The sequence below is a fragment of the Polypterus senegalus genome, chromosome 9, assembly GCF_016835505.1.
Source record: "Polypterus senegalus isolate Bchr_013 chromosome 9, ASM1683550v1, whole genome shotgun sequence".
NCBI classification, from domain to species: Eukaryota; Metazoa; Chordata; class Cladistia; order Polypteriformes; family Polypteridae; genus Polypterus; species Polypterus senegalus.
Window position 1 is genome coordinate 135,718,232 of NC_053162.1, and position 144,179 is coordinate 135,862,410.

Here is a 144,179-nt window from a genome sequence, read left to right on the forward strand (position 1 = left end):
GGTAAGGGGCATCATAAACATAAACAACATGACCACTGCTGTAAAAACAGCCTCAACATGACAACATGACAAAAACATAGCAAGATAAATAAATAGCATTCTGTCTGTCTGTCACACAATCACTCGCAATCTACTGGGAGTAGAATCTTGACCTTGATTGAAAGCTAATGACCTACTATGTATTGTTATTACAAAAAATGTGAGGTAGCAGCAACCTTGCTAAACTGAGACCTGCGTGACGAGGAAGACCATAATAACAAGAAGAAAAAGAACACCCTCTGTTAAATATCAAGTGCAGGATACAGAATGTAAGAAGAAAAAATGCATATGCCATAGGGCCTGTAATAAAAGCACTGTCCCTGCAAGACCATCAATTGATAATCCCCCAGGATACAGTACCTACGTGTTTAGTGTAAATATTGTGTTCATTGATTATTGAAAGTGAAAAAGGAATCAAAGTAGGAAAAACTAAAAAGAAAACTGCTGACATTTGATGGGACCTGATATGTGCTGGTGAATCAACAAATCCGAGTTAACGGCAACCTCAGCAAAGTGAGCTGGGTTTATGTATTTTTTATGGAAAACTGATGGAGAAGGTTTCATGGCAGAAAGAAAAAGAAGTGTAACAATATCTACTGAGAATGAAGCAAATTATGCTTGCTCTATATTCATCACCTTTATTTGAGAACTGGACATCCATGTGTTTCCTTGTAATAAATAAATACACAAAACACATTATATTTTTAATGGTTAGAATAACATTCATGATAACTGTACTCACTACTTAGGTAATGTAAAATAGGCAAAGATCCTAATTGTGAGTGAAGTTGTCAGACACCTACATTTCCTGGCCAAGTGTGTTAACACTGTCTAACACACAGGCTATACGGGAAAAAATGTTTCTCAACCTGTCAGACAGTATTTGAACCGTTATCACTCCTAATCGCCTAACAGCAGTGCTTGGAGTATTACAGGTTAGCAGAATATTGGCTGGTGAAAATTCTGAGTGATATCTTACACTACATTACTACCTCAGTATTTTATCTTATTCATATGAAACATTTCCATTCAACCAATTATACCACATTAGGAAAATAATTTCTCATTCTGTTAACGATTAGAAAAAGACACACGTTAACATTCAAGGAACTGTGAAAAGCGCAGGAAACTGGTACAGATTTACTAATGTTGTCCTTAAATTAGCAAGGCAGTTCTCTGTAAACAGCCCAGATACGTCAGTGTCTTTGAGTGACAATTAAATTATAGACTAGTCAATTCCAGATCTCTCTAAGCAGGTCTAGGATAGGGTGGAATTTGAACTTGATATGGATAGAGGTTAGATTAGAGATCAGAAATCTTTAATGTCAAATACATTGTGAGAGTGTAGTGAAATTCTTGTGCAGTGATGTATAAATAAGTACAGTAAATAAATAAGGTTAGTAGAACATAAAGATAAATAAATAAGAGTGAAAAACGTAACATACAGTACAATTATACACTATCTAGCAGGTAAGATACATTACACAATGCGGGGCAATTTGAATCAGATTACTGAGAGTTCAGTGACCTTATGGCTTGGGGTAAGAAGCTGTCCCTGAAGTGAATGGAGTAAGTGGTGAGGCTCTGGTTGCCCTTTCAAGAAGGCAGAAGTAAAACAATTGGTGCCCTCCTCAGACATCTGGTTGAGTAGATGGTATGAAGCTGTGAAAGGTCAGCCCCAATTATTTTTGAAGCTGTACGGACAGTCCTTTGAAGACGTTTGAGACACTGGCAAGTGAGATTACCAAATCACATTGTGATGCATCCTGTCACGATACTTTCAATAGTGCAGTGGTAAAAGTTCACTAGTGTTTTGGTTCAAACCTCAAAGTTTTTCAGCCTCCTCAGATAAAAGAGCTTTAACTAAACCTTTTTCAGTATGCAGGTTATGGTGAAAGACCACAAAAGACAGTCGGTGATGTGGACTGTGGATGTGATGTGGAACCTGAAGCTACTAATTGTCTGGACAGGGGAGGAGTCAATGAGGAGTGGGGTATAATTGGGCATAGCTGATGTCACTATTCCGCCAGTCTCTCTTCCTCCATTCTGAAGGTGAACAGCAGAAAGCAGATACTGATGATACTCCCTTATTACCTTTCCTTGATCTTGCTTACTTTGTTTAGCAGCAGGGTGTGTGACACCGGGGCGGCACGGTGGTGCAGTGGTAGCGCTGCTGCCTCGCAGTTAGGAGACCCGGGTTCGCGTGGAGTTTGCATGTTCTCCCCGTGTCTGCGTAGGTTTCCTCCGGGTGCTCCGGTTTCCTCCCACAATCCAAAGACATGCAGGTTAGGTGGATTGGCGATTCTAAATTGTCCTTAGTGTGTGCTTGGTGTGTTTGTGTGTGTCCTGCAGTGGGTTGACACCCTGCCCAGGATTGGTTCCTGCCTTGCGCCCTGTGTTGGCTGGGATTGGCTCCAGCAGACCCCCGTGACCCTGTATTCGGATTCAGCGGGTTAGAAAATGGATGTTTGTCCAATGGATACATAAACCTTAGCATATTCATTTGGTTTTACACATGAATGTAACTTTGGCTGTGATAAATTACCAGCAGGATGGACTTTAGAAGGGGAACCTTTACATGGAGAACAATCTGACAACTCAATGTTTCAAACATTTGAAAGCTTTAAGTCAACCTTTTTTTTTTCTTACTTTTTGTTGTTGTTTTGTTGTGAGTTTTTACTGTTATGGTCCCTCCTCCTCGTTTTTATTTTGTAGTCCTTTAGCACTGTACATCCTAAAGAGTGCAGTGTATTTTAGGAATTTTAAAATATTTGTCATGGTTTAACCTTCATTCTTTTGTATATACATTGGGGTGTGTGGTCAGGTGCAGGAAAGACAGGTTTCCAGACACCTAAAGAAAGTCTGGGGCGTCAATCAGATTGTCCCTTTTATTGTCCATGGACAAGCGTAAATAAACAAAGAAATTAATGCTCTTTGGCATAAGTGCCGAGTGTGGTAATTCAACATAGAGTTGCAGGGTTGCAGTCCCTTCTAGCAGAGCTCTGTTTGGCGGGTCACTAGAGCTAGTAATGGTGCCTCCTTCCAGGAGTCCAGGGGTTTTATGGCACTTGCCCTTGGCGATAAGCGCTGTGCAAGAACAAAGTATTTGTACTGCTGTAATGTATTTATGAGGTGGCAATGATAGATTGGCCATGTAGCTCTGTGAAGGGAATTTCTTCTGTTCTGTTTTGTGTTTTGTACCACATTCTTTCACACCCATTGCACGCCAAACCTCCTTCGAAGGAGATCTCTTTCTGAATTGCCTTTTCAAAGATTTCTTCCATTTCTCTTTTTTTGGGAGCTTTTTCTTGCCTTCTTAGGTGAGTCAAGGCCTAGGGCCTGTCAAAAAAACCAGGTCTTGTTAAAGCTCATTGAGGCATTCCTTGTGTAAATTGTGGGTAATACAAGAAATAAATTGTTAAGTTTTATGAGCTATCGAAGATTAGTCTTTGAAGAGTAAAATTCTATGGCTGGTTGCTGATTAGTGCATGAGGAATCTTTAGAAAATCTGAAAACTGATTCATTTTAAATTGCGTAAAATGTAGATCACAGTAAACATTGTGTCTAATCACTGAGTCAAAGTTTCATCAAGGAGCATCAGAGTTTTCGGTCAAAGAGCTCAAGGAGTTTCTTGGAGGGTGTAAATATGCCACTAAAGTATCAGATGATTAAATGAATCATAAGCCACTGCTCTTTTTTTAACTCGGGAGTTGGCTTCCAGCCCCTTGCCTGCTAATGTGGCCTGTTTTGTTGGATTTGGCAGCAGCGCATTTCCACCTGAGGGTGTCCTGTTCTTGACTACCAGCTAGGCTCCCCAGTGAGGGCCTGTGAGTTTACAGCAGAATGCCTGATAAATCAGAGGCGTGCCTGTCATGTGTGTTTTTTTTATTTGCATGTCTCTGTCATTCCTTTCTCTGTATGCATACATACTTTGTGGCCTGTGCATTGCCCTTCCTACTCCCTCCCTCTTTTTGTTGCACTCTTGTTTCTCATTCTGTACAAAAACACTTGCTCAGACACATTCTATCTCTCCAGCTTTATGATCGGAACATTAAGTTCTTATGGGCACTCTTTCCCCTTCTTTTTCATGGTATCCTAAACAGCCTCGAGGCAGTTTTTACTTCCCTCATGGCTACAATTTCGGAGCCTTTAGTCGCTTCTCCTTTCTTTGACATGGCAGTACAGCGACCTGGCTGTCTACTCTTTATCCCCAGAGAATCATGATAGCCTCGAATATTACACCAGGAGCTTCTGACACAAACTGGAATGGCTGTGGACTCACCAAGCTTCGTGCAGGCATGCTTCCCTTTGTGGTTTTGCTCCTTGGATGGAGTCTCCCACAGTCATCAGGTGAGTAGCACCGGCTGAGGGTGGGCAGGTTGTGGCTCATAAGGAAGAGACGTGCAGCTGGTGCTGGATGTTCTTTCCCAACACACATTTCTTTATTTTCTTTGGTTTCATGTTACCTGGAGTGAATAATTTGGGCAGAGTGCGACCTGCTGCGCTCATTTATTTCAAATTGTGAATCTTCTACGTTTGAAATTGAATTTTATATTAGTGTAATGATAGTTACATAACATAAATTAATAGTATATAGCTGGTCTATTCAAATGACCCAGGTAAAAATAAAATATACATAATTGTACTAAAAATATACTTTAATATCAGAAAGTACATTTCTAACACATTATTGTTTTTGTGTGCTAAAAATAAGTGCAAAGAAAATATATTACAAATGTACTAATTAAAAATACATTGAGTACTTCAGTGTACATAATCTAAACATGCTAATTTGCATTAATACTTAAATTGATATTAAGTGTACTCACACAAAGTGTACTACTCCTAAAATATATAAAAATGTGTTATTAGTGCATTACGTAATACTGTGCTATGCATGCTTTAAATATAAGTTCAATTTCGGTGTACTTTCATGCACTGTTATTCAGTTCATTTTAAGTGTATTTTACTGCACTTCTGGGATATAATATACAAAATAATATAATATACAAAATGTATGCTATATTTGAGTTGTAAATACATTTGAAATATATCACAAATGTTTTTAATGTATTATCCTTGCATTTTGATTGAAATATATTTCCTATATATTATAAGTGTATTAACAAGTCTCTAAAATGTGGATTCAAATATACTTAAAGTAGAAACAAAGTTCATTTATGAAAGTACAGAAATAATAAAAAAGTGTACTTAAGCATATTTAAGCACATCTTAATGGTGTCTCAAAATAGCGCATTCATGTACACTTAGTTGTATTTAAGTATATATTTAGTTATACTAATGCTATTACATCAGCACACTTAGTACCAAATTAGTGTTTGAAAATAGCACACTTAACACAATAAGTGCACTTAAATTTTATTATTTTTTTTAACCTGGGGACGGCTAACGGGCCTGACGCGGCACAGATGTAACCTCCAAATGCCCAGCCCGTTGTCCCACCAGAAACGCCAACAGGGTCCAGCCGCAGTCAGGACAGTTTTAGGGCTGGGAAAGATTCAGCGACCTGAGACATTCCGTGGCCCGTAAGATGACGCCCCTGTCAGCTGCATCTCTTTTGACTGCACACACTTTCCACGTCCCCACCCCCCGTTTTTGCGGTACACTTTTGTACTAAATGTACTATTGTAGTAATGGTGGCAAACTTAACGTGTGTGCAGAAAATATTGATTATAAATAAAAAAAAATGCTTCACCAGGATTAACTGTCGTGCTAAACGTCTTTTCGTACTTGCGGCGAGGTCGCGATTCATCCCCAATGGGTACGCACAGCCTCTCGGTTAACAGAGAAGGTCTTAACAACACCTGACAGCACTGATCTCATTTAATTAGCTGGTATTATTTATCCTTTATTCTACATTCAGAAAAGCACAGCAGCATGATTTTTACATTTATAAGAAACAAGAAATATTTCTGTTTTTTTCTATAGATTTAAATGCTCTCTTTTTATTATATTTCGCCCATTCTCTGTGCTGTTTGCTCTCTTCATTGAATCTTAATAATGACAATTAAAAACAAGCAGAACAGAAACCCAAGCAAACAACACTCAATCGTGAAAGGCTGCAACTACTTTAGCGCCAGCCCCACAAAGTAGTAAATGAGGGATTAATTAAACAATTAGAACACCTAGAAAAGTAGAATGACAATGAAGATGAAAATACTTTCAAAAAGAAAAAATACATATAACGGCTTAGTAAATTTTAATACTTTTTTTAACAAACTTAGTTTTCTAATTTGTATATTGTTCCCAAAACTGGGAATCAACAGTTCACTTAATTAGCCCAGGAGTAAAAATTAAAAACAGAGGCAGGTTGGAACAAAAACCTGCAGCCACAGTGGTCCCTGGTTTTAAACACGTTTGAGTGCAGGAACTAAAGGTTATTGAAATCGTCATGAGGGGCGTGTAATAAAGGCGTCAGTTCACCAGCGAAACAGGGGCGTGGCTCCAGAAGGGGGCGTCAATTTATGGACCACAGTGTGGACACTTCACAGAAACGCTGAAAAAAACCGAGCAAAACACATTTCGTGAGCCTTCAGAAATTACGACATAATTTCCTATAGGGGTACGGACCGTGAATGCAAATTTGGCGTAGCCTAGCAACATTCAACCCACAATGCAGCGCGCTGCCGTGAATCTAGAGGTGAGGTTGTAGGGGTGTATGTGTATGATGTTTTTGGGATGGTACGCTCCGTTCGCCTGCGACAGCTGGTCGTGGCAGACGACTACGTATGAAATGATTCATTAATCAATTGCGTGATGTGTCAGTAGCCAGGTTTCCATCCAAGGAGTTTTTGCGAAAAAAAATTTAGCGCTTCAAATTTTAGCTGATGGAAATGCTAATTATCGATAAAATGTACATGTCGACATAATATTTTTCCGTTTAACTTTAGCGCATAAATTCCATATCGATACTTCAGATGTCGCAAAAACTACATTGGAAACATTTTTTGTCGGAAAAAAGGGCTTTAACGCAAATAAATGTGTCACATGATACATTTTCATCACGTGCAATCAAAACGAGAATAGCGGAGCGGTTCGCATGGTCTGATGAAGAGACTCGTTATTTCTCGTGATGAGCCAATGCAGTAGCGGATAGGCTGGGTCTCCTGCTACTAAAAGGGGTACCTGAACTCCCTCCACATCAACTGTAGCCTGGGGGTCTCTCAGGATGTCTAAATAATACAAAAACCGCAAAGGTAATTTACTGTGCCAGTCAAAATATTTAATAAACCGTGTGTTTCATTATCTAAACATTTTTTTCTTATTATTAAATGGCAGATGTTTTAGCATATATGAGAAATTCTCTCATTAATATTAACTTTAGTTTTTTTTGATTAAACGTCGTTATTTTGTGTTAATTCAAATTTCAGTTTTAATTAAAAACCTTAAGGGAAGCAGGTTACAGTACTAATTCAGTTGTTATCGCACAGAGAAAGGGATGTTGAAAGGTAGGCTCACCTGTACAGATACGATGCTGCAAACACAGCTGCATCATGGGCACTTCCAGGAGTGCCAACGCAAATGTCTCGTTTCATGCACCTGTCATCAACAAGGGCCTGGAGAACAATAGATGGCCACCCTTTGCGATTAATGTAATCGCGGTAGCCTTCCGTCGGGGGAAGAATAGGCACGTGCGTGCCATCCAGCGCCCCGTAAATCTGTGGCACAAGATGCACCAAGGAATTGCGATATGCAATTTCATTGGCCTCCGCTACAGTCGGAAGTCTGATATAACGCCGCATTAATTTTTCTTTAATAGCGGTGCACACAGCAAAGACGGTAGTTTTACCAACCCCGAAAGTTTCTCCAACTACTCTATACTCGGCGCAGGTTGCCAGCTTGTAAAGGGCGATGGCAATCCGCTTTTGGGTTGGAACCGGTGGTCGATGGCAACCTGTGATTGGCGCAACATCAGGACTGATGAATCCACACAACATCTCAAACGTTGGCCGTGTCATTCTAAAATGTTGCAGCCAGAGATTTTCTGTAAAGTGTCTCTCCACCACCTCCTCCCAGAAGGTCTTATTTCGTCGTCTCTCCCATACCCGTGGGTTTCGTCGCACTGGGGTACTTTCTTCGAGCTCTAGGGCTATCGGACAAGCAACTGCTTCATTCTGCTGTTGTCTTCGGATATTATATACAATTCCAATTATTTGTGAAACTGAAATAACAGTAAGCTGGCAAATTTTAAAAAACTGTCTAAATAATCTCTCCATTTCTTTGTTTCTTTGTTTAGTGGAGGGATGCTACGTGGAAAACAAAAGTTAGATAATTTGCGACATACACAAAATTATGTATGGAAACGGCTCACGGGCAGATTTTTTTTCGCGATACAACAAAACTTATGCGACAGTTCGTTTTGGGGGTGACGTCATCACGCACACCATTTTATCGATAAAAAGCCAGTTGGATGGAAACAAGCTGGAGACAGCAAATTTCGCACATTTTTTTACGTATATTCTGTTTGTCGATAACAAAACGTCGCAAAAACTGGATGGAAACTTGGCGTGTTGTGTACCATTTTCATCAAGCCAGTGCGAACTTGGGTTTTCTCAAATTAATCTAATTGTTATTCCAATGATAGTCTCGTTACAGACCAGCAACAACAACATTTATTTATATAGCACTTTTTTAAACAAAAAAAAATGTAGCTCAAAGTGCTTTACAAAAGGAAGAATAAAGAATAATAAAGAAAAATAAAGAATAGCACTGTCTTCGCACTTTTCATCATACAATTGGTTGGCCATCCTCGCACGCTTCGATCCTGTAGATTCATGGCTGTTACGAGGACAACGATCAGCCATAAACAAGCAAAGGATAAATTTGAAAGACTGTATTCGACGAAAACATTCAAAAAGTATGGAATTTTCTTTAAAATTCAGGAAGCACTGTTTCAATCAATATTCTTCAATTTCGGAACTTCTCTGTAATTTTAAACAATCAAGCACAATACCAGGCAGCACAGCACACTTGGTTAAGGTGGCATAGTGGAAGTGCAGCTGCTTTACAAAAAGGAGAGCGATTTTAAGTTCGTGTCCTCCCTGCGTGGAGTTTACAAAGTACTTTGAGTAGCGAGTGAAGTAGCCTACTATATGACTTGAAGGATTATTATTGTTACACTTGACGATTTGTCAGGTACAAATTGTAAACGTTATGTTTTTCACCAAATAAACAAAACACGTAGCGCTAAGACTAACGGTCTCAATAAACATTCACAGTACTTTGAATTTGATTCAGACGCAAAAAAAAAAGCACTGCTAATCGCACATGAAACGAACATATGGTCCCTCGGTGTGCTCTGGACGTTGTATTCATGTTGTGTTAGTTACTGTTATCACTTATGGGTTTGTGCACTGATAGCTTTCATAGCATTGATAATCTTTTTATTCTGTGAAATGCACTTTATGATATTCCTGGGTCAGATGTGAGAAAAATGTTTATTTCAAAAGAGCAACAAATGTTATTGCTAATACTGCACACTATTTTGTTTTTATGCACTTAGTGATGTGCCTAGGGCAGATATGAGAAACAAATTTTGCTACTACCTCAGATTCTATTCAATTATAGATTTTTATTGTTTTTTATGCACATTTTGATGTGCCTGTGTCAGATGTGACCAAATTTAAAAAGGAAAAAATGAATAGACATTATTTGTTTTTCAATACATTCGTGTTGGTTTAAAATTTGATATTACCTGCTGCTTACAGGCTCCCGAAAATGTCTGTCTCAGATAATATCTTGGTTTGAAAATCTGGCCCAACTGAATCTAGAAATGAATAGTCCCGGTACAGGTATATATATTTTTTACAGTTTGATGCAGTGGGGTGTTGAACTGTTAATGTGAAACCTGTTGATTCATTCTGCACATCTGACTTGTGGTTTGGGTATTAGTAAGTCCCAGAGCTGCCTGTGCTCTCAAGTGTTAAGCAATTACTTAGATGTCAGTAATAGTGTTTGCTATATTTGTTATCTGATGGTAGTAAAATGTCTGACTGTGATATTGTGTGTGAGCAGGTCCTCCAGTGACTGGTGGGCTGCTTAGCATTGTTTTCTCCAGCAAATCCTATTGAGATAGGTTCAAGCCTCTCGTGATCTTGAATTGGGTCTGAAGATGTCTTGGTATAAGTTAGGTATTACATTTTAGGAATAAGGTGTCAATTGAATAAAGAATAATATTTTAGATTTATGTTTTATTTGTCACATATACACACACATCTCGTATACAGCAGAATACAGCTCAGTGAGCAGCCAGCATTGTGAAATAAAATGAAAAAGTACCCATTAAAAAGAAGCAGGTTAAAAATACTCAGATAATTGTGTAACACACATACACAATAGAGTTATAATAATTATTAATAATTAAATAATAAAAGAGTTAAATATAAATAATTGACTATTTTTATGATTTTGCAGAATGCGTGATAAGATGACCATTAGATATTTTTATTACCTGAGAAATGAAACTCTTTCCCAGTCTTTCTGTTCTTCTTCTGAAGCAATGCAGTCATTCGCAAGATCTTAACCATTTAAACTGGCTGTAGAAAGGATGAGAGGAGTTCTTTGTGATCCTGTCTTCCTTGGTAGTGCACCATTTTGTATATACAGTGCATCCGGAAAGTATTCACAGCGCATCGCTTTTTCCACATTTTGTTATGTTACAGCCTTATTCCAAAAGGGATTAAATTCATTTTTTCCCTCAGAATTCTACATACAACACCTCATAATGACAACGTGAAAAACGTTTACTTGAGATTTTTGCAAATTTATTAACAATAAAAAAATTGAGAAAACATATGTACATAAGTACATAAGTATTCACAGCCTTTGCCATGAAGCTCAAAACTGAGCTCAGGTGCATCCTGTTTCCCATGATCATCCTTGAGATGTTTCTGCAGCTTAATTGGAGTCCACCTGTGGTAAATTCAGTTGATTGGACATGATTTGGAAAGGCAGACACCTGTCTTTATAAGGTCCCACAATTGACAGTTCATGTCAGAGCACAAACCAAGCATGAAGTCAAAAGAATTGTCTCGAGGCACAAATCTGGGGAAGTTTACAGAAAAAGTTCTGTTGCTTTGAAGGTCTCAATGAGCACAGTGGCCTCCATCATCTGTGAGTGGAAGAAGTTCAAAACCACCAGGACTCTTCCTAGAGCTGGCCGGCCATCTAAACTGAGCGATCGGGGGAGGTGACCAAGAACCTGATGGTCACTCTGTCAGAGCTCCAGAGGTCCTCTGTGGAGAGAGGAGAACCTTCCAGAAGGACAACCATCTCTGCAGAAATCCACCAATCAGGCCTGTATGGTAGAGTAGCCAGACAGAAGCCACTCCTTAGTAAAAGGCACATGGCAGCCTGCCTGGAGTTTGCCAAAAGGCACCTGAAGGACTCTCAGACCATGAGAAACAAAATTCTCTGGTCTGATGAGACAAAGATTGAACTCTTTGGTGTGAATGCCAGGCGTCACGTTTGGAGGAAACCAGGCACCGCTCATCACCAGGCCAATACCATCCCTACAGTGAAGCATGGTGGTGGCAGCATCATGCTGTGGGGATGTTTTTCAGCGGCAGCAACTGGGAGACTAGTCAGGATTAAGGGAAAGATGACTGCAGCAATGTACAGAGACATCCTGGATGAAAACCTGCTCCAGAGTGCTCTTGACCTCAGACTGGGGCAACAGTTCATCTTTCAGCAGGACAATGACCTTAAGCACACAGCCAAGATATCAAAGGAGTGGCTTCAGGTCAACTCTGTGAATGTCCTTGAGTGGCCCAGCTAGAGCCCAGACTTGAATCCGATTGAACATCTCCGGAGAGATCTTAAAATGGCTGTGCACCGACGCTTCCCATCCAACCTGATGGAGCTTGTGACGTGCTGCAAAGAGGAATGGGCGAAACTGGCCAAGGATAGGTGTGCCAAGCTTGTGGCATTGTATTCAACAAGACTTGAGGCTGTAATTGCTGCCAAAGGTGCATCGACAAAGTATTGAGCAAAGGCTGTGAGTACTTATATACATGTGATTTCTCAGCTTTTTATTTTTAATAAATTTGCAAAAACCTCAAGTAAACTTTTTTCACGTTGTCATTATGGGGTGTTGTGTGTAGAATTCTGAGGAAAAAATGAATTTAATCCATTTTGGAATAAGGCTGTAACATAACAAAATGTGGAAAAAGTGATGCACTGTGAATACTTTCCGGATGCACTGTAAGAAAAGATAGCTGTCAAGTCATTCATTACTCCAGCTTTTCATGTTCTTAGTATTTTTCTCTGTTACAGGGTCACAGGGAACTATACCTGCTTTTTCAAAAGTTAGCACAAGGGAAGAACCATACCAAGACAACATGCCAAACCACTACAGGGCAGCATGTTCTTGCACATTAAACAGAGACCTGTTCACCAAAGACCAATAAGCAAGTTATTAAAGGCCCTACCAGAAAATCCAGTTCATTTGGACAGACTTAACCATCACCGGTAAACCACACAGCGGAGGCATCTGCCTTTATATAAATAAACAATGGTGTGAAATGGTAAAGGATAGGAAGAAGTGTGCACAAAGAGTACGGAACTTTTGTCTGCGTCCCATCTATAACCCCAAATGTGTTTAAAATCTTAATTATTTTACCACATTTCTGGCCCTAATTTGCCCAATCCTTACTTTTTTGGAATGTGTTCTACCTGAAATGCAGGAATGGGTGTATACCTCTTTATTATATAAAAAAAAATCCTGTGACAAGACAAGACTTTTTGGAAGATTTCTTCAAGTGATGCCCTCCTCTCAGCCATATTTAGCCATGTACATGGTAATCTCACCTGTCATTTGTGTGAATGCTTTTGGCTGACACAGTTTCTGCTCTCTCAGCTCTTATACATTTTTACGTTTTCCTCACTTTAAGTTCACAATTAAAGAAGATGTATTATGTCCAAATCTTATTGAAGAAATTCATCAGGAAGGGTTATCAACAGATAGAGCAGTTCAGGATGTTTTTCGGCGTGACATCCTGGTTGGGGGAGTCCCAAAACAGTTTAGAAACCTTGCATATCCCCCTCCCCCCAGCTTTGTCCACACCAGTGTGGGCAAACAACTGTCCAAGCCAGGCTCGGCTAGGCGGGAGAGAACATCAGCATTGGTGTGTGCAGCCCCGGGACGATGGCGAACATCAAAAGCAAAAGCCTGTAAACTGATAGACAACCAGGTGAACTGGGTGTTCGCATACTTCTGTTTATACAGCCATTGCAGAGTGGTGTGGTCAGTCACCAGGGTAAACCGTCATCCCCAGAGATAGTAACGGAGGGCTTCCACTGCCCACTTAATCGCTAAGCACTCCTTTTCAATTGTCGAATAATTACACTCCCTGGGTAGCAGCTTTCTGCTGAGAAATGTTGTGGGGTGTTCTTCCCTCTCAAAACATTGTGAGAACACAGCTCCTAAACTGAAAGCGCTAGCTTCTGTTTGCAGAATAAATTCCTTTGAAAAGTTTGTATTACGCAGAAATGGGAATGATGATAAAGTGGCTTTTAGGTCTGCAAAAGCTTTCTCACAGGTGTCAGTCCAGATAACACTACGTGAGGGGGGCGGCCCAATGCTCAAAATTGGGAATGAACCGCCTGTAATACCCCACAAGCCCGAGGAAAGACAAGAATCTGTCTCTGTTTCGGGACGGGGATATGCAAGCACCTCCCCCACCTTGTACATTTGTGGCTTGAGCACACCCTTCCCCATGGAATATCCCATATAGTGGGTTTCTGACATACTCAGCTTGCACTTCTTAGGGTTGGCCAGCAACCCTGCCAGCCATAAACTGAGATGAGTTTCCCAGTCATTACTAAAAATGACCACATCATCAAGATAAGCACCTGTGTATGTGGAATGGGACGCAGGATCTGGTCCATCATTCACTGAAGGTCAACGGTGTGCCATGGAGACCAAAAGGGAGTGCTGTAAATTCAAACAACCTGTCTGAAGTGGCTAATGCCGTTTTCTCACAATTAGGCTCTTCCAAGGGGACCTGCAAATAATCCTTTGTGAGTTCAAGGATGGAGATATATGAAGCCTGCCCAAGCTTTTCCTACAACTTGTCCACACTCGGTATTGGGTATGCATCAAATTGGAAATCCTATTCAAACGCCTAAAATCAATACAAAACTGAACTATCAGACTTTGAGACGAGAACAATTGGGCTCCGCCATTCACTTTTGCTTGGCCAAATAATGCCTAATTGGAGCATCTGTTGGAATTCATTGTGTATCATTTTCCTTGTTGCATCTGGTAGGTGATACAGGGGCCACTGTATAGTAACACTGGGTGGAGTGACAATCCTGTGTTCTGCAACTATCATCCGGCCAGGTGTGGCTGAGAAGACGTCTTTGTTCCCCTCGATCAGCGATAGCAGTTCTGCTTTCTGGGGGTCAATTAAATCAATTCCAACAGCGACCTCAGTCTCGGGGGCCTCTGTCCAACACCCCACGTGGTCGACGGCCAAATAGTTTGAAGGGACTCATCCCAATTGATGCTTGTGGGGCCTCCCGGACAGCAAACTAGGAAAGGTACAACAGTATTCCAAGAAGTTGGATCATCATGGGCTACCTGCCGAATCATCTGTGTTAGGGTTTTATTAAATTGTTCAGTCAGGCCATTCGTATGTGGATGATAGACTGTAGAGTGTGTCTCCAGTTGGGGGAGTCCCAAAAGGGTTTAGAAACCTTACATAGGTCTTATAGGGCTTGTACTGATATCTCCATGATGTACTCAGCAGAGAACACAACTCCTTTCAGTGCTGAAGGGAATGCGATTTCCATAATAGGCATTGATGCATACTGACAGAATGCTTTAAACGATTGCGTGGTAGAAGACTTCCAAGATTCTTTTTGACATAATGTGAATTTCTTCATTTGTCCGAGATTATAAAGGTGCTGCCTTGTCTTTTTACAAGAATGCCTGTGTGTGTAGACCACGTCCTGATGTTGATTCCCAGATATTTGAAAACACTCAACCCTCTCCACTGCAGTACCGTTAATGAACAGAAGTATGTGGCCCCAGACATCCAGTGGGGACTGGGCGGTCTCATGGTCTGGCATCCCTGCAGATTTTATTTCTTTCTCCAGCCGTCTGGAGTTTTTTTTAGTTTTTTCTGTCCTCCCTGGCCATCGAACCTTTCTCTTATTCTATGTTAATTAATGTTGACTTATTTTATTTTCTTACTGTCTTTTATTTTTCTATTCTTCATCATGTAAAGCACTTTGAGCTACATTTTTTGTATGAAAATGTGCTATATAAATAAATGTTGTTGTTGTAGTCAGTTCTTCATTTCTCGTTTCCCCTGCTGAAATCCACTATAACCTCTTTTGTTTTGGTGATGCTGATGAACTGACATGTTTCCCTGACACTATGGTGAAAGACAAGCCACTATGTCTAGGTAGGGCTTCTCATTGTCGTTACTGATGACGCCCACCACAGCTATGTGGTAGGCAGATTTTACAGTGGTATTTGAGCTACACCTTGTTTCACAGTCATGTTTGCATTGTAAATACAGCAGGGGACTAAGAACACACCTCTGGGTGCTGATGTTTAGGTTAATGGAGCTGGAGTTTTCCCACCCTGACTTTTTTGTGTCTAGCAGGCAAAAAGTATGTGTATAGGGTAGAGCTGAGACCCAGATTCTTAAAGTTTTCAGCTTTTATAGAAATAAATTTTAAAGGATTATTACGGAGTCAGTGCTTGAGGCTTTGAATGACTTGATACACACAAGTCTTTTTAAGGTTTAACAAAATAAAACTAAACTCTAAGTTGAAAGCAGAAACGAATCTAAAATTTCAGAGAAAATTTGTTTGGTTTGGGCTAAACCTCTTCTGAACGTTTCCTGTTTTGTAGCCTTTGGATGCTTTGATATACGTATGAGCAGCCACCTTTTATAAAAGTGGGATCCGGTGTGCTTGCCCACATCACATTGCCTAGCATTGCGCCAAGGCCGGATTTAGACCAAAGGCCTCTGAGTGACTTGGCTCCTTAACAGAGAGATGACCATACTTTTAACAATGCAGGTTGTTTAATACAGTGCAGTACATCTCACTCTTGATTACGGTGCAAGTAGAAATTTCTTTAGCAAGCTGGGGGTTCCCTCATGGTCATTTTAGCAGTACATATTGTAGACACTTGATCATTTAATCCATTTCCCCCTTATTTGTTTTGACCTGCAGATATTTCATCAAGCTTTTTGGGGAGGATTTAGAAAACAAAAGGCTCTTTACCATTATTATATATGCTTGTGAATTCACAAAGAATTAAAAATGCAATTTGTCTTTAATTGGAAGATGCCTAAGCAACCACAATTATTTTTTTTGTCCAAACTGGTTATTCCACACTGCCAGTGCCTCAGCATTGTTTTAGATGTGAGCTTGTGTGTATGAGCAGACTTGTTAACGTAGGCAGTGTGCTGCTATCGACTTCAAACTCTGAGGTTCAAATTTCACTACTGACACTGTGTGACCATGAGTAAGTCACTTCACCTACCTGTACTCCAATTTAAAAAACAAAAGAAATGTAGCCTGCTGTATCTCAGATATCATAAGCAAACAAAACAATGCCAGCTCAGTGGCATTAATTATAAAAAAAATGGAACAGCTTAGCTATTAGCTAAATAAGGGGTAGGCAAACAGTTCTTGAGGGCTGCTCTGGCTGCAGGTTTTTGTTCAGACCCAGTTTCTTAATGAGCGGCCAATTATTGGTAATAAAGCATTTATTGCTCAAGCAACACTTTTCTGCTTCATTTTAGTGGTCTCACTTGTTAAGTTTCCCTTCTCTTAATTGCTTGTAAACTTTGGCTTTGTAAACAGCTGCATTCACTGTTTTTAATGGCTCCTTGTGACGATGTGGGTTCTGGCCCCACGCTCCCATGGCTGTTTGGGAACCCTTGAACCCAACACCGTCGATAATGAAACCGAGAGAGCTAGTCAGTGAAGGCAATAATTGAGCATCTGAACAAGGGGATGGTTAAAAGTGAAAACAGTGCTTTTATTAAAAACAGTCAACAAAAAAAAGTGTTCATAAATAGTGCAGTTCTTTCAAAAGTTCTTCATTAAATAAATCCATAAAAGGTAAAACGTGGAGGTTAAAACAACAATAAGAAAAAACAATCCTTTAAAACCAGAGGTTAAAATCTTCTCATGGAAGCGGTCTTTAAAACAACAACAAATCCGGTGCATCGTTTCTATTAGCATTTCTGTTAGCGTCTCACCTGCTTATCCCATTTGGGCCAAGCAGCAGGCAAGACGCACTCTGCAGCTGCCCTCCTGAAACACAACACACGCGAGACTGGACACCTCCCGATCCCTGGCTTCGGTCTGGCACTCATCCCAGTCCCCGAGACTTGATGTCCACCAATGACCAGGACGCACACATTGGGGACTCCACCACCAAGCCTCCCGACTTCCGCTGCCTTTCCGCGGCCTTCTGCGGCTCGTCGCTTTCCTCTAGGCACTCCCGCTACCTGGTCGCTCAGCGGGAGCAACATCAACTCAAACGTCTGGGTGTTGGCCTAACACCCAGCTTCCTTACAGCTGCCCTCGATCGCGCGCTCAACACACGCACGCACCGCCTGCTTCCTCGCTCCCTGTAACCTCCGTCCTCTTTTCTTTTCCTTTCTTTCTTTCTTTCTTTCTTTCTTTCTTTCTTTTTCCTTTTCTCTCCGATCGTTTCCTTTCACCCCCGCAAAACAGACTCGCGCTTCTTTTTAAAACGTGAGGGGCCATCACAGCTGTAGCATTAGCCACGGGAGCAATCACGAATGTGGGCAGTTCCTCACCTGTGCACACGGTGAGAAACGCCCACATCGACGACAACGCCACAAACGCCACAACATCGCCCCCCCCCACGAAGCCGCCTCGGGTGCGGTGATTATTTAAAAACGGCCTTTGCTCAGTGAGCTGTGGACCCATAACACCACACTCCTTATTAGCGATAAATTGCAAATAACAAAGGAGACAGCAGTTCTCCATCTAACTTGTTTCCATTTACACCTGTGTGATGTCATCAAGTACTACTGTATTTGGTTTAATAAAACAACTACAGTATGCACATTAGAAAGTGCATACATGTACTCCTGCAGCTTTTATTATGTACAACATTGTTAAGGATCCTGCCTGTCAATTTGATATCACAGCAAAGGACAACACATTGAAAACAGCCATATACTATACGGCGAACAAGTGGTAGTGACAGGGATACCGGGATGTGCTAGTATAAGCCCCAAAGAGGTTGTCAAACACTGTCATACAAAGTCATAAGTGCCAGGTTTGTTCATTGTGAATGGCATAATCACAGACAGTCCTGAATGTGTTCTGCTGAACAAATGCTGAAGGAGGTCTACACACCATGAGTTATCATTTCACCTCTCTGTTGCTTTGCGGTGTGTGTGCGCTTGCTGTGGTTTGAACTGCTCAAACTGCCTTACTGATGCTCTGTTCTGGTGTTGACTTCGTGATTATTGGAGAGTATAGCTTTTGATTAAATATAATATTGTATATTATGACTACAGAAATTGTAGTCTGGTTATATTTTTGTGTTTTTTTTTTGGTTAAGTGCAGTTAGAGTTCTGAGTATAAAGTCTATTCTGTTAATTTAGTTCACTGCTGGAGTGTAGCGGCACTGACGTCTTGTTACACACTATCTTTTTATTCAGTACATTAATTCTGTATTAAAATAGTTCTCATAAAGAGAGCTTAATTAAGAAGTAATTCAATTTCATATTAGAAATTCAAACTGACAAGTGCCTGCCACAGAAATGCATATATCCACCTTAAGATCTGGTTTTGGTGATGGGTCTGATTCATCCATTTTCTTAAGTTCAGGGTCAATAAGGGCATATATGTATCCACAAGAGCATTGGGCTTAACGTTAACAATAGCAGTAGTAATGTTATCCAGTTTACAGAGCATGGTGAAATTCTCACTTGCACTTTGACCAACATGCAACACACCAACCACTTTTCAGCACATGATAAACACGAGTGAATTGAAATATATCATTTCATATAAAAACATAAACCAGCTTATCTGATGTACTCCTTACTGGTGACTAGTTACACTCCCAATAATGTGCTTATGATGGAGGGAAGCAATAGAAAGTGTAGCATAAAATCAACATCATTATTTAAAATCATGCAAATACATTCGTTTGATCTAAATCACTGAATCTGAATTTCATCACCAGTCCATTGGAGTTATATACAGTATTTGTTACTCCGCAAAGGAGAGAACTCTACAATTTATTCATGACGTACTACTATGTAAACTACCTCATTGTGGGGAGATATGTCAAGTGAAAAGTACATTTTAGCTAAACAGCTCTTAATAAAGAACTTTTCCTGAAGCATGAAACTTTTTAGAATTAAACCAAGCACTCCTTAAACCTTGAAATTGTTTTTAACAATTTTAATTTTGAAATAGTGTTCTCATTATATCTATTAAGGGTAGTGTGGCCATTTCCCATTGGAGTGGCGACGTTTCTGGGCTGGTTGAGCTGCTGTGCACACCCTTTAAGATTTTCTCAAATAAATGCACATACATTAATACATTTGTAAAAAATGATGGCCTCTCCCCAAGTGGTATAGCCCTGCTTTGCTTGCAGGTATCTATTGCAGAAGAAAAATAGGTGTCTCCTCCCCAAATGGTACAACCCTGCATGAGTGAACTTGAAACTATCCATCCATCCATCCTCCTATTTTCTTAACTTCCTCACTCCAATCTACCATTTTGCAATGGATACCAAAGTTAAAAGGGAAAAAAAAGTTTGCCTGAGAAAGCAAGGATTAAGCAAAAACAATGACACTGGAGGAGGATGCAGTGTAATGAATAAAAAATATCTGCTTTATTTAGAACAGGAGAGAAAAGCTGTCATTTATTAAATTTCAACATTGCTTTCATTTATTTATGTTCAGTAGCACTAGGTGACAGCAGAGTAGCTAGCAAATGCGATTGGCCCTACAGTCTGTCACATTGCCTCAAACTCACTGAATCTCTAGTCTCAGTGTTTCTCAGTGGGTCGCAGGGTGCCATCGGTGGGTTGCGTTTTCCACTACTGCTGCCTAATAATGTGATCCAGTGCTGCACTAAATTTTTCTCTGTTTGTAACTGTTCTTTTGCCCTGCTCTTCCAAACACGATCATTTCACCAAGGGGATCCAACTGCTTTTCTAATCACACTTGTTTCAGGAAGGGAGAGAACCCCCTGCCCTGCAGTTGTTGCCTGTGGGTCAACATTGAACTTAAAAAGGTAAAACTGAATCCTGAAACCATCAGAGGTTGAGAAACACTGATATAGCAGACATTGATGTGCAGTGCTTCACACGTCAGCACATTTAACTAAATAACATAGTTATTTTCAGTCCAGTATCAAAACAAACATACAACATGAGTACAACAGCAATCATCATTAAACAATAGTCAGCAGACAAACATTCACAAAAAACACATAGAGTTAATACTGCATATCTGATGCAATCTTCATTTACATAGCCACTTAGCTGGAACATGAACATAATGTGCTTTCATTATTTGTCTATCTTAAAATTTTATAGCATCTATGACTACTGGAGCATGTTCAAGCAAGCAACCAGAACACAAGTACATTAAGTAGACCTTCCATCCCAGATTTAAGTGGTGTTTTTATTTCAAGGCAAAGAATCAACTATCAATAAAAAGATAATGAGATTATGTCAAAATGCCAAACTGTCTTCTTCGGTATAATAGCTGGGTCATGTACACTATACACAAGTATATACATTTTAAATTATGAATTTTTCACAGGTTTATAATCAGTCTACACCCTGGTTAGCAGAGTTGGATTCATCTTTAGTATAAATATTATGCCTTGAACTCATCCTACACTCTTAAAAATACTGGTCTTTACCAGTTCTTTAGTGGCATTTTATGGTTCTTTACTGGGTCGTGTGGTTCCTTGTAGAACTATTGCTTGACAAAGAACCATTTTATTCTGGGAAAGTTTCTCTGCATGTGAAGTTGGTTCTTTGTGCTTTAAAAAACTTCCTAATATGTACAAAAAAAGTCAAAAATCTTTAATGTATGATAGGCTACCTATAAAGGACACCTGCAGATTAAGAAAAACTTGGCCAAGCCTGTGTTTCATAAGTATCCAGCAAGAGTCTTTTAAAATTGTGAGCAATTGTTCTCTTACAAATCTGTTACTATCTATTCTTGGTTATTTACTGTATGAAACCTGTTACATATCTAAATAAATAAAGGTTCTTTCTGGTACCTTCTTGAGGATGGATCTTTGGGGATCCAAAAATGGTTCTCCCATTTGCAGAGTTTGGATGGGCTCTACACTACTCTTACTGTCAAGACATAAATAGATCTTCAGGGATCCTGTCCCTGTTTTAATATCTGGTAATGGCCACATGATTGGAAAAGGAAAAATGTATAGAAGTAACTTCACTTGGATGGACATTCATTTCTTAAAAAATTGAGAAGAGAAAACTCTTATTTATAATGTGAGAAGTTCCAAGCAACCATCACAAAAAGGGATCAACCTTAACTATTTTACCACACTGGGATACAGCAAATGGCTGACTGGAGTAGCCTGGGCAGCATTAAACACTGTCTTAGTGTTAGTTTGCATTTTTGTTAGTGTTAGTTTAATATTTAATGAGTACACAATGTATTTTTTTCCACCCCAGGCTGGCTACTGTACCCTCAGAATGTGGGGGTGCTTTCAGAAGACTTCAGAAGCACCCTTTACTGGCATCCAGCGCCAGAGAACCCAAATGATACCAACTACACGGTTGAAATCTGTAGCAGAAGGTAAGATAGTAATGTTGTCCATTCTTATGTATGAAAAAACTCTCTAAAAGTGGATTTGTATCAGCCGAGTGCATCCACAGCACTAGAATAAATTGCCACTAGCAGTCCCAAAACCAGGTCCAGTCGTGGCGAAAAACTTGTCACCAGAAGGCTTTTTACCTGAAAATGAAGGCTATTAGGACTCAGAATAGACAGACAGAGTTTTAAAGCTTTATTGCAATAAAACAACACAAAAAAATAACACGGACTCAACTCAATACGGCCAAATTGAGCTGAGCCCCGAACAGTTCAAAACTTGAAGTTTATATAACAATTTGTTATCACTCCGACCTCGCTCAGTTAGCTCATTTGCTGTCCTCCTCTGACTCCCTTCTACTCTTGTCCGGCCAATTTCTCATCTCCCTGCAGCTGGGCCCCTGGTATTTCTCTGTCTATTGTTCATTTCTAGTTTCTGTTTTTGCTTATTTCTTTCACTGGCCAAGGCCGGTACAGACGTTCATCTTCCTTATATGGGCTTTCCTCTCATCACTTCCTCTTTCTCGGACTTAAGCAGGGTTGTCTGATGCCCAAAGCTAAGCTTTAATTAAAAGAAATACGGTATGTGCTTTTATTTAATCATTGTGTGTCAGTCCTGACTTGCCTTAATTTCTACGCTAAATTTAATTTCTAATGTATTCTTCCAGATTTATTTATGCTAGTGCTTGAATATACTAAATTTGTTATTTTCCATACATTGCATCATCTTTGTCCTTGGCAGCAATGCCTTTTGCTGTTTCTGCTGATTCACTATTCGAGCTGGTTTCTTATGTGCCCACCAGAGCCAGTTTTCCTGTTGTATCGTTCTTTAGCTTCCCAGCCTTGAACACAGGTGTTCTCATTCTCCTTATCCTATCCTTAGTTAGTCTCTGCATGTCATTCTTGTTTTTGTTCTGTTCCTTTCCCACATTAGCAATTCTGCTTCAAGCTTTAAAAAATAATGCAATATGACTTATTTTTTAGTTAACTATTTGCTTGACCTATCTTATTTGCTTAACATTCTAATTTATGCTTAATCTAATATTTTAGAAGCTTTTAATTACTTTTTATGGCTCTTAATGTTAATTTGCTATTTATGCTAATATAGATATTTTTTCTCTTCTACATTCCTCCCTTTGAGGCTTATTCAAGCCTCACCACCTAACCTAAGATTCCAAAAGAGAGTTAGGGGATGTTGGTTCAATTCTTCTTTGGAGCCCAATACAGACCCTTCACAGTTCTTCTCAATCTGCTACACCCGTATCCCTCTTCTGGTGGCACAGGAGCCAAACATCTCCCCCATCAATCAACAGAGAGGAGTAAAAGACTTCCTGGCCCTACCCTAACAGTCAAAAAGTATGCATAATCAATCATAAGCGCAGATAAAATTGAAAAACAAGGGAATATAACATAATCCATGATGGTTACAAGAAAATAATACAGAAGGCTTAAATTAATAAAACAATTGTCCATAATAAGGGCTTTTCCTTCGCTTGGGGAGATCTATTTCCAGTGAAATTACATTTTTTCTTCAACCCAGGTACTTTGTGCACCGTAAAGGGTCACCTCCCTGGGGAGCAGTTACTAGAACTTCACCCAAGGAGTTTCTTCAGGGTTAGTATTTCATTGTCCACATTGTCATCAAGAAGAGAATGAAAATCTGTAGCTGAAGATGTCCATGGTGTAAGAACTTGGATGTACACTTTTTTGACAGCAACTCTAGTAAGGATTAATTAGAAAACTGGTAATAAGCAGCAAAATACCACCCAAGGACATAACGATACCATTAAGAGAGTAATCTCTGCTTCACAAACATGGCTCCCTGTGATTCCCAGGTTCAAATAAAGCTAATACTAAGTATACTGGTTTTACCTTTTGTTTCTAAGATGGATTTACAGATAATGTTATAACTGTCCCAGTTCCTAAATATGGTGAAATGTCTATTTAATATATATCTAGCTCTATGTGTTCATTTACAATCAGACCTGTTAATAATATTGTTGGTGGCGATACAGATGGCATAAATATCTATCTTAAAAAACTCAAAAGTTCCCAATTTTAGGTTGCGACCGCTGTGCACAATGATAATCAGAGATAAAGTCCTTATACACTTCATTCATAAAGTTGCTCAAATATACACCCAGCTGTGGTCTCAATCTTGAACCACCTATGCCATATTAATGCAGCTATTTTGTGGACAGTAGGTGTCAATCCTCCCTTCGGAAGATGTCAGCACTACCTTCCAAAGTGCAAGTCACTGGGTTATCTCCAAGGTCACATTCACATTTCAAGGGTTATACCCAAGCTTCTTATTATGGGTTCATATCATCAGAGATCTTCAGACTTCGTCTGGGTGTTTTAATTTACAGACTGCATATTCACCACTGTATGTATAAGACACTCCATTCTCCTATGGACCAAATTAATACTTCATTTCACTAATGTTTTATAATACATATACTTAACAAGCCATAATGTTAATCATTTGACCTGTATCACCATCAACATGCTAGCCTAAACTGTATCATCCTATTTTAAAGGTTGTGGATGTTCTGACCTATAGTAAGTGTCCCTTATTCCCAAAATACTAATTACTGTATGTGTGCCATCCCATGAGCTTACTATTATTCTTTTCAATTAAATAAATGTACCTAAATGTTTAGCTCTACATTATTTGTTATAATATTACAATCGATAACCTAGAATATCTAAAGTGGACTGACCCTAACTAGCAATGGTGGAATGCCCCTGTAATGATAATCATTTAACAATCTCTAATAGATCTGTTATGTTATATTAGATTAGATTCTGATTAACTCCAGATTACATAAATCATTGGTCCTTAAAGGTAACATATTATCTCATACTAAACATCAGAAGGCATATAAAAACACCTATTTAAAAATATCTATTCTTAACCACTTTGAATTCACAATAATCATGTATTCCCATTAATACAAACATTCATTAAATACATATTATTTAGGAGTCCCTATATTCTGCTTTACTTACAGATAATTATCTTTCCCTTCTATACCTTTCATAACTTTATGGTTCAAATACTTTTTAAAAGATGTTGCCAGTTGTCAAACTGAATAATGAATGGACAGTTAAAGTAGGCTCCGGCAAACAACATTGAGCCCTGCAGAGTAAAAATGTGACAAATTTTCTTCTCTGGCAAGGATTAGAGCAGGTGTTGGGGTCCAATATCTCAAGGTAGATGTCATCTACGATTCGGAATCCACGATGATCTTTTGGGCTCAGTCATCACCAGCATAGTTGAGCTCTTAGCAGCAGGGATCTATAATGCCTTGGACTGGAATTGAAGTGCGTTGTCCAATAGTCAATTGGTCGATGGCCTGATCCACGACTTGATCTCATCTCTGGTATGGCTGGGTTCTCCTTGGGGTCGGATGATTAGCTTATCTGCAGACCTTTATCACAGCCCAAACTCTGGTTCAACTTCAAATACTGTCATCTACGATTTACTGGGAAAAACAGATTTCACCTGCAGATGTAAAGACTTAAAATTTAAATAGTCAGCATGTTAATTCTTCATTGGTAGCTACTTATGGATCCAAAAAATAATATGTCATAAGATGTCAGATCTGTTTCGTTGGGGGTACCCCTATCCCAGATGCTAATGTGGAGCTACCCAGGTTTAGCACAGTTAGAACGGAGAGAGACGCAAATACCAGCAGCAAGAAGAAAGGGGGGGGGAGTTGCTCTTTATGTCAATACAAAGTGGTGCAACTCTTGACATGTAAACATTAAAATCTCCTCTTGCTGCAGGGACATCGAACTGTTGGCTGTAAGTTTGCGTCCCTATTACTTGCCAAGAGAGTTTGGACATGTGATTGTTTTTATTGTTTACATCCCCCCTCGAGCGAATGCAGAGATAGCGAGTGATGTCATCCATTCCGCAGTTGCTAAGTTACAAACTCAGCACCCTGAGGCGCTTGTGCTAATCGCTGGAGACTTTAACCATGTAACGCTGGATAAAACATTACCTGCCTTCTCCCAGTATGTGGAGTGTAACACCCGGGGAAATAGGACTATTGACCTACTGTATGCAAACGTTAAAGACGCATACAGCGCCATAACCTGGTTCTGCTTCAGCCTCACTACAAACCAAGAGTGAAGGTGCTACCTACAACCACACGCTCATTCAGGAAGTGGTCCCCTGAGAGACTGCTTTGGAACTACAGACTGTGTGCAGACCTATAAATACCTGGGAGTGCAGCTGGATGACAAATTGGACTGGTCTGCCAATACTGATGCTCTGTGTAAGAAAGGTCAGAGCCGACTATACTTCCTTAGAAGGTTGGCGTCCTTCAACATCTCCAATAAGATGCTGCAGATGTTCTACCAGACGGTTGTGGCGAGTGCCCTCTTCTACGCAGTGGTGTGCTGGGGGGGCAGCATAAAGAAGAAGGGTGTCTCACGCCTGGAAAAACGTGTTAGGAAGGCAGGCTCTACTGTAGGAATAAAGCTGGACCGTTTAACATCTGTAGCAGAGCGACGGGCATTAAGCAAACTCCTGTCAATCATGAAGAATCCACTGCATCCACTTAACGGTGTCTATCTATTAAAAATATTGCTAGCAGTAAAACAACCGGTCATTTCAATCCAGTCTGTGCTTGTCTAAGTCAATTTGCCTTTAAACAGACAAAGTAAAATTTAAAATTGATAAGCACAAAGTTCAGGCCTTCTTTTATAGCTGTTTCCAGTTTGGCTGTGGTTGCAATTTCCACTCAATTGAAAATATGTCCCAAGTTATTATAAAAATAAAGTCAATCTTAATATATATCAGGGAAAAATGTACTCAATAATCAATCATTGCAAAAAATTGATCCCAATAATATTGGCATGATATTCAAATTATCTGCATTTGTTCCATAATAATTGAAAAATAGCTTCAGAAATTAAAAATTGAACAAAAATTAAACATTTTACTTATACACCAACCCTTCCCCCTTTATTGACACTTGTGTCAATATTGCTGTTATTATCTTACAATTAGAGGAGATGTGGAGCAAGAGGGTATCTGAAATTGATTCTATTAATATAATAATTTAATAGAAGCCAAATTTTATAACTCTCTTACAGGGAAGACAAATACGTCCAGGGATAGAGAACAAACAAAAGCAAAGAGAAGGTTGAGTATTTATTAGTTAAAGAGCCATGCTCTGTGGAGGTTGGTGTAAAAGCAAGAAGACTTAAGCCAATTATTATAAAAATTTGTCTCAGTGTTTACTGTACTCTTCCCCTAAATGAACATCAATGTATACCAGCAACCTCCAGAGAACATCTCATAGTTAGCATAGCAAGCAGAGTCAAGAAAGAAATCCAATGTCTGGATGGGTAAATTCTTAAATTGTTTTTCCTTTTTGACATTAAATATAACAAAAACAGTCAGGCTCCACATTTCCTCTCCCATGTATCTAATTATAAAGCATTGTTCAAATGTGCAAAGTCCTAAGAACATTTTTCTTTTTACACAAGATGTTCATATTTGAGTATATTTGGACCATATCTAAGATTAACAAGGTCAGTGAAGTAAAATATTTTATCCCTTCCCACTCAAGTCCTTTAAATTATTTCAAAGGTTATTTAGCAGCAAAAATAATCTTGGACTCCATCTCTAACCCCTTATAATCTGCCATCTAAAAGCTTAACGTTTCTTTAAATGTTTCCCAAGTATTATTCCTTTCTTTCTGGCATTACTAATTACTTTATTAATTAAAGTACCACATACATTTGGATCTTTAGATTTTAGAATCGTAATACAAATGTTTCATTCTATATTTCATTAAAGCATCAAAATATAAAAGTGAACCTTTTCAGCAGCTTTGTAGTAATACAAATACCTGTACTCCATTCTATTTTACATTTAAAATATGCAAGTCACTTAATACCAAAAAAGGGGATGAGGAAAGAAATCAATATATCAGAATGCCCTATAATGCAAAATGTGCCTTTATTTATTTATTTATTTATTTATTAAGATGCCTTCTAGGAAATTAGCACATTCCCACCCATATTTAGAATGAAGAATCCACTTCTTTGTTAGTTAATCTTTCCAGAATTCTGTAAATCTATTACCGTTACATACACCAATTTCTTTTCCCCATAACCTTCTGCCAAAGCCAGTTAATCTTGTACATTCTTGTTATCTTTCAGATGTTTTTCAGAATGTTGACTCCAAAGAGCACAGTCTGTTTTTCTCTTAGTTAACCCCCCTTATTCCCTCTTTTTTATCTTAGCATGGAACACTACCTGGACTGGAGGCCATTATTTTTCTTCAGCTTCATTACTATTTTAAAGAATGTCTCCTTCAATTGAAATTTACTCTTTTTAATTAAAATCCTCCCTTAAATCAGAGTCTGGCCAGTACTCAGATGAAAGGGGTGCTCGTACAATATCATGCCTGATCTGGAGACTTTTTTTACACCACCTGTTCATATCTTTTTTAATTTGAATTAAGAGCTTAATTTATATTCTCATACGCATTAATATCAAACATTTCATCCTTTCAAACAACACCATATGTTTCACACAACCACTCTCAAACACACTTGAACTTGTTTATCATGCACTCATAGGGATCCCTTTAATACACTATAAAACATACATAAAATCACCCAAACCATTGTAACACACTCAACCTTACTCCAGTATTTATTACTTATTATTTGTACACACTATATTTGGATACAATGCAGCAAAGGAATCAGAAAGAAAATGAACTCTGAAGAAGAGCAATTTCCATTCTCACTTAACATTACCAATCAGGACAAATGAACATAAAACAGCCTCTCATGACGTTAGCTGGTGTTAACCCTAGGAAACGTAACACAATCCTGCTCAGCTCTAAACGGTGCTGGTTTCTAGATCAAGGAGACTCCATTGGCGAAATGACTCAGCGACAACAAGGAATTGCTTCTGTGGGAATCCATTCCTGCGACAATAAGGGCAAATCCAACTATCAAGAAATCACGCGGTTCGATACCACAGCAAAACGGCACTCCCAGAAAAAAGGCTAACTGTCACTGAGAATATTAACTCAAAACAAATAAAATGTAAGCTTTAACACAAATCACATATAAGCTTGAATCTTAGCATAAGTGTTAACCACTGCGCCACCACACACTCCACTGTAATAATCCCCATAATGCACAATTTCACATACACACATCACAAGAAAAAAAGGACAGAAGAAATTGAAAGAACTTGTTTCCCTTATATGTTAAAGTTATCAAAAGAGCATTTTTCCTTAAGACTTGATCAGGGTCTGAAGGAAAGAGGCTTTACATCTTTATACCCATTTGTATAATTAAAAGGGGACACTCTTTCATTTTATCAAATATTACACGTACTCGACATTCATTTTAACCCATATTTAGTCGAGCTCTGGAAATTTATATGCACAAGGCAGTTTCAGCAAATCATAATTAAACTACATTACCCAGAGGTCTCCATGTTTCACTTTCTTTTCCACACACACACAGAAAAATTAATGTGCACACACACGCATTCAGCTCAGACGTACTTACACACACAGACATCAGCGAGGTACCTTTGAAGTTAAATACAGTGCACATTTCTTTTTAGCGCAAATAATAATTATATTCTTTCCCCACAAATATATGTACTATTATATACACACATAATCTTTATACGCACACATTTTTCTATCGCTTTAATTTTTCTTTTGGTGCTTTCCTCCTACCTTTCTCTGAATGCTATTTTTCTTATCAAACTGTAAGTACGGCTTGAATTGTTTTTAACAGGAAGTAACATGAGGCACAAGCATTTGAATCAAATTAACTTTTTCAAAACTTCACATTTTAATATCCAAATTCTAATTACAATACTTTTCCAATCTCCCAAATGTTCGCACTTCTTCTAACTTTCTTGTGCTTACCTTAATTATGCTTCTTGATAATTTTATGTAATCCTGCTGCTGCAAAGAATGAAACTTATGCCAACTGAAAGTATTTAAATCATGGTATTACATTTATTTTAAGAAATCTTGTCAAGTGAACTACGTTAATACTTTTCCGGATGCATTTTTGTAATGTATTCTTTCTCTGATCTTTAATTTATAGTCATTTTAATTGAACTACTTTGGCTTTCATATATTTATTTGCTGTAACTCCTAGCAGTGACACGGTCTTGATAAAAAATCTCTCAATGTATCTCTATGAAAGAAATGCTTTGATTACAAAATCTCACTCAAACTCGTTATGTGCTTGATTACTTTATTGTGTCTCCCGGTACAAACTATTTGGGTCCGGAATTCATTCACACTCACACTTGTCTCCGCACCTGTGGCTCATTTTTACTACCACTAAGAGATAACGGAGCTCACGCAGTCACTAACTCAATTATTCCTTATTCGGGGATGGGGCAATTAAAATATATATGTGTATATGTGGGGATCGTTACGCCCCAGTATATCCACGGGCAACTTGCTTGTATCTATTACAATTCCCTGCAGCCGTGGGCTTCCTACCGCTAATCTTAAATTCAGATCTCTACTTAAATTACGTTTGACCACAACTTGTATCCTCCGTAACAATATTTTCTCCACACGTGTCTTTGAACGGTGTACAAAATCAAAATTATATTTCTAAATAATATCCCTCTTTTTCTATTCCTTACTGTCTTAGCTCTACTCTTCCTCCCACAGGGTGAACTTTATTTACAGCTTATTGTAAATGCAGGTTTATTTTATGTTCTCTAAAGCAATATGTCTATTTTTGCACACAAAAAGTTATATACACTTTTTATATATATATATATACAGTACAGGCCAAAAGTTTGGACACACTTCCTCATTCAATGTGTTTTTTATTTTCATGACCATTTACAGCACTCCATCACTCTCCTTTTTGGTCAAATAGCCCTTACACAGCCTGGAGGTGTGTTTGGGTTCATTGTCCTGTTGAAAAATAAATGATCGTCCAACTAACCTAACTTCTGCACAACACAACTGCTGGTCCCAACCCCATTGATAAAGCAAGAAATTCCACTTAATAACCCTGATAAGGCACACCTGTGAAGTGAAAACCATTTCAGGTGACTACCTGTTGAAGCTCATCGAGAGAATGCCAAGAGTGTGCAAAGCAGTAATCAGAGCAAAGTGTGGCTATTTTGAAGAAACTAGAATATAAAACATGTTTTCAGTTATTTCACCTTTGTTTGTTAAGTACATAACTCCACATGTGTTCATTCATAGTTTTGATGCCTTCGGCGAGAATCTACCAATGTAAATGGTCATGAAAATAAAGAAAACACATTGAATGAGGAGGTGTGTCCAAACTTTTGGCCTGTACTGTATATATATATACTGTATATATACACTTTGTTCATTCCCTAAAATCCACACTCGTACTAAAAAATTTTTTTAGCACCTAGTGTGCTAATCCCTAGTGTACAGTATACAGTACTAGTTTTGCACCTGTGTGCTTCATTCACCGCGTCGCTTTTTAAAGTGCTCCAAACATTCTTCGCATCTGTACGTACTTCTACAATTGCCGCAACACTTTTAAAAGCGCTCCATACACACAGTACTTACGTGCCTCCCTAACCTATCAAAAGAAAAATCATAAAATAAAATAAAGTTCTAATTCCCTAATCTGGGGCGGTAACTATAGGTCTCCAATCGCACCTGAACCTGCTCTTTTACTAGGGCACAATCAGAAGAAGCTGTCGGCACTGGTATGCCATCATCTTTTCCCAAAAAATGACTCCCTCTCGAAACGGCTTGCAGACAGATGGTCACGCCTTCCCGCTCACATTTTACTGGCACTCAAAACGGCTTGCAGACGGATGGTCACGCCCAGTGCAGGATTTACGTGTAAGCTACACAAGCTATAGCTTAGGGCCCCCGCCTTCTTGGGGGCCCCCAAAACAAATTGTCTGAGTGAGCAATTGTCATATATACTTAAATATACTACAGCATTATTTGTCCCAATGCCGCACGTCCGGGACGTCCAATATTCTTCACCCAATTTTTTTGCGCGTCTTTTCAAAGATCAGAGCGCTATTGTTTCTATGTATGATGGTTGCAAATTGCTCTGGAGAAAGATCTTTTTCTCAGCTGAAGAGAATAAAAAATGAATTTAGAATAACAATGACACAAGATAAATTATGTTCCCTCAGTATCATGTGCATAGTAAGTGACAAACTACGCAGTTTATCATTTGATGATGTCATAGTGACTCTGCTCTGGCAAAGGCAAGAAAGAAAATATTTTAGTTTAATATAATTCCTTAATCCTTATACCATGTTTCAAGATATTAGATAATAAACCTTTGTACATTGTGCCTTTTAAAAGAACTTTTGTTTCTTTTTACCAGAGTTTGCATTTTTAAGTTTATTATGAATAAAAATTATTTTAAGTTAAGCATTTCTTATTTCACTATCTATATACTTCTTAATTGTATTTCAGTTTAAACCTCTAGGTATCGGAAAATCATATTTGGCACTTACATAAAATATCTGGACTTATAAAGGGCCCCATGTCTCAAATAGCTTAGGGCCTTATCAAGTCTAAATCTGGCCCTGGTCACGCCTTCCCGCTCACGTTTTTCTGGCCCCAAAAACGGCTTGCAGATGGATGGCTATGCCTTCTCGCTCACGTTCTACTGGCACTCAAAACGGCTTGCAGAAGGATGGCTATACCTTCTCGCTCACGTTCCACTGAAGAGCATATACAGCCACAGCAAGGGGTGCTAATTCAGGAATTCTTCAGCTATCTTATACACAGTTCATCGTCGTCACAGCAACCTTAGTATTTGACAGGATTTCAACACTACCCATTACAATGCAGTCCTCTGTCCCCTGGATCGGAGCGTCTTATATACTGCACCGTGCAGTCCTCCGTCCCCCGGATCGGAGCGTCTTATTTACTGCACTCTCATTCATACAAACACATTCATATTAGCTGTACAGTCTTCACACATTCCATTTAAGTCTGTCTGCCCATCCCGTATTCCTACCTGTTCATTTTAGAAAGGCCAAATGCTGCTTGTCTCCGTTGGAGGGGCGGACGCTCTTTGAAACTTTACACAAATTAGTTTAGCAAAAATATCGCTTACCTTTCAGGTGGCCACCATCTGTGTTCGTTTCGTAGGGCCTTGTCCCTGCTGCTGGATTCACGCAGCTGACCTGTTATTCTATCACGTCTCAGGGTCATCAATATGTCATGGCAAAAAATTCGTCACCAGAAGGCTGTTTACCTGAAAATGAAAGCTATTAGGACTCAGGATCGACAGACAGAGTTTTAAAGCTTTATTGGAATAAAACAACACAAAAAATAACACAGACTCAACCCAATATGGCCAAATTGAGCTGTGCCCCGAACAGTTCAAAACTCAAAGTTTATATAACAATTTCTTATCACTCCAACCTCGCTCAATTAGCTCATTTGCTGTTTTTGCTCTGACTCCCTTCTACTCCTGTCTGGCCAATTTCTCATCTCCCTGCAGCTGGGCCCCTGGTATTTCACTGTCTATTGTTCATTTCTAGTTTCTGTTTTTGCTTATTTTTTTCACTGGCCAAGGTTGGTACAGACGTTCATCTTCCTTATATGGGCTTTCCTGTCATCACTTCCTCTTTCTCTGACTTGAGCAGGGTTGTCTGATGCCCAAAGCTAAGCTTTAATTAAAAGAAATATGGTATGTGCTTTAATTTAATCATTGTGTGTCAGTCCAGACTTGCCTTAATTTCTATGCTAAAGTTAATTTCTAATGTATTCTTCTATATTTATGCTAGTGCTTGAATATACTAAATTTGTTATTTTCCATACATTACATCATCTCTGACCTTGGCAGCAATGCCTTTTGCTGTTTCTGCTGATTCACTATTCTAGCTGGTTTCTTATGTGCCCACCAGAGCCAGTTTTCCTGTGGTATCGTTCTTTAGCTTCACAGCCTTGAACACAGGTTTTCTCATTCTCCTTATCCTATCCTTAGTTAGTCTCTGCACGTCATTCTTGTTCTTGTTCTGTTCCTTTCCCACACTAGCAATTCTGCTTCAAGCTTTAAAAAATAATGCAATATGACTGATTTTTTGTTAATTATTTGCTTAACATTCTAATTTATGCTTAATCTAATGTTTTAGAAGTTTTTAATTACTTTTTATGGCTCTTTATGTTAATTTGCTATTTATGCATTCGTTAATATATTGGAAGTGGCAATAAGCGCTTCTGACATTATTCTTTACAGATGTCACAAAAATGCAAAAAAGAAATTTCTGTTTGCATTAAACATACCATTGAATCACTTGAAGTTAAACTGCAAAAAGGAGACCAAAACAAATTAAACAGCTCATGATGCCAGAAAATCTAAGGAACTCTAATATAAACCAGGAAAAGTGCTGCAAACCAGGGGGATCATACTCAAGGCTGCAAGGCTTCACTCACTTGGCTGAACTGAGCTAGAAATGAGTGCCTGCTTACAGCAATCTATCTGCTTTCAACACACAAAAACACCACAACTCTGAAAAAGGGAAACAAATATAAAGCACAAAAAAGGAATTCTCGAAATAGCTGATGCGGTTCGTGGCAGGGCTACATTTCTTTTTTTGTCATTTTTATCATTTTTAACTATGTATGAAAAATTAATTTTCTTATTTCCTTTAACTGTCAAATGATTGCTTTCATAATATGCTTTTAAGTAGTCATGCTGGTATCATATTTTTATAGAAATACTGTATGCTCTAGTTGGTCAAAGTTTGTAGGAGAAATAAAAAAAGGTTGCTGCATGTAAAAAGTGAAACAAATTTGAAGTTATTGCTTTTTAAAAGATTAGGAATAGTGCCCTACACAGAGGTAGAAGTGACAGTCCACAAACTTGGAGAAAAACTGGTCAGAAGATGAAACATAAGTTAACAAAATGCCAAGTCAAAGCCAACAAAATTAAACTGATCCTTGTCAAAACCAAAATGTAAATCAATGACGTAGTCAGCAATTGCCAGAAAACCGACACTATGCTTTGCACAAGACTTCCAGCTTATATATGGTCATGTTGATGATGTTGCATAATGACAAATGTTCAAAAAAATTGCATTGCCCACAGAAAATTAAAGTGACATCCCAATATAAATGAAAATATAGGAAATACTTTAAAGAGACTAAAACAAAAATTTTAAAAAGTCTGAATTATCTTCTTCATGATGCAGAAGAACATAGTAAACAAAAATAGTTGTATCATATATTGCGTGCTTCAGTTGAAATTGAAACATTCTTCAAAGTAATGGAAATTTGTCATTGTTCACCCTCTGGTAAGTGTCCATGGAGGGCTAGATCCTTAGTAAAGGACTGAAAATCAGAAATCACATCATATTCGTAATCACTGACCTTGAAATATTCTACATCGATAACCCACATGCTTATGCTTTTTGAAATTTGTCATTTTAACTTTCTGCGAGTGTCTCTTAGAGGGCTAGGATTACTGGTAAAGAATTAAGCATCAAGTGCTTACCATGTTCGTCATCAGAAACCTTGAAATAGCCTTAAACGATACTCCACATGCCTGTATTACCAAGTTTTTCAAGTTTTGTGAAAACCAGTAACCCTGACCCCTTCAATCACATTAGCAGTTGATTGATGTGGCATGAACAATTTACGCCCCTCTGATCTTTTTTGCTGAAGACACCTATTGGTTTCTTCTTTATCATAAGGTTGTAACTTCCTGCGCAAAATATGGCCGAAAATAGCCTAAGAGTGAGTGTTTCTGTGGGTCTATAGGAAAAACAATAAGGGAAACCCCAAAAAAGCTTGATGTCTTTTCAAAGTCTTGACATAATTTCAGAATGTTCATAAATAATTCTTATGAGCACAATAGTAAAACAGAGTTCTATAGGGATTCTTTGTGATTCAGAACCACTAAAAACATACTAGAACTTTAGATGAACATTAGAAAAACTTTGGAAAGGACAGGCCATTCAGCCCAGCAGAGCTCGCCAGTACCATCCTCCAAATACCTTCAAAATAACATACAGTTGTGCTTGAAAGTTTTTGAACCCTTTAGAATTTTCTATATTTCTGCATAAATATGACCTAAAACATCATCAGATTTTCACTCAAGTCCTAAAAGTAGATAAAGAGAAACCAGTTAAACAAATGAGACAAAAATATTATACTTGGTCATTTATTTATTAAGGAAAATGATCGAATATTACATATTTGTGAGTGGCAAAAGTACGTGAACCTTTGCTTTCAGTATCTGGTGTGACCCCCCTTTGCAGCAATAACTGCAACTAAACCTTTCCGGTAACTTTTGATCATTTCTGCACACCGGCTTTTTTAGCCCATTCCTCTGTACAGAACAGCTTCAACTCTGGGATGTTGGTGGTTTTCCTCACATTAACTGTTCGCTTCAGGTCCTTCCACAACATTTCGATTGGATTAAGGTAAGGACTTTGACATGGCCATTCCAAAACATTAACTTTATCCTTCTTTAACCATTCTTTGGTAGAACAACTTGTGTGCTTAGGGTCGTTATCTTGCTGCATGACCCACCTTCTCTTGCGATTCAGTTCATGGACAGATGTCCTGACATTTTCCTTTAAAATTCTCTGATATAATTCAGAATTCATTGTTTCATCAATGAAGGCAAGCCATCCTGGCCCAGATGCAGCAAAACAGGTCCAAACCATGATACTACCACCACCATGTTTCACAGATGGGATAAGGTCCTTATGCTGGAATGCAGTGTTTTCCTTTCTCCAAACATAACGCTTTTCATTTAAACCAAAAAGTTCTATTTTGGTCTCATCCGTCCACAAAACATTCTTCCAATAGCCTTCTGGTTTGTCCACGTGATCTTTAGCAAACTGCAGATGAACAGCAATGTTTTTTTTGGAGAACAGTGGCTTTCTCCTTGCAACCCTGCCATGCATACCATTGTTGTTCAGTGTTCTCCTGATGGTAGACTCATGAACATGAACATTAGCCAATGTGAGAGAGGCCTTCAGTTGCTTAGAAATTATCCCAGGGTCCATTGTGACCTCGCTGACTATTACACGCCTTGCTCTTGGAGTGATCTTTGTTGGTCGACCACTCCTGGGGAGGCTAAAAATGGTCTTGAATTTCCTCCATTTGTACACAATCTGTTTGACTGTGGATTGGTGGAGTCCAAACTCTTTAGAGATGGTTTTGTAACCTTTTCCAGCCTTATTAACATCAACAACTCTTTTTCTGAGGTCCTCAGAAATCTCCTTTGTTCGTGCCATGATACACTTCCACAAACATGTGTTATGAAGAGCAGACTTTGATAGATCCCTGTTGTTTAAACAACACAGGGTGCTCACTCACACCTGATTGTCATCCCATTGATTGAAAACACTTGACTCGAATTTCACCTTCAAACTAACTGCTAATCCTAGAGGTTCACATACTTTTGCCACTCACAAATATGTAATATTCGATCATTTTCCTTAATAAATAAATGATCAAGTATAATATTTTTGTCTCATTTGTTTAACTGTTTTTTCTTTATCTACTTTTAGGACTTGAGTGAAAATCTGATGATGTTTTAGGTCATATTTATGCAGAAATATAGAAAATTCTAAAGGGTTCACAAACTTTCAAGCACAACTGTAAAGCTGAGTTGTCCCTAAAGTCCTACCACATTATCTGGTAGCTTAGTCTATGTGTCTATAGTTCTTAGTGTGAAGAACTTTCTAATGTTTATGCCAAATTTACCCTTAACAAGTTCCTGTGTTCTTGTTGAACTCATTATAAGGTAACAGTCTTGCCTCACGGTACTAATTTCTTTCGTCATCAATCATTTTACTTCTTATTTGTTTAAATTAAAAAGGTTCAACTTCATTAATCTTTCGTCATAACTTATAACATGCAGTCCTGGAATCAACCTAGTTGTAGTTCTCAGGACCTTTTCTGTTGCTGCTATGTCTTTTTTTAGCCTGGAGATCAAAACTGTGGCAGTACTCCAGGTGAGGCTTCACTGGTGTGTTATAAAATGAATGTGAGCTCAGAAAAAATTTACAAATCTAAACTAGTGTATAAACTCCATACTCATAATGAAGAGATTATGAGTTTATCATGTGTCTAGTCAAAATGGCAAAAATCCAGTCGTATAACAGATACTTGGAATGTAAAACCTTCAAAGGCATCAAAGCAACAGAAAATAAGGACACCTGAATGAAAGTGTGCAAATTTTGTATAGGATTCTAGATAGCAAGCAAGTGAGAATGACACATTATGAAAGACTGGTTGGATACTAGGAAGGCAGCACATGGTTCCTTGATGAGTAGATGGAACCATTTTGCCATTTTAAGAAAACAAGTTGCTTACAAGCAGGCTAGGAGACACAGAACTAGAGGTGTCTGGATAATAGGAGCTGCTAAATGTGACTATAGCCTGCTGGCCCTGTAGTGGTGTAGTCGCTAATACATTGGATTGTAATCCATAGTGTTTGCTGTTTCCATCACCAATACTGACTTTTTGTGAGTCAGTAAAACTGGTATGACTTCAACTGTTCAAATTTGGAAACAACTGTACTGTGATATGTGCAATACTATGCTGACAGGAAAATTTGGCTTGTAATTATACTCTGTTTGCCTATCTAATTGTTCCACTAAGTGCACCTCTGAGTCTCTTGGATGCCTTTTTCAACCTTTCGTCATATGTTTGTTAGTATCAGCGATGTCTGCTGCAGCAAGAAGAAGGGAGCATACTGGAGCAGCTTCTATATTCACCTTTTGTCTCTGTTGCATAGTTGTGATTAATTTGTTCAGGGTAAGTCTCACATGAAGTTGTGTTGTTCGTATTACAAGTGTTTTTTATTACTGTAATGCTTGGGGCATAACATCTCTAGCATAGGTTGGTGTGGGAAGTTTAGAAATGTATACTTTGTTCTCATTGGCGATTATGTTAAAAAAAGAATCGCGTTTAGCAGTGTGGGGTGAGGCTTGTTACAGAAAGCAGAAGTGAAACACAATGCAAAGGAAAATAAAAGCATTATTGTTTAACTCCTGCTTTGGTGGATTTCTTCCTAATTCAAACTCCATGAATTGACCACTGAAGTAAGAGGACGTGTCAGACACTACAGTTTTGGTGACGAAGATAGGATATTTATATTAAAAGAAACTGAGTTAGTATATGAAACAACTCCACTGAGAAGGAGCAAAATATTGATGCTATGGGTATCTATCCAATGAGAGAAAAAACAAAGGCTATTCAAAGGCCTACTGTTCCTGTGAATGTGACAGAGCTAATATCTTTTCTGGATGTGGTAAATTACTACAGGAAATTCATTAAAAATCTTTCCATGCTAATACAGCCAAAGACAGTGTTGTTGCACAAAAATGATAAATGGGTTTGGTCTGAAAAATGTCAGTGCGCTTTTGAAGATGCTAAGAAACAGATACAATCCAGTCAGGTGTTAGTTCATTATAACCCATAGCTGCCACTCATCCTGGGTTGTGACTCATCTCCAGTTGTGGTGGGTGCTGTAAAATCTCACCAGACGGAAAATGGAGCAATGGAGCAGAGAGACTTATTCTTCATGCTTCCTTTATGTTGACAGACACAGACCAGAAATACTGTACACAGATGGAGCACTTGGATAAGTATCAGGTGTTAAGAATACTTGTATGGCAGGATGTTTATCTTTCTGATAGATTATAAGCCTTTAGCTAAGATACTTGATCCTAAAGTAAGTATTCCGGCCTCTAGCTGCTGTGATAATGCAAAGATGGGCTCTGAATCTAGCAGCATATACAGTATATATGAAAACCAATACAAATGATCAGAGCAACATGGACATGCTGATGCACCATCTAGGTTTTCTGTAAAATGTAGTAGCGCTGTGGTGTTCCTTATACAGAGTACCTTACCTGGATGACTTACATGGCACTGCCAGATATATTGCAAACAAGATTAAAAAAATCCTGCTTTAAAGGTGGTTAAATAGATGGTAATGTTAGGCTAGCTAAATGTGCTGGATGAAGTGCTGAAGCCATATTTTGAAATAAGGTTTGAGATAACAATTAAAGATGATTGTATACTGTGCTGTCTGCTTGTAGTAGTGCCTGAGAAATTACAAGGCAAATTACAATCCATGCTGCACCAAAGCCATTGGGGAATAGTTAAAATGAAATCTTTAGCTGGAAGTTTGTTTTGGTGGTCCACACCAGGTGAGTGTATTGAAGCAGAAGTGAATAAGTATACTGTTTGTTAGCAGGAGCACAGCATGCCTTCTACTGCTCTAGTTCTTCCTTGAAGATATAAAAATTATCCTTGGAAAAGAATACATGTAGGCTTTACTGAAGATCAAAGACAGGTGTTTATGGTAGATGCAGTCTACTACAGCTACTAAAATTGTGGAAGTGCTGAGGAACTTTTTTTGTTTCCTATGGGTTACCTAAGGAACTAGCATCTGATAATGGACCTCAATTACCTCCCAAGAGATTAAGATTTTCATGAAACAAAATGGGATAAAACATGTGAAGTCATCTGCATACTGTCTTGCTAGTAATGGCCTGGTTGAGAGATGAGTCCAGAATAGATCAGTAGGGTAGTATGACAGTTGGACATTGTGTTGCTAGTTCTCTATATGGTTACCTAACATAACTCACACTAAAACAGAAAAGACAACAGCCAAACGTTTTCTTCAGATACAAGTTCATACTAGGTTGTCTCTGATTAGACCTTAGTTCTCCCAGAGAATGCAAGCTGACAGCAGTCACAGAAACAGATTCTTCACTGCAGGCCAAGAGGTAATGGTAAAGAGTTACAGGAGAGGGCAGAAATGGTTAAATGGGATTATTGAAAAAGTGCTAGGTCCAGTAACACACATGGTTAAAGTTTATGGAGATAGCAGTAGCAGACATGTTAATCAAATGCTGAGCACTACTGTGAACTGTGCAAAACCAGGAAATGAGTCTCCCCTGCAGGAGCATTTTAGGATTGTGACACTGTTCTGGACGTGAAACTGAAAAGCATACTAATGCTCATCACAATACTGTACCAAACAGCATACAGGTGTAAGCCAGTGCTGGAGTATTTAAGGCCTGTGCTGACCAACTTTGTGATATTCTCTGGCACATGTTTAGTCTGTCGTTAACGTTTTGCTGTGCTGTGGAAAGCATCCTGTATTGTTCCAGTTTCAAAGAAGGCAGACATCTGTTCACCTAATAATTAAGACCATTGGCCCTTATGTTCCACATCATGAAGACCTTCGAGATGCTGGTCCTGGACTATTTGAATTATCTTGTGAAAGACCACTTGGTCTCAAAGCAATCAGGCAAAGATTGGGGTGGAGGATGCTATTATTTATCTTTTCAACAAGGCATATTCCCATCTGCACAGAGCTGGCACCACTGTAAAGATTTTGCTTTTGGTGTCATCGGGGCCTTCAATATCATCCAGCCATGCCTGTTAAGGAGTAAGTGCAGAATTCTATAGGCAGATGAACTTATGGTGTCCTGGATATTGGGCATTTTTTATATGGATATGAGTAGCACTGTAGCACCACAAAATATTGTTCTTTCACCTTCTCTCTTGGCTCTGTACACCTTGGACCATCTGGTGGTAGTAACAGAGGGGAGAATGAAGATAAAATTGATAGCTATTATGAACAATACTCCACACTCTATAGCATTGAGTACTTTCAGCCAACAAATTATTCAGTAGACATGTGAGAAGAAATGTTACTGGGGCTCCTTCATACTTTTGCATCAGGGCCATTCCTGACGTCTTTCGTGCCCCAGGCAAGAAAATTTGTCCCCCACTCCCCTCACACCACCATACACATACACACAATACAATACTGTACTAACACAGGTTGATTACTTTAATTACAATACTCATTATTGCAATGCTGGCTGGATGCACATAACGTGGGAAGATCAGAGGGTGACTCCTGATTCCTGGCCCTGGCAGCAGGTAACTGCCTAAGCTCGACTTCACTGTCATGCACGCATGCGCATGGCACACAGATAGTGAGGAGACCGCACATTGCATGAGATGAGATGCCTGGCATCCTGCCTGCACTAGTGTATGAAACAGAACACAGATTCTGCTGTGTGTAGCACAGACAGTGCAGGTGCTAATGAGGCACACAACATGAACATTTCTTTGTAGTCCAGTCCGGTCCGGACAAATTTTTCTAAACAAAATAAAGATAGGAATCTCTACAGAGGACTGCAGTAATGCATCCTGACTACTAGGTGGTGACCTAGGTCCTTGCTTGGGCAGCCTATGCCCAGAAATGGCTCTGCTTTGCATTATACTGTACTTATATATAGCACCGCATTGTGACTGCTCATTTACCATTAGCCAAACTAGAAGTATTTTTTTTTGTATTTGAGATTGGTGGTTATTGTAGGGCGGCACGGTGGCGCAGTGATAGTGCTGCTGCCTCGCAGTTAGGAGACCCAGGTTCACTTCCTGCATCCTCCCTGCGTGGAGTTTGCATGTTCTCCCCGTGTCTGCGTGGGTTTCCTCCGGCGCTCGGTTTCCTCCCACAATCCAAAGACATGCAGGTTAGGTGGATTGGCGATTCTAAATTGGCCCTAGTGTGTGTTTGTGTGTGTCCTGCGGTGGGTTGGCACCCTGCCCGGGATTGGGTCCTGCCTTGTACCCTGTGTTGGCTGGGATTGGCTCCAGCAGACCCCGTGACCCTGTGTTCGGATTCAGCGGGTTGGAAAATGGATGGATGGATGGTTATTGTATTTGTTGAGCTTTTGTAAAAAGCTAAATTTCTATCTATCTATCTATCTATCTATCTATCTATCTATCTATCTATCTATCTATCTATACTTCAGTGTAAATTATAATGAAATATTAACTACGTTCAGAATGTCATTGAAACACTGCAAAAACGCTTATGTAAAAACTAGATAAAATCTGGGAAGCTGTTTTGCTTTTATTTAGCAAAAAAATTTGCTAATGGGGTAAGCATAATTTACTTGACAAGATTTCTTAAAATAAGCTAAATAATCATAAGTACAAATTGTTTGATAAGTCAATAATTTTTACAATAAGGAAAGCAAGATTTAAGGTCATGATATACAGAATTTTTTTTCACTTGCTTAGATTTCATTTTTCTTATAGCGAGACAGCACACTTTTGGTCTGAATTGTACAACTGAAAGTTTTTAAAACACAATACATAGAAATATATTTCTAGATTAATTGATAAAAAGTACATCAAAAATATATCAAATTACCTTAATTGTAGAATTAATTTACTTAATAAAACATAATAATAGCTTAAGATTTCTGGCTTATTAACACTTCTCAGATAGAGAATAAAACCTACAGTGTGTGTTCCTGTTATAGCCTCACTCTTTAACACTTGCCTCTCTGTTCATTTTCTTATTTCAGCCCTTCTTATCACTGGACTGAAGTGGATGGTTGTGTCAATACCTCTGCCAAAAGCTGCAGCCTCTCCAAACACTTTGAAGATTTCCATTTAATTTATTTTGTAAGGGTGAAAGCAGTTTGGCACAATAATGCTTCAGACTGGGTCAATGTGTCCTTTCAGCCTTACGAAGATTGTGAGTTTCTTTTTGTTTGACAACTGTAAAAAGTATTTCTTTCTTCAAACATAGTAATATGTCAACCTTCTCTGTTAGGTCAGACTCTAAGTATGGATAACAAGGGATTTAATTTTAAGCCAGGGAACATGCAGCAGCGCAGTGTGTAGAGTTTTGACCTCTAGGGCCAGCACTTCATTACAATTATAGCTGTGGTGCCTGCAGTTTGACGTTAGCAAGATCTCCATGTTTTCTTTTGGCATCCATTGGACCATTGTCTGATGAGACATTATTGACTTGAAACTGCCCCAGTGAGATTGAGTGTCACTGTGCAGGTGAGTGTGATTGGTGTTGGACTTTGGTCTGTCCAAAATTGATTATTGTATTGTCTTTATTGGTGCAGGAAAACACCATTTGTCTGCACTAAGATTAAATCTACAGAAAATGAAAGACTGGATAGCATGATAAGTCACCCTACTCCTTTTACATGTTAAAATCATACACAGAGATGTGATTTTACTTACACAACTTGCATAGCACATGAAGTGATCTAATGATACTGGGAAATGAGTTAGTGTGGACATACAGTATATATGGACCATCATAACTTTATTGGGGTTCCCATTGAAATTCATGTACCATTTACTTAAAGTGGGGAAATAATAGAAGTTGGCTTAACCACCCTTTATTCTTTTCTTTAGCCAACCCGAGCATTCCACAAATCACCATATCCTTAATAGACCAAACCATCGAGGTGTATGTCGTCCATGCACTAGCACCATCTTGGACGAGTTTGGAAGCCACTGTCTTTCTATATAAAGATGAAGACTTCAACCAGACTATGGTGAATATATGTATTTTCTAATGTTTTTTGTCATTTGATACCATTGGGAGGGACACAGTTGTGGATCATTGTAAAAAAGAGACAGCTGAGCCCCTCCGACCCGCACATGTAGGCAAAATATAGAAGCACTGTTAAATAATTAAGCTCTTTATGTGAAATTCCCAATGTCAGAGAAGCACATCCAGCCAAGAAACTGGAAATTTCTATGCTGGCGATATTCTTAGTAATCTTTCTGCTTTCATTAATGATGTAACTGTTCGTTTTGAGTCTTCAATGGGATGCTGAATTTTGTTACTCCTCTTTCATAAAACACTTTTATGAGATGCTTGGGTTTTATTGAGAGAAAGTAGGTACCTGCTAAGGAAGGAAATTTTGCTGTATTGCTATTTAGGTATTTACCCTGTGGTATAGAGGGTCTGCGGCATCAAAAAAAAAAAGCGGTAAGTTTTAAATCCATAAAGCCGTGTTGCTCTCCGTGGGCACAATTGCACGACTACAGGGAGTTAATGAGGTAGTTGGAGCGAGTCGCACCTACACGTGTGGGTGTGATTGTTCTGAATTGCTTCATTGGCTTCCTGCGGCATGTGATTAAGGTGCTGCGCCCACGGAGATGTGAGGATAAAAGAAGGGAAAAATTGAAGAGGGAAGAATTCAAAGATGGAGAAAACAAAGATGAGGATTCAAAGATGGGAGATATAAAAAATGGGAGATAAATGTAAGAAAAGAGAAAAAGAAGGAACAAGGTTAAAAGATGTGAAAGGCAGTCTTAGCAGGAGGATCTGGCCACCTGGAAGGAGGACACAGCATGAGCTGGGGTCCCATTAAGGAGCGTTTGCTGTGCCGCACTGAACATCCAGGTGGAGTGTGGCGAGCAAGGCAGGAGCACTTCCTAGGCTTCCCAGGTGCAACATGAGCGTGAAGGAAGAAGGGAGCAGATCTGACCTCGGACAGTCTGGCCATGATGCCTGGAGGCAGCCAAGACGGAGGTCGGCCGAAAGGAGCTTGTGGCTGCTGAGTCTCTGCCGGCTACTCGAGCAATGGGTGAGCTGGGGAGCATGAGAAGGAGGTGGACAGAGATCGGAACAAGTTAGACTGCATTTTAACCTTGGATTTTAATGGAATTATTTATTATTATTTTTATCCTCACTTTTCACATGGTTTTCATGGATTTACAGTATCTATGTACTTTTTGGAAGACTGCACAATCAACACTTTTGTTGGTTTTACTTGTGTTTTGACTTTGCTTTTAATAAAGGCACTTGAGCACTTTCTCCACCATCCTCTGGCATCATCAGTGAATTCTCCTCATATGTCAGCTCATCTCGGTGACATTACCAACGGTGTCGGGTTCAAGAACTCCTGGAAGTCGGATGGGAGCATGGCGTGAACCCGCATCGTCACAAACCCCCCAAATAGAAAATTTAAATACCCCAAAATCTCAGTACAGAGCATAGGCATGAGACACAGGATTCGTAAGTTAAGCAAAGCACATACATACAGTCTGTGGATGATCCACCAATCAAAAAACAACACTTGCTTAAGCCCGCCCTCTCAGCTTTGACGAGTGTAAGTGACAGTTGTAAATTCAAGCCGTATTTCATGTTGGATTTAGAAAAAAATTGCAAGCAAAGTTAAATACATAAATAAGAAGCAAAAAACATATTCTTAAACAAATTGTTTTTATTTATGCTCACATTTCATGATCTTTTTCTTTTCTCACAATTCACAGTTCTTTTATTTTTTTCTTATTGTTTATAATAAGTTCAAGTAAAACACGATTCAGCCAGAAAGCCATATTAATAAAAATAAATAATAATAATAATAATAAATACTAAAATACTGTGTTCCCCTTCCCACTTGAACATATGGCTGGGGGTAAACCTGAAAACAAATTCTTAAGTGAACAAAGTTAAAACCCACATGTGAAGCTGAGTTTTGTTCACTTTGCATGTGATTAATGGATGGCACTGTAACTGAGGCCCATTGTTTTCGAAACATTTCCTGGGTGAAGCTAGGAAGTAGAGTATATACTGCATTAGTAAAGTATTCAGAACCTTTCTTTTTATTTTACATTTTGTTATTTTGCAGTCTTATGCCAAATTTAATTAATTTTTCCCCACATCAAAAAGCACTCAAATGTAAAATGCTGAAAAGTAAAAACATGATTTTTAAATTTTTGCATATTAGATGGATAGTACTTTATTATCTCAAGGAAAATGTATCTTTTACATATGCTCACGAAAAGGTGATATAAAAATGTAATAAATAGCAACAACCCCTTATAAATATGCACAAGAATTACAAAAAAAGCCTGACTTGCCTAAAGTAAAGAGAGAAATTACAATGATACATTTTGGTTGTGTATTGCCATAGGTATGAAAGAGCCCCAGCAGCTTTTCTTGACACACTTCTGCTGAATAATTCATTGACTTAAAGGACTGTGTTCGTACAAGGTATTGCAGTGGATCCAGGTAAATGATGGGACATCAACTGGGATACCCTGTTTAATTAACCAAACACTCACAAACTCAAACAGTCCCGAATTGCGCATATAAATCAAATAAGGGTTGTTTAGCAGTCTTGCAATGCTTTTTGGATCTGGATTGGAGCTTCATCTCTGTCAAGTATTAATCCACAATGAGATGCCACTTTCTGTGAGTGCCTCGAATATATTGTCCACTGACAGGAAAGGGGAGGAGTCAATTGCCTTCATTGGCTGTCTTCTCTGTGCTGTGGGACCAGAAATAAACAATAACATTATCGACGGTGCCCCCTCTTGTCCCAGAGTAATATTGCTTAACAAAGATTAGCCACAAAGGTGATCCTTGGACACACTTGTGTGACAGGACTTCATGCCAGGTCATCAGAGAGAGGGTGCGCAGCATTCTTCTTAATGGCCATCAGTTTTGTCTTTGTTCTCTCTTCTACTACTGCCTTCAGGGGTGGGGGTTCAAGAATACATCCCATAATTGAGCCTGCCTTTTTAATCAGCTTGTCATTTTGGTGATCCTTGCTTGAAGTGATGTTACCAACTCACCAGACTACAGCACAGAAAATCACAAGGGAAGTTGTAGAGCACATCAAGGATGTCATTACCCACATTAAGTAAAATTATACAAACAAGAAACAAGTATACATTTGTCAGTGTAGCTGAATAACCTATGACCTGTGGATAATAAAAGAGAGAACTTACTGGTACTAGAGGTTATGTTTCTGAATATAGATAGGATGAAAGGGACTGTGCAGAATGATTTATTTCAATTGATTGGATGCCTTGTATTACTGTACCAAAAAATACAATTTTTATTTCTAATAAAGGGGCTTAAGGAAAACACATTCATCAGTACTTCCTTCAGTATAACGTTCTTCATGAAATATCTCACTCTCTACTTGTGCAGACCATTTGAAGCCAACTGATACACATTTTCTTCTTTATTATTCTATGCCTCTTGAATCAATGCTTGAGCATCATGGTTAAGGAATTTGCTATTTTTTTTCACAGATGCCCTAACTGGTGATGCTATTTCTTTTGACTTCCCTGTAACTTCATAAGGCACTATTCATCAAGAAATATCAGCATGTTAGACTGAAAGTCTGTTTTTTAAGTAAGTGCAGGCAGCATAATGAGTGACTGGGTCAGCTCAAATTTACACCCATGACTATTCATCTATCTATTCCTCCTAACAGTGATAATTCAAGTCAATAACAAGGCAAAGATTGCTATGCTAAGGTGGGTTGACATGTTGCACTAAAACTGAACGTCAGTGTTGATCTCTACTTTGTGTTCTGTCTGCTCACATTAAGCTGCAGATTTGTGATCTTAAATACAGTAAGTGAGTTCATAAAATGGCTAGATAGTTTAACAGTGTCAAAATATACTGGAAGAACTGTGTAAGTCCTGTTCTTAGGTCAAGCATTCATACATCTCTACAGTGCTGGTCCAGGCCACCCTGATAAGAAAAGTGCCATATTTTACCTTTCAGCACATTTTTACGTAATGTAAAGGTTGTATATTCATTACTCCGACAATGAATCTTTAATCCATTAACAGGTATTTGAGTGCCTTCTGTGTGAGCATACTGAGAAGAATAATGTGTTAATGGTAGCAGCATGATTCCTCTAGAATTATTTTGCATTGATAGTTTGAATTTTTGTTTATTCTAAATGGCTCTCTAATATTTTGCATCCTTAGATGCAGAAGAAAACTTTTGAACAAGGATATGAAAACTTGACCATTATCTTCAAAAATGTTCCACCAGGCAAATATTGTATTGATGGATTTGTAGAAGCTCGTCGCAAAAGTGGACCAACTAAAAAAAAATGTATTAGTCTGGGAGCCTTGCACAATGGTGAGTACATTATTGAACAGTAAATCAAAGACAAAATGTTGGCAGTCTTCAACTGACTGCACTCCCATAATCAATAAGCATCAGTTCATTACAGAAGCTGTCCACGTAAGGAAATTACTGTCATAAATAAAACTAATCATGTGGACAGGAAATAGAGTATACTGGACAAACATTTCACCCACCTCTTGATATTTATTTGTTTAAAATAGCTCAATCTTTCCTTGTAATTCACAGTCTGCATTCCTCCAATCAACCTAATACTTCCCCAGAGATTCTCTAGTTCTTTTATGGCACTTTTTAATATAGAGACCAAAGCTGCACACAATATTTGAAAGGAGGCCTCACAAGTGTATTGTATGATCTGAGCTTGATCTCCTTTGGCTTGAACTTGACACATTGATCTACATAAATCAATATCCTATTAGTGTAGCTTCCTTTTAAACTCTTGGGTAAAAACTCTTTGACTTGTTCCAAGCTGATTTTAGCCTCTTTAATGCAGGAAATATATCTGTCCTTCTAATTCCCTGTAATGTAATTAATATTCCCTATAGTTTCTAATGTCCTTGCAAGAAATTCCCCAAAAAATGTTAATTTCCAATGTTGCTAAAATAGCTTTTAGGATTGATATTTGTATTTTCAACAATAGTCTGCTTTAACTGTTTGTGGCATTTCAATTACCCTTTTTTGATAGATACTCTTGTTTTCACTGTTACCATTGAAGTTATAAGTCCTCTAGGCCTCCTACTCCTACTCTTTCTCTCTTTCTAAACTTTGCTCCACTGAGATTTGATATTTATTCGAAATGTTTTGATTTATTTGTCCAGTAGTTCAATTAAATTTAATTCAGTTTATTTTTGTAAAGCTTTCTTCACTAAGTGCAGGCACAAAGTGCTGTAACAGGTTTTCTGGTAAAATGCAAAAACAAGCTTTCAAAATTGCTAATTGCATAATGAGTACACATACAGTAAATAAACACAATTGTTAAAACAGTTTAAAAAACAGGTTGAAATTGATTAATATAAATATAGCCCAGAAGTATCTGTCCATTAATTAATTGGCCAGTTGACAACCAAGATTTTAGACAAAGTCACAGTCATGGAGAACTCGGTCAACTGGCCACCCACCCACTACTGGCTAGTCTGTGTTGAATCTGTTCAAGGTTATCTGATCAGATGACAGAATCTTTCCATCTGATGATTCAAAGGCTCCCAGGATATGGGTAATTCTTCCATTGGCAGGAAAACAGCTTAGTAAAGCATACTATATAATATACTACTACCATTACTGTACTATACTGTATTATTTGTATTGTACTGTATTAGGGGCATAGAGTTCATGGTGACCCATCTAGGTGGTTGCTATTACCTTTCCTGGTACTTTTCCAAATAATGGAATCATAGAGCAGATACATTGATAATAGCAATGTGATGTTGGCGCCTGTCTGGCTTCCCTAATCTGTATACATGCTCCCTAGGAAATAGTTCAGACAGGCAGCCCTGCTGGAGATCTCCAAGGCTGCTGTGAGGTAGTCATTATGTCACAGACTGACCCAGAAGTGCTTACAGGCTTTGCTGTGTATTGGGATCAAAGCCAAGACAGACACTAAAGGAGGCTTGTGTGTCCCAACCAGGTGAGTTTGGAGTTTGGAGAGTAGTGGTAACAAGAAGTTACCTGGAGAATGATGTGACAAGGGCAGTTTATAAGTGACAAAAGAGTCTATAGTGGACAGGATTGGTCTTTTTTGGAAGTTATTTGTCATCATGATCATGGACCTTGTTTTTTATTTTTATTTTATTTTTTACAGTCTTTTTCAAGGCCTCTAAAAATAAAAAAGTAGCATTTGGGTTGTTTATAGAGGTCAAGAATTTTATTGATACAATCTGTTTTTGTTTTGGAACGTTTTTGAAGATGCTAATTTTGAAATACATCTTCCTGAGGTGACATTTTGTTTTTAGTATCAGCCATGCCATTTGTATGCTGTTTGTAATGCACAGTTACCAGGCTGCTGCTAGGCAAGGTGTCCGAGAGTGTGCAAAGTGAGCTTGTGACTAATGTAAAACTTAATATCCTTGCGTCATCCATCTTAAGGCTCTCTCACAAATTGTCTTCTGTTCAATTTTTATTTACATCTTCTGTTTTGGCTTAAGCTATGTGAAATATTCTGATTTTTGACTCTCATGCAATGTATCTTGATTTACGATTTTGTGTCATATTGTGGTCTTCGTTTACTGTTTTGTTGTCCTTTGCACATTATTACTACTATGCTCTGCCACCTTATTCTGTCCTACTTTTAAAAAAACTGCTGCCACCTCTGCAGTCAATACAAAATCTGCTTTTGAGTAGCTGTGCAGTGGAGTTCAAGGCGTGCATGACCACCCAACTGTTCACAATAGCTCCTTAACCACACCCACACATAAACGTTCTTTAGAGTTTAGTTCTTGTAAAACTTTATCATAACTGGGAAAATGTGTTATATACTGTTTGAAACTGGAAAAAATCAAATTCGCACTTAGAGTATCTGTACAAAAATACCTGGCAGGATCTAAAAAATAACATTTTAGAATAAACATTTAAATTGAAGAAGCAGGTTCTCTCCCCTCTTTTACTCCATTTATCTTTATTCACTTATTCCATCCATCCATCCATTGTCTAACCCGCTGAATCCGAATACAGGGTCACGGGGGTCTGCTGGAGCCAATCCCAGCCAACACAGGGCACAAGGCAGGAACCAATCCTGGGCAGGGTGCCAACCCACCGCAGTTATTCACTTATTAACTTATCTATTTACTTATTTTTACTAGCTTAAAGGTTTATTCTGCTGGCCTAGCTCTCTTTCTCAGGGGTGGGGGTCGATTTGTTTTGAACTTTTTTTTTTTGTAAAACTTTAGTTATTTGTATGGAATATTATTTGATTTTAATAAAATCAATAAATATTATAAAAAATGTGCCTTAATTAAAATGTAATTTGGTTTGTGTATTTTATGATCATGAAATCCTTATAGTTTAATTGCTGCTATACTCAATATTGTATAATACTCCTAACTAAGAACTCTGAGCAGGTTTCTCTTGTTTGTGTTTTTAAAATTGGTTTATAAAAGCATTTATTGTTTACAGCTATGAACAACTGATTCTGTGATTCTTTGTTGGTTGGATTTCACGTTTTAAATTTGGGCAATGAAAATACCCATTTACTATTAAATCCCATCTACACTTGCTTAATAATAGTGTCATACTAGGGGGATTCACCCGCCAACCCCCAGGTTTGGTTAACTGGATATACAATTTAAAGAGATTTTTTTTTAAAATTTCATTCATTTTGTATTTCTTGATATTTGCCAGTAATACAGTAAAGCTGTCATGAATGAGTTATATCCTTTAAGCCAGCTTCTGCTGCTGCCGTGCTGGATGTTCTGCATGTTGCACTGCGCGACGATCATTTAAAAGCCTGTACAGCAGCCGTCCTTTTGTCTCACTTCCTTGTCTTGAGGGACGTTAAAGTGTCTCTGAGAAATTGTTTGTAAGGAGGGCATGAAATGCAAGTAGTCTCACAGGACTTCAAACTGTCTTCTGAGAAGATCACGTGTCAATTTTTTTTTTATTATAATAGAGAGAAATATTTACACTGGCAGATCTATAGCACACATGGAGGCTATATCTCTATCCTTTGTACTACTTGTACATGGAAACGGCAGTTTTGGAGTACACTGGAATTAGAATGTGACACAGAAATATCAGAATTCAAGGAGGGATCATGTTCATAAAGACTTATATTTAAATACACAAAACTTGGGATGTGTAGCCAGAATCATAGTCAAAGTGCAGAGGAAAAAGGGGAAAGCTAGAAAGGTTTACTGTATGTAACCAGAGCCAATAGTTACAAAGACATAATTCTTCGTTATAGGGTAGAAACTGTGTTCATTGTTGTGATACTGCAAGGTGCACAGAAAAAAATGAGAAAAGGACCTGGAGGTATGGGTAAACAGAATACACGCAATGAGCTGCAGATAAAACGACATTAACAAAACCAAAGAGAATAAAAGTAGCAAGACATGAAGAGTCTTACTCGTGGTTTTATACATGAACAATTGCAAAGCTTTTTCTTTTACCTAGCCACAAAATTAGATAGTACTTTATTCAAAATGGCAATTTTTATACTGTTGCAGAAATAACTATAATAAGTGTGACTTCAGGGGGAACGCCTTATATGTAGCAAATGAGCCACAAAATGGTGTTGCAGTAAAATAAAAAGTAATGTTAGATAATAAACTTTTTTTTTTTTTTAATTTATTAATTTTATTACAATCAATACAAAGCAATCAAATTTTTACAAAAAAAAGAATTATGTTAAGAACAGATCGATCCCCACCCCTGAGAGAGAGCGCAAGCCAAACTGCGTGAAATTTAAGGCTTGTAAAAATACCTAAATTAATAAATTCTCTGTGCTTTATAAACTTATTTTAAAATATTACTGATTAGATCCTGCCATGTTTTGAAAAAAGTCTGTACAGATCCTCTAACTGAGTATTTGATTTTTTCCAATTTCAAATAATATAACACATCAGTTTCCCCACTGACTTAAAGAGGAGAGTTTGGGTTCTTCCAGTTTATCAGAATAAGTCTGCGTGCCAAAAGTGTAGTGAATGCAATCACAATTTGTTTGTCTTTCTCCACTTTAAGACCCTCTGGAAGAACCCCAAACACAGCTGTTAATGGGTTAGGAGGGATTGTGAGTCCAAGGCTGTCTGAGAGGTAATTAAAAATTTTTGTCCAGAATAATGTTAATTTGGTGCAGGCCCAGAACATGTGACCCAGTGAGGCTGGAACTTGGTTGCAACGTTCGCAGGTTGGATCATGCCCTGGAAACATTTTGGAAAGTTTTAATCGAGACAGATGTGCTCGATATATAATTTTGAGTTGTATAATTGTATGCTTTGCACATATGGAGCTCGAGTGAATTCTCTGCATTGCTACTTTCCACTCCTTTTCTGATATATTAATTGAGAGATCTTTTTCCCAGTGTCCTCTTGGATCTTTGAAAGGGAGGGATTGTAAAATGATTTTATATATTGTATAGATGGAGTCTAAGTCCTTGAGATTGAGCAATATTTTTTCCAGCGTGGATGAGGGTGCAAGATGAGGAAAATCTGGAAGGTTCTGTTTAACAAAGTTCCTGATTTGAAGATAGTGAAAGAAATGCGTAGCTGGAATGTTAAATTTGGAATGTAATTGTTCACAGGATGCAAAGACGTTGTCTATATAAAGATCTCTAAGCAAGTTAATTCCAAATTTTTTCCAGATATTAAAAACTGCATATGTTTGTGAGGGTTGAAAGAGGTGGTTCTTTTGCAGAGGTGCCACAGAAAGAAGCTTCTCCATCTTAAAATGCTTTCTACATTGGTTCCAGACTCTAAGTGAGTGGAGCACAATTGGGTTATTAGTGTATTGCCGATAACGTGTGTTTATTGGAGCACAGAGCAAGGAATACAAAGAAGTACTGCAGGATTTTACTTCTATTGCGGTCCATGCCTGTGTATGTTCTTCTATTTGTGTCCAGGTTCTTATCGACTGTATATTTGCCGCCCAATAATAAAACTGGAAGTTAGGTAGAGCCATGCCGCCTTCTGCCTTTTGTCTTTGTAGGGTCGCTCTTTTGATGCGTGGATGTTTAGAATTCCAAATAAATGAGGTTATTGTTGAATCCAATTGCTTAAAGAACGATTTATTAATGTATATTGGTATGTTTTGAAATAAAAAAAGGAGCTTAGGAAGAATATTCATCTTAACAGTGTTAATTCTTCCAGCTAGTGTGAGAATAAACTTTTTAATGTTGCCTCCTTGCCAAGTATAGAAATTCCTTTAAGTTCTCTACATTAACAAGAATACTTTAGAGAACTATCGTATCTTATCTAGAAAAACTCTTTTTGTATGGCATCTTTTTTATTTAGTATTTTGTAAATTCTTAATTAATTTGTAATATCCTTTTTGTCTTTCTTTTATGTTAATTTAAATTTAAGTTAAATTTCCACTTCCACCACCACTAATGTGTTGATTTTTCCTGGATACGACGGCAGCCATTATTATGCCAGTGCGCTCATTACGCATGAGCTGTTAGGTGGTGAAGTGGTGAAAGAGATAACCAATTAGAGGCAGGGGGTGATTAAGGGGCCAGAATGACTAGGCCATGGTGGGCAATTTAGCCTAGACTTCGGGAAACACCCTAGTCTTTATGAAGGATGCCCAGGGATTTTCTATGACCACAGAGATTGAGGACATTGGACGTCCGATGGACAGCTCCATTTTTACAGCACAGTGTGCCCATCACATTTAAACCACAGGGTAAGTGGCTCCAGTTGGCTTCACTAACACTTCTTCCACTCAGAACTCAATGCTTTTTCCTAGATGGTCTCCCATCCAAGTACTGGCTAGTCCTGAACATGCTTAGCTTCAGGTGGATGACCTGTTCTGAAGTGAATGTGTCTGGCTGCTTTTTTATTTATACTTTTTTATTACTATGTTAATGTCCACAGCAAGAACAAACTCCCAACAGAAAAAAAAACAAAAAAAAAAAAACCCAATTGCTACCATAAAAGACAAGCTGTCTTGTTTTCAATCTAGTACTGGCAATCAGACGCACATGTCTTAAATTGTTGGCCATTTAAGCACTATCCCTCACCCCGTCACTTAGCCCCTTCTACAAAGAGGTTCTGTGCCTATGTGGGATGAAACTAGCAGTGCTAATAATAGCAGCAGCAAATGAATATTGAAACAAGTTTCAAATGAAGTGGCTGTTTGAACTGTATACACCAGCAATAAAATGAGCTACTCTATTTGTTAATGCTAAAATAAAATATAAAAGGTTAAATAAAATAAAATAACAAAATTAAAATTTTGAAGCGTAAAGCATATCTCTGTAATAATATAACATATACTGCATCACAGAGACAAGCAGTTACAACAATGTGGGAAAAACAGAAACTAAATTTGTGTCAGCTGTTCGGTTTGGTAAATAAACTTAATTTTGCCAAAAAACGAATAGTTAAATGTTACATTTTCCCAGTTGTATACAATGACAGTGAAACTTGGACTTTGGATAGGGGAACAGCACTTTGAGCAATGGTGCCATTGACAAATGCTGAAAATATTTAATGAAGAAGTCTTAAGGAGAGTGGCTAGAGTGAAACATCTCTTAAAGGATTTAGCAATAGGCAAGAAAACAAAGAACATACTGTATAACGAGTGGGTTAGTAGAAAAACTGCTGGTGATGATTATTGAGGGAAGCATGGATGAAAGTAGTGGAAAAGGAAGACCAAAATTAACCTGGATGGAAGAATTCATGAAGTGATCATAATTAAGGAATTAAGGCCAAATAAAGAGGCTAGTGAAGAATCAGAGATTCTGGAGTTTATGTCTGTGAAACCTCTGATAGGGAACGACACTACAGTTGTGCTTGAAAGTTTGTGAACTTTCGAACTTTCTATATTTCTGCATAAATATGACCTAAAACATCATCAGAATTTCACTCAAGTCCTAAAAGTAGATAAAGAGAAACCAGTTAAACAAATGAGACAAAAATATTATACTTGATCATTTATTTATTAAGGAAAATGATCAAATATTACATATTTGGGAGTGGCAAAAGTATGTGAACCTTTGCTTTCAGTATCTGGTGTGACCCCCCTTTGCAGCAATAACTGCAACTAAACATTTCCGGTAACTTTTGATCATTCCTGCACACTGGCTTGGAGGAATTTTAGCCCATTCCTCCGTACAGAACAGCTTCAACTCTGGGATGTTGGTGGGTTTCCTCACATTAACTGCTTGCTTCAGGTCCTTCCACAATATTTCGATTGGATTAAGATCAGGACGTTGACTTGGCCATTCCAAAACATTTTTATTCTTCTTTAACCATTCTTTGGTAGAACGACTTGTGTGCTTAGGGTTGTTGTCTTGCAGCATGACCCACCTTCTCTTGAGATTCAGTTCATGGGCAGATGTCCTGACATTTTCCTTTAAAATTATCTGATATAATTCAGAATTTATTGTTCCATCAATGAAGGCAAGCTGTCCTGGCTCAGATGCAACAAAACAGGCCCAAACCATGATACTACCACCACCATGTTTCACAGATGGGATAAGTTTCTTATGCTGGAATGCAGTGTTTTCCTTTCTCCAAGCATAAAAAAAAGTTCTATTTTGGTCTCATCTCTCCACAAAACGTCCTTCCAATAGCCTTCTGGTTTGTCCTTGTGATCTTTAGCAAACTGCAGATGAGCAGCAATGTTTTTTTTGGAGAGCAGTGGCTTTCTCCTTGCAACCCTGCCATGCACACCATTGTTGTTCAGTTTTCTCCTGATGGTGGACTCATGAACATGAACATTAGCCAATGTGAGAGAGGCCTTCAGTTGCTTATAAGTTACCCTGGGATCTTTTGTGACCTCGCCGAATATTGCACGCCTTGCTCTTGGATTGATCTTTGTTGGTCGACCACTCCTGGGGAGGGTAACAATGCTCTTGAATTTCCTCCATTTGTACACAATCTGTCTGACTGTGGATTGGTGGAGTCCAAACTCTTTAGAGATGGTTTTGTAACCTTTTCCAGCCTGATGAGCATCAACAACTCTTTTTCTGAGGTCCTCAGAAATCTCCTTTGTTCGTGCCATGATACACTTCCACAAACATGTATGGTGAAGAGCAGACTTTGATAGATCCCTTTTCTTTAAATAACACAGGGTGCCCACCCACACCTGATTGTCATCCCATTAATTGAAAACACCTGACTTGAATTTCACCTTCAAACTAACTGCTAATCCTAGAGGTTCACATACTTTTGCCACTCACAAAAATGTAATATTCGATCATTTTCCTCAATAAATAAATGACCAAGTATAATATTTTTGTCTCATTTGTTTAATTGGTTTCTCTTTATCTACTTTTAGGACTTTCACACCGGAACCTTTGAAGTTGGGACAAACATAAAAAAAGGATAGATTTGGACAATTGAAGCACCAGTATTTTATAACATTTGAAATCTGAATCAATGTGACTCATCTATCATATTATTCTTTACAAAGTTTTTTTTTTTGCCAGCTAATGATTCAAATATAAATCTTACAATAGCAAATATCACTAAACGAAAAGAGGGATGCTCTGCCAAACAAGACTTTTAAAGCACTTTGTTACAAAAACAGCTTTAAAGATTTTGTTTAAAAGAAAATATCTTGAATTATCTTGAAGTTCACTAATTCAACAGTACAGATATAGTAATTTTTTATTTTAATTGTTAGTGTTGAATTTAAGCAGTATCTTTCAGTTACAGGAAAGAAAATGTGAGAGAATAAAATGTATGTGGTAAGATAAGTCATATAGACCTTGATTATATCTTCCCTTGTAAATCCTATGTTGAAAATCCCCCAAAATTATATCTTCTATTTTGCTGTTACATTGGAGGAATCCCCATGTCTGTCACAAATGAAATTCAAGTCTTGCAATATCCATCCATCCATTTTCCAACCCGCTAAATCCAAACACAGGGTCACGGGGGTCTGCTGGAGCCAATCCCAGCCAACACAGAGCACAATACAATACAATACAATACAGTTTATTTTTGTATAGCCCAAAATCACACAGGAAGTGCCGCAATGGGCTTTAACAGGCCCTGCCTCTTGACAGCCCCCCAGCCTTGACTCTCTGAGAAGACAAGGAAAAACTCCCAAAAACCTTGTAGGGAAAAATGGAAGAAACCTTGGGAAAGGCAGTTCAAAGAGAGACCCCTTTCCAGGTAGGTTGGGCATGCAGTGGGTGTCAAAAGAAGGGGGTCAATACAACACAATACACAGAACAGAACAAATCCTTAATACAGGATAATAATAAAAATTTTAGAAGTACGGAGCAGAATTTAACAGTAGATGATATCACATAATAAGATTTGATATTTTAGAGTTCTGAGACCTCATCCATCAAGCTGCCTCCCCATTTGGCCATTCCACGGCTGAAACGTTGCTCCGATGAAAGGACCCCTCTTTCCCATAATTCCTGTGATCCTCCATCAGGGATGACTTTACCATAGGCAGGCAAACAACTTGGCAGGTGGGCCGTGGCACCAATTGCCACATTTGGGTACCGAGAACAGAAACAGAATAGGTGAGGGTTAGTATTCAATTCTAACTATCATGTTACTTATGTTTTAGTTCTAATAACTAACAACAGAGATGCAGTCTGTACAGTTAATCAGCAGCTCTAGTCAGGATATGTTAAACTGAAGTAGTGAGTCTTCAGCCGGGATTTAAAGGCTGAGACTGAAGGGGCATCTCTTATAAAAGTAGGAAGACCATTCCACCGTTTAGGGGCCCTGTAACTAAAAGCTCGACCTCCCACTGTTATTTTATTAATCCTTGGCATCTTGAGATCTTAATTTGCACTCAGGTTTGTAAGTCATGATAAGTTCAGACAAGTAAGCCGGACCTTGGCCATTTAATGCTTTATATGTTAAAAGAAGGATTTTGAAAGCAGCCCTATACTCATTCATCCATTCCTTTAATTCACTAACACAACTAATTAAAAACAACATCGGAGAAACTTCATTTGATTTAAAAAAAAAGTTATAACTGGGTGTCATCTGCATACGAGTGAAAAATAGCATTATGTTTCCTAATGAGAGATCCCAGTGGAAGCATGTAAAGTGAAAACATTAAAGGTCCCAGTTCTGAGCCCTACGGGACACCATATTGAACTTCTGTGTATAATGATGGAGTACTGTCAGCACATTTCTGTACATATTATAATGGATTTGATAAATAAGAACTAAACCAAGCGAGCACGGGGCCTGTAAGCCCAACATCGTTTTCTAGCCTGTACAGTAAAATAGAATGGTCAATGGTGTCAAATGCTGCACTTAAGTCCAACAACATAATTACAGTGGAGTTTCCTTCATCAGAGGATATCAGAATGTCATTTACAACCCGTGTTAGTGCGTTTCTGTACTATGACCAGTGCGAAAGCCAGACTGGAATTTCTCAAATAAATTGTAATGCGTAAGGTGTGACTGAAGCTGACTGGTGACTACTTTTTCTAGTATTTTAGAGAGATGTGGTAAATTTGAAATAGGCCTATAGTTATTTAGTATGTGTGGGTCTAGGTCTGACTTTTTAAGTAAAGGTTTAATGACTGACACTTTTAGTGCATCAGGTACGGTGCCATGCAGTAATGAACTATTGATAATGGTTAGAATAGGCTGCAAGAACATCCATTGCACTTTTACTAGTTTTGTTGGCACTGGATCTAGGGAACAAGTAGTGGGCTTCATTTTAGTAATTAAAGTTAAGACTTCCTGGTGAGTTACAGGATTAAAATTATTAAAGTGCTGAATGCAATGTGGCAGGGTCTGCTAAGCTAGTATTTGGTTTGTACTGTGATGCTGAGATCTGGGATCTTATATTTTTAATTTTCTCATTGAAGAAGTTCATAAAGTCTGTACTGCTAATATCTGTTGGTATTTTGCACTGTTGATCTGAATTCCATTTGTTAATTTAGCCACTGTTCTAAACAGTACCCAGGATTTTTATTATTGCTATCTATTAATGTAGAATAGTATTCTGAGCGAGCTTTAAAGAGGGCTTTTTTATATTTTTAACACTCTCTGTCCATGCAATTTGAAAGACATGTAGCTTTGTTGTTCTCCATCTGCGCTCCAGTTTTGACACTCTAATTTAAGAGCTCGAGTATTTTCATTAAACCAGGGAGAGTTTCTATGTGCTTTGATCACTTTTGTTTTAGGGGAGCCACTGTGTCCAGAGCATCTCTCAAGGTCACATTATAATGTGATATTAGCTGATCTAAATTGTTTTCCATGTTTACATTTGATGTTAACTGATCTAAATGGTTTTCCACAATTACACTCGACTTACTCAAGGTATCTATAAATTTTGAAGCAGAATTACAATCTAGATGTCGCACTGTCTTTGTTTTAATCTGTGAGTGCGTTGGCATGGGCAGAACTAAATCAAATGTAATTAAGAAGTGATCGGAAATAACTACATTTAATGGAGTAATATTTAAATTTTGAATTTCAACTTTGTAAGTTATAATTAAGTCTAATGTGTGGTTATGATTATGAGTTGGACCTTTGACAATCTGACAAAATCCTACTGAATTTAACAAATAAGTAAAACATTTGCTAAAAGTGTCAGTTTCCACATCAATGTGTACATTAAAATCCCCCATCAGAACTATGTGATCATAATTTATAGCCAAATCAGATAGAAGGTTGCTAAATTCAGTCATGAACAATGAATATGGCCCTGGTGGTCTGTAGACTAGCACTATAATTGTGTTGGAATTTATTTTAATATTTAAAATGAATACCTCAAAGGATGTAAAGTTGCCTAAATTTTTAGAAGTGATTTGCATTTTGTTACAATGAATTATTCCAAGGCCTCCTCCTCGACCGGAATCTCTAGACTTATGAAGGAATGAGTATCTATCTGGTGACGCCTCAGCTAGGGGAACAGTGTCACATTTACTAAGCCAGGTTTCAGTAAGAAAACACAGATCAGATTTTGTACTTAATATAATATCATTTACCAAAACAGCTTTAGTGCCAAGAGAGCGAATGTTCAATAAACAGCATTTAAAACTGCATGGTTCTTTCTGAACTGCTGATATATATTTTTATTTTAATTTGAAGTAACAAGGCAGGAACAAATCCTGGGCAGGGTGCCAACCCACTGCAGCACACACACAAACACACCCACACACCAAGCACACACTAGGGCCAATTTAGAAGTCTTGCAATATACTTATGTAATTTGATCTTTATGAGTGTAAATTCCAGTTTACCTAAACAGTAGTTGGGCATCTACTTGATTGATCTATCAGTATTTTAAATTTGCTGTTACTATTAGTATGTATATATTATATATTCTGCTTTGAAAAGGGTACAATATTGGTCACTTGAGTGATAAAGGTGAGGTAATTTTAAAAAGCCATGGGATCACATTGCTGTTTTAGCTGTGGCATTGAATTGGTATCGGGTATTGTGAAATTTCACTGGTATTAAATACCAAAATTATAGTACAGTTCCATCTCAAGTGTTGGCAAAATTTGAGTTTTGGAGAGGGATTTAAATATAACTTATAAAGGTCTGAGTAAGGGATGGTGGAGAGCAAGCATCCAAACTCCTGCCTATAAAAATAGGTATGTCTTTACACTGTTTATTTTATACAGATTTATCTTCTTTTCATGCAAATTGAAAATTATGACAAGAAAGAATTAGTGTCTGGAGGTTACAACACATATCCTATTAGCTTCATTCTGCAAAAGTTATTTCAAAGGTTGTTTGAAACCATGAAACCACCTCACCAGCTACAACCTGGCATAAATCTGAATTGGTACCCCTTCTGATGTAGGTCTTTTGAATATACAATGATTTCTTTAATTATTACTCAATACTATGACATCTTTATGCTTTTCACATATATCTATAAACTTCTGAACATTTGCTTGAATTCTCTTTTCCAGGTCCAGGTTCACTGAAGATTGTGTTCTCGATCGTGGCCGCACTTCTACTACTACTGCTGCTAGCACTGCCACTGCTATTGGTGTTCTTCTGTTATGTGAAACCCAGAATTTCTGATCTTCACTTTCCTAAAACTTTGGTATGTAGACAATGTCAGCCTCTTAAGCACACAAATGAAATAATCAAACCCTCTTTGACAATATGAGTGCATTAGAACATTACAACAACTTTGACAAGAATGGGCTTTTCAGCCTAACAAGGCCTGTCAAGCCCTGTTCACCTAATTTCTTGAGAATTAGATTTATCTGCACCTCCTGCACCTTACTAAGAGTGTGACCTTGCTGTCTGGAGATATGTATTCCTGTTAGAGTTGCTCTAAGGAGTAGAGTCAAACAAAGAGAGCAATCTATAATTGACCCTCATAAATGTTCTAACTAAATTGACCAGACAGATGCTTGCACAGAACAGAGGTACCTAGCCGACCTGGATAAAGGTCTGACATTTGCTTTTGCTGCAGAATACCATTTGGGCTTAACCTAAAGAAAGTTCACAGAGCTACCATGTGGGCTCACTACCCACAAGATAAACAGTGAAGCTTAGGTCCCTCATAAATTAGATCATTGGTAAGAGTGAGATGGGCCTAGTCCTATGAGACCTTAGCATTGGAAAATAGCTCTTGGGATGTGAAACAAAATTTTTCTGGCAAAGGAGTTGGAATTCATTTAGTATACTGAAAAATTCCTCTTAGATATGGTCCAGATGGACTTTGTTTAAGTTGTTGCTAGTGCAAGCAGCTTCAAAAAGCTGTGGCCACACCCCTAGACCACTTGATGGACACCAGTATGTTAACATAAGCTATCAAGCTGAAGGAAGTCCTTCATAAATGGAAGGGCCCCAGATTTAACAGAAAGCTAACGGCAGGATATGCATGTATGAGTAGAGCTCGGTGAGATTCTTGTAAATGACTTTCAGGTGATCTCAAAGAGATTCTGTCTAACCAATTGATGACTTAGAAAAGGTAGGTTGGATACTGTCCTAGCTGTTGTTGGTCATACTGAGAAAATGGTGACTTCAGCAGGGGGATACCATTTTGTGTTGGAAAGAAAACTGTGAGAATTCCTATGCCTGATGAATATGCCTCAGAGGAGGCAGTGCAATATGTTTAGGCTTATATTTAGTGTGGTGTTCATCCCTATGAGGGCATGAAGAAGACTTATGATCCTCAGAGAGGTTTGTTTGGAGGTACTTCAAAAATATGGACTTCCAGATATACTACTGTATGCTCTACATTTTCTTTTATTGTTAGCATAGCACTACAAAAGAGGTGGTTTTGTTTCCACTATAATGTTCATGGGCAGAACATGAAGGTCAACAAAAACATTTATTTCTATAGCATATTTTCATACAAAACAATGTACAGTAATCCCTCGCTATATCGCGCTTCGACTTTCGCGGCTTCACTCTATCGCGGATTTTAAATGTAAGCACATCTAAATATAAATCACGGATTTTTCGCTGGTTCGCCGCTTTCTGCGGACAATGGGTCTTTTAATTTAGGTTACATGCTTCCTCAGTTTGATTGCCCAGTTGATTTCATACAAGGGACGCTATTGGCGGATGGCTTAGAAGCTACCCAATCAGCGCATGTATTACATATTAACTAAAACTCCTCAATGCTATAAGATATGCTTCCCGTGTGGCGCTTGCTTTGTTTGCTTCTCTGTCTCTCTCACTCTCTGCCTGACGGAGGGGGTGTGAGCAGAGGGGGCTGTTTACACAGTGGCTGTTTGCCTAGAAGATAGGACGCTCCTCTACAAAATGCCGCTTTATCGCGGTGCTTCTGTATACTTAAAAGCATGTATTGATTTTTTGATTGCTTTTCTTAGCGAGCGCTCTCTCTGACATTATCTGCTCTTCATGGCGCTCCTTTGAACATAAGATATGTTTGCATTGTTTTAATTGTGAGAAAGAACTGCCATCTCTGTCTTGTAATGAAGCACAGTTTAAACGTTTGACTAAAGGGTGTTATTTCATGTCTAGAGGGCTCTAATAATGTTAACAGTGTGGGAGAGTTTATAAGGGCTTAAAATATATAAAAATAACCATACAAACATATGGTTTCTACTTCGCAGATTTTCACCTATCGCGGGGGGTCTGGAACGCAACCCCCGCGATCGAGGAGGGATTACTGTAGTAGCTTAAATTGCTTTACAAGATGTCAAGGAGAAAGTTACATTTACAATTAATTATTAATTATTACAAACAATTAAGATTATGAAATAGTACTAAAGAATAAGTAATAGAAAAAGGTAAGGTCAGAAGGCTGGGAGGACAGAAAAAACAAAAAAAACTCCAGTTAGGCTGAAGAAAAAAACTAAATCTACAGGGGTTCTAAGGCCAAAAGACCACCCAGCCCCCACTGGGCATTCTACCTAACATACAGTTAGGTCCATAAATATTTATACAGAGACAATATTTTTCTAATTTTGGTTCTGTACATTACCACAATGAATTTTAAATGAAACAACTCAGATGCAGTTGAAGTGCAGATTTTCAACTTTAATTCAGTGGGGTGAACAAAACGATTGCATAAAAATGTGAGGCAACTAAAGCATTTCTTTAATAAAATCCCTTCATTTCAGGATCTCAAAAGTAATTGGACAATTGACTCAAAGGCTATTTCATGGGCAGGTGTGGGCAAGTCCGTCGTTATGTCATTATCAATTAAGTAGATAAAAGGCCTGGAGTTGATTTGAGGTGTGGTGCTTGCATGTGGAAGATTTTGCTGTGAACAGACAACATGCGGTCAAAGGAGCTCTCCATGCAGGTGAAAGAAGCCATCCTTAAGTTGCGAAAACAGAAAAAAACCATCCGAGAAATTGCTACAATATCACGAATGGCAAAAAGCAACACAAAAAGACCTGGACGTCCACAGAAGATAACAGTGGTGGATGATCGCAGAATCATTTCCATGGTGAAGATAAACCCTTTCACAACAGTCAACCAAGTAAACAACACTCTCCAGGGGGTAGTAGTATCGATATCCAAGTCTACCATAAAGAGAAGACTGCACTGCAAGGTGCAAGCCACTCATAAGCCTCAAGAATAGAAAGGCTAGATTGGACTTTGCTAAAGAACATCTAAAAAAGCCAGCACAGTTCTGGAAAAACAGTCTTTGGACAGATGAAACCAAGATCAACCTCTACCAGAATGATGGCAAGAAAAAAGTATGGAGAAGGCGTGGAACAGCTCATTATCCAAAGCATACCACATCATCTGTAAAACACGGCGGAGGCAGTGTGATGGCTTGGCGTGCATGGCTGCCAGTGGCATTGGGACACTAGTGTTTACTGATGATGTGACAGAGGACAGAAGCAGCCAAATGAATTCTGAGGTGTTCAGACACATAGTGTCTGCTCAAATCCAGCTAAAGGCAGTCAAATTGATTGGGTGGTGTTTCATGATACAGATGGACAATGACCCAAAACATACAGCCAAAGCAACCCAGGAGTTTATTAAAGCAAAGAAGTGGAAAATTCTTGAATGGCCAAGTCAGTCACCTGATCTTAACCCAATTGAGCACGCATTTCACTTGTCAAGACTAAACTTCGGACAGAAAGGCCCACAAACAAACAGCAACTGAAAGCTGCTGCAGTAAAGGCCTGGCAGAGCATTAAAAAGGAGAAAACCCAACATCTAGTGATGCCCATGAGTTCAAGACTTCAGGCTGTCATTGCCAGCGAAGTGTGTTCAACCAAGTATTAGAAATGAACATTTTATTTCCAGTTATTTAATTTGTCCAATTACTTTTGAGCCCCTGCAATAAAGGGATTGTGTTAAAAAATACTTTAGTTCCCTCACATTTTAATGCAATCTTTTTGTTCAACCCACTGAATTAAAGCTAAAAGTCTGCACTTCAATTGCATCTGAGTTGTTTCATTTAAAATTCATTATAATAATGTACAGAAGCAAAATTAGAAAAAAGTGTAGGGGGACAGGCATTCCAAAATATATGGCAGAGCAAGATTATGTAAGGCTTTAAAAACCATAAGTAGTATTTTTAAATCAGTTCTGAAAGACATGGAGTACAGTGGTGCCAACAGCCCTGTCCTTGTGCTTCTCGATGACTGTCTGGACTTTTTTCGTAAAAATTTTATGCTTAAGGTATGAAATATTGAGGTGACCTAAACCTGAATCCCCAATAACAAGTACATCACCAAAGTTTGCCGGCATGACAGGAGAACGAAGAGGGTCAACACGATTTTGGATGGTGCCACTTGCCTGAGATGATGGAGGTGATCTAACCTTGAGTCCCCACCTGCATTGCTGAAAGAATCAGGAGGATAGTGAAACTGAGAAATAGGGTTATTGCAGTGATGGCAGTACTGTTGATGTTGTAGTAGTGATGAAGAGGGATGAAGTTTAATTTAGTGTTTAGTCTATATTCACATTCTCTGCCCATGTCACAAGTATTGGTAGTGACCCAAAGAATTTCATTTTATCTTTGTGATCAAAAGATGAATAATGTATATAAAATGGACAAAAAAGTAGATGGAAGAGCCAAAAATCTGAAGATCCAGCAATCAAAGCCAAAATGTTGATCAAAAGTCAGGGCCAAAAGTCCATTACAAAATGTCCCAAAAACCTCATAAAAGAGAATTTACCCAGATAATTTAGCACAAATGAAATTCAATGATTGTGTTTGAATTCTGATCAACACATTGTTGTTGGTAGCAGTGTTGTGTAACCTAAAATGGCCGTAATAATGTGTCTTCAAAATGGCACCATATTTACATCAACAAAATAATGTGAAAAACATGATAATTTTAGACAAGCTATACATTCACATATTTAATTTCAAACTAATTATAACACTGGGTAGAAGTAACAAAAATGAGATTCCTCCACAGGGTAGTCTTTTTGAGCATTTACTGTGGGTACCCTCTGCATGTCTTCTGCAGGATGTGTATTTTGTGTGGTGTATTCTGAGGAAACCCAAGGTGTAGTCCCTGGGCACATTAGAGAAGTTACATCTCAGCTTATCTGAGAGAGTGGGTGGAAACTTCTCAGGAACAGCAGTATGTGGAACTCAGGTCTTCCCTGCTCAGGTTACTAGTGCTATGACTGTCACCAAGAAAAAAAAATATGAATAATAACCAACCTGGTAATCAGTACTTTATTTTTTAAGTAAGTGATGCTTATATCAGTGGCGACACCGCTATGTGGCTCATGTAGGCCTATGCCAGCCCACTTTGCTCATTAGCATACTCTATTTTGTACCTTAGCTTTTTCGAATTTTTTTCTTTTTTATAAATGAAAAATAGCATATGCAGCATAAATGCATTTTAATATACAGGGCTTCCCAAAAGTAGGCTTACAGTTGTTCGTATGGAAATAGATGTGTAGGTTATGATTATTACAATAGCTTTATTCACTCAATAGCTTTAAGAAGAAGACAAATAATACAATAATTAATAAATAAATAATAAGACAAAGATAAACTGTGTTTTGTGTACTCACAGCTGTAAATCTACTTTGGTCTACCCCTGTACATCTCCCTTGATTGAAATATTAATTAAATGTAAATCTAAACACCAAATTTGCCATTGTTACGAGTGTATATATTAAAACAAACAGCGCGGGATTGAAAAAACTATTTATTACACCTTAGATTTTGTTATAATGGAATTGGACCACAGTGCGGCCTTTAAACACGTGCATCTGAAAAAGCTGACTGTGGAATGTCAAACCCGATGGCAGCTTCTTTTTTCTTGTTGTAAGCATCAATGTCAGTGAGAAGTTCCAACTTTTTTTTGTAAATTATTTGCTGCCATCAGTACTGAAGGCAATATGGAGAAGGGGGGTGCCCATCATTGTCCGGAGCGCATGCCTCTTGAGTTAGCAAAATGACTCCCCTCAGTTTCCATATCATGGACGGGGATGGGGGTGTGGCAGTTTACAATGCGTGTCCCTTAACTTTCATGAATGGTGCCAACGTAAATGGTGCCCACCAAGGTTGCCTTATGGATTGACTCGCTCTCTCTTACTGCCAGCTGTTATTTTATGAGCCATTTTTTTATCCTGGGAAATGTATACATAAAAAAATCATGATAACAGTTTAAGAAAATGAAGGTCACATTTTTTAAAAACACATTCAAATGCAACAATTTTTTTCTTAAAAAGATTATGATGTGCTGATGATCACGTGGTAAAATCTCAGCAGACTTATGAAATACGTTGGAAACAGGTCAAGTAGCATAAACATGAGGTACAGTAAGTTCAGCAGTCAGTACTTTTGCTGAAGGGCAAACCAAACATTAATCCTCAATCTGGTCAGTCTCCTGGTAGCAGGGGACTTCTAGGGTTCTGTAAATACAACTGAAGTTGAATTTGATTGACAGTTATCTTTAACCCAGAGCCGCTCACAATGTCTCCGGTCTGCAGAAACTCTTCTTAAGCTCTGCTCTGCTGTCTCTGGCTGCAGACACAATCCAATTGGCTGTTCAGCGGAGCTCCTGAATCACGATTTGTGGGCCAAGGCCAGAAGAAATAATGCATGTTTTACTGATTTTATTTTTGTATGAAAAATGACTTAGTTGTAATGAACTATCCAGATAAAACAAACTTTACTGTTAAGAATTTTTTTTTAACATTTATTCTATAGTAAATTGGCCCAGACCAAAAAAAAAAAAATTGTTAAAGCAAGGATTTTGTTAAAACAAAGTTTGTTCTAATGGAATTTGATCTGTACGTGGATGGCAGTTTTACAGTGTACATCTACTCAATAAAGCTTAGAAAGTAAGATTTCAAATTTTTCCAATCACAGCCACTCAAAACATCTGATGACAACACAAGCCTAGCAGCTAGTAACTTACTGAATTTACTAGTTCTGTAGCTAGGTCCCGTTGGAGAGAAATGTGAACAAGGCAAGACTAATGTGAACAATGCCTTGACAGACAACACTTTATGTTTTATTAGCGAAAGCAAAGAAACATAGCTGCAAAACGTTCTAGGGTCTATTGTCGGCACTGAAAATTTCAGTACCATAATGGCAAGTGAAAACCCCACTGCTAGCTGGGCTAACTTTAGCAATAGGTTTGCTACCAACACTTCTATTGAGTGTGCTGGACAAACACTCTACCGCCAAATGTCAATGGATTGGCTAAGGTCACTAAATTTGTCTAAAGTTAACAAACCACATTCTCAATTGCTGCTAAATTTTCCAGCAGGTATATAGGTGCACAGCTTTGTACGTGGCTGGAATACTGGACATTCAAAAATGTGATTTTGACATTTTGGTGATAATCTAATCAAGGAAAAATGCATTTATAGATTTAGAAACTTGAAGCGCACGCATTAGGCATATTTAAAATATGAGTCAAATAAAATTCACAGGGCAGCAGTTTGTAAATACAGAAATGACATAATTACAATTACAATTATACAGTAATACATAATTTTGTCAAAATTAATAATGAATATTATTTGGGGTGATTGTGTATTGTGATGGACTGGTATTGGCTATGTATTATCAAAATGTAGGTAGTTAGCTTATTTCACCATTTGTAAGTGGATTTAAATTAGTATTAACACAAATCATTCAATAAATCATGCAAAAAATAAAAACTGATGACCCCATTTACAGTGACATGGCTGAAATTCTATTTTTTTTAATGAATGTGTATTAACAATAATAAAAATAACATTGGCACCATCCTCTTTTGAAATCCTGGTGCTGCCCTTATGTACTAGCTGTGCTACCCACCTAAGACGTCAGTGTTAAGATTTGCTGTGCATCACCTATTGAAATGTATTTTGCAAAACATGTAGTAATAAAATGCATTGCATTTTTAATTCCTACAGAGGGCGCATCACCAACATCTGTAGTAATAGCATTACTACAAACATCTGCTATGTGCCATCTGTTGGAATAACTAATGCAATACTTATGTCTCTGTTTTATGCCATTTGCTCTGGGATTCATAGTAATAAAACACATTATTACAAATATTTGTTATGCACCATCACTTGAAATGACAAATGCAATGTATATGTCTCTGTTATATGCCATTTATTATGGAGATTAATAAAAGCAGTATTAATGTTTTTGATACACCATCTTTTGGAATGACAAATACAATGTGTTTTATTAGTACAAATGTATGTGATGTGCCACCTGTTGGAGTGATCATGATGTAGTAACCAGACAGACACACAAATACAGAGACACGCAGACGCTTACTTTTGTTAAGGTGGATTAAGTGTGGTCAAGGATTTACCAAAATAAATTTGAACAGACCCAGATGTTTATCTGTCATAATCTGGTGTTTGAAAATCATAATTTTAGTCTTTTTTGTGGGATCCTGAAGTTATGGAGGGTTTTAAAGCTCTCCTACTTTTCCTAAAATATGGCGTTTATTTTCAACATCAATAAATGAAAGGTTTACCTTACATAACAATAAAATGTTTTTTTTTTCCTTCAAAGGATTTTCTCGAAAAAGAAGCCACTCTGAAAAGAAACAACAAATATCTCAATGTCACCTCAGCAAGGAGTAACATCCTGCCTCTCTATACACAAGTCCTGATTATCTCCTCTCAGTGTCCTTCTAGACAAAGGGCCGAAAGCGAGCAACCAGAGCAAGTTCTGCGAGATGGATATGGTGGCAACAATGAAGAATATAACAGTTACCCGACTAATAGTCTATTTGATGAGCCTCTTGACCAGAAGTGCTCTTATCATACAGATGGATTTTCTGACTTGTCTAAGGTGTATTGTGACAAACACGACTCTGAAAGATCAGCAGTGTCTAAAGGATATGACAGTAAACAATGTCTTTTTGGGAGTGATCTAGAACTGAAAATGGAGGGTGATCTGGAAAATTACTTTCAAGGTTCACAGCCTCAGTCCAAGAATCCAGAAGACACTAAAAATACAGACCTGCAGAAAGATGTTCCGCTTTCTTCTGTGAATGTTTTCACTGATGAGGGGGAAAAGCTTTACCTGTGTGACAGACATTCTTTAAGCAATGATTTATCCAAGTTACCACTCGTTGAACCTTACAGCACATACAAGGAAGAATGTCATAATCTGATGGTATCTAGAGATTTACTTCCCAGAACTTTCTCAGAGGAGGATTTTGACTATCAGAAGTCATACCAGGATCTCTCCTCAGGATACAGGGACTGCTCTGATTTGTTAAATCCTGATGCTTTTGCTGGGCTGGCAATGTATACAGGGACTAAAAATGAGCCTTCTTATGGTGGATATGAGAGTCGTCCTAGCCCCTTTGTGTCCTGACAAACATTAGGAATAATGTCAAGAGATTTGTGGCTTCCAATTTCCTCTCCTTTAGGAGAAAATCAAGAAACAGCAAACTGCTTTAACAAGAGCTTAAGTAAAAGATTATTTTTACATTTGGAAGAGCGACTCTTGTTTCTAAAGCTCAAGGCATACATACTCTGATCATAATGTTTTTACCTTAGTACTGATGAGGTCAGTGACAACTCTGAAATAGCAGGGGTCACACAGGTTAGATGATTTTAACAATAATATTCTGGAAATGTCAAACTGCTTCTTTTTGAAATTGTCAGAAAGTATATCTTAAAGAATTAGCAAGTTTCTTCAACAGTGATGGTTTCCAGGGACAGGGAGATCCCAGTGCCTTGAGGTATTTGTTCCATCCAGTTTCATATACTGTTAATGATTTTATTGTTTAATTGGTGGTTTGTTTCTTTTCTTCTTCGTCTTCTTCTTCATCATCTTTTCTCACTTCTGTTTGGGCTTGACCCACCTTCTCGAAACAGCTTGGCTCTGCACCTTCTCGTCTCTCAATCCCTTTTCCTTCAGATCTTCTTTAACTTTACCAATCTACCTCCACTTTGGCCCTCCCTTGGTTTCTCTTCTCCTATATTTCCATTCCTATCACTATCTTGCCCACATATTCATTGTCTCTCTCCATTAAATGTCCATACCTTTTCAGTCTACCTTCCTGTACTTTCTTAGATATCTCTCCCACTTTTGTTGTACCTCTGATTGTCTCATTTCTTATTCCATCCTTTTTAGTAACTCCACACATCCATCTCAAGCTGTAGTGAGAGGTTTGCATTCATTAGAAATTTAGAAATACAGTAGTTGCATTTTTGCTTCCATAATAGTATACTAATAATGACAATTAACAATTGAGCAAAGTAGACACAGGACTGGGGTCTCACAGGACTGGAATTGGAAATCATTACCCTAAAATTTAGCATTCATTGCTAGAAGATGAAGAACATCTAATTTTCAGGACACACCATTTCCTTTTTAAATTCAGCTAGGCAGCCAATGTTTATAGTGTAAAATGGTGCAAACCTTAAAACTCTATCTGTATCTCCAATTTGGGAGATAAAATGTCTCATTTCAAAATTACAGACATTTGTGGGCCAAATCCCGAATAATATGGGTACAAGACAACAGCAGCAGCCCCTGCCCGTGTTTGAAGACATCAGGGAAAAACCTCTGCAGCTTTCCATTAACTTCAAAAAATAATGCAATACCTCGTCTTATCTTAATTATTTATTTTTCATTTTTGACTGCTCTTTGACTTGTTTAGAAAGAATATGCTGTATATTTTTATAGTAAATGAGTATAGTAAATGAGAACAAACTCACCTCATTTGTGTGTCTTTCTTCTAAAAATGCTAGGATGGTTCATTTCAGCTGAACTAAATCAAAACTTAAAATAAAAGCAAACAATCTGGTCATCATGAGTTTTACCTTGTGGAGAGTCGATCTCCTTACCAAAGCCCAAAAACTAGTGTTCCCACATGGGAAATTGATTAGACACTGTTTTGGTTTTTTTTTTCTCTCTCTATTGAGCAGGGCCTTAGTGAATCTTTTCAGTCAGGCTGCCACATGTACTCTTTTCTGTCCTCTTTATAGAAATTTGTACGTTTATTAGTGTACATCAAGCATTGGGGTCTACGACCCTGAGACGTGACTATAAAATGTCACAAATAGGAGAGTGAAATTCCACGACAGTGCATTATAAGAAAGGGATAACTTGTTATGTTGCAGCCGCGGTTTGTTCCCTCACATACTGTATGTTTATTTTCTATTCTATTGTTATTTTTGTTGTTTTTGAGATATCATTTTTCATATGTTTTTGTTAATATATAAATGATGTTAATATTATTTTTATTTATTGTTTAGTATTTATGTATTGTGTGTTTAGTGTGGTGCCCCAGGAGGCGGGGCCGCCCTGACCCCTCACCTCTAATGGGACCATACGCAGTGGTGATATTCAGATAGACGCTCCTGCATCAGTTCAGTGGTTGTGCAGGAAAATGATGGATTGTAGTTTTTGAAAGTACATTTCTTGATTTTCTGGTTATATTGGATTTAGTTGCTTTGACTTTGGATTATGAGTGTTGAATAATGGATTGGACTTGTTAGCCTTGGGTTGCCTTTTTTAGGGATTTTTTTTTACACCCGCTTTATTTATGTGCTTCTGTTTTGTTTATATAAATAAAGTCTTTACTTGTACAGATGAATCATTTGCCTTTTCTCTCAAGCCAAAGGTTTTTTTTTTTGTTTGCACTATCCCTCGAAGGGCATTTTTGTGCATTTTGAATATTTAAAGAATTTTTTTGAACTTTGAAAACCCTGTGCCCTATTTTGGGCCTGTGCAGCTGAAGCCTACATGTTGGGTTTGGGTGTAGGCTGCCCTGGGTGAGGCCTACAGTAGCTGTAGTCAGGTGAGTGAAGGTCTTGAGCCCATATTTATCAAGCATCTCTTAGTAGGAAAGTAGTCCTAACTGGTTCAAAAATCACTGGGTGATGCAAATTTGGTCCTGTTATCACAAGTGGGAGTAAAGCATTTTATCAATTTTTGTAATTTAGGAAACTATTCCTAACTTCTCCAGGATTTAGAAGAGCTGTCCTAACTCACTAGGAGCAACCAGAAGATGACATTCAGTATGCATATTCTGGGAAAGGTTGAATGTTTTGGAAATGCTGAACAACAATGAACTCATACAATGATATTGCTTTGACAGAGGCGGAATAATATTCATCTTGTACATCAAATGATTGCTCCCATCTATGCAATGAAGCCATGCTTTTTCAGCTGAAATGAAAGTGTTGGTAACATTACAATTTTTTGCCGCAGGAAAAATACAGCTTTGCATTATCAATCATTTAAGCATGTCACAACCAAACATTTCTCGAATTTTGTACCAAACATTGAATGTTATATAATGTGTGAGGTAATACTTAGGTGTACACATTTTCCTACCATTCCTCATGAAGTAATGTTAAAGCAAGCTACAGTCTTGCAAATTCCTGATTTTCCTGGAGTTTTTGATGTGATTGATAGCATATGAAGATCAAGTGTGGATGAGCATACATATGTGAATCGCAAGCGATATCACAGTATCAACATGCACGTGAACATGGATGCAAACTTTATTATATTATCCTGAACATAGGAGACTGGATAGGAGATTGACAGAAAAATGTCACACACATATCCTGAGCTTTTCATTCCATGAAGCTCTGGAAGGTTCATGTTATACTTTAGACACTTGGGAAAGTTCACGAAGGAAGACACAGACTGCCAGGGCATTGAATAAATAAAGACTTGTGATAGCCAGACACATCATGTGACTCTGGAAGATGACCGGGAACACCTGAAGAGCAAACATGGCTTCAGTAACAGTCAAGAATAACTGTGGCAGGTTTCAGTAACTTTTAACTTTATGAGACACTTTAACTTTATGAGGCACTTCCAATGGCCATAACAGCGGGAAGGTGTTTCTTCTAAAGGTATTACGGTGGATGATTCATTGCTCAATAACTGGGGATATATCAATTATTGGTGTTTCATCTCATTTGCCGTGTGTCTTGGTCTTTCCATCTCAGTGCTCATTATTGTATTATTCTTGATGTTGTTGCAAGTGGCCTTGTTCAACGCATGACTCTAGCATACCTCATGAGAGTGGCATTAACCTTTTATTTGAATATAATCAGGTCACTTTTGGTATTATTATTTATTATTATCTTTGTGTTGAAGCCTTAGATTGCAAAGGAAACTGCAAAACATCATAATGAGTGCCATTTTGTAGTTGGAGTGCCATAAAATCATGATGTCATTCCTTTTCAAATGTGAACTTCTCCTCCTATCTGTGAGCAAGTGTAGGACACTCCATAAATACTTCTCCTGTGTTACTTTGGAGTAGGACAAATTCTTGTCTTCGTCAGACTTTTAGTGCAGTTCCTAGGAGCAATTCTGGTACATATGAGCACTGGTCTGGTTTTGCTCTCTTTCTGAGGCCTACCACCCCTTTTCACCATCTTATATGTGGTGTTTATCACTACATAACTGTGCCATGTCAAAGATAAATAGCTGTGCTAGTCTGTGGGCTTTAAGAATTGAAAAATGCAATGTGTGTTTTCTTCAAATATTCTGGTTTCATCTCACATGCCAAAGATGAGAATGTTATGTTAAAGTGTGAATTAAAATTCTTCCATTATGAAAGTTGCTTAATCTATGCTGTTTTTACTAGATGCAGTGGTGATGTTCTCTGGCTTCCCAAAACTGAAAGGATGTTTGATTTAATATTCTTTGCTGTTGACTATAAAATGATTTAAAAATATATTGGTTGATTGCTAGACAGGATCATCAAAGTGCTAAACTGACCAGTTAACATGGATTAGACTCTCAATGATTATTACTCGGTCAATTTCAGAAAGAGAAAAGCGCTATATAAATGTAATGAATTATTATTATTATTATTATTGTTATTTTCTTTATCAGTAATCTTATGTGGAGCTGCTTTTTTTTTTAAAAAAAAATGCTGGTGTGGAGACCACCCAGTCCTCATTTTGGAAGTGATCTCAAACAATATGTCACTGAGTCTGGGAGGCAGTTGGCTTTAGCCCAGCTGACCTATCCATACCCTGTAAATATAAATTTAACAACGATGTTGAAGCAGCTGACACATCAAATTCTTCTGGTGTACACTGTGTGGAACATTTGGCAGCTCTGTAAAAGAAAATTGTACAGAATTCTTAAATAGTTTCTCATATAAAATGTGGAACTAGCTGGTTTGCCACACAGGTGATAATAGAATCCTAGAGGGCTACAATAGAGACATGGGGGCTAATGAGGACTTTTTCTTTTTTAGTTTACTGATCCTGTCAAAAGTTTTGATAGCCACTGCTGTCCCTATGGGACTTTGTAGGCGACATCAGACCTTACAAGTCAAGTTACTGAAGACTTAAATATGGAATTGAAATAGTGGGGTTACTGTAACTTTTTTTGTACTAAATATTATTTTCAAGTATATTATTACCTGACAAAAAAGAGAAGCTGGATAGAAAAAATATTAATTTAATGCATAATATTAACATATTAGATATAGATACAGCATATAATTTTTTTGTTTTACAAAACATGGTCTTATATCACAAATTCAAATGCACATAGACAATCCAACAGACAAGTCAGCCCTTGGTCCTGCTCAAGAGTCTGAAGACTGTAGTGTGTGCAATGTGCAGACTTCACCTCACATTCCTCCGCTGCTTTGTGTTGTTGGTCAGCACATTTAAGTAAGACCAGCATATGGTAACCCCTTTAATTTAAACTAGCCAACCCACGGCGTACCATACGCCGCATAATCAGGCCGGTTTTTTAATGATTTTTAAGCACAGAGAGAAAATTAACATTTGAAAAATCGGTAATGTAATAAATCAGCAAGAAAAGTAACATTGTAACAATGCACGGAACAAACCAACACACAATCGTCCATGACTGATATCTCCTCGCGCCTTCTCCTGCCAGATGGAGGGATGGGGGTGCATGGCGCGGAGTGTGGAACGGGAGGAAAGGAGAATGACGTCCATTCAGCTCCATCCGTCATGCTAGTCTGCTGATTTCTCGTTCAGTATGCACTGCCCGCTCATGTGCCCACCTCCAACTCGTCACTTGAGTCGTCGTCTTTAAACGGTCCAGATGTACGTGTGACTGACGTAGACTTTTCATTGCTCTGTGTGGTTTTGGCTGCTATTCTATATATAATCTACCAAGACACCCGACCATGGTAGTAGCGAGGTAGGAGGGGGGTGTGCACAAAGGGTAGGGACGTAATGAGTGGGAGCGTATGAGTCACATTTAGTGGGAATTCCACGGCTTGCAGCCCGAAAGGGGTTCAACGGCTTACCCACGCCTCTCTGCGCTGGGTAGACACACGGTCAATGTCATGCATAATTATTTACTGAATGCTAAACGATTCTGGAAAGACACGGATGTCTAAAACGGGTTGGTGTGAGAATACAACAGTAAGTGAATGAAAAGATGGAACTCTGGAGAGAGCAAAATACAACACAATAGTGAACTCGCGGCATAACAAACGCCGCGTGGCTCAGACGTGCATGTGGACTTTTACCACAGACCAAAGGGACTAACTGGGTGGTCGGTGAGTTTTTGTGTCCAGGCAAATGGGCAGGCAGTGTGAATGCCTAGAGAGCGAGGGTAGACGCCGGCCGGTGAAAAAGGAGCATTGGTGGGCAGGAAAACGTCTTTCGTGTTCCTGCAGGAGCATCTAAGAAGACGCATGTTTGTCGCGGAAGCGAATAGCTGTATGTAGCGTGTAAAACAGTTTGCAATGGTGCACGCGGTTGTGCGTCGTAACTGAAAAGTTGGTTTTTAAAGACTGCTTACTTCATTGTGCTTTAACCTCAGTTGTAAAGGATTGTTTTAAGGATCCCATGCGATACTTCTCGCAAACCGTTTCACACGCTGCATATGGCGATTCACCTCCACGAGAAACATGCCTCTATGAACAGTCAACGTAGCTCAGAGGTGCATGACATGCACATGACATTAACCTGACCTGCACTGCATGTGGCCTCTACGACAGACGAATATAAATGACGCCATTTTTTCTGTGTCGTCGCGTCCGAGTTGGTGGGCGTGGCCCTGCGAGTTGTCGTTGTATCCAATGGTCTTGGAGTTGGTGGGCGTGGCTCTTTCCTGCGTGCGCCATAAGTTTCTCACTTGTCGGCGGCTTAGTGAATCCATGCCCCTTCCGGCGTGCTTTCCATGTTTGTCTTGCCTTAGTGAATTATATATATAGATATACATATGTAGATAGTGTTCATAGCAGAGCACAAATGGTGAACCAACACTTTGGGGGTGACAAAAGAAGTCAATGTGAAGTGTGTGCCAGCTTCTAAAACAACATGTCTTTCCACACCTTTACAAGTTCCTGCCTGTTTTGACAGGAGATCTTTGTGAAGGCTCCTCCAACCTTCTATTAATCACAGAAGTTTGTAGCCCCCAGACCCGCTATTAAGTGTTCTCACAAACCCTTGCTGTACTTGCATATATAATCATTGTGACTTATACTAAATAAAAGCTGTCTGGGTTTCTAGAAACGTTCTGAGCTGTGGCACAGAGGATTCCCTGAAGTTTACGTACTTTTGTGTGTTAATTCTGTGTGAAGTCTGGCTTCTTCCCACTGTCCAAAAACATGCGTTTAAGTTGGCAGGTATCCATCAAATGTCACCTCAAAACTTGAAATAATAACGTATTTATTTATTCCAAACTCTGGTGGTTTCTCAGTCATTTTCATGAGTGTTGAATGACAAGTTGTTCCTCCTGGTGGTGGGATTTTTCATGACTTTTCATGCGGTTCCCACTTTAAGGTGACAGATGCTAATTTTACAGCAGATTAGTTGAATGTAGGGAACTATCCTGGAATGCCAGAAACAGAAACGAGGCAGTCGGAGCCACTGTGTGTTTTCAAAGTGATAGACTGGCGTTTCCATTAGCTTTTAAAGGACGGGAGCAGCAGAAATAGTTTGATGAATTGAAGCATACATTGTAGGGCATTGATTTTAAATCACAATTGCTGATTCAACTCCTACAGCTGACTTATTGACCATTCTTGGATCATGGCTAAGCCGAACCTTTAATCTGGCTGGTACTAACAATATAAATGAAAACATTTCTTAAGTGTATTTTACATAATTTACATTAATAATAAGGACTATTATGTCAGTTATTTCTGAGGTAGTTTTACTAATAGATGTTGATTCCTTCTGCTGCTGGCTACTACAACTTAAAGATTACATAGTTTTGCCCTTAGGAGCCACAGAAGAAGCTCTAGAGAAAGCACATCGCCAGTATATTTGATGTTCCTTGGTAAAATCAAGCCTAGTCTTTCATGTAAAATAATTCCAACAAGGAAACATAAAGCTAAGCTTCAACACTAAACATTATACTCCCTGTGGTCTGTTTGTTAAAGGTAATAAATGTGTAGGGCATTGCAACAAGGAGACAAACTGCAAGGTTCTTTGCTATGGCACTCTGCTGACCTTGTTGGATTGGAGGTGCCTTTCAATGGCTACATGGCTGATCCTCTCCTGTTGATGAGGCACAACATGGAACCTCAGACGAAGTGGTAGAGCAACAGTGTGTATAAAGGAGGTAGATCATAAGGCTGAAACTCTATAAATACAGCCACCGTATGAGTTAAAGATGTTAGCTGCAGTCTACTTAAACCAGGATGAAAAGAAACCACCGCCCTTTTCCCCTTCTGTTCCTCGGAATGATCTCCTGCTGTGTGTGGAGTTGCTTCTCCTTATCGATGCCTGACGCTCTTTTTCTCTTTCATCCTCTCGTTGGTTTTGGACCTGTTGGCTAATCACCAGCTGCATATCCTCCTGCAAGAGAGAATGACACAAAGGTGACAGTGATCTGCACACCACGGACTGGGGACATCCTGTACTGAGCCTGCTGCTCACAATGGTGTAATATATTTTTATGCATTCATTTTTTGGAAGCAGTCTTTTTTTCTGTTTACATATTATGGAAGAGGTTCAGGTTGGGATTGGGGCTACAAACAGTTTAATGTTGTTTAGGATAAGAGCAGGCCCATCAAATGCCCTGACAACTCTACCTCCACTGGCAACTTTGCCACAGGGTCCGCTGGCATCGGAAACACTACCAAGGTGCCTAATCCCCAAACCTTACTTATGATACCACCTACTGAGCACTAAGTTACCCCTAGACACCATGGGGCAGTAGACTTATTAACTAACAGGGTTCTCTAATCCTACATCAATAGGCAAATTGTCATAAGGAGGTGGTAGCAATAATCACTCCATGAACTGGTATGTGATGGATGAACACTTAAGAGTGTTAAAGAGTTCTCCTAGTGCGATAGATGGCAGCCAAGTGGCACAGTGTACTACACATGGTCCTCTGCTACTTGCTTGAATGGACAGATGACCTGGGGCTCACCTTAGCCTTTATTAAAATACTGGGGCTCACTATGGGGAGGTTTTCTTTATTCCATTGTAACACTCTAATTGCATTTTGTGTATAGGTTTCCATTTATTTAATATATTACACCTTCTTTTTTTGTTTTGCACAAGGGCTTCCTGCATTATGTTGCTGCTGGAGCAAAGGAGATTCCCTTTGGAAATTAATTTCTGTCTATCTACAGGGGCATGCAAAAGTATTCAATCCCCTTGATATTATGATAGTCATCTGAATGACACAAGATTTGTACACATACTGTAAATATGTGTACAAATCTTTTGTCCTGCAGAAAATTATGATGACTTTCAAGGGAATTGAATAATTTTGCACACTACTACCTTTTTAGCAGACTTGAAGCAGATTTGCTCCATTGACTGTAGGCTCTTGACAAGTCGTTCACTTACTAGGTTTATGTTCTAGTATTGAACACAGACATACTCATACACAAAGTTCTTCTAAATTTTTCTTGCTATTAGAAACACTGTCATTATTCCAGCCTTAAGAAATACTGGGCTCAGCACTTTTGTCTAGATTTATGAGCTGTACCTTTTCAAGATGAATATGTATCTACATCCATATCTTTATATATTGTGACCTGGCCAGGACGCCAGTAGAATGGAAGGACAACATTGCTGAGACAATACCTTCCCTTTTGACACTCAAGGGCAGCCCTCCTGGACGACTGTGGCATCACAGATTCCTGCAGGGCACATTGGCAGTTAGAGTTTGGTGCAGCCCTGTTGGGTTCCCTGGGGGCTGGCAGGGGTAGCTTCAGGGCTTTATAGTGAACTTCTACCATACCTGGGAGTGATTCCAGGTAATACTGATGAGCCACCTGGAACACTCCCAGGACCTGTCTAAAAGGAGCTGCCTCGCTCCATTCGTGGAAGGCAGAGTCAGGAGGAGGTGGATGAAGCTTGTCTGTGAGGGACTAGAAGAAGAAGGACTGAAGAAAAGAGAGGAATAAAAGAACTGAGACTTGTAATGTGGTGCATTGTGCTGTGCTCTGGGGATCGAAAAAGCAGTCCCCTCTGTAAATAAACCATTTGGGCTGTGTGACATCTTGTGTCTGCCTGTCTTTGTCCAGTTAGGGTGTCTGTATTGACCCCGGTGGTTCACAATATATATATATATAATAAAATGTCTGTATGTTCCTTCTGCACTTCTAGAGCCTTTGACCAATCTCGACCAAGTTTTGTATAATTACTCTCTAGGACCACATGGACAAGATTGGCTACCATGAAACCTGGAACTGGACACACCTTCGCTCGATTTCATTCTCTTGACACATGAAAGGTGTAGATGCTGTTTCTTTATTAACTGATTTCAACCAAATTTGGTAGTTGGGGGCTTTCTGGGTTACAAATTATGAATCTGTTTTTTTTTTTTTTTGAAAATAAAAGTGGCAGATCCAATATAGCGAGTCAAACATTTTCTACTTTAAAAAATGTAGATAGTGTATTGGGGGTCAATACCTTTTTTTAGTTTGTTTTTTGAAATTTCATTAAAGTCATTCTTTCATTATATGTTTTGCCTCATGCACACATGTTTTAATTGTCCATCAGAGTCTCTTCTCTATACTGCCTGCTTCAAACCGTTGTTTACAATGCATCCAAAGGTTTGCTTCAGTACTGACTTTTAACTTATGAATGTAGGCAACCTCCAGGTCATTGATGTTTCTGACTTTAATGCTTCTGGCCACTCTTCCTTCCATTTTGTACTATGACTGCAATATCCTGTGTGAATTGCATTTGCTATGACTACTCACTCAGGGTGCCCAACATTAACTTGGAAACTCCATGTTTTTATCATGGTCAGCTATATGTTGCCTACTCCAGAGTGGACATGGCAAAAATATGTACATTTACACACCAGAGGAGAAAAACATAAATATTGTGTATCGCAAAGCAATTAATAAATTAGCAATATTGGAATAATACATGTATGTACATAGTATAGAAGAACAAAAAGATACACTACTTGAATTTGTAAATTAAATACCACTGAATTATTTTGAATATGTTATTGTTTCATTTTTACACTTCCACAAATGCTGATGCACTAAATAGAAGAAGCCTAGGCAGTGGCGGGTAGTTTAAGCTAGTTAACAATACACACGGTGTCAAACTGGGCTTACAGGTTTCACGTGATTATGTTCAAAGGCAGGTCAAAAAGCATCTTTAATTTGTTTATAGAAATGAATGCAGACTCTTGTGTGACCATTATTAAACTTTTCAATTTATTTGTAGACACTCTGTTGGCTTACCGTTGTATATGAAAACATTATTGTATCAAATACGGTCACCTACCTGCCATGCCTCAAGTTCTTGTGAGAGTGCCACCTTGTGCTGGATGGTGTGCATCAGCTGCACATTAAGAGAGTCTCGCTCTATTCTGATCTGCTCAAGTTCAGACTCTATAGAGCTGGGGGAAGAAGAAAGGCTTGCCTTTACTCGGAATTAGAAACATAATGTGGCACTAAAATACTGGCCCTTAGTCAAGCTTGGTAAGCTAATAGCTCTCTGACATCCCAAGGATCAGTGAAAACACTATCAAACACAAAGCAGTGGCAAAATGTAATAATAATACATTTTATACATTTATTTTTAGGCGCCTTTCTAAACACTCAAGGACACCGAACAATAGACAAAACACAGATTATAAACAAAACTAAAAATCCAAAAAGTTAAAATCAGACAGAGCAATTGAAATCAAAGAGAAAAAGCAGTCTTAAACAGATGAGTTTTAAGTTTAAATTTGAAAAGTGAGAATGATTCAATATTTCTAAGCTCAGGTGGTAGTGAGTTCCAGAGCTGGGGAGCAGAGCAACTGAATGCTCTGTTCCCCATAGTGGTAAGACGGACGAAGGGGACAGTCAAGTGGATGGAAGAAGAGGATCTAAGGGTACGGGAGGGAATGGCAGCATGGAGGAGGTCAGACAGATATGGAGGGGCAAGATTGTGGATAGCCTTAAATGTTAGTAGGAGAATTTTGAAGTCAATGTGGAATTTAACTGGAAGCCAGTGAAGCTGCTGCAAAATGGGACTGATATGGTAAATAGAGGGGGTTCTAGTAATGATTCGGGCAGCTGAATTCTGGACCAGTTGAAGCTTATAAAGAGCTTTGCGAGAAAGACCAAAGAAAAGGGAATTGTAATAATCCAGATGAGAAATGACAAGGCTATGAAATAGGATAGCAATGATGTGGGGAGTGAGGGAGGGGCAAATACGATTAATGTTACACAAGTGGAAATATGCAGACCGGGAGATGTTATTGATGGCAGAATGAAATGCAAATGAAAGGCTGCAGAAATTAATAGGGTACATTAAACTAAAAAACAGCAAGGTATTTACAATATGTCAAGAAATACACCCCCTTTGGCATGCAGATAAGTAGTATTGTTTTTTTAAAGATTAGCGCATAAGGAACAATAAAAAAGTGATAAGAGGAGTTAAATCAGGTTGATATTGGGAAGCTTGTTCTACCATCACAGCCTTACATGAGAGCAGTCAGTTGTAAGACAAGGAGCTGACCTGCTGGTCTCCATGAAGTAGGATGGTCAGTCCGGCCATTTCTGACATACTGTATGCAAACTATTTGGAAGTGACTTTGAGACAGTGCCAGCAGTTGTTGTTGCAGGAAGGCTCTCACACTCTTTGGGAAAGACCCAGAAGGTCCAGAGGAACAACACTACCGTAAAGGAATGCTCTACTCAAAGTGACCATTTTTTATCTGTTATTTACCCGATACTGTTTGCAGTTATGGCTGAAGAAAAATGATATTCTCATGTTTTATGGAGAATGGAGATAGCAAAATTCCTGAAGCGATAGGTGAAAATGGGTAACTTTTGGATGAAGTATTCATTTAAGGCCTATGAATTATCTCTATATATAATCTTCATTTGGATCTTGATCTTTGTTTGTCAGCGAATTAATTAGAAGAAGAAGCACTAGATGGCAGTAGAAAGACAGCTAAACCATAGGCATTGCATTAAGAAGCTCCTCCAGGCTTATACTACTAAAGACTGTAGTACTCCAGTCACACCTCAAAACACAGACATTCAAACTAAACAAATTGTTGTGCTTTAAATTAACTAAAGAGATCTTAATTTAGATCTTGATCTTTGTTTGTCCACGAATTCCACGCATGCGTAGACCACCTTCCAGTTTAGTACGTTGTTGTTACTCACAGATGTCAACAATGTGCGGGAATAACGAAAAGGGGTGGTGGACAGTGTTACACTGATTAGCTCCTGAGGCCTGGTTAGAGAATGAGATTGCTGAAGATAAAAGGTACGTGCCTACGTAACATATGAATGAAAGAAAGACAGTGGGTAGAATGACTGACAACGTAACAGCACATTCCGGATATTATTATTGTTACGTTGTAGCCGGCGAGTGCTGCACGTCTCACAGTTGTACCGTGGCTTGCTCACATGTCAGTGAAGTTATCCCTATTTATGCCTTAAAGAGCCTGGATACCTATGTGTCCCCCTTTTATAACCATTGCTCCGTGTATATTGCCTTACTCTTTGGATTGCCACAAAGCAACCTGCGAGATTGGAGAAAGGATGAGAAGACATCGTTAGAGGAAACGATAGCGTCGTGAAAACGAGACAGACTGTGAACGGACAGAAGCAGAAATTTTCCTACACCACCACATAATTACAATTCGGACAGTGATTCAGAATAGGCCGTTCCTATCGAATCAATACCCAAGGGTTTTCTTTTATAATTTTGTTTCCCTTATAAAAAATCATAATGCTGTGCGACGAAGGACCCAGTTCATGACTGGCAGCTACATTTAAACAGGGAGCCCTTCACAGACAACTTTAACACGCGCAACGTAGTTGGGCGCACATGGCTAGTATAACATATTGTGACAGCAAATGCACCAACTATTTTCAACATATACAAAAATGTGTGGTGGCATGGCAGTAGAGTGGTTGGAGTGCTGTTTGTGTGTAATTTGTTTATTTTCTCTATGCCCATGTGAGTTTTATTCACATATCCTAAACGCATTTATGTTAGGTTAACTGGTGATACCAAAGTGAGTGAGTGACCTTGTATTGGACTAGTATTCCATCCTCTTGCCTAGTGTCCAGTGCTGCTGGGATAGCATCTGGCCCTGCGTGATCTGAACTGGATCAAGTTATGTTATGCTGTTGTACAGAGATGTGTCAGCATTCATTAATAACCATGTAATGGCTCAGACCAATGTCAAGTGATTTGCAGAGGTGGACTGTGTTCACAGTATTCCTTACAGCAGCTTTCATAATCCACTTACTGTTACTGACCATTAAGCATGCACTGGCACAAGTGGTGTTATTGCATACTGACATAGTTCACCTTCAGGGCTGAGTTTCATCTGGGTATCATTATGGAAGAACTAGTGTGACACACCAGCCCCAATGACAGCAGGTCATTTTGGATGCATGTTAGAGAAAGGCTGATTGTACAATGAAATTTTAAAGAGATCGTGTCACAAATCACATTACCTTTTGTGATAGACCGGAATGGTCTGATTGTCTGATAGAAAAAAGCCAGACCACAAATATCTGCTTTATAGCAACATCAGTGGCCCCCCTGCCTCTGATAGGATATAGTTAGGATATATCAGGATGTCATCTTCAGCCATATTCAATGCTTGTGTGGACCATTATCTCTTGGGAGTTACAGTTACAGTGTATGTTGTTTGGCTGTGCCACAGGACACTACTTGGTATTTGACTTTATACTGGATTATACCCATGATATGGTGCATAGACTCTTTTATCTTCAGCCATGGGGAGATACTAATGAACAAACTGTGTTTTATTTTCTGTAACAGTCAGTTCTTATGACCATGTTCTGAAGGTTGTGTTTCCTAGAATTGAAACTTTGTGCCTGTGCACAATTTCTTTAATCTTAGAGTTTATGTGACATATGAAGTGCTAAGTAATAAGACCCATCTGCTCTACTTCCCTCAAAGGGTATATGGCAGACCTCACATTTATATGAGGCATGGATGCTTAGCTAAAGAAAGGCCTACGTCTACAGCTATTTTGGCTCTTAGGAAATGCAATCATTGCAATGCACAATGTTAAATACTATGAAGTCCTTTAATAGGACGACTGTGAAAGATTAAAGTTAAATTCATAATAGTCTTGCGGGTTCCAGTAGAATGGTAACATACCTTGAAATATGTTAGAAGAGCTTGTGCACCATAACCTTCACACAAAAACTGTAAACAGTCTCCTCACCTTCTCTTTGAGAGCTCAGTTTCCCCATTGAGTCTTTTCAGCTCTTCTTGAAAAGATGAAATTTCCAACATCCGAGTTTGCAGCTGCAGAGGAAGATATGAAGGCATATGTGACTTTTTGTATTTTATGAAGTTTATTCTTTTTTTTTTTGACTCACACATTGCAACATAAAGTTATTAGATGTGTAGATGCTATCCAGATAAAAGAATGTAGGAGAGCCTAAGTCAGGGTGCCAGTCCATGTTACCATCACTCACCAAAAAATGTAGATTTGAAGCTTAAAATGTAGAGTGTGAATTGTGAGTATAAAGCATTAAGGGTTTTAGGCTGTTTTGAAACTTCCAGATAACTGCTGCTCTTCAGTAAGGCATTGCACAAAGCTGACAGCCTGTTTTCAGATAACAGGCCTACTGTTAAAGAATAACACCCAGCATGCTACAAGCTGTATTGTGCGATGGTGAATGTGCTGATAGTCACGTATGTTGCTGAATTACTGAACCAATCACATTAAATGCCACTACTTTACTATGGAATGAGGAACTTCTATAAATTGTAAGGAAACAAAGGAGAGAGGCGAGTCTTTTGGTGCATCCTGCTGTACAAGGGGATCCTCTTCGAAGAGTAATAAAGATTTCTGTGATGAAGTTTCTTCCTGCCTGGTTTCTGAGGTGCCAAAAGAGGGCTTCTGGGTCTCAACTTCCACAAAACTACCCGGCATGTTTGTGGTGTGAGTGGAAATGGCAGTACCTACAACACATATAGGGATCACATGCATACTTCATATAGGCAGGGATTTGAACCCAAGACTACGGAGCTACCTGATAGTGGTGCCAACTACTGCACTTTTACATTTCCCCCTAATACAAATATCCATCCGTCTATCAATCTGTTTATTTTCTATCCCAAGTATCCAGAGCAGTGTCACTGAGATAATCAAATATCACCTCAAGTATAGTCTACAATCATTTTAATGATGCAATAGTGTAGATTCAATACAATTAATGAAAATGTAATTAATTTAAAATCATTACTAAATGACACTATATATTTATAGTACTTGGTACACGTAAGTTACACATCCATACAGTTTCTAAACTGACTTTCTTCTACATGGAGTCACCAGGAGTCAGAAGATATAACAAGAGAAACCAAAGTGTAAAGGGTCCAAAGTGCAGACTGACTCATTGCCAGTCACCCTCACACACATTGTCATGCTGAAGCCAGGATGGACACAACAACAACAACAGCAACATTTATTTATATAGCATGTTTTCAAAGAAATGATGTGGCCCCAAGTGCTTTACAAGATGAAGAAATAAAAAAGATAAATATAAAAATAAGATTAGGCAATACTAAGTAACAAAAAATAAAGTGTGATGGCCAGGTGGACAGAAAAAACAAAAATTAAACAAACCCCAGAGGGCTGGAGAAAAAAAAAAAACAAAATCTGCAGGGGTCCTGAGGCCATGAGACCACCCAGTCCCCACTGGGCATTCTACCTAACATAAATGAAATAAAATCAGTCCTCATGGTTTACAGGCTTCACGTGGAAGAATTGGATGAAGAGTCACTATTCAAAATTATACACAACGACAAATGTAGCTCTTGGCACTCCTACCTTGTAGTCAAGTTTAAAGAGAGAGAGACTGCAGTAACAGAAGTTGAATTACCGCACATGCTTGTGTATAAGTCAGGTCCTGAAATCTGAAAACCCGATCATAAAATTGGACCCTGACATATACACCTGTTCAAAAATACCCTTCATTTTTTATTTTTTACTTTTTACATGTTCTTGTTTCCTTCAATCTCCCACCAGTTTCTCAGACACATTGAATTTTGTTGCAGCAGCTCAGTTACCAATTTCTTTCGCCACTTCAACGACTTTTAATTTAAAACCAGCTTCATATTTTCTTCTGACCAAACACTCTTACGATATTGGTGTATGAGGGTGTAAGATACAAAAAACACAAAACAGTGCAAACGTTGCTTCAGAATAATTCGGGTTTTACCGTGTGGTCACGTAAGCACAATACATATAAAAAAAGGCAGTGTGCTCCGTGGTTACTCTCTCAGATGAGCATTAGAATATCATAATATCTTGGATCAGTTTTCCATATTCGACTTATACGACCAAAATTATAAAATACCGGAAATTATACTGTAAAATCATGCCCGACTTATCCATTGAGGAACTTAAATGCGAGTATATATGGTATGTACAGTTGATTCTTGACAAACATTTCTTCACCTTAGTTATAAAATATGCACATGCAAAAGGGACTGAAGTAAATAAATATATCATGAAGATGAATTGCAAATTTCACCATTTATTCAAGTGCATTTTGTAAAAAATATAAGATGTCAAGTATGATCTCTTAATGTTGATTGGTCCATATATTTGGGCCACTTTAAGAAAAGTACAGCAGCTAAATTTGCCATGTGATGGCATTTAGAACTGTAATGTGGCCCCCACTCTAAACAACAAAACCATATTCATCCAACTGTTTTTCAAAACCTGCAGTGTAACATTTAAAGTCATGGGATCCACTGCTCATAGCATGAACTAGGCATGCAGTTTGAGGTAACATTATCACAAAGGAAAAGTGAGAATATATGAAGTCATTAAAAGTTCAGGGCTGTTCAATGACACAGCATGTAGCTTGTCTGTCTTAATTTGTTTATAAGTTCTGGTAAATTCTGGGTTGGTGAGCTTTGTGTTCACACTCTTCTGTTTTTTTGTTTTCTTTTTTCCGGAATCTTCTGTATGCATAAGTTAACCTGTCAGATCATCTGGGGTCTCTAATTTGGTCTATTGTGAATTTATGACTATAGCCGAGTTATTGTGCTTATGCTGCAGCCTACTGGTTACTGTCTTTTCCTCCTTTCTGTCTTTGCTCCCTGTAAAACTAAATTAGATTCAGTGAATTGTGGAAATGGATCTTTTGTGGATATGAGGTTCCACTGAAAGACACACCATCATGCCAATGGGCCAGCCTAAATTTCATTTGTGGATTATATGGAAGCCATAGACTGGCCTTCTAACTTCAGGTAAGGGCTTTTCTCGCCTCATTCATGTTGCTATTCAGAAATAGTCTGACTTTCATTGACTTTGGAAAAAGATGAGGAATAGATGGATGGATAGAATCAAATAATGCATACTTTTGTCTGATATACTGCATATACCTATTTGCTACCTGTGTTGAAACATTAGTGTTTTTTTATGTGAAGAAGCTCTAAATACAGTATTAAGCTTGTATCCCCATTTGGAATCCAGTAAGTGAAAATGGCACTTTGCTGATCAACCCACCAGCATATCACCATTTTAAACCATGAATGTTGCCAAATGATAAAAAAAATATCAGTGATGCACAGTACTTTTTCTTTTGTTATTTCTAAATGGATAGAGACATAAACTTACAGCACAGCAAAACTGCCAGTGTTAAATTAGGTACATATATTTATTTTACATTTACCCTAACAGTATCAGCACTTTTGCTGTGATAACACATGTTTGATGGGCCAAATGCTTTGTGAAATATTTTCTTGCATGCTCATTCAAAAATAGAAAGATACCTCATTTTTTAGTCTCTCAATTTCCTTGTCTTTTTCTTTTACAACCTCTGAAAGAAGGAATAAGGCATCCGCTCTCTGAAAAATAAAAGCCATTCTGTTGAAATTTAAATCAAAGCATATGCTAAAATAGAATGCAGTTACTCCTACTGTGTTAAAATGATGTGAACATACAGTATGCCTAAAACCAGGCCCTAAATAGCAAGTGCTGGCAGGAGTACAGTGCACATAAACAAGCGATTGCAGTATTAAAGTCAAAGTTTTTCAAGTCAAAGTTATTTCTTCACATTCATGGGATATATTAATTAGACACATGCAACTGCATTCTAAAGTGAAGTATATTTTCAGAAATTTTAAAAAATAACTAGCCTGCATTTACATTTTATAACGGACCTGATGGGTACCAGGATCCCAATTAAAACTTACTGAATAAGTCCATTTTGAAGTAGCAAAAGTTTTGATTTAAGAAAATGTGCCTTCCGCATTTGTGAGCCATGCTTCTGATAACAAAAGTAAACCGGAAATAATATCTTTTATCATATACACTAGGTACTATTTTCTCGAAGCAAGAATATATGTGTTTCTTGCTTGCTTGTCTGTTAGCAGCAGGCACCATGGCTGAAATTATGACAACCCCCATTCGCCAAGCTATATTTTATTTCTTACCCTACTTTTACTTATCCAATTCTGTTTCTTCAGCATTTATTTTCTGCCATGGCTTATAACAACAGACAGAAGTGTGCTATGAAAATGATTATTTTTTCTAAACAATGCCTACTTTTCACCTGTTACATTTTGTGTTGCTATTTTTCAAAGCCTGTGCAGGGAGATTCATGCCACGTTTCAGAATGGTGGCGAAGAGTGCACATACGAGTTTCATTGTACTTTGTACACATAACACATAAGTTGAACTGAACTGATTACACTGTGTTGCATTTTATATAAAAGCCTTAGATTTTTGAAAGAGCCAAACCACCAGCAAGTGACAGTTTCCAAGGCATGTGATGCATAAGCATGACAAAAAAACACCCAAAAAATTAAAAAGGCTAAGTGTGCACTAGATGCCAACCACGATGAAACAGATCAAATCGCTAAAAAACAATTTTCAGATTTTAAAGAGTATGCATAGTCATTCTTGATGAGCATATGGTAATTAAAGAACTGATTTTCGAGTGAGTAAACTCACTAACACTCACTGATATCCATCAGCCCATAAATACACACAGAGAATGTGAAAACTCCATGCAGACCCTAGTGCTATGAGGCAGGAATGCAGGCTCTGCACTACCACTATGCCTAAGCTAAGACATCTGCATTAAATTGTCTAAAGTTCACATTGATTAAAACTGAATGTATGCCCAAAAATACAAGCACCACACAGGGAGTAATGGGTTGTCAGTTTGCAGATTACATATGCTTTTCAAAATAGTGGTGGATATTTTAATGCAGAATTGCCAGTGTGTTTATTACCAATTTATATTTAAGAGCATACTGCATATCTCGGTGGCTAAAAGACAATGACAAAACCTGTTTTTCTGTCTCTTCTGCTGCTCTGCAGCTCAATAACACTGATAATTAGTAAGGAACTGATGGCAACTGAATCATTCCAATCCGGTCTAAGACATCCATCCTATGGTAGATGTTTTGAAAAGACTGGCGTATAAATTGTCTGAATCTGTTTTCCACAAGATGAAACCATAACCCAACTAAGTGCAAACCTGTGCTTCCTCTATCTCCAATTGTATGGATGGTAAAGGAGAGTCCATCTCCTTCAGGGTAATTTCTTCTCCAAGGTCTTGAATCCGGGTCTGGAGTGAGCGATTCACAGATCGGAGTTCAAACAAGTCTGCCCGGTTCTGTAACAGCTGTTGACAATAAAGAGGTTATATAGAAGTTCAGAGCAAAGTCTATGGCTGTCAAAAAGTCCTGATAGCTCATGCAGGGAGACCTTAGATATAAGTTAATTTACAGATAACTTTGAATCCTTTGTATAACCCCCCCAAACACACAAATACATTACATCATGTAAAAATGAGCATTATGGCTGGTGTCATGTCACAGACAACACAAATAGAATGGAAATTGTGTGAATACAAGTAAAAAGATGAGATGGGAGTAGACTCACACCTGGTGGCATGGATTGTGGACTATCTTACAGACAGACCTCAATATGTGCGTCATGGGAACTGCAGGTCTGACATTGTGTGCAGCAATACAGGGGCGCCGCAGGGGACTGTACTTTCTCCGGTCCTGTTCAATCTACATACTGTACATCAGACTTCCAATATGACTCGGAGTCCTGCCACGTGCAAAAGTCCGCTGATGACACTGCTATTGTGGGCTGCATCAGGTGTGGGCAGGAGGAGGAGTACAGAAAGTTAATCAAAGACTTTGTTAAATGGTGTAACTCAAACCACTTACACCTTGACACCAGCAAGACCAAGGAGCTGGTGGTGGATTTTAGGAGGCCCAGGCCCCTCATGGACCCATGGAATCATCAGAGGTGACTGTGTGCAGAGGGTGCAGACCTAAAAATATCTGGGAGTGCAGCTAGATGACAAATTGGACTGGACTGCCAATACTGATGCTCTATGAAAGAAAGGTCAGAGCAGACTATACTTTCTGAGAAGGTTGGCATCCTTCAACATCTGCAGTAAGATGCTGCAGATGTTCTACCAGATGGTTGTGGCGAGTGCCCTCTTCTACGCAGTGGTGTGCTCTGGTGGCAGCATAAAGATGAGACGCCTCACGCCTGGACAAACTTGTTAAGAAGGCAGGCTCTATTGTAGGATTAAAGTTGGACAGTTTAACATCTGTGGCAGAGAGACGGGCATTAAGCAAACTCCTGTCAATCATGAAGAATCCACTGCATCCACTGAACAGTGTCATCTCCAGGCAGAGGAGTAGCTTCAGTGACAGACTTTTGTCACTGTCCTGCTCCTCTGACAGACTGAGGAGATCGTTCCTCCCCCACACTATGCGACTCTTCAATTCCACCCGGGGGAGTAAATGCTGAACATTTATTTTTTTAATTTTTTAATTTTTATTACTATTTAATTTAATATTGTTTCTTTGTATCAGTATACTGCTGCTGGATTATGTGAATTTCCCCTTGGGATTAATAAAGTATCTATCTATCTATCTATCTATCTATCTATCTATCTATCTATCTATCTATCTATCTATCTATCTATCTATCTATCTATCTATCTATCTATCTAAAAAAATGGACTTGGCAGTTTGCTGCCTCACACCTTTAGAGTCTTCAGATTCAGTCTCTCTGGAGTGTGAAGCTTCTGTGTCTGCATGGACTTTCATGCCCACATTCTAGTAGCAGGTATGTTAGAAGACAGTAAAATTACTTCCGCTAGTGTTAAATAAATAAATGTAAAATGCTGCAGAAAATGCTTTTGTGAACAAAAATGGAATGCACACAAATGAGCATTATAACTGAAGAGCTTCTTCTCTGCCTTACATTTTTATATTCATAGCAGTGAGCCACAACTGGAGTATTACAAGATTATTTAGTGTCAGTCTGTAAAAGTGTACGGTTGAATTGACTTTCTGCTTGGTAAGGCATACTCTCTTCCTGATAATGTTTTCACTTGCTTTTCTTTAAATTTGAATCTTTAGCTGTACTCATCTCTCCATGAACTTTGCACTGTAGATATCATGTAATGCGCGATGTTAGCCGATGAATCAACTGTTACTTTTCTGACTTCCTGACACAATGAATGAAGTGGGGATGCAGGTCACCATAGACACCCATTATATCAGAAACTTTATATCTGTTACCGATAATGTATGAAAAGCAGGCATTTTATAGAATGCCTAGGCAATATATAGAATGACAAATGCTATTTAGGCAAAGTATTAAAAGAGAGTCATGAAAAGGTTTTTATTGAAAAGACATATTTGAAAACGAAAGAAATACAAAATAAAGTACAGGACTTTCTTATTGAGGAAAACAAGAGAAAATAAAATATGAACCTACTTGTTGCGACAAGGAAGGAAACAAATTTATTTTAAATTCCATTTAATTATCATGACGATTAAATTTTTTGTATTTCTGTCACGTCCTCTGTGGCCAATGGTCAAATGAGCATCATGAAGTACATTAATAATAATAATAGTCTGTGATGTAGAACTGGATAGCACTAACGCCTTCTTTAACAGGATAAATCAGTTTACTTTTGTTTTCCACTAACATCACATCATAGCGATTCAGCAGCCAATAGCACCATGGTTCCTTCTTAGTAGTAGTTTTGGTTAGGAAAACACAGCTTTTTGTGGCATTGGCTCACACTTTAGGCAGTTCATCGTAGAATCGTTGTTGCATGTCAACATGCCATGATTCCTTCTCGGACACTACACCTTGCTCTTCCATTTTCATACAGCACAGCATGAGCTCAAGTCTTTGCTGAACAAATTCAAAGTATTTTATAATTTGCTGGTTTGTCTTTTGGCATTGCATAGAATGCCTAGCAAATGTGTGAAATATGAATTGTTTCATACTTTGACGTCCAATTTTTTGCATTTTATATATTGCCTAGGCATTCTATACAATGCCTGCTTTTTATACATTGCCGGTAACATCTTGAAAATTATTTTCTGCCATCACTATAAACTGCATGGGATAAGTAAGTTACAAAAATATATAATTTGTGGATGGAGTGTTCATTTAACAAAGTTCAGGCAATGTTCTGATGCAAGGATTATTGTTAAATAAGATGGTCACTATGAAATATCATGCAGATACACACACACTTGTAAGTGGTTTAGCATCATAGATGCAGATGTGTGTGATGTAATCAAAGAGCAATACCCAATATGAAAAAATAAAGAAAAAAGATACAAATTAATTGACATACCAAACACAAACTGATGAATGGAAACCAAACAGAAGCAACATTAGTTACAGTCAGTTCCTGACAGGAAAGATTTATACTAAATTAAAAAATATTGTTCATTTCTTGGTTTGGCTAATATGGGGAGTATGCATTGACATGCATTTATTCAGCAAAGTGCCACAGTAGTTGGTTTTGCTGCTTCATGGATCCAGACAGTAGCAGACCTACATTTTTGGGGCCTTCACAACCAGCAATGAAGTCTGGGTTACCCTTGTTCATAAAAACAATAGGCTTAGGCTAATCTAACAGTATTTCACCTTTATTACTAACCTTACTTTTCTAAATATATAATTTATTTTTGAGTAGGGGTGATTAAAATATTGTATCCTTATGAACACTTTATTGAAAAAAATTCTTGTTTAGATCACTATCTTGGGTGCTATCATGTTGAAAAGACGTGATTCACGTTAGCATCAAGATTGCCTTTTCACTAGCTCTCCTTTTTTGTTACAACATATCATCTACTGTTTGTATCTACCAAATAAATATTTTTTTTAACTTTATTTTACCATTTTACTGAATTGTGTTTGTATATAGGGGACATTGAACTTAGGCATTGTGGTGTAGTGGTTAAGGGTTTGGATTTCAAACCAGAAGTTTGTGGGTTCAATTCCCACTACTGACACTGAGTAAGTCACTTGATGTGTCTGTGCCCAAACTGGACAACCAAAAGAATGCAGCCAATCATATTATAAATTTTGTCAGTTGCCTTGGATAAAAGCGTCAGCCAAAAAAATGTAAAATTGTTATTATTTATTTTAATTGTATTTTTAGGATATTTTAAGATTTTAAATAAAACGTTACCTAACTAGAGGGTCATGGTCGTCTGCTGGAGCCAATCCCAGCCAACACAGGGCACAAGGCTGGAAACAAACCCTGGGCAGGGGGCACACACACACACACCCACTAGGGACAATTTAGAAGCACCAATGCACCTAACCTGCGTGTCTTTGGACTGTGGGAGGAAACCCACGCAGACACAGGGGAGAACATGCAAACTCTACACAGGGAGGACCCGGGAAGTGGAGCCGGGTCTCCTAACTGAGAGGCAGCAGCACTACCATTACGCCACCGTGCCACCCTACTGTATTTTATATTCAATTACACTATATTATTAACATTATTAGCTTTTAAAATCCCCTCTCTTACTGTAGGCACCCAAACGTTTTAAGCAATGTGGACCAAAATCGCTTTTGTGGCCCCTCCAGGACTGATTAGTTTCACAGTAGTTCCACTCCTGATCCAAACTCTTGTTTGAATCCAGACATTGCCTGGTCACTGTCTGTGTGGACTTTGCACATTCTCCCTATAACTCTGTGGGCTTCTCACTTACAGTCGAAAGGTTTATATAGATTGTTCACTGGTGATCTTAAACTGGCAATCCATCCAAGAATGGTTCATGCATTGCATCAAATGATAACTGGGAGAGGCACTACCCACTCTATAACCCTACATTGGGTTAAGCAGGATGAAGGCTTCATGTTATTGTCCCACCTCATGCTTACCCCCACACTCTGTACTAAGCTTTATGGTCATTATAATAAAACAGCTAATCATCATGAATTAACCATTATTTATGAAACTAAAATAGTGTACTAAACCTAGCTCTTAATTTTAACATGAATGTTATTAAGAAAAAATGAGGCTTAAATCTTCAATAGTTAAAACACACTCAAATTGTTATCATTTAAAGAGCTGAGGACCAAGCCATTAATAAAAATCCATGTATCGCACAGCTGAGAAAATAACAGTATGACAGATGTATTGGGAAACTCATCGATTCCAGATATTACAATGATTCTTTTTCTTTTCCATCTCCCCTTACCTCATTTTCTTTGTCCCTGCTTTTATCCAGCAATTCATTCAGTTTGTCCTGTAGTGTGGTTACTTCATTTTTCAGTCTCCCATTTTCCTCCTGAAAGAATTTCATTTGCTTTTCTGAATCAATCTTTCTTTCCAACAGCAAAGAATTCTAAAGGAGAAACATGGAGAGCCATAGAATCACAAGACACAAACAAGAAGTCAGCTCTAAGGAAAATAGTAAAACTATCTAAACTGGTACAGTTTCATCCTCCAAAGGTTATTTATTCAGAAAATGTTGAAAGGAATAAGCTCAGACAAAGTCCAATATATTTCAAATGCCATTACATCGACAATTGCCAAATTATGATTGGGTTTTTTGTTTCTTAAAAAAATCGGGAGTGGTCTCCCCTAGACTTTCTCGTATACTCAGATATGGGGTTGGATATTTGAGGAGTAAACCACAAGACAATGATTATATTTTTATATTATGTACATTAAAGAATCATCAGCAACAAATCAAATCCAATTAATAATATATTGAACAATTATTATAAAAGTGAAGTTGAATAAATCAAACTCTGCAGCTGCATAAATAAAAGGTAAAGTACTACTTCCAGGTATCGTAAAATAGCTCAAAATTTGAAGGAAAGCTATGTCTTGTACCTAATACTTGTGTGCAAAGTGTGGCTGACCTAAGTGAAAGTGTTCTCAAGTTATCATGTTTACATACACACACACAGACACACAGACATAATTCCAAAAACTGTATTTTCGGACTCCGGCAGGTCTAAAACGTTGAGATTCATCAAAATCTCAAAATGAAATTTTTTGAGGATTCCATTACTTTCCCTATACTTCGTATACAAGAAACTCAGGGAGGTCTAAAACGTCAAGATTCATCAAAATCTCGACATTGAATCTTTGGATGATATAAATACTTTCCCTATATTTGATGTGTGATCACTTTTAAAAGGTACTTGGCAAAACAGAAATTTTTGCTTTGCCCCCTTCCCCACCACAACCTATCTTCTAAGGAGGAGGAGCGAAAGCTTTAGATTCTTCAAAAATTTCAATGTCCAGTTTTTGACGGATCTCTTGGTACTGAAAACATCGATATTTCGATGACTAGTGTGTGTCTGTGTGTCACAGTTTCTTGAAGAAGATCTAGAGCTAAAATGGCTGGATGGTAAAATACCAAACTCAAAACTTAAGCCTGTTATGTGATCACGATGCGCTGATTAGTTTTTGAGTCCAATCATGCAAGAGAAATAGACACTCTAGACTCGAGGAACCCTCAAATACCATAATTCTGCAATTAATTCTGAATTCTTCTCGTCAATTGCTTTTGTACTGACCTATTTTATGATGAGAAAGATCAGCATCAGAGCGGCAAATAATTACTGAATTGTTATAGAATAGTTCAGGTAACTTGATTCCAAAGCCTAATGACACTGAGGTGCGAATTTTTTAGATGCACAGTTGTTGCTAAGTTGCTAGTTTTACACATTTTCACAAGATTTAATGCTTTATTAATAACAAATAATGCCCACATAGGCTTTGGATTGATAAGCTGAGACATTATAAAACATTGGGTGGGATGTTGACCAGAATTCTATGCCCTGCTACAACACAATAGCATTAGTATGGTAAATACCAAGAACAAAAATTTTAATTCTTCATCAGTTATGTATGTAACCAGTATGTTCCTAAGGTCACAACCACAAAGGCAACAGAAACCATGCAATATTAATGCACATTTCAGTACTAAAGGTCTCACCTGTATCTGTAGTCCATCCATCTTTGTTGCCCAAATCGAGTTTTTTAAATTTTTTTCCTCCAGTTCTTCTCTTAAACTCCGCAGCTCCTTCCTTAGCTCATGTTCGATTCCCACTGCCTGGAAAGTACATTAGGAGAAGAACATCAGAGAAGAATCCATAATGTTTAAGAGTTCATTTACACAAACTGTAAGGCAAAAATCCTAACTTTAGATATTAGTCATGCCACACAAATAAAAATGAATTAAGGATTCAGTGGATTTCAATATGTCAATGGTAAGCATTTAATTTTGTCTTTCAGGTTTATATAATATTTGAAAACATCCATGCGTGGGTGTGTGTGTGCCCTACGGTGGGCTGGTGCCCTGCCCAGGGTTTGTTTCCTGCCTTGCGCCCTGTGTTGGCTGGGATATAGCGGATTGGGTAATGGATGGACTCTTTGTTAAATAGATAATGAGAAGGGCTCTCTGTTCATTTTGAGTACTTTTAATAAATGATTTTTGTGTGGTGGGATTAAGATGACGTTTGTTTTAGTTTTCAAAGCACCCCATAGCAGCCACAACTGTCAAAACACCTAGTCTTTTGTCAGACCATGTGATGTACATAGTGAAGTCGAGTAAAGAAGTGCAAGGTACCATGGAAAAAAGCTGGGTTGCCAACCCAGTTGACTCTTTTTAATTCCAGTCCCAAACAAAAGGAAAAAAAAATAATGAAACTGAGCTGCTATGCTGCCAATACAAGAATATTGTTCGAAACAAGAAAGCCGTCAGGTTTAGTGTCAGGTTTAAAAGGCAGCTCCGTTCTCTGATGCATTTGATTCAAAAGTGACTGCCACCTTCCAGCAGCTGCGGAATTTACAGACGGGGGACTGGAAAGGAGCAGAGCCAGCTGCCCTCATTGGGCATTTTCTTTGTGCTATGAAGGGAACAAAGAGGAGAAGGTTAACGTCAGCACCCTCTCTCATCCCGGGGTGGTAGTACATACCTCAAATGAGACCGGAGAGTGGTCCACAGATGCACATGTGTGACAATAGCAATAATCCATATGTCAAAAAGATTAACCGCACTTGACCCGCATGTAGGTCATAAGATATTAAAATTTTAGTTTATCCAAGGTTTTCATTTTTTTAATGTTTGCACTTTATAGTTACAACTTCATAGTAGGTAATTTGTCTGTCACCCTGAATCCTGTTAGGGAAAACAGTCCCAGACTCTCCTATCTGTTTGCTGTTACTCAGACGAATCCAGCAGGTTTATTTATATCCTCCAGGTGTCAGGTGCACCTCCAGGGTTTTTCATGATAAACATAAATGCCATTTCTTGCAAGACAGTGTTTAGTCTCAGAAGTTGGCACTTCCAAGTGGCGGGTGTGGCTACTTGTGTAACCATGAGTGCAGCGTGTCCTTATTTTTCTAGAGTCTTGCTGGTCTGCATTCTTAGTAGTGGGTGGGTGAAGCAGAGTAGTCACATGACTGATCAACATTACCTTTCCATTTTTTCTAAAGATAAAGGGTATTGGAAATAAAGATTTGTAAGTTAAATTAAAAAGTGGTGAAGAAAGTGAGCATGTGCACTTCTTAACTGATCATTTTTTGTAAGTGAAGCAAGAAATGACTGGAGATTTGGAGCAAAATTCCTCCACACCTTAACGGGGTTTATTCTACATTTTCACATACCCCTAATGCATTTGCTTTGGGGGCTCTTTTAGCAAAGTATTAACTGTAGTATCCAAAAGCAGCTGAACCCCGTAAGACGCCATCATAGTCCTTGATGGTTCTGCTGGCTACTACCTGTTACTGCTTATAAGGAAAATAAAAGTGACATTCGTTTAATAGTGTAACAATAACATGAACAAGGAGTAACCCCACATAAAAAATCCTTAATTGTACCTCTGCAAGCTGCTCCACAAGCCTCTGGTTATGACTGGACAGATCCTTTAGGTCATCATTGTCCTCCTTCTTCTTGTCTCTGCTCTGATTCTGCCTTCTTTGTAAGTCAGACTTTGCCTCTGTCAGCTCAGATTCTAAATCAGCAACACGCTGTGCCAACTCAGAGTTCTCAGATTCCAGTTTCAACTTTATCTCATGATGTTGCTGTTGTAAAGTCTCAATGAAAGAATAGCATTTCTAGTTTAAAGGAAAAATAAAGCAATTACTAAAAAACACATCAGATTGCTTAGTTTATCACGGTGGATTCTCTGTGTATGAATTGCATATCTTATTTATTGTTTTCGTTACAATGCTCATCATTATTAATAATCTATCTATTCAAATGAATGGCACTGTGACTCCAGCAGTTACCAAAGGGCCTGTCTCAGTGGAGTTTGCAAGTTCTATCATGTCTGCAGGGCCTTTTTTTGATACTATTGTTTTTGTCCCACATTACAAAGACATTCATGAAAATACTAAACAGGTCTGGTGTGGGCCAAGTGGTCAATGTGGCCTGTGATTCACATTAGTTCTTGCACCTTGCTGCATTCTTCATTGCTGCACAAGCTGAGTGACCCACCGCTAAGAGTGTTATTGCTGTATTTTAAAATGGGAAATCTCTTCTTCTGCTATGCATTCTGCCCCTCAAACAAACTTGATACAATAGCATACCTCCTCTCCCATTCTTTCATCCTTAACCCCAACAACCTGGCCCTGGAGACCCTCCAACCACCAGCAGCCAGTGCCCTACAATGTGCCCTACAACAGACGTCTGCTCTGTTCAGGGCTGCTTCCTGCCTTGTATTTGATACTGTGAGGATACGTTCCAGGCCCCCAGTGAACCTGAACTGGATAAGTCACGTACAGAAAAGAGAATGAACTAATTAATATTTACTTGGCACTGGCCTCTGACTTTCACAATACTGTCTTTGAGAAAGAATGTACAGAATACTGGATGGATATACACTGTACATGATGGCAAGCAGGATGGCTTAAGGACCCTTGCCCGGCCAGGAAGCCAAAACAATACTAGGACATGAACAAAAGCAGGATGTTCCTTGCCCCAACCTAAAGATGGGCATAAAGTGCCAATGAAGGAAGCATCCAGGAATGTCTCTGTGAAAGATCCTTTCCCAGTCGGGGGGATGGTATAATAGAGAGATATGGGAGGCAACTTGATGGGACTATATGCTTCCCTAGCACAATGGGTATTAGCATCCTTCGCTACCCATTCAGACACCCACAGGGCATGCTGGGATTTGTAGTCCTGTGGGACAGACCCATTTGGTTCCTTAGGTGCTGTCAGGGGGTGCTGCAGGAATTTGGAACCCCTCCTTTGAGGGAGCCAGAAGTACCAGACCATGTCCTAGCACTGGAAGTACTCCCAGGTCCTGGATGAAAGGAGTCACTCTGCTTTTCCTCAGGAAGTCGGAAGGCAGAAGGCAAAACTCTCCAGGAGGAGTGGAAGGTAAGGAAGGTAGGGAAAGAAAAAAACAATTGTGCTTGTGTACCTGTAAGAGCTTAAAAATAACCTGTGTGTATAAAATTTAAATAAATTATTAATTGAACCTGAGACTTTTTGTGTCCGTACAGTTGTGTCTTGATTGGTCATTCCACATTATCAGAATATTGATAACCATGTTAAAATGTTTAGCTGACAACAGGATATTACATACACAAAATGAATTCATATTTTGAATTAAGACTTGAATATCTTGAATATCTGACTTTGTATGCTTTAGCTGTACAAAAGAATAAGACCATAAGAAGATTGACAAATGATAGGAATCCATTCAACCCATCAATCTCTTTTGATTAGTTTATGGGTAATTTGTTCCAAGATCTCTTCCAAGTACTTTTTAAAAATTGTCAAGGATTCCACTTCACGTACAAGCAGTGCCGGTGCTAGGTTATTTAGCACCTTAGGCCAAGCATATTAGTGCGCCAACCAACTGTTCAGTAGCTAACCCATGCGACTGGGTAGTTCCCCAACTTATGATCTGCACCCTAGGTGAATGCCTATTTTGCTTTAATGGTGGCGCCGACCCTGCATACAAGATTTTGAAATTTGTTTCATATTCCTATAAATCTTTGTCTGAAGAAATGCTTCTTAGTTTTTTAACATATTCCCTTAATTTTAATTTAGAATGTTAGCAGATTTATTTAGCTTTCTTTAAAGCATGATTATGAAAATTCCATAAATCCAACCATGCTCTGAAAGACATCTCAGAAGCCTTGACATCATGGCAGGAAGCAATCCTGAAAAGGATGCCGATGCACCTCCAGGTTTATTTACGTATGTACCTGTTTACACTTGCTCCTCTATTTCAATTTGAACTTGAACATGGGTAGTTCAGAGCTGCTAAATGCCCTAGCATATAATTTTGAGGAACAGGGAGGAATCCTTAGAACTTGAGGAAAACACACATGGACACGGTGAGAACATTCCACACAGACAGACCAGAATGTGAACTTATGACACTTTAGCTATGGCAAACCAGAAAGCTAATATCCGTGTCTTAATAAAAGTACAGGAGCCATCTTTGAATGTGATGCCATTCTCACAGAGAAACCTACTCATATGAGATCATTTTAGATGTGCTCATCCACTTAACTTGCTTGTCTTTAAACTGTGGGAGAAAAAATGAAACCCTGACAAACACAAGGTTAAAAACATGAGAAAAATATACAAACTGCAGCTGGAATCACTATTGAGCAAGTGCAGTTTTCTACCGCCTATTTGTTTAATGTGCTCATGTAGTCTACATCCATGCAAATATGTATTCTATATACTGGGAAGTTACAAAAAGTGTGATTTATTATTTAAAAATGTCCTAAAGAGAGGAACTTAAGACACCACAAAAAAAGCTTTTAAAGAGATAAGGGATCACGTTAAAGACCACCACAAATTAAAATGATAGGGGAGAAGACAACAAGAAACAGGCTGCTCTTTGAAAAAACTCAGACATGACATGACAAGATTAATTGGGCACTGACATGCTTAAATCTAATCCATCAAAATGTATTCATTTCAACAGTGAATCACAAAGGCACTTTTTCTATTCATTCATCCACCCATCCATCCATTATCAAACCTGTATAATGCAATTTTGAGTTGGTGGGGCTGAAAGCAATCTGGCAACTTAAAGCAGAAAAAGCCCTGGGCAGGCTGCTTTTGTTAGTTTAATTTAAATATTTTATATAAGATACTCTATCCCAAAACTCTTTATGCACAAATATAATTTAAAATATAAGTTATTCAGACCATTAAGGAAATTTGCTTAAGGTCACATTCATTTCCATTGGTAGGATAAAAATCCATGGCTTTGTGAGTTTTAATCTTTGCATTTGTCCACCTATAATCTAATCCTGGGTCATGTGAGTCAATGATGGCAAAAATGACTACAAAGAAGGAACCAACCCCAAACAGGGCATCAGATCATAATGAAGGTGCAAATTAACCTAACACACATCTTTAGGAATAGGAAGAAAGTGAACTAGCCAGAGGACAACCACTGTGCAGCCACAGAAAGAATGTGGAAACTCCATATGGGCAGAGTCTGGACTGATATTTAAATGGAGGAATCTGATATGTTTGAATTTAACAGCTAAATGACAACACAGTCATAAAGATCAGCATTGCCATCATCCTCCATCCTCCATCCTCCATCCTCACCTCAATTTCCTTGTCCCGTTCAGCCAGTGTGGCCCTCAGCTCCTCGTTATTCTCCAGCAATGCTTTTCCAAGTTCTGCTGCGAGGGTCAGATCTCTGTTCAGTGACAGATCACTAGAATTGGACTGCAGGGAATCCTCAAGGCAGGGTGGCTTAGTGAGTTCTGGAGTAACTAGTGAGTCCCTGCGCTGAGAGGGAAAGGGATAGAAGGGGTCTTCCAAAGAAGGGGAGGCAAGGCTGTCCTTTCTTGACAGCGCCAGCCTCTGCAGTGACAGAGAAGCCATGCACGTTTTGAAAATGATTTTTAATCTCTGCCTTTTGCCTTGCAAATTTGAAAATTTATTTAGGCTTATTTAAAGGGGCTGAATTTATGCAAACCTTTGAATGAATTGAGAAGGCTTTCGATAATGCCTCTGTGTCATCCTGATTTCTATTAAAGATATAGAAATTCAAGAATTTTGGCCAGCAGTAAGTGTGGCTTGGCTCTTCTTTGCTCTTGTTCGGACTCAGTCCATCTTATTTTCTTTCTTCATGCCTCTTTCTGCCCATTCAGTATAGCCTAAAAATATGAAAGAAACAACATGCATCCATCACTCCATTGTCTGATCAAATATAGGGCTAGAAATCATCCCTGGATGGGATGCAAATTGGTTTATGGGTTAAGGAATAAATTTAGAGATACCAATGATTTTGGGACGTGGAAGATAAATGGTGTACACAAACAAAAACAAGTGGAGACAGGAAAAAAACAGTACCCAAATTAGCTAAGAAATAACCTCAGATCTACTGGACAGCAAGTACAATAGCGCTAAATACCGCTGCACTGTGCCACCCATGATTCAAATGTAAGTTTGAATTTCTTCAAATTTAATAAAATTAATGATTTTATTTGCCTGCTTTATGCACTAATAACCAATGAAAAGATTTTTAGAATATACAGAACAAATTTAACAGTCAAGCGTAAGCTGCTTAACACAACACATACATTTTCACACATATTTTCTTGGGATGGCACAATGGTATGCACTGCTTACACACGTATCATGCCTTGTGTGTTTGAGTACTGAGTTTAATTGCTGTCTGTGAGAGGTTTATACATTCTTTGCATGTCTGTGTGGGTTTTTTTCTGTTTTCGATTTTGAAGATGTGTATGTTATGTTAAATGGTGATTCAGAATTGGCTCCATGGGTGTGTGCTTGAATGTGCCTTGTGATGGACTGGCATGCTATGCTGGATTGCTTCCTGCACTGTGCCCGGTGCTACTGAAATAAACTCTGCCTTCTACCCCTTCCCTCACCATAATCCTTGAATTAAGTGGGATTGAGAATGTTATGTTACATTTTCACTCTTGAACAAACACCCCAGTGTTGCAAGATATTTATAAATGAACAGAATAGAGTCATCTAAAGTTGAAAATATGTTTAAAATCTATAAAACCACTTACTGGCTTTAATTACTCAAAAAAGATAACTTACACACTGCCTAGCCTCACACCCATGAGCATAGAAAAATGACAAATTACCACACAATAAACTGAAAAACTATTGTTCACAAAACAAATACACCTAGAAATAGCCATACGCTAGTAGACATGCATGCTGTACATATGTACACTTCCATGCCTGCACGCTTTGAGACCCTAGGGAGTGCTCAAGTAAGCTGAAGCATCCCATCATCGAACAGATTGGGCTGCTTGCAGCTAACTGTATCTCTGCTTTCGTCCTCAGATTCAACTTGTTGCCAGGAGATGATGCTTACCACCGTTCCCTCTTGGCACCACAAGCCCCACCCCTTCCAGAACTGGAGAAATATAAACGGGGTACCTGACTATGTTCAGTGCCATTTAGCTGTTTGAAGAGCACATTAAGTTTTATTAAACTAGTACCTTGTGTGTCCTGGGGGACTAATTTTTGTTTGAACTTTTTTATCTTACTAGGGAACTCTGCCCCCTGCTCGCTTTGCTTGCCCACACCTGGGTTTGGTTTACCGGATATACAATTCAAAGAGATTGTTATTGTCATGGGAATTGTTACATATGCATTATTTTCATTTTTACTTTCAAACTTTTGTAAAATAATACTTGTGCTTTTTTTTTTTGGCCCCGGGCATGGTTAAATCTTTCTTGCGGGACGTATAACGCTGCTCGTGTTGTGAAGGGGGGGCGGCTGAACGCAAGCTAAGGAGATGCAGTCGGATCAACTGCTGTCTTTCTGCTGCTGGCGAGCTGCATGTTCTGTTTGTCGCGCTGCACATCGATTATTTAAAAGCCTGTACAGCAGCGGTCCTTTTGCCACTTTGCGTTCTGAATGGGGGGATGTGGGGGTTGATGAATGCACGCTAAGGAGAAGTGGTCGGATCATCTGCTGGCTTGCTGCTGCTGCTACTGGCGAGCTACGTGTTCAGCTTGTCAATTGTCATTGTTTTAAGAGCTGGGAGCACATGACATCTCTCTGCCAGAAGCATTTCAACAACTGCTTGGTGAGATGTCCGTGAACTTGTTTTAAATGTTGTCTCACTGCCTTGTCTCGCATGATGTTAAAGTGTCTCTTGCGGGACATCAGATTGTCTTCTGAGAAGATCACGTCTCGTCTCCCTAGTTTTTTTTAATAATAGAGAGATCATTAAGTGGGTGTGGCCAGGTTGGCACCCCGGAGATTTCTGAAGCCACAGCATTCTTCAGTTCACAACACATACCTTCACATACCAAATAAACAAAAAGCACACTGAGTACCTGACCATATACTGGTGGCATTTTTCTAATGCCAAGCTTTTGGGAAGGGAGCTTATTATTAGGGTGACAAGGCATTCACTACTTCTAAGAATAGTCATATATGTATTAGTCTCACTTTAGGTGTCTAAATTAAAAACAATCTTTATTTATTCAGTGTTGTTCTAGTAAAGTATGCACACATTCCACAGTGTACATATAAAAGCAGCACACAGATATTAGCCAGCTTCAAATGGCTTCTATGTACTTCAGCAGCAGTCACATCAGTTCTATTCAAAACTGTCAAAAGATCCAATCAATCAAGTTCTGTAATTTTGAAGCTCACACCTTTGTCAATGCGTACACTGCATGGAGGCAATTCACCTTTCTTAAAGAAATGGAACCAACGTGTTTTTAGTCAATAAAGAATATAATATTATTGGTGAAAGGCACCAAGGAGCCATGACTCGTTTACAAGCATTTCTAAACAGTTCGTCAAATCCACTTTCTTTTGAAAGATGATGTAACTTAGATCTGAAAATAATAATAATAATAAAAAAGCTTCTTTAAAATCTCCAGCAGGAGAGATACTACCCATTTCTGACCTAAAGTCTTAATCCTTTCTTAGCAGACATTTGTGCAAGCACTTTTAACATTAGCAATCCCAGAAAGCGTTATAATATAAACATGTTGTGCTTTATGGTCATTGTTGATTTTACATGTGTATTGTATTTATTAATTTGAGTGAAACATACAGGTATGCAGTGTAGAAATGAACAATATAGAATTAGGAAATATAACAAAAAAATTAAACGTGTGCATACATCACTAGAAAACAACCAACCAAGCACCACCTCTAACATCCTTATAAGTGCCATTCCCCTCCCTGGATCTAATCACTCTTTAAAATATGGTTATAGGACTCATAATATACATAATCTATGCAAGTCCTGTTGATGTGCTGACTCAACAGTACACATTCAACTTTATGATTTTGTCAGCAGTAACTGTTACGATTATGTGAAGGCTTTCCCTAGCGAGGAAACTATTAAATATGGTCACAACAACAGAGGAAACAGCATCTATGACCCCTGATAAACTCAAAGAGTCTAGTAGTCTTGGACATAACAGACATGCTGATCGTGTTCACTCCCATTCCCTGCAAAATTATCCCTTAGATTTTCCTTAAGGGAGAGTGAATACTTTAAAATCTACTATAAGAGCAGGTTCTACAAATTCCAGACTTGAAAAATGACACACAGATGCTAATAAATTAAAAACAAAAACATTCCCCCGCAATAGTGTTCTTTATACATGGCAGATGACTACAAAAACAATTTCTTCAAGACACACCCCACCAGCTTCAGTGCACATTCTTTCTTTTCTCGCCTATTAATATTTGGTCTGTTACCTTTTGTGTGTAGCACTCTTTCCGCCTGTGGGACGTTCTGTCCTGGTTTCTGTAAATTCCTGTTTCTTCTTTCCCTAAACCTTTATTTTATGCTAACAGGAATATCCACTAGACACTGAGCTTCGTTACCATGGCTGTCAAATGGGACAGCAAAAAAACATAACCCACCTGATCTCTCTCTCTCTCTCTCTCTCTCTCTCTCTCTCTCTCTCTCTCTCTCTTTCTCTTTCTCTCACCTTTAAATGCTGACTTCTCCCCTGTCTCACCAACTTCCATGTGTCCTCATTTCTCTTCCTGTAGCTTGCCTACCTGCTTCGTGCACCTGTCTTCCTCCATTTCTGTCTCCAGTGACCTCCAGGCAGACTTACAGTTTCTCCCAGCCGTGGTTCTCTCTGAAGTTTCCTCTGTCACTCCCAAGGGCGAGTCCCATCTCTCAGAGGCAGGGCTATGAGGCAGGTGCTAATGTCAGCACAGGTGGGTGGTACCTGCTGACATCTCCAGCACCTGTAAACACAACTGCAAAGCTGCAGAAAAAGAAAGTGACCTCTCATTAATGCACTTTGAACATGAGAAAAGAGGAGACATATTATTAATTTACTTTTTTTACATTCTTTGAAATTTTGCACACAAAGGTAAGAGCAAAGTTAGATCACTCAAAGATGATACAGCTCTGTCAGTGAGTTTGGCTCCCAAACATATTTTAAAGTAACAGCTATTCTTTTTGCAATGTATATTTTCCTCCTCTGGACATTTTTTCCTTCCCTTTATCTGTATTTTCAGTTTACCACCTGACTCATAGATTGGATTGAGAAGTGTTTTACTTCCTTAATAATAACAGTCTCTAAAGCAATATTTTCTCTGCATTTCACTGCATTCTTCTGATACAAACTGAACTGCAACCCACTGCTACTTCAAATGCAATATTCAGGCCATAATACCACATTCATTGCTCTATATGGAAACTAACATTTTGTGATAGATAGATACGCATAAACATTGCCACTTAAATCTATGTTGATTATGTAGCTTTTAACCAGTTTTAGATGCAGAGTACAGCTAGAATAACATGTATAGTGTGGACATACATTATATATATATAAATATATATATATTGTAAAGAGAAGACAGACACTCATAAAGGTTTGGGGCTTTGGGGCACCGTATACTGTAGTTTCAAAAACAAAAACAGGTCAGTAGTTTTTAACAAAACTCAAAAGACATTGAAGGGTAGGGAGATGGGCAGTTTATAGGCTTGGACTGGAAATCATTATGTGTGATGCTGGGTAAACCATGGTGGTGGATGGGAGTCTGACATCATCAATGGGGAAGCAGAGGGAAGAAAGGAACCCGGAAGTGTTGCAGCTTTTTGAATAGTTCGGGCAGTCTTACGGTGGCGGTGTCACAGTCTTTCTGAAGAAATAAAGAGAGAGAGGTTAGTGCACTGCTGTTGTCCCCTGGCATGACTTGTCATGGTGTAAATCGTGTCCTTAAGCTGCTCCCCAAGCGCTCGTGTGTGACATGAAAACCCAGACCCATCAGGTCGGGCGGCCCGAACCGAGATATCCTGAACTCGTGAGAGTGCGTCAGCATTGGCCTGCAGGTTACCTCAGCGATAAGTGACAGTGAACTTATATGGCTGCAGGTCAAAAAACCACCAGGTAACCTAAGGATTCGAGTCCCTGTGAAGGGCCATCCACTGGAGGGCTGCATGGTCCATCACTAGGGTGAACTCCTGGCCCAGCATGTAGTACCGCAGGTGAGTTATTGCCCACTTGATGGCTAAGACTTCCCGCTCCACGGCGGCATACCTTGTCCCTTGGTCCAACAGGTTCCGGCTCATATAGACCACGGGGTGTTCAACACCGTCGATGCTCTGGCTCAGCACAGCACCAAGACCTGTGTCTGAAACATTGGTCTGGAGGAAAAATTAAGTGAAAAGTTAGGGGTTTTTAATACAAGTACCATTGTGAGGGCCATTTTTAAGTCACTGAATGCCCGTTCCGTCTCTTCATTCCATACCACATGTAAAGAAGCCCTTTTCTTTGTCAAGTATGTCAAAGAGGCAGCAAACCGAGGTACAAACCGATGGTAGTAGCTCACTAATCCCAAGAAGGCTTGCACCTGTTTTTTGACTATCAGACGGGGCCATTCCAAGATGTCTTTTATTTTAGAACACTGTGGCTTCACCAGACCTCCTCCTACCAGGTAGCCCAAATATTTGGCTTTGTTCATCCCGAAGTAACACTTCAGAGGACTGATATGTAGCCCAGCTTTCACTAGCGTCAGGAGGACAGCGTAGACCTGCACTACATGTTCATCCCAGGTGACGTAAAAGATGACCACATCATCGAGGTAGGTGGCACAATAGGACTGGTGGGGCCATAACACTCTGTCTACCAGACGTTGGAAAGTTGCCGGTAGCGAATGGGAGTACATTGTATTGCCAGTGTCCACTAGGGGTGCTAAATGCAGTACTCTCTTTTGCGGATGCTGTTAGGGAAATTTTCCAATAGCCCTTCGTCATGTCAAGAGTAGTCAGGTAATGGGCCATCCCCAATCTCTCGAGGAGCTCATCCACTCAGGGCATGGGATAGGCATCAAATTTGGAGACCTGGTTAAGACATCTAAAGTCATTACAGAATCTCCACTACCTGTTTGGCTTGGACATGAGGACGATAGGACTGAACCAGGGGCTATGGCTCTCTTCAATGATGTCCATGTCCAGCATTCGTTGAACCTCTAGCTCCACCTCAGCACGTTTCACCTTGGGGAGGCGATAGAGCCGTTCCCTGACAACCACCTCCGGGTCCATCACTATGTCATGCTGAATCAGTGAGGTTTTTGCCAGGTGCTTCACTGACCACTTCCGGGACGGACAGGATCACTCTTTCGAGCACCTGTCGCTAGTGGGACGTCAGATTAGGATCGAGGTTAAGCGTGGCTTTTTTTAAGAAAAGGGAGAGGGCGGGGCCAGAAGGAGGGCACTCTTCCCTGTCCTTCCACGGCTTCAATAAGTTGACATGATAGACCCTTTAGCTTGGCCGACGGTTTGGCTGACTCAACAAATAGTCGATAAGCCCTTTTCTCTCTTTAACCTCATATGGGCCTTGCCAATGGGCCAACAATTTGGAGTGGGGAGTGAGTACAAGCACCGTTACGCAATCCCCCAGCTGGAATTCATGTAGGGAGGAGTTTCGGTTGTAATTCCGGACCTGCACAGCTTGAGCCCTGGACACGTGTTCTTTAAGTAGAGGCTGAATTTTATCCAATCTATCGTGTAACTGCGCAATATATTCTAAGAGATTGGTGCAGGGAAGTGCCTCCCCCTTCTAGATTTCTTTTAGTACATCCAATATGCCCCGGGGTTGGCGTCCAAAAGGGGAAAAACCTGTGGAGGTTTGAGGCACCTCCCAGTAGGCGAAAAGTACTAAGGGTAAAAGTTGGTCCCAGTTCCTACAATCCGCACTGACTACCTTGCGGAGCATCTGTTTGAGTGTTCTATTAAATCTTTCTACTAGCCCATCTGTCTGTGGATGATAGACAGATGTCTTAAAATGCTTAATCTGGAGCAATTTAGCAACCTCCCTGAACGTAACCGATGTAAAGGGCATACCTTGGTCTGTTAAGACTTCTTTAGGTATGCCAACTCTGGGAAAAAAGACCTACTAACTCCTATGCGATATTCTTTGTATTAGCAGCTCGCAGGGGAGCCGCTTCCGGGTATCGAGTTGAATAGTCAACCATGAATAAAATGTACTTATGACCACACACCGAAGGTTCTAGGGGTCCTACCAGATTGACCCCGATCCTCTCAAAGGGAATATCAATAAGGGGAATCAGGATCAGAGGAGCGCGGTCCCTCCAGGGTATCTGGCTTAGCTGACAGACTGGGCAAGACTGACAGAAACGCCGGACCTCCTCATTGACCCCAGGCCAATAAAACCGGAGCTTTATTCTCTCCACGGTTATCTCGGCCCCGAGATGGGTGCCTAAGAGGTAGGTGTGAGCTAGTTCGCAAACCACCTGTTGGTGGGTCCACGGAACTAACAACAACTTCCGCACCTCATCTTTGTGTTCCGCAACTCAATACAACAAATCGTTATCCAAAACAAAGTAGGGTCCGTGTGGTGTGGAACCTATTGACGATAAGCAGAAATTATGGCATTCTGGGCAAACTTCAGGGAATCATCGTTCCTCTGATCTTGTTTAAATGAGACCGGCGTAGACCGGAACTGAAAGTCTGTTCTTGCAAGTGGGTCAGGTATCCGGTCTGTGGGAGCACTCGACTGCCCCAGATCCTCATCTGGTTGCACTTCTGGTTTGAGGTCTGTGGCCGAAGAGAGCTCCCCCGAGCCGTCTACGTCATCGCTAGTTGCCGATGAGCATGGTGTGGGAGCAGCTGGGAGGGCCCCTTGAACCTCCATAATCAGACCCAACCTAGGAATAGGAGTGGTGACAGCTCTACCGCGTTTACTTTCCGACCAATCTTGTCCCAAAATAACTGGAAAGGGGGGCTCCGGCAGTACAGCAACCAGCAGTTGTTTAGGAGTCCCTTCCCAGGTTATAAAGCACTTTGCAGACCTATATGTTCTGGTCTCCCCATGTACACACTTTACGCTCGTTCATTGAGCGACCCATTGTCACGGTAGGACATAACGGCGAGCAACAATGGTAATATTACTCCTGTAGTCAAATAACGACACTACCGAGTGCCCATTCAACAACACCACTCCTGTATTTGTGACTGCCAGGGGGTTCAACAGAGCACAATACCTCTCTTCTTTGGCCCAGCTGCAGTCCATGGGTTCAGTGTTGAGAGGACAGGTGGGTAGCAGGTGTCCCACCTCGCCACACTTGAAACAGCTCGACGAGGTGGGTGCATGGTCTCTCTATTTAGCCAGTGCCTCCGCGATGTGGTGGGTGGGTTCGGGGGTGGTGACACGTCCCTGTCAGGTCCTGCGATTCAGCTTCTCAGACCCACCAAGTTGGGTCACCGCCAGTTGTCGCTCCAAAACCTACAGAAGGCCGTTCATATCCTTGAACAGGTGTCTCCGGACCTGCTGTGCGAGGTAATCCAGCATCGTGTGGACCAACCCCTCGCAAGCAACCTGCTCAGCCACTTGGCGAGCCTGGTTTACGTCTGGCCGTAGCCAGTGCCTGAGCTTGCCCCAGTACTCGAATGCTTGAGCTCTAGCCGGGAGTTTGGGGTTGAACTTCCACTGCCGTCATGCCCTCGCCTGCAGGCCATAGCACTTATATATCTCGGCCCTCAGGAAGTCGTATTGGGCAGCTTCCTCCTCGGGAAGATCATGATAGGTCCGCTGCACAGGCCCCTTCAGGTACGGAGCTAAGATTGACGCCCACTCCGCCCGTGGCCACTAATTTCTTGTTGCCACCTTCTTGAATATAGAGAGGTAGTTTTCTGTATCGTCTGCCTGGATTTTTCTTCATCCTAACTGGAGGGGATTTTATGTATGATCCCAAAATATGGCAGCAAAACTGCCTGGTTGACTGATTAGAGTACCATCCAGGCCGCAGTCATGTGATCTTAAATCACAGGCTGTTGTTTATCCCACCTGTTATTTTCCTGAAGCTGTTACCCATAATCCCTGTTGTGGGGCATCCAGTAAATTTAGTCTTGATACAAACCTTAAATTAATTGATAACCAAAAATAAGGTGTATAATTAGACCAAGGGATAAATCCAGACCTTCCACCAGGGGCATCTGAAATTAACTTCAAATTAAAACAAAAATATATCACAGTTCAGAAAGAACCATGCAGTTTTAAATGCTGTTTATTGAACATTTGCTCTCTTGGCAGTAAAGCTGTTTTGGTAAATGATATTATATTAAGTACAAAATCTGATCTGTGTCTTCTTACTGAAACCTGGCTTAGTAAATGTGACACTGTTCCCTAGCTGAGGTGTCACCAGATGGATACTCGTTCCTTCATAAGTCTAGAGATTCTGGTCGAGGAGGAGGCCTTGGAATAATTCATTGTAACAAAATGCAAATCACATCTAAAAATTTAGGCAACTTTACATCCTTTGAGGCATTCATTTTAAATATTAAAACAGATTCCAACACAATTATAGTGCTAGTCTACAGACCACCAGGGCCATATTCATTGTTCATGACTGAATTTAGCAACCTTCTATCTGATTTGGCTATAAATTATGATCACGTAGTACTGATGGGGATTTTGATGTACACATTGATGTGGAAACTGACACTTTTAGCAAATGTTTTACTTATTTGTTAAATTCAGTAGGATTTTGTCAGATTGTCAAAGGTCCAACTCATAATCATAACCACACATTAGATTTAATTATAACTTACAAAGTTGAAATTCAAAATTTAAATATTACTCCATTAAATGTAGTTATTTCCGATCACTAATTACATTTGATTTAGTTCTGCCCTTGCCAACGCACTCACAGATTAAAACAAAGACAGTGCGACATCTAGATTGTAATTCTGCTTCAAAATTTATAGATACCTTGAGTAAGTCGAGTGTAATTGTGGAAAACCATTTAGATCAGTTAACATCAAATGTAAACGTGGAAAACAATTTAGATCAGCTAACATCACATTATAATGTGACCTTGAGAGATGCTCTGGACGCAGTGGCTCCCCTAAAACAAAAGTGATCAAAGCACATAGAAACTCTCCCTGGTTTAATGAAAATACTCAGCTCTTAAATTAGAGTGTCAAAAACTGGAGCGCAGATGGAGACCAACAAAGCTACATGTCTTTCAAATTGCATGAACAGAGAGTGTTAAAAAATATAAAAAAGCTTTCTTTAAAGCTTGCTCAGAATACTATTCTACAATAATAGAAATCCTCGGGTGCTGTTTAGAACAGTGGCTATCTTAACAAATGGAAATTCAGATCAACAGTGCAAAATACCAACAGATATTAGCAGTACAGACTTTATGAACTTCTTCAATGAGAAAATTAAAAATATAAGATCCCAGATCTCAGCATCACAGTACAAACCAAATACTAGCTTAGCAGACCCTGCTCACATTGCATTCAGCACTTTAGTAATTTTAATCCTGTAACTGAGCAGGAAGTCTTAACTTTAATTTCTAAAATGAAGCCCACTACTTGTTCCCTAGATCCAGTGCCAACAAAACTAGTAAAAGTGCAATGGATGTTCTTGCAGCGCCTATTCTAACCATTATCAATAGTTCATTACTGCATGGCACCATACCTGATGCACTAAAAGTGTCAGTCATTAAACCATTACTTAAAAAGTCAGACCTAGACCCACACATACTAAATAATTATAGGCCTATTTCAAATTTACCATTTCTCTCTAAAATACTAGAAAAGTAGTGCCAGTCAGCTTCAGTCACACCTTACGCATTACAATTTATTTGAGAAATTCCAGTCTGGTTTCGCACTGGTCATAGTACAGAAACGCACTAACACGGGTTGTAAATGACATTCTGATATCCTCTGATGAAGGAAACTCCACTGTAATTATGTTGTTGGACTTAAGTGCAGCATTTGACACCATTGACCATTCTATTTTACTGCACAGGCTAGAAAGTGATGTTGGGCTTACAGGCCTGTGCTCGCTTGGTTTAGTTCTTATTTATCAAATCGATTCCAATATGTACAGAAATGTGCTGACAGTACTCCATCATTATACACAGAAGTTCAATATGGTGTCCCGCAGGGCTCAGTACTGGGACCTTTACTGTTTTCACTTTACATGCTTCCACTGGGATCTCTCATTAGGAAACATAATGTTAATTTTCACTCGTATGCAGATGACACCCAGTTATACCTTTCATTTAAATCAAATGAAGTTTCTCCGATGTTGTCTTTAATTAGTTGTGTTAGTGAATTAAAGGAATGGATGAATGAGAACTACTTGTCTTTAAATACAGATAAAACAGAGATGTTAATTGTTGGAGGGAATGACGCTGATCACAGCAATATTTTGTCATCATTTAACTCAGTTGGAATCCCAATTAATTTTACTGAATCAGCCCACAATCTAGGAGTTATCTTTGACTCTAGCATGTCATTTAAAGCGCATATTACAAAGTTGTCCAAATCATGTTTCTTCCATCTTAAAAATGTTAGGAAATTAAGGGCTTTCTAAATAAACAGGATTCTGAGAAATTAATTCATGCATTTATCTCTAGTAGGATTGACTACTGCAATGCGGTGTTCACTGGCTGTTCAAACTGTTCTCTATACAGCCTCCAGTTAATCCAAAATGCTGCTGCAAGAATTATTACAAGAACAAGAAAATATGAACACATAACTCCAGTTCTTAAATCCTTACACTGGCTCCCAGTTAAGTTTAGGGCAGATTTCAAAATCCTCCTTTTAAACATATAAAGCATTAAATGGCCAAGGTCCGGCTTACTTGTCTGAACTTATCATGACTTACAAACCAGAGCGCACATTAAGATCTCAAGATGCCGGTATGCTTATGATTCCAAGGATCAATAAAATAATAGTGAGACGTCGAGCTTTTAGTTACAGGGCCCCTAAACCTTCGATCTCAGCTTTTAAATCCTGGCTGAAGACTCACTACTTCAGTTTAGCATATCCTGACTAGAGCTGCTGATTAACTGTACAGACTGCATCTCTGTTGTTAGTCATTAGCACTTAAACATAAGTAACATGATAGTTATAATTTGATACTAACCCTCACCTATTCTGTTTCTCTTCTCGATACTCAAATGTGGCACTTGGTGCCACGGCCCACCTGCCAAGTTGTTTTGCTTGCCTAAGGTAAAGTCATCTCTGATGTTTGTGCAAAATTTACCCTCAACAAGTTTCCAACTGTGTCTCCCATTCTTGATTAACTAATATTAAAGAAACAAATCGATCGACTTTCTTTTATACTTTTGAATACTCAATCATCTCACCTCTTAATCTTCTTTTTGCTTAAACTGAAAATGCTCAGCTGTTTTCATTTTCCCTCATAACTCATTCCCTGTAGTCCTGGAATCAGCTTAGTCGTTCTTCTCTGGACATTTTCTAGTGCTGCTACGTCCTTTTTGTAACCTGGAGACCAGGTGAGGCCTTACCAGTGTGTTATAAAGCTTAAACATAACCTCCTTGTAATTGTACCCCATTAACATTCTGTTAGCCTTCTTAATGGCTTTTGAACACATGACTTCTATCTAGAAGGTTGTTAGTGATATGTCTGTTTTGACTCCTAAATTCTTCTCATAAGGGGTACTGTCAGTTTTCAGACCTCGCATTGTGCATTCAAATCTAACATTTTTCTTCCTATGTGCAATACTTTATATTTACTCACATTAAATTTCATCTGTGTAAGCCTGCATAATGTTCAAGTTCCTCTGTAATTATTCAACAGATTCCAGATTTCCTGCCACTCCTTGTAGCTTGGTAACATCTGTGAACTTAAACATCTTGTTATTTATATTTAAATCATTTGTATGTATTAAAAATAGTAGCGGCCCTAGCACTAACCCTGTGGGACACCACTCTTAACTTCACCCGATTCTTGATTCCTTGCACCATCACCTTCTTCTCCCTATGCTTTAACCAATTCTGCACCCATCTACACATTGAACTCCCACCTATATTAGTTTGATGCCCAACCTTTCACGTGGTACCTTACCAAATGCTTTCTGAAAGTCAAGATATATAACATTGTATGCACCATTCTGATCATATCCTTTTATTGATTCTTCATAGAATTCCAGCATGTTAGTAAAACTTGACTTCCCTTGTCTGAACCCATGCTGACTGTTCAGTAAAACTCCTGTTTTTGCCATGTGTTACTCAATCTTATTTTTAATTATTGCTTCCATTATGGATGGATGCTTCCATTAATTTAACTGATGCATATTAGGGTTACTGCCAATAGTTACTTGGATCTGTCTGATCCTACTTTTTATATAATGGGATAATATTAATTTTCCAGTCCTTTAAAATTTCCTGTGTGCAGAAAACAGCCTGGGTAGCACCTCTTACTGGGTTGAAATGCACCAGTGGCCAGAGGTGCTCCAGAAGAATGTGTCATGATGCGATGGCTAGCAATACAACAACAATTTATTTCTTGTACAGCCCAAAATCACACAAGGAATGCCTAAATGAGCTTTAACAGGATCTGATTTTGACAACTTCCCAGACTTGACTCCTAAAGAAGACAAGAAAAAACTCCCTTCCTTTGTAGGGAAAAGAAAGGTAGGTTGGGTGTGTAATGGGTATCACAAAACAGAAGACAAGTGGTGCTCTTCATAGGATCACTATTTCCCTCAAGCCCAAATTAAGGATTTCAATTCACAGTATGGGCAGCCCAGCAGTTAGTGCTCCTGTATCACAGATCCAGTGTCCTGGATCTAATTTCTGCCCCATTTACTAAAGTGTCTCTTTGGGTTGTTTTCTAGGTGCTCTGGTTTTCCTCCCACATACCAAAGACACGTATACTATATTAAGTTAACTAGCAACTGTGATATTGGACCAGTACGAATGAATATGGACATGTGCCATGCAAAGACCTTGCACCCTATGCTAGGAGGACAGTCACATGGTTTCTGCATCCCTGAATAAAATACGTTAAGTAGATTAGAAGATGGGTGGATTGATAATGTCTGGTTTGAAATTTCTCTGCGTTATTTTAAATTGGCTCTGTATGAGTGTGAGTAGGTGTGCTCTGTCATGAACTGGCACTCTATCCAAAACTGCTTCATGTCTTGTTCCTGATGCTGCCATGTGACAATGAATTGAAATATATAAGTCTGAGAATATGATGTTTACATGCTTTGTTTGGGAGCTGTAAATTAATATACGTTACAGCAAACGTTTATTACTGAAACTCAGGCAACCTGTGTAACTTTTAACAGCAAGGTGGCGTTCGGTGAAGATCGAGTGATTATAATGTAGTATATTGTTTCTGTCCTGTACCGATTGGCTAGACAGAGGGACCGAGCTGGGAAAGATGTGCAGCAGGTTAGGGTGATAAAGGATAAAGGTGGAAATGTACACACAAGCAAGGAGAGTGTGTTGAGCAGATGGAAAGAGTACTTTGAGAGGCTAATGAATGAAGAGAACGAGAGAGAGAGAAGAGACTGGATGATGTGGAGATAGTGAATCAGGAAGTGCAACGGATTAGCAAGGAGGAAGTAAGGACAGCTATGAAGAGGATGAAAAATGGAAAGGCCGTTGATCCAGATGACATAGCTATGGAAACATGCAGGCGTTTAGGAGTGATGGCAGTGGCGTTTATAATCAAATTGTTTAATGGAATCTTGGAAAGTGAGAGGATGCCTGAGGAGTGGAGAAGAAGTGTACTGGTGCCGATATTTAAGAATAAGGGGGATGTGCAGGACTGCAGTAACTACAGGGGAATAAAATTGATGAGCCACAGCATGAAGTTTTGGGAAAGAGTAATGGAAGCTCGGTTAAGATGTGAGGTAATGATTAGTGAGCAGCAGTATGGTTTCATGCCAAGATAGAGCACCACAGATGCAATGATTGCTCTGAGGATGTTTATGAAGAAGTTTAGAGAAGGCCAGAAGGAGTTGCATTGCGTCTTTGTGGACATGGAGAAAGCATATGACAGGGTTCCCTTGAGAGGAGCTGTGGTACTGTATGAGGAAGTTGGGATTGGCAGAGAAGTAAGTAAGAGTTGTACAGGATATGTACGAGGGAAGTGTGACCGTGGTGAGGTCTGCGGTAGGAGTGACGGATGCATTCAAGTTGGAGGTGGGATTACATCAGGGATCGGCTCTGAGCCCTTTCTTATTTGCAATGGTGATGGACAGGTTGACAGACGAGATTAGACAGGAGTCCCCATGGACTATGATGTTTGCTGATGACATTGTGATCTGTAACGATAGTAGGGATCAGGTTGAGGAGACCCTGGAGAGGTGGAGATATGCTCTTGAGAGGAGAGGAAAGGAATGAAGGTCAGTAGGAACAAGACAGAATACATGTGTGTGAATGAGAGGGAGGTCAGTGGAATGGTGAGGATGCAGGGAGTAGAGTTGGTGAAGGTGGATGAGTTTAAATACTTGGGATCAACAGTACAGAGTAATGGGGATTGTGGAAGAGAGGTGAAAAAGAGAGTGCAGGCAGGGTGGAATGGGTGGAGAAGAGTGTCAGAGTAATTTGTGACAGACAGGTATCAGCAAGAGTGAAACGGAAGGTCTACAGGACGGTAGTGAGACCAGCTATGTTATATGAGTTGGAGACGGTGGCACTGACCAGAAAGCAGGAGACAGAGCTGGAGGTAGCAGAGTTAAAGATGCTAAGATTTGCACTGGGGGTGATAAGAATGGATAGGATTAGAAATGAGTACATTAGAGGGTCAGCTCAAGTTGGACGGTTGGGAGACAAAGTCAGAGAGGCGAGATTGCGTTGGTTTGGACATGTGCAGAGGAGAGAGGAAGGCCTAAGCAAAGGTTTATGGATGTGGTGAGAGAGGACATGCAGGTGATGGGTGTAACAGACAAGTTGCAGAGGACAGAAAGATATGGAAGATGATCCGCTGTGGCGAGCCCTAATGGGAGCAGCTGAAAGAAGAAGATATTGTTTCTGTCCTTAATTTATACTGCCACACTTTTAACTACTTCTAATGTTGCCACACTTTGGCATCATCATTTAACACAATAGCCATCTTTCTGTTGCCACCCTTCTTTGTTTGGGGCAATGAAATTTTTTTAGTTGTTGGTTCATTTTTGATGAAAATGAAACACTGTTATGTGTAAAAACCCCAGCCAGATTGCTGTCCTTGATACAGTTATGTAGGCACATCTGTCACCCACTACTATTCTTGTTTAAAGTAGCTTTAGGGCTTACTCTTTCTCCCTATAAAGTGCACACACATCATACAGTGGTCAGTTATGTTTAACATTTAAGTATTTCTAATTAGGTACATATATGTCTTTTTAATGTTTTTCCTCACTGTCATACAATTTTAAATCTGTAGAAAATGCTGGATTTAATATTTTTAGAATATCATATACTATTTTTTTCTACTTGTGTTTTAATAATTTTGAATGCAAATCAGTCATTCTTCTTTTGGTGGACATTTGTTTATTTTATTCTTCTGCCCAGTTTTCTTTTTCACCACTGTTGCCATGTCCAATGTACACTGCATTACAACCTGTACCTGAAACAGTAATTAAATAAGGTATGTCTTTATACTGTGTAAAGGAAAAACTGACACAGTTTCAACAAACGTGATGCAGCATTCTATTATTATAATAAAAATCCCAATGTTTATTAACCCAAAAAATTCTCAAACGTCTTTCATGAATGCATAAAGCAAATATGGAATGTAATAAATATATTATGTACAACAATACAAAATATACAAAAGAAACTGAAGAAATCATGTAATAAGGAAATCAAATACAAGTGACCTGCAACTTACTGGTGTTCACCAATTTACTTAAGTGCATCAAAAAGAAAATACAAACAAGTACTCATTGCGGGGATTTGTTTGCATAGTCCCGAGATAGGTTTCAGTTTAGGTTTTGGTGGATGTCATCTAATAAGGAACTCAGCTTTGCTGAAAAATCTCCTTGTAAGGCATGTATGTTTTCCTTTGCTTTAGTAAAATAAGGGGATCTGCCATATTTCAACTCATTAAAGTTTTCCTCAATCCTCTGCCTGAACTGCTCTGTATATTTTGAGTAATTTTCACAGAACTCGGTTATTTTCTCCCTTTTCTGCCTGAGAACACCATCATTGTAAATGCTGTTAGGCTGACCAGAACTATGTCTGCTTTTTATATTGACTTCCGAAGCAAACATATATGTAGTTGACATTCCTCTCTGAACATTCGATTTTAGATCTTCCAAGTTTTCCAGAAGCTGGTGAAGCAACTCATCAGTATGTCTTTCAACTTCTTTATGATCATCCTCATTGCTGAAAATGACATGTTCTCTTGCTTCTGCAAAAACCTGTTTGGCTTTCTCCTTAAACTCTTCAAAAACAGGATTTACTCTTAGATAGCTGTTCTCCATTATTTGAAAAATCCCCAGGAGAACCTCATTGTTGTCAGGGAATGTTGTGTGGTATTCTTCTTGCAATGTGCTCTCCAGTTCCTTGGTGTAGAGGCTGAACTGCTTGCAAATGTCTTCACCATTCTGGTTTATAATATTGTTCAGTTTACTAACATATGGTGCAAGATGATCCTGGATTTCAACAACATTTTGTGATATTTTCTGGTGAACATTATCAACATACGGAAACAATTTCTCTTGAAGTTCACGTAGTTCCTTGGATATTTGTGCACGCAGCTTGTCAGAGTCTAAAATCAGCTTGTTGTGGAGCTCAATAGTGAATGGTGTCAGCCTTTGATGGATATGCTCCTTGTACAGATTTAGGTTTTCAAGGCTTGATTTCCACACACCACTAGAATGAGAAAAAATATGAACTATAAATTTAGACATCATGTCAGTCTAAAACATATTTTAAAGCCTTGTATACTATGTACTGCAAGGCACAAACAGATAAATGATACAATTAAACTGGCCTTAAAAAGTATCTGAGAACTATATGAATAAGATTAATAAAGTTATGTATATTTGTATTAACATTTCCTCAGAAGAGTTTCCAACCAATGTGGTATTAACAATGCCTTCAGAAAGTATTCAGACCCCTTCACTTTTTACACATTTCGTTATGTTACAGACTTTATCATTTAAATTATTTTTTCCACCACACCATAAATGCTCAAAACCCCAGCATGACAAAGTAAAAACAAGATTTCAGAATTTTTTTTGCAAACATGTCTGTAGTGCTAGGGTGTTGTACCGTGTTAGCCATTACGAATGTAGAGAAAAGCCAAGCAAAATGACACCTTTTATTGGCTAACTAAAAAGATTACAATATGCAAGCTTTCGAGGCAACTCAGGCCCCTTCTTCAGAAGAAGGAGCCTGAGTTGCCTTGAAAGCTTGCATATTGTAATCTTTTTAGTTAACCAATAAAAGGTGCAATTTTGCTTTGCAAATATGTGAAAAATAAACTGAAATATCACCTTGACACAAGTATTGAAACACTATCTCAGTACTTTGTTGAAGCAGCTGTGGCAGGGATTATGGCCTGAAGACTCCTTGGGTATGACGCAACAAGCTATGCGCACCAGGATTTGGGTACTCTCTGCCATGTCTCCAAAAATCTGTGCTCTGGCTAGGCCCCTGAAGATCTGACCCAAAGCTACTCCTATGTTGTCTTTGCTTTGTGCTTAGGATCATTGTCCTGTTGGAGGGTAAACTTTCAGTCCAGTCTCAGGTCCATAGTGTTCTGGAGCAGGTTTTCATTGCTCCATTCAGTGTTGCCTAAAACCTGACTAGCCTTGCAAGTCCCTGCTGCTGAACATCAACCCAACAGTATGATACTGCCACTGCTTCATTGTTGGAAGAGTACTGCATAGGTAATGTATGGTATCTGATTTCCTCAAGAGGTGATACTTACAATTAAGGCCAAACACCTCAATCTTGTTTCTTATAGTCTGAGGTTCTTTATACTCTTAAATTCTTTAATGCATTCATGTATTGTCTGGCCACTCTGCCATTAAACCCAGGTTACTGGAGTGTTATAATGGTAGTTTGTTCTTCTGGAAGATTCTGATCTCTACACAGGTTCCCTGGGGCTTAGCTTCGTCACCTCACTTACCAAGGCTCTTCTTCAGTAAGATATGTGCTCTAAATGTTTTGACTCAGACTCCCACCCACTGCAGTCTGCTCTGACTCTATAGAACTAAGGGAGAAACAAAGGATATAAAAAAATCGAAGTAATCAAAGGAAGGCGTTTGTTTCTGGAATATAATCTTGTTGGAGCATAAGTCACAGTGGTACTACCAGACCAGAACTGGAAGCAGTTGATTTAGATATCTATAAATTGGACTAAATGATTTTTAGAATGCTTTAACTTTCTATAAGTATTCAAAATGTCTTGTGACCCTTATGAATGGCAGTGTCTGGTTTAATATACTGTATTCACCTTCATGAGCAAAATTAGTTGACAACTGTAAATAAGCAGCACCGCAGCACAAAGCATATTATTTGATTGCTCCTTCATCATAGTCAATTGGTGTATGTCATTTATACACAATATAGAGCAAACCTTTAGAAATAACTGCAGAATATGAGAAGTTGTTTAAAACTAGAAAAGAAAGATGGTTTACAAATGTCTTACATCTGTTGTAATGATTGCATTTCTTTATCTGTAAACATTTTGTGCAGAGTGGAGTTCTCAGAGAATAACAGTGATATACACTAAGAAACAGTAAACAGCTCTCTACAAATATATCAATATTCAATGACAGAGTTATGCCTAAAATACTACAGATAATTACTACAGGCTTTAGTTCTTGACAGAATTATGTTGAGAAACATTGTAAGGATAGGGTTCTAAATTCTTCCCAAAAATCACTCATATAGATCAGAATTCTTTCACAATTATCCTGAAGACTAATTTTGGAATTTGAATCACAGATATAATTTGGTATGTAGCATTAAATTCAGTATTAATAATTTTAATTTGATCAGCACTCACTCTTCTGTCTTAAATATTTCTGAAGATGGAGTCTTATCATTTTTCTCTTCAGCCTGGTTACTCAGGTCACTAAAATAACCCCGAAAATCATCCCTGTCAACCACTTCAGGGTTGTGGTAAGCTGGATATCCTAAAGAGCAAAAAAAAAAAAAAAAAATACACACACATATATTTATTATATATGTGTATATATATATATATATATATATATATATATATATATATATATATACATACAGTAATCCCTCCTCGATCGCGGGGGTTGCGTTCCAGACCCCCCCGCGATAGGTGAAAATCCACAAAGTAGAAACCATATGTTTGTATGGTTATTTTTATATATTTTAAGCCCTTATAAACTCTCCCACCCTGTTAACATTATTAGAGCCCTCTAGACATGAAATAACACCCATTAGTCAAAAGTTTAAACTGTGCTCCATGACAAGACAGAGATGACAGTTCTTTCTCACAATTAAAAGAATGCAAACGTATCTTCTCTTCAAACGAGCGCCGTCAGGAGCAGAGAATGTCAGAGAGATAGAGAGAGCGTGATAGAAAAACAAACAATCAAAAAATCAATACGTGCTGTTGGGCTTTTAAGTATGAGCACCGCGATAAAGCAGCCGCAAAGAAGGGAGCAAAGTGAAGGTAGTCTTTCAGCATTTTTTACAGTAGTCTCCGTATCTTCTAAACAAACAGTCTCTGTGCAAACAGCCCCTCTGCTCACATCTCCTCTGTCAGGAGCAGAGAACGTCAGAGAGAGAGAGCGAGATTAAAGCAAGCAATCCGCTCGGGGAAGCACATTGTATATCATTGAGGAGTTTTAGTTAATATGTAATACATGCTCTGATTGGGTAGCTTCTAAGCCATCCGCCAATAGCGTCCCTTGTATGAAATCAACTGGGCAAACAAACTGAGGAAGCATGTACTTTAAATTAAAAGACCCATTGTCCGCAGAAATCCGCGAACCAGCGAAAAATCCGTGATATATACTCAGATATGCTTACATTTAAAATCCATGATGGAGTGAAGCCGCGAAAGTCAAAGCGCGATATAGCGAGGGATTACTGTATATATATATATATACACATATACACACAATTCTAATTATAAACTGCTCAAAAAAATTAAAGGAACACTTTGAGATCTCAGTAGGAAAAAAATCATGCTGGAAATCTATACTAATATGGACTGGGTAATATGTTAGGAAAGGATGCCACATTGTTTGATAGAAATGAAAATTATCAGCCTACAAAGGGCTGAATTCAAAGACACCCCAAAAATCAAAGTGTTAAAATGATGTGACAGGCTAGTCCATTTTGCCAAAATTTTATTACAGCAACTCAAAATCATACTCAGTAGTTTGTATGGCCTCCACGTGCTTGTCCTAATGAGAAGACAGATGATGTCCTGGAGGATTTCCTCCCAGATCTGGACCAGAGCCTCACTGAGCTCCTGGAGTGTCTGAGGTGCAAATTGGTGGCGTCGGATTTACTGAAACATAATGTCCCAGAGACATTCTATTGGTTTTAAGTCCGGCGGGCATAGGAGCCAGTCAAATGTATCAATTCCTTCATCCTCCAGGAACTGCCTGCATATTCTCGCCACATGAGGCCGGGCATTGTTGTGCACAAGGAGGAACCCAGGACCCACTGCACCAGCATAGGGTCTGACAATGGGTCCAAGGATTTCATCCCGATACCAAATTGCAGTCAAGGTGCCATTTTCTAGCCTGTAGAGGTCTGTGCGCCCCTCTATGGTTATGCCTCCCCAGACCATCAATGACCCACCACCAAACTGGTGATGCTGAACAATGTTACAGGCAGCAGAACATTCTCAATGGCTTCTCCAGACCCTTTCACGCCTGTCACATGTGCTCAGGGTGAACCTGCTCTCATCTGTGAAAAGCACAGGGCACCAGTGATGGGAGCAAAGTGAAGGTAGTCTTTCAGCATTTTTTACAGTAGTCTCCGTATCTTCTAAACAAACAGTCTCTGTGCAAACAGCCCCTCTGCTCACATCTCCTCTGTCAGGAGCAGAGAACGTCAGAGAGAGAGAGCGAGATTAAAGCAAACAATCCGCTCGGGGAAGCACATTGTATATCATTGAGGAGTTTTAGTTAATATGTAATACATGCTCTGATTGAATGAATCTCCTCCATGCCCTTGAGACTTGCTGGGAAACACAGCAAAGCTTCTGGCAATGGTACGTATTGATGTGCCATCCTGGTGAAATTGGACTACCTGTGCAGCCTCTGTAGGGCCCAGGTATCGCCTCATGTTATCTGTAGTGACACTGACCATAGCCAAATCCAAAACTAGTGAAAAAACAGTCAGAAAAAAAATGTCAGTGGCCTTCACCTGTTAAACCACTCCTGTTTTGGGGGTTGTCTCATTGTTGCCCCTCTAGTGCACCTGTTGTTAATTTCATTAACACCAAAGAAGCTGAATCTGATTAACAACCCCCTCTGCTACTTAACTGACCAGATCAATTGCCCAGAAGTTTCATTGACTTGATGTTGTACTCTGATTAAAAGTGTTCCTTTTATATATATATATATATATATATATATATATATATATATATATATATATATATATATATATATATATATATATATATATATATATATATATATATATATATATATATATATATATATACCGCACAGTAATCCTCTTCATCACGGGTTGCTCCAGAACCCCCATGATAGGTGAAAATCCGCGAAGTAGAAACCATATGTTTGTATGGTTATTTTTATATATTTTAAGCCCTTATAAACTCTCCCACACTGTTAACATTATTAGAGCCCTCTAGACATGAAATAACACCCTTTAGTCAAAAGTTTAAACTGTGCTCCATGACAAGACAGAGATGACAGTTCTTTCTCACAATTAAAAGAATGCAAACATATCTTCTCTTCAAAGGAGTGCTGTCAGGAGCAGAGAATGTCAGTGAGAGAGAGCGCACGCAACAGAAAAGCAAACAATCACAAAATCAATAGGGCTGTTGGGCTTTTAAGTATGTGCACCGTGATAAAGCAGCCGCAAAGAAGGGAGCAATGTGAAAGTACTCTTTCAGCATTTTTTAGAGTAGCCTCCGTATCTTCTAGGCAAACAGCTTCCGTGCAAACAGCCCGTCTGCTCACAACCCCTCCGTCAGACGCAGAGTAGTGATGGGTCGTTCTTGAACGATTTGTTCATTTTGAACGAATCTTTAATGTGACTTGGGAAGAAGGAGACGTCACGTGGGAGTGATTTGTTCAGTCGCGCATGCGCATTTGCGCAACTTCCTATAGTTTCTGTATTGGAATTGATTCACCTGTTTCGAGTCTTCGGGTTTTTCGAGTCATTCGTTCATCACGTGACAGCCCCATAAGCTTAACCAACTCAGTCTGAGCCAGAAACAGAATTGATTAGTTCATCTCTCGAGTCTTCGGGTTTGAGTCGTTCGTTCATCACGTGACAGCCCCATAAGCTTAACCTATGCAGTCTGAGCCGGAAAGAGAATTGAATGAAATGACTCGAAAAATGATTTGTTCATTTTTCTGAACAAGACTCAAAGGTCCGAGTCGGTAAAATGATCCGGACTTCCCATCACTAGCGCAGAGCATGTCAGAGAGAGTGAGAGAGAACAAGAAAAGAAAACAATCAAGCACCGCTCGGGAAGCACATTGTATATCATCGAGGAATTTTAGTTAATACGTAATACATGCTCTGATTGGGTAGCTTCTAAGCCATCCGCCAATAGCATCCCTTGTATGAAATCAACTGGGCAAACAAACTGAGGAAGCATGTACTTTAAATTAAAAGACCCATTGTCCGCAGAAATCTGCGAACCAGCGAAAAATCCGTGATATATATTTAGACATGCTTATTTATAAAATCCGCGATGGAGTGAAGCTGCGAAAGTCGAAGCGCGATATAGCGAGGGATCACTGTATATATATATATATATATATGTGTGTGTGTGTGTAAAAAACAATTTTCTAATGTTACCATAATCATGATTGAGTTACACTACTGTGGGCAGGTCTCAGGAATGGAAGTTAAAAATTCAAAGGACTTAAAATAAATATTTGTTTACAAAACTATTCAGGCCAAAACAGAAAATCTGCAAATATTAATTTGTCTTTTTCATTATCTGCTACATTTTGTGTAATCATATTTATGTACGGATCAGATGACAGGAATAAACACTGCACCACTATTAGAATCAAAATATCATTATATTAAGACAGGCATCATATTTTGTAAACATGAAATCTAACTACATGATAGTAAAAGTAACAATTCAAAATGGAGGGATTTCTATTTTTCATTCATCAATTTTATTCAGCTGGAAAAAAGTGTAAAGTTATTATTTTTTCATGCTGGGAAAAATGTATAATGGTCCCTGTGTATATCTAAAAATGCACATTGTTATGTGTGTGGTGAATTCATGCATGAATTGTTCCATTGTCTAAACAAACTTCTCTCAGATGTATTACCTCAAACAGCTGGCATAGCACAGTTACCAACAATACCTGGGACTGCTGACCATTCCTGGGGACATTCATCTACACCCCACATTGGGCCAGTTCCAATCAACCTGACTGAAAGTCTTCTAAACAAAATTAACTCCTTAGAAGGAAAGTGTGAAAGCAGTGGAAGAGCTTGAAGTCACGATAAAGAAGACAACTAACCATGCCCAGCCATTAGATTGGAGTCCAAATGTTGTTAGGATATGCCACTAAATGCAGTGCCACTTCGCTAATCCTGAAAATACTCCTGTTTGTACATATTCGAATAGATATTAAAATGCTGTAGAGATATATTAATTTAAGCATGTCTATGTGTTGGTGGATTTGATGAGTGTAAAAGTACACTGTAAGAATTCCAGCAAAAATACATACACTTAACAATGTATTTCCTCAGTGAGAGAACTTTAAGACATTTAACAGTTAACAAATATTTTTAAATACATAAATTTCATTTATAATTACATTTAGGCAGTGTTGACTGCCAGTATCAATTGTTTCAATATGCAAAAACACTAATTTATACTTACTTGTTTTATTGCTATAGGCTCAAAAAAAATGCTATAATAAAACAATAAATTTTATAAAAATATTCTATGTAATATGAAAATACTGTGCTACCCATGTTCTGCGGTGATTTATGCTCCTGTCTATTTCTTGATGGTTAAATAACTAGCAACTTAGCTGTCACCTTCCTGTTAAATTAAGGTAAAAGTGTTAAAAGTATATGCCAATTTACAGTATACTGTATATCAAGTTACATGTTGAATTGCACATACATGTTGCTTTTAGTACATTACTGAGATAAGACAGGAGGTTGCATGTGTGTTAATGTGTTTGCATGTATGTGTGGACTTAGATATGCCACTTAAAGGTTAATGGTGTGCAAGTGTATGTACCTTTAATCTAACCTCAAAAGCAAGCTTCCTAAAATTTGAAAAACTGAATTCCATCATAAGAAATCCTTTCATCTCCTCCAGGAGGTGTTCTCCTGGTGCACGGTTAGCCACAGGCTCATTTCACCATGGTGGGCTAAGAAGTGCCTCTGGGGGTCTTTTCTGCCCATTACTATCAGGCAATTCAGTGCTTCTTCCTCTTGAAGAACTCTTTAAGCTAATTTTGAAATTTCTGCCCAATATACCTTTATTTATTTATTGGCTGTATCCTTGTTTTATATGTTTCTGCTGCTCTATGCATCTAAGTTTCTACAAAAGTAGAAGATACACAATTGAAAAAAGTGGATTTTTTTTTTTTCAAATTTGAAAGGCAACTGCATGGCTAAGCCATACTCTGATCTGCTATGAAAACATTACAGAAATTCTACACACATCATTTTAGCTACAGATCTGCATCATGTTAACATTCATTGTTAGAATTTTTTTTAATAACAGTAATTAATAAGTATGCTATCATATTTTAGGATTTGCATTTGTCCCAAAGATGCACAATGAACTTGTGCTGACTTTTTGTTTCAGTCGCTTTCTCATTTAACGGGGTAGCTTGTTTATAAGCTCTGCCTGCAGATTAATATATATGGCATTTTGAAGATTCTATTTTGTATTTCTTCGTGTTAGTTTGCCCTTCATTTTATAATTTAGAGGCATTAATTGATTCCTTATGTGATCCAGCAATACCAGAAAGTAATGCTATAGCAGTGGGGAACCTGAACTTTCACACCAGCACGAACTGATCCTGAAACAATTATTTGAAAGATCTGCTTACAAATAAACATCACAAAACCTTTTGAAGACTTAATTAATATTTGTACACACCTATTTACAATACATGGGGCATTTCTGCCATCGCACACTTATAAAATTTCTACCACCACAACAAACCGAACACTATTAAGTCTAATTAACTGGTATATAATTTACTTAGTTAAAAAAATATTTAGAAAGGAAACTAGTGCGCCACCCCGAGGACCGGGGTAACAGCCTCCAGTTTTGCGGAGAAGTAACGTTACTGCACCGACGGCTGAACTCAGCAAGTTGTCGAGCAGACGAGTGTCATCCGCCTCACAAATACTAACCTGTTGTGAGAGCCAGGGAAAGAAAGCAGAATCCAAACTTGACAAACATTTTTTCCATTTTGTTAAAAGGTCCTGTAAATTAGAACATAAAGTCGTTATGTGTAAATGTAATAGAAAAGTGCCCGGCCCAGAGTCCCCTGCTGTACCAAACACCCCTCCGCCCGGCTCACCTGTAGCTCGGCGACCTGGAGTGGTAGCAATCGCCTGCGCGCACAACACTATTTATACCCGAGAGAGCCTCGCGCTGAATTCTTGACCCTTATCGCTGTCAACAAACCCAACGTGGAAGTTCAAAGAGAAACATTGCGGATGATGTCATTTATTGTGAGGAGAGCGCTTTCAGATATGAAGACCTCTGACGAAATGCGACCGCCAGCTCCGAGCCAACACTGCAGGTATGATCAGCGCCGGCTGGACGAAGAGACTGTGCGCTCCACACTCAGAACTTCACAGCACGTTTCAGGTCGGGAATCCCAAGTCTCACCCAGGCCACACAATATGCATCAATTTTCTTGTACAATCACAGACTCAAAAAAAAAACCAACAAACACTATTTTGTCTTGGAATTTCTTATGAATGAGGAGACAGTAGATTCAGCTTTTAAACATCCATTTTTCACTCTTAAATATTACTCCCAAGACAACCTCTGATAAAGTGTGGAACAACAGTTCATAAATAAATAAGCTATGTAGTTCTATAATATTTATATCAAAACAAATGTGCAAAAAGCACTGAACCACAAAAAGTAGTTGTCAGTGGAATCCACAGTGCATAGATTATGTGTGCAGTTTCAACTGTGAGTCTGGAATCTACACAGCTGCTGTCAGTGTCTGGATGGCAATGCTGAATACTCTTCCACAAAGTGATGTTCAAAAAACACCACTTTGAATTTCCTCAATAGAAAAAAGACTCAAAAAATGTGTCAGTGCCACAGAATTCTGTCAAGTATTTTTTAAGGAATGCACTTAATGAAACATTTCGTAAAGCCTATTCAGTCACTCTCTCATTATAGCGCTAAGGTTAGACTGTCAGAGTACGAGAGACGCACTTTGAAAATATTTAAATAAAGTAAAAACAAGACAAGTTCATTAACAAACTAATCATGAAATTAAGAACAAGAGGTACATTTAAAAACACAATTAATTCCACTCATATATCCATCCATTATCCGACCCGCTCAACAACAACAACATTTATTTATATAGCACATTTTCATACAAGAAAAAATGTAGCTCAAAGTGCTTTACAAAATGAAGAATAGAAAAATAGAAGACATAATAAAAAATAAAAAAGTCAACATTAATTAACATAGAATAAGTAAGGTCCGATGGCCAGGGTGGACAGAAAAAAAACTCCAGACGGCTGGAGAAAAAAAAAAAATCTGTAGGGATTCCAGACCAAGAGACCGCCCAGTCCCCTCTGGGCAGAGTTATATTCTAACTACAGGGTCATGGGGGTCTGCAGGAGCCAATCCCAGCCAACACAGGGCACAAGGCAGGAAACAAACCCCGGGCAGGGCGCCAGCCCACCGCAGCCACTCATATATGCATTTCATTAATAAAAAAATAAAATAAATCATTTTGTGTAGCCTATTCAGTTTCTCTAAGGAAAAAAAAAACCTTAAAATGTGATCATATCTACACTTCATTAAAATTAAAAAACAAAATAAATACACCCATACAACATACAAATATAATTCAAAGTATATTATAAACTTTTTAAAAATCTTACAAAAGCACCAGACATACTGGCCTCTCATCATTCTGATCCTGTTTAACTGTCACAGCACGAGATGCATACAAAATCAAAACTTGACTTGAACAAAAACAAGAAACCATATAAAAAGAAACCAGAAAAGAAACCCTCCAACGTTAAACCAAAAGGATTTGTCCCCACTACAGAGCAATAACGGCCGTTCATTTTCCAGTATAATAATATTATATAATTTCACCATTAGTTTATTTCACTGGTTGCTCTGAATGTTAGGCCAGGTCAAGTAGCAGGCCGCCAGGAAAGCTCCCGCTGATTGTAAAGTAGCATTTGCTTTCTGTTTTAGGTGACAATGTTATTTTGGTGTCTATAGTATTTGCTACAAACTGTTTTGATTAAATAACATGCCATAGCAGGGCCTAGCAAATGGTAAGAATGTGTGAGATACAGAAAAGATGTAAATGAAATGTGGAATAGTTATTTTAGCCCTTCTAGAACCGTTTATTGGGTAAAAAACTGGCACACATTATCCAGCCCACTCCCATAATAACGCATATCCATTAATCTGCTACCATTCTTAACATGACTTTTCCAGTTTGTGTCAAATGGCCTAGTTATTGGAGACTGAAGAATTCAAGAAATATAAGAATAGATGGGAATATTACAAGGACTACTAGTCATTCACTAGTAAAACAGCTTTGCAATAAAATGAAGTACCGCTGTGCTGTCTTTCCTAAGATGGTCATTTCATGTGGGAAGTTGTACAAGCAGGCAGGGCAAGCTTGCTGTAGAAGGAGTGAATTTTATGTTATGGCTTCACAGTTGGTTTTTCCAATGGAATAAAAGTGATATTTAAGTTTACATTGCAACTAGTAGTGAGTGAGAATCAGCTGCCTCTGAGCTAAGTAAAACCAAAAATTTCCAACTCTTTCATTGGGACTTCCTGTCTATTTTAAAATATCTGGAAATACTTTTAAAATATCTGAAATTAGCAGGACATTGCTTAAGATATCCGGAAATGTATTTGCAATATCTTGAAATGATATGGCATATCATTTCAAGATATCAGGAAATCTGTTTCAGATATCATAAAATATGTTCAAAAAATTTTGAAGTAGGCTTCTTTCCAGATATCCATAATTATTTTGGAGACATCTTAAATGCATTTCCAGATATCTTAACATGCATTTTCAGATATTTTTAAATGTTAATTTAACTTGCCATACTCTTTAGAAATACCAGCATTTCGCTAAGCTGAAAAAGCAGCCAGTCTGCTGAGATGAATGCAGGTGAGAGTTCAATGTATCAACAAAATGAAGGGTTGTGAAATGGATGCGGGGCTGGCATTAGCAATAGGATGGCAGCCAAAGTCCATTTGTTTATACTACTATAGTGAAAGAGGAGAAATTGTGTGATCATATCAAAGTCCAACACTTAACCTGAACGGAAAACAAACACTGATATGAAATTGATGTGTAGTCTGGTTTTACTTTTTTGAACAGGCACTTTGAGCAGATCATGCCAGACTGAGGAAAAGCAGTTGTTGTTTTATTTAAAGTTAATAATATCTGCCAACTTTTTCAGGAGTCTTAAAGTACATACAGTATATCTTGTTGTTAAAAAGATCAAGCAAACACTCCACCCTACAAATTGTTTGTAATTTAAATTGCCCATTGTTATTACCACAAGTCGTCAGCTGTCCAAATTTCTCTCTTGTGGTCTTTATGCCAGAGTGGATCAACAGCTTTATATCAAATCCTGTTTCAACCTTAAACTTAAACTCAAATTGTAAACCTATAATGTAAAATGTGACCTGAGGACAGTTCACTTTAGTCTTTATCTGATTGTCCTGGTGACAGTCACAGTGGCAGTGTGCTGAGTTGGACAAACCAAGCCACTTTATCCTTAGCAACAGTCTCATTTTACTTCTAAGGAATTCCTACGTGTTTCCTAGCCAAACAAGATGGAGAATTTCTCTAGAATTTACTGTGTCTATCACTTGGTGTACTCTCAGGGGGCATTATTAATAATAATAGTGCAATAGGTGCTTTAAAATTACTTGTGATTATTGTTAAGTTTTTTTTGCTTATGGAGTCTACTAATAAAGAAAGTAACAAAAAGTAGCTCAAGCATATTTGAACTATCAAGAATTTTTAGAAGGCTAAATTATATTCCATAATTGTCAATAATAAAAATAACAAACACTTCCTTGATATCTGCAGAGTTGTTGGTGTTCTACGGGTGGCGGGGGTAGCGCTGTTGCCTCACAGTTAGGAGACCCGGGTTCTCTTCCTGGGTCCTCCCTGCATGGAGTTTGCATGTTCTCCCCGTTTCCTCCGGGTATTCCGGTTTCCTCCCACAGTTCAAAGACATGCAGGTTAGGTGCATTGGTGATTCTAAATTGTGCTTAGTGTGTGTGTGTGTGCGCGTGCCCTGTGGTGGGCTAGCGCCCTGCCCGGGGTTTGTTTCCAGCCTTGCGCCCTGTGTTGGCAGGGATTGGCCCCAGCAGACCCCCATGACCCTGTAGTTAGGATATAGTGGGTTGGATAATGGATGGATGGATGGATGTTGGTGTTCTATTGACAAGTGACAGAGGTTAAGTATCTAAACACCAACCAGAAGTATGTTTCTGTCAAAAGGGACAATTTGATAACCAGAATGTCATGAACAAATGCATTATCGTGGTATTTCCCTGTACTTGCCCTTTACCTGTTTCCTCAAGGGTAAGTGTTCTCGTCAAGTTCATTATCGGGTTGGTCTACTGTTGCACTTTAAGATGAACACACACACACATAGATAAACACACACACAGACCCTAACCACAACAGTGCCCCAAGAATGACACACACACGCTGAATAACCCTTAGCACTTTAAACCACACAAGTGCTATAGGAATAACAGCCTGTCATTCAGTACTTCAGGAGACTTACTTATTTTCGGCACGAACAACATACGATGTTTTAGTGATATCTCAGACCTAAATATTACTTTTGGTCTACAAGAATACATTTAAACATACAAAGACTCAGCACTCTTGACTATAGGCCATTTATCAGCCAAGAAAACCTTCTTTATCGTATTTGTCCCTTCTGTTGAGTAGCGCTCTCACTCTCAGCCTTATAAACCTCGCAGCACAGAAATAATGGCAAAAATCTGGCTACACCAGGTGCTCAAAGAAATCTAACTTATTACTTCAATCACTTTAGACATTAAGACAAAGCTTTGAAAGTTAAAAGCAGCATGGTATTTATTACAAGAATAATAATAATACCACAAGAACAAAGAATATTAGAAAATAGGTACTGATAGGAAAGTCTGAATATATATAGTCTTTAGAAAAATCTTACGAAAAAGTTACAGATGACAAGGATGAATGTCCCAGGGAGGCGTTTGATTTAGCAATCTATGTTCATGATGCCTTTCTGATGACCAGGGCCGTCTTCGTCCGTTCCTCTTCTTCTTCTCCTTCTTCTTTGCTTCTCTCTTCTTCTCCTTTGGCTTCTCTCTATCTTGCTTTTCAAACCACGGCATATTTATTATGAAATGTCAAGCCTTGGTTTCACAACACATGCACCTGATTGGCTGGCTGTTAAAATGATTGATGAATTAATTCACTGTCCCGTTTTCCCACACAACAAAACCTTTGATGTACTCTGAGGTATCAGTAGTTCTTCCTGTCCCAGGCTGTAAACCAAATTGTTGTTCCAGATGTCCATCCATAAAGTAATCAATAGCCTGAGGTACCAGCTCAGCATCCTTTCCCAGGCTATAAAACAAATTAGCACTAAGCTATGAACAAAAAGTAAGGTGTTAGGGAAGAAAACCTGCTTTAATTTGTCTTAGTTCATCTGTTGTCTTGTCTTGAACAAAATATAATGGAAACCAAAATGTACAGATTTTATACACCATAACAACACATATTATATTTACAGAATCAAACCCAAGAATTTAGTGTTAATTGGAATTAATAGAAATTCACTACAGTCTAAAGTAAGGTCACCTTAGATTTGGGGGTGGGGGGAATAAAACCCCTGATCAAAAAATAATCAAAAATCAAATCTAACCCCTGATCAAAAATTCTAACTCAAAAACACATGGTGTCCTTACTAAGTTTTCTTTAAACTAGACAACCATGGCATGATGTGCTGAACTGATGTATTGTATAAGCAAAGTAGCTGCAGCTGTTAGGATAAACAAATGCAAAAAGTAGTTAAGTCTTAGGTGGAAATGGCAAATTACAACATTAAACGAGAGCAGATAATGCAGACAGCTAGAATGGGGATTGCTTAGCTGCACAGGTGAATAATTACTTGCCCGTTAGCTCTGGAATGTACCGGAATGGCTTCACTTCTCTGCACAGCTTCTAGTGATTTAATGTCTGTAGCAGTAGTAGTTGTAGTAGTGGTAGCAGTTACCAGAATTGCATACAGTACTTGAAATTTGGTCTCACTAGCACATTGCAGATTTTGACCAAAGAACTCTTGATTTGAAACCTCAGTTTTTTATAATGTAGCCAAAACTTTTTTAGTTTTTTGAATTCCTTTGTCATATTGGCTGCACAATGACAACTATTAGACAACATGAACCTCAAAATCTTTGTGGCTCTATCAGTTACTAGATTTTAACCTATCTATCCTGTTTTGCTGCACACATATTCCAATCATAGGTAATATCAGGCTGGAGCCTTTTCTGGCATAATCTCATGTATGCCAGGAATCAACCCTTGATAAGACACCAGTATTCAGATGGTACACTTGAGCACACACTCCTCCTCATTCATATACCTGTAATGCCTGCTGGTAGGTTGAATGGCTAGTCAATTGTTCTTACAAGATTAAAAGGAGAATGTGGTTGCTTGTCGAGTTCATCCGTGCTTCAGAACAATCAACAGAGTGGTTGACAAACCAAAAGAGCCACAGATATATCCTTCGGATGGGCTGTGCCATTCAGAGCCACTGGTATACCAGTGAGTCTGGACTGCTGCCACAAAACACCCCAGGGAAATAAAAAGGCTCCCTCCCCAGCCTGAGTGAAAAACACTGGAAACTCAAAAGTGCAAAAATCAAATCTTAAAAACAAAGCAACTGCACTAGTTATTTGCTTAGTCCAAGTATATAGGTTGATTCACACAAATACCAAAAAAACCTGCTATTATATTTTTTTCATTAATCAAAACCACACCAGCGAGTGTGTTGTACTTTCAGCCCTAATTTACAAGTATGCTGTTTATGGTAAGTGCGGGCTTGTGCATGCATGGTAACAGATCTGAAACATGGTTGCAGTGAGCAATGCTGGGCAAGACGATACGTATCAAAAATCAATTTCTGGAATCAAAACACCAAATAATGAGAAAAATGTGGGAATGGCACAATAACTTAACCATGCACCTTAAAATCATGACAATAATTAGTTAATAGGTTTTTGGTGTGTTGATTCAAAGCTTACTGAAAATCACAGCTCATCCTGTCAAACCATGTGGAAAACACTGGAGTCCAACTTGAAAAAAATGCCAGATTACCAAAGGTCAAGGTAATGGAACTTTATTTTTTTTTAAAGCTTGATAGAATTCTCAATACATGTACTTTCTGTTTAAAAACATTTATTTTTCATCTAATTTATGTATTTGTTCCATTAACAAAAGTGTAAACTTCAGTGATTAGATAAAAATGTCAATACAAAAAACTTCATAAAATGCAGGTATGAGGCAGGGTTATAAACATTATTTGCCTTTGATTTCATTTAATCTACTCAGATTCCAGGAATACAAATTCTATTGCCAAAACTAAGTTTAATCTGGGATTTTCCTCACTATTTAGGTAAACTGCAACTGTTACATTTGTTTAACTCCTTTGTGCCCACAGACACAAACGTTATTGTGCAAGAGTAGCAAAGGTCAGATAGAAAGCAGGGCTGATATATACTGTACATACATGAAATGTGATATGAGAAAGCAGCAGGGCACTTCAATACAAAATGAATTGTTATTATTAATATTTAAACACTGGAACAAAGCCCCACAGTGATGTATGTGGTTAATGACAGTGAAAACCAACCTACTTTAATAATGTAGTCAGCACACATTAACTACAAAACAGCTAAGAAAGTCACACAAGCCAGGTTAAAAAATGCATGGCTTAAACTACCTTATATAAAGAATTAAAATATATTATACCATGTATAACCTTGAGACTAAATAAATTCAGTGTTCTAAACAATAATTCTATATATCATATACTGTATATAACAACATTTATTTTGATTCCACTTCTCATAATGCATTTTTGCTTCATGGTTAGATATTTATTAAGTTATGATGCAATTAATAACTATGAAACATTAAATGAAACATTTTTTGTTAATAACCTGAAATACTCAGATCTAGCACAGCATGTTTGCATTTTCACAGTTATGTTCGTTGTTTTTAAAACTGCTCGTCTCTAGTGGTAGCAAATTGGGCCAGATGAAAAAGTAAACTAAGTATGGCCCATTTAGATTAGATTAGATTAAATAAAATAAACTTTGTTAATACCAACTGTAAGTTTAGATGTATACAGCAGCAGCAACATCAAAAACAAAGATACAGACTCACAGTTCAAATAACAGAACCAATCAATTTAAATGAATAATATTTCATAATGTATATTGTGCACAAATATACAACGAAATTGTATAAGTATTTAGTTTGGGGCTCCGGAAGGAAGCTTTGAATTTCCTGAAAGCAATGGGAGGAATGAGCTAGTGGCTAAAAGTGCTCAAAGAGAGCACTTCCTGGAGGGGATGAAGGGGATTGTTTATAATGGCATCAGATTTTGCCACTATTCTCTTTTCCACAACCAATTCAAGTGTGTCCTGGGTTTGCCCTGTGATGGTGCAGGCTTTCCTGATAAGTTTATTCAGGCATTGTATGTCTTTTGAGCTCCAGTTGCTCAGAACACATACTCAGATTTAAATATACATAAAAAAACATTAAAATTACAAACATCATGCTATTGTACTAGGGTGTTGTACCGTGTTAGCCATTATGAATGTAGCGAGATGGCAAGCAAAATGACACCTTTTATTGGCTAACTAAAAAGATTACAATCTGCAAGCTTTCAAGGCAACTCAGGCCCCTTCTTCAGGCAAGATGTAATACAGAAACTGGAGTTCCCTGTGTTTATATACACACTAGGACAAATAACAGCATTGGAAAACCTTTAAGTGAGACATCTTAAATGTAAAAAATTAATAGACCTCTTCAGGCTAAGATTCATTTAGCAAGAGAGGAGAACAATGTATGGTTAAGATCTTTGGATAAGATAACTGTCCAACAAAGTGTTTTGAAGTTTCTGATGAGTTTTTCAAAAATAATGTGGGTCTGTAGACAGGTTGTCTGTGTCAGTCCGAGAAATGCAAACAATGCTCATATCTCATCATGCTATATACGGTACATATAGCTATCAAATACATGCATACTGTGGGAGACAACCAGGGCCCCACCGGGATGCCTGGAGCAGGGAAGGACTGGGAGAGGGGCAATATCTCCCCTGGAAGCAAGAGGGCAGCCCCCCTGATTTCCATCAATGACCACGGATACGGAGCTGGGAAGCTCAACCCTGTGGGGGTCCGTGGCTACCCCTAGGGGGCGCCTGAATGGTTCCCAAGCCCTGGAGGACAGCACTTCCGCCACACAAGGAAGTGCTGACACTTCAGGAACTGTGTACGCATGGAGTGCTTCCTGGTGCAAGGGTGGCACTTCTGCCACACCAGGATGTGCTGCCGGAAGACCATCTCAGACCACCTGGAGCACGTCCGGGGCATTATAAAAGGGGCCATCTCACTCCATTTGGGAAGCTAGAGTCGGGAGGAGGATGATGAAGCTGTCTAGGAGGAGTGGAGGATAACACTGTAGTTTATTGGTGTTTGGCGGTGCCCGAGTCTGCGGTGTTTAGTGTTAATCTTTGTTCGTCTTTGTCAACTAGTTTATGAAAAGAAGTAGATTTAAGTGATAGTGGTACGCAGACATACATTTACGAGTGGCACATCCTGCTCGGTTTCTGAAGAAACTGCGCCAAAATATTCAATGAGGTGACAGAGACACTCCGCAGCGTTTGCTTACTTCGGAAGCCTGAGAAGCTGAGCGGGTGGAAACGCAAGCGCAGTGATTGGAAGCAGAAACGAGGGAAATACGGTGGTGTTAGCACAAGGCTAAAAACTAACCCCACCAGATGTGCGATACCATCCATTCTGCTAACGAACGTCCGATAGCTAGACAACAAGCTGGATTACATAAAGCTGCAGCGGGCCAAGCAGTGGGAAATGAGACTGTTGCATCTTTATTTTCACTGAGTCATGGCTCCAGGAAAAGATTGCAGACTTGGCAATCCCGCTACACTGCCTGACCATCTTCCAAGCGGACAGAGACGCCTCTTTGTCCGGTAAGACCTGGGGGGGGGTTTACACTGTGTGTTTATGTGAACAGAGAGTGGAGTACAAATGCTGCCTCAGTCGCGAAACACTGTTCCCTGCTGATAGAGGTTTTATTGGTAAGGTGCCGGCCTTTCTACCTGCCAAGGGAATACAGTTGTGTGCTGGTGGTTGCCGTCTACCTCCTGCCTAGCGCAAATTCTAACTAGCCGCTAGCGGAACTCTACGAGATCATCAGCAAACTGCAAACGACGCACCCCCAGGCAGTTTTCATTATTACTGGAGACTTCAATCATGCCAACTTGAAGTCAGTTCTCCCAAAATTCTTCCAGAATCTGAAGTTTGCTACTAGAGGGGGAAGCTGTCTGGACAATGTTTACATGAGCGCTTCTGATGCCTACAAGGCCCTACCCCACCCCCACCTCAGCTATTCAGACCATTTCAGCGTGTTTATGGTTCCTGCATACAAGTCCAGGCTGAAGCGCACTAAACCAGCCCGCAAAAACATCAGAGTGTGGCAGGTTGGTGCTGTTTCAGCTCTCCAAGACTGCTTTGAATTGACATACTGGGGCATTTTCAGGGAGGATACTATGGATGGTGACTCCATCAATTTAGAGGAGTACACAGACTCTGTGACTGGCTACATCTCCAAATGCTTAGAGGATGTTACTGTTACCAAGGATTTTACCACAAGAGCCAACCAAAAGCCCTGGATGACGAGAGAAGTGCACAAGCTGCTCAAGATCAGAAATGCAGCCTTCAGATCTGGAGACAAGGCCGTCCCCAGGGTGGCCAGAGCCAACCTGTCTCACACTATAAGGAGAGCTAAGTGGGCATACGTGCACAAGATTAACAAACACTTCAGCAGCACCAGAGACACGTCGTATGTGGCAGGGCATTCAGACAATTGCAAACTACAAGCCCAACCCACACAGCAGCGACGGTGATGCCTCCCTACCAGATGAGCTGAACAACTTCTTTGCACGGTTTGAGGTGCAGAACAAAGAGCCTGCGAGAATAGTAACACCTCCCTCCACTGACCAGGTACTCTGTCTCTCCATAACTGACGTGAAGAGGACTCTACCCAGAGTCAATCCACGCAAGGCTGAAGGACCTGACAACATACCTGGTCGTGTGCTCAAAGAATGTGCCAGTCAACTGGCTAGTGTCCTTACAGACATCTTCAACACATCTCTGAACCAGTCATCAGTCTCAGCATGCTTCAAGTCAACCACCATTATACCAGTCCCGAAGAAGTCATCAGTTACATGCTTGAATGAAACCGACCAGTTGCACTCACGCCAATCATCATGAAGTGCTTCGAAAGGTTAGTCATGTCACACATAAAGGCCAATGTCCCTGCCTCCCTTGATCCTCTTCAGTTTGCATAGCACTCAAGCAGGTCAACTGAGGATGCCATATGCTCTGCCCTTCACCTCTCCCTGACACATCTGGATAAAAAAGACACATATGTCAGGATGCTATTCATAGACTTTAGCTCCACCTTCAATCATCCCTCATAAGCTGGATGTAAAATTGAGCAGGTTGGCCTGAACACCACCCTCTGCAATTGGATCCTGGACTTCTTGACAGTGAGGCTCCAGTCAGTTCGGATGGCTGCAACACTTTCAGCATCATCACACTGAGCACTGGAGCGCTGCAGGGCTGTGTGCTTAGTCCACTGCTCTTCACCCTGCTGACTCACGACTGCACAACCACGCACAACACCAACCACATCATCAAGTTTGCGGATGATACGACAGTGCTGGGACTGAAAAGTAGGGATGATGAAACAGCATACAGAGATGAGGTGGAACGGCTGTCTTGCATGGTGTGAAGACAACAATCTATCTCTCAATGTTGACAAGACAAAAGAGATAATCGTGGACTTCAGAAAATCACATCCAGCCCACATCCTACTCAGCATCAACAGTTTAAATGTGGAAATTGTTAGGAATACCAAGTTCCTCGGTGTGCACATAACTGAGGAACTTACATGGTCACAACACCTCATCACTAATCAAGAAAGTCCAGCAGAGACTACACTACCTGAGGAGGCTGAAGCGAGCAAGTCTTCCCCCGTCCATCCTCACCAAGTTCTACAGATGCACCATTGAGGGTGTTCTGACCAGCTGCATCACTGTCTGGTATGACAACATATCCGACCGCAAGCGCCTGCAAAGGATAGTGAAGACAGCAGAGAACATTGGGGTGCCTCTCCCTTCACTACTGGACATATTTTATAAATGCAGTGTCCACAAGGCCTGCAGCATTGTGCAGGACCCCTTACACCCCTCACATTGACGTTTCACACTTCTGCCATTCAAGAGAGGATACTGCAGCATCAAAGCCAATTCTGCCAGGCTGCAGGATAGTTTTTACCCCCAAGCTGTCAGACTCCTTAACACCAGGCTACCCCCTGGGATCTTCCACACTGCCTCAACCACCTCTAAAAACAGAACTTTTATACATGCAAGCCACTTTCCTGTAAAGGCGAATGTGTATGTAGAAAATAACTGAAAATCTAATACTGACCCTTAAGTATTTTGACACTCTTGATATCCTTCT

The 144,179-nt window shown here is 38.9% G+C and overlaps 3 protein-coding genes across 5 annotated transcripts; 1 reads left to right on the forward strand and 2 right to left on the reverse strand.

The window, feature by feature from the left end:
• Positions 1 to 4,003: 4,003 nt before the first annotated feature.
• On the forward strand, positions 4,004 to 73,240 carry LOC120535835. The gene is made up of 7 exons (XM_039763945.1): positions 4,004 to 4,389; positions 21,746 to 21,869; positions 43,251 to 43,423; positions 44,104 to 44,246; positions 48,439 to 48,595; positions 62,112 to 62,248; positions 70,595 to 73,240. Exons 1-7 carry the CDS (start codon positions 4,260 to 4,262, stop codon positions 71,405 to 71,407), a joined length of 1,677 nt encoding a protein of 558 aa, XP_039619879.1. The 5' UTR covers positions 4,004 to 4,259; the 3' UTR covers positions 71,408 to 73,240.
• Positions 73,241 to 78,664: 5,424 nt separating this feature from the next.
• bicdl2 (BICD family like cargo adaptor 2) lies at positions 78,665 to 108,850 on the reverse strand. Of its 3 annotated transcripts, none has more exons than XM_039763947.1 (10): positions 108,742 to 108,850; positions 104,317 to 104,873; positions 100,602 to 100,838; positions 98,716 to 98,832; positions 96,961 to 97,107; positions 91,944 to 92,090; positions 90,229 to 90,303; positions 86,657 to 86,739; positions 82,726 to 82,840; positions 78,665 to 79,815 (listed from the first exon to the last, which is right to left on the reverse strand). In XM_039763947.1, exons 2-10 carry the CDS (start codon positions 104,596 to 104,598, stop codon positions 79,645 to 79,647), a joined length of 1,374 nt encoding a protein of 457 aa, XP_039619881.1. In that variant the 5' UTR covers positions 104,599 to 104,873; positions 108,742 to 108,850; the 3' UTR covers positions 78,665 to 79,644. The 3 variants fall into 3 exon arrangements, with proteins under 3 accessions (XP_039619881.1, XP_039619880.1, XP_039619882.1); XM_039763946.1 differs by having other exon boundaries at positions 108,669 to 108,850; XM_039763948.1 differs by lacking the exon at positions 108,742 to 108,850 and adding an exon at positions 108,433 to 108,635.
• A 12,673-nt stretch (positions 108,851 to 121,523) lies between these two features.
• LOC120535837 (apolipoprotein A-IV-like) lies at positions 121,524 to 131,567 on the reverse strand. The gene is made up of 3 exons (XM_039763949.1): positions 131,495 to 131,567; positions 124,947 to 125,076; positions 121,524 to 122,800 (listed from the first exon to the last, which is right to left on the reverse strand). Exons 1-3 carry the CDS (start codon positions 131,550 to 131,552, stop codon positions 121,906 to 121,908), a joined length of 1,083 nt encoding a protein of 360 aa, XP_039619883.1. The 5' UTR covers positions 131,553 to 131,567; the 3' UTR covers positions 121,524 to 121,905.
• Positions 131,568 to 144,179: the final 12,612 nt, after the last annotated feature.

What these genes read in the sequence shown, in the direction of transcription:
- bicdl2 (XM_039763947.1), bottom strand. Translation starts at nt 104,598, where the DNA reads ATGGCTTCTCTGTCACTGCAGAGGCTGGCGCTGTCAAGAAAGGACAGC. An exon ending in GCAGGGACAAAGAAAATGAG is followed by an intron (nt 92,091 to 96,960) that starts GTAAGGGGAGAT and finishes TATTGTCAACAG; the next exon opens with CTGTTACAGAACCGGGCAGA. An exon ending in AAGAACTTGAGGCATGGCAG is followed by an intron (nt 79,816 to 82,725) that starts GTAGGTGACCGT and finishes TCTCTCTTGCAG; the next exon opens with GAGGATATGCAGCTGGTGAT.
- LOC120535837 (XM_039763949.1), bottom strand. Translation starts at nt 131,552, where the DNA reads ATGGAAAAAATGTTTGTCAAGTTTGGATTCTGCTTTCTTTCCCTGGCT. An exon ending in TTCCCTGGCTCTCACAACAG is followed by an intron (nt 125,077 to 131,494) that starts GTTAGTATTTGT and finishes TTTGCTCTTTAG; the next exon opens with GATATCCAGCTTACCACAAC. An exon ending in GAAATATTTAAGACAGAAGA is followed by an intron (nt 122,801 to 124,946) that starts GTGAGTGCTGAT and finishes TTCTCATTCTAG; the next exon opens with TGGTGTGTGGAAATCAAGCC.
- LOC120535835 (XM_039763945.1), top strand. Translation starts at nt 4,260, where the DNA reads ATGATAGCCTCGAATATTACACCAGGAGCTTCTGACACAAACTGGAAT. An exon ending in GAGTCTCCCACAGTCATCAG is followed by an intron (nt 4,390 to 21,745) that starts GTGAGTAGCACC and finishes TTTCCACCCCAG; the next exon opens with GCTGGCTACTGTACCCTCAG. An exon ending in AAGACTTCAACCAGACTATG is followed by an intron (nt 44,247 to 48,438) that starts GTGAATATATGT and finishes TTGCATCCTTAG; the next exon opens with ATGCAGAAGAAAACTTTTGA.